At 42.4% G+C, this 144,179-nt stretch overlaps 3 protein-coding genes across 6 annotated transcripts; all 3 read right to left on the reverse strand.

Annotated features, from left to right (window-relative positions):
* Positions 1–31,589: 31,589 nt before the first annotated feature.
* Positions 31,590–120,690, reverse strand: col12a1b (collagen, type XII, alpha 1b). 4 transcript variants are annotated; one of them, XM_023974400.2, is made up of 80 exons: positions 120,501–120,690; positions 119,497–119,608; positions 114,895–115,011; positions 114,493–114,636; positions 113,764–113,823; positions 111,794–112,057; positions 111,450–111,614; positions 110,413–110,586; positions 109,962–110,252; positions 109,236–109,838; positions 107,226–107,504; positions 106,842–107,117; positions 105,605–105,877; positions 95,836–96,105; positions 94,055–94,321; positions 93,428–93,620; positions 93,175–93,299; positions 87,627–87,776; positions 87,336–87,455; positions 86,897–87,061; positions 85,412–85,558; positions 84,302–84,444; positions 83,010–83,142; positions 79,878–80,014; positions 75,395–75,524; positions 74,513–74,652; positions 73,791–73,923; positions 73,625–73,645; positions 72,877–73,016; positions 68,469–68,598; positions 68,136–68,275; positions 67,788–67,917; positions 67,204–67,343; positions 66,884–67,007; positions 66,442–66,584; positions 66,186–66,315; positions 65,696–65,838; positions 65,489–65,618; positions 65,185–65,324; positions 64,259–64,388; positions 63,730–63,869; positions 63,041–63,170; positions 62,533–62,672; positions 62,284–62,413; positions 61,902–62,041; positions 61,610–61,739; positions 61,347–61,486; positions 61,030–61,159; positions 59,482–59,624; positions 57,878–58,007; positions 56,735–56,877; positions 55,917–56,046; positions 55,169–55,288; positions 54,682–54,834; positions 54,404–54,520; positions 53,049–53,201; positions 52,885–52,959; positions 51,577–51,716; positions 51,272–51,395; positions 50,821–50,964; positions 50,211–50,375; positions 50,038–50,076; positions 49,715–49,853; positions 48,206–48,348; positions 47,495–47,604; positions 41,925–42,083; positions 41,556–41,633; positions 39,821–39,907; positions 39,326–39,379; positions 38,827–38,922; positions 38,239–38,292; positions 36,330–36,383; positions 36,158–36,211; positions 35,661–35,732; positions 35,504–35,539; positions 35,334–35,400; positions 34,985–35,170; positions 34,023–34,091; positions 32,334–32,504; positions 31,590–32,012 (listed from the first exon to the last, which is right to left on the reverse strand). In XM_023974400.2, exons 2-80 carry the CDS (start codon positions 119,564–119,566, stop codon positions 32,002–32,004), a joined length of 11,106 nt encoding a protein of 3,701 aa, XP_023830168.1. In that variant the 5' UTR covers positions 119,567–119,608; positions 120,501–120,690; the 3' UTR covers positions 31,590–32,001. The 4 variants fall into 4 exon arrangements, with proteins under 4 accessions (XP_023830168.1, XP_023830169.1, XP_023830170.1 ...); XM_023974401.2 differs by lacking the exon at positions 73,625–73,645; XM_023974402.2 differs by lacking the exons at positions 67,204–67,343; positions 67,788–67,917.
* Positions 120,691–130,336: 9,646 nt separating this feature from the next.
* On the reverse strand, positions 130,337–132,996 carry LOC111954573 (cytochrome c oxidase subunit 7A2, mitochondrial-like). The gene is given in 5 exon segments (XM_023974419.2): positions 130,337–130,563; positions 131,181–131,265; positions 132,470–132,491; positions 132,493–132,557; positions 132,901–132,996. Coding segments are annotated over 5 exon segments (249 nt in total). The 5' UTR covers positions 132,919–132,996; the 3' UTR covers positions 130,337–130,504.
* Positions 132,997–133,816: 820 nt separating this feature from the next.
* On the reverse strand, positions 133,817–137,748 carry LOC111954572 (cell cycle control protein 50A). The gene is made up of 7 exons (XM_023974418.2): positions 137,254–137,748; positions 136,033–136,152; positions 135,656–135,763; positions 135,389–135,476; positions 135,162–135,305; positions 134,863–135,069; positions 133,817–134,382 (listed from the first exon to the last, which is right to left on the reverse strand). The coding sequence occupies exons 1-7, from the start codon at positions 137,485–137,487 to the stop codon at positions 134,189–134,191; spliced, it is 1,095 nt and encodes a 364-aa protein (XP_023830186.1). The 5' UTR covers positions 137,488–137,748; the 3' UTR covers positions 133,817–134,188.
* Between the last annotated feature and the right edge of the window lie 6,431 nt (positions 137,749–144,179).

The following is a 144,179-nucleotide window of genomic DNA, read 5'->3' on the forward strand; positions in this document are numbered from 1 at the left end:
TCCATGTTCTCATGTAGTCGGTATGTGCCCTTAGGTATTGTATGAGTTACAATCAGGAGACAAGGTAGCATCCCTGGAACTGCACAGCAATTCATCACATTTCTGACATTGGTATGTTTTTTGCTGAGAATGATGTGTTACAACATTCATGCTTTATTAAAGAATGATTAGAGAGAATTATTTATTTCAGCTTTTATTTCTTTCATCACATTCCCAGTGGGTCAGAAGTTTACATACAGTCAATTAGTATTTGGTAGCATTGCCTTTCAATTGTTTAACTTGGGTCAAACGTTTCAGGTACCCTTCCACAAGCTTCCCACAATAAGTTGGGTGAATTTTGGCCCATTCCTCCTGACAGAGCTGGTGTAACTGAGTCAGGTTTGTAGGCCTCCTTCGCACACGCTTTTTCAGTTCTGCCCACAAATGTTCTATAGTATTGAGGTCAGGGCTTTGTGATGGCCACTCCAATACCTTGACTTCGCTGTCCTTAAGCCATTTTGCCACAACTTTGGAAGTATGCTTGGGGTCATTGTCCATTTGGAAGACCCATTTGCGACCAAGCTTTAACTTCCTGACTGATGTCTTGAGATGTTGCTTCAATATATCCACATAATTCTCCTGCCTCATGATGCCATCTATTTTGTGAAGTGCACCAGTCCCTCCTGCAGCAAATCACCCCACAACATGATGCTGCCACATGATACTGCCACCCCTGTTTGCTAATCCAAGTTTATAATTTTAAAAGGAATTGATCATTAGAAAACCCTTTTGCAATTATGTTAGCACAGCTGAAAACTGTTGTTCTGATTAAAGAAGCAATAAAACTGTCCTTCTTTAGACTAGTTGAGTATCTGGAGCATCAGCATTTGTGGTTTCGATTACAGGCTCAAAATGGCCAGAAACAAAGAACTTTCTTCTGAAACTTGTCAGTCTATACTTGTTCTGAGAAATGAAGGCTATTCCATGCGAGAAATTGCCAAGAATCTGAAGATCTCGTACAACGCTGTGTACTACTCCCTTGTTCTTTGCTACTCTGCCTAGAAGGCCAGCATCGACACCGGCCTCGAGGGCGATCACAGGAACGCAGTGCGGGTCGATCAAGACAGTTGCTGCTGCCGAAGTTGCGGCGGCATCGGATGGACCAGTTGTAGTGGCGTTGGACAGATCGGTTGTGGCGGCGTCAGACGAGCAAGTTGCAGCTGCTGAAGTTGTGGCGGCGTCGGACGGGCCATTCCCACCGTCTCCCTTAATGGTCGATTATTCTGTCACGTTGGTATGACTGATTCGGGAGACAGGCGCAGGAATGCGTAATAAGGGTTTTTATTACACCCAAATTACGGCGTGCCGTGTAAAGGCACAGGGACAAAGACCAAACAAACACTATACAAACACAGGGTAGAAACCCAAACAAAAGAGCGAGGAGTACCTTGAATAGATAACACAAGAGCGCAACGATTAACACACAGGACGAGACCCGAAATCATCTGCGCAATCCACAATGGCACGAAAGCCAAAACACACAGCACAGGTACTCACACGACCAACGAACATAGTAACAATAACCGACAGCACCATGGTGAACAAAGGGCACATATATACAAACACAATCAGTGGGAATAGGGGCCAGGTGTGCATAATGAAAGTTCCAGAGGGATCCATGACACTGTCTTTCCACCAATATAATATAAAATCATTAATGGATCAATTGGGTAATATAAAATGCTTTGAAAAGTGTAGCAATTTTGAGCCTCGGATTGATTACGTAGACTGCTACCTTAACATCACCATGACTCTTCAGGTACTGAAATTTCATGATTCAGTTTCAGACTGAAAAATAATCAGGACCAGTAGCTGGCTATCTTTCTATATGAGTTTCTTTATGTCTTTACTTTTGGTTTACTGCTCATCCAGGGGTAATACAGCAGCTAAAGTGTATGTATAAATTAAACTAAGGAACTAAAACCCAAATTGTTAAAAGCTTGTGTATTTTGTCTATTACCATTTATTGCCTTGACATATTATGAGGCAACATTTTCAGGCACTTTGCATTCCCGAGTGAGTATGTGCCACAGACTTAAAATTGACAATACATAAACTGAAGGTAAGCACACTGTACGTATTTCCCTTAGACTATCAGGTTAAATTGATTTCATTACAATGGAGTCATACATTTCACATTTACATTAGTTTCCATAGAATAAGCCTGGTGGGCTGGCCCTCTTTGCATGGTACTGGCTCTGGAAGTTTAACCTCACCAGGACCCAGGAGCTGTGTTATTGTTGCTTGATACAATTCCGCAGTTTGTTGAGTGAACTGCTGCAGGCTATTATGGTAGCTTAAATGGCATCACACTTTAAACAAACCATGAAAATACAGTAGATAATGAGAAAAACTGCTTTTTTGACTACCTTAGCCTCAGCATTTCAGCACAAACGTGTTCTATAAACGTGTTCTACTAACACCCAGTGTGAAAGTAACTGCTGAGTGCTGAGACACCCCAATTTTATTAAGGCTGTTATTGTTCTAAATATTATTTCACAATTTCGATTGTGAGAGACGATCCAGCAGGTTAAGATGCAGGATGTGGAAGTCCTGGGCTGGCGTGGTTACACATGGTCTGCAATTGTGAGGCCAGTTGGATGTACTTCCAAATTCTCTAAAATGGCATTGCAGTCAGCTTATGGTAGAGAAATGAACATTCAATTCTCTGGCAACAGCTCTGTTGGACATTCCTGCAGTCAGCATCACAATTGCGCGCTCCCTCAAACTTAAGACATCTGTGGCATTGTGTTATTTGACAAAACTGCACATTTTAGAGTGGCCTTTTATTGTCCCCAGCACAAGGTGCACCTGTGTAATGGTCATTCTGTTTAATCAGCTTCTTGATATGCCACACCTGTCAGGTAGATGGATTGTCTTGGCAAAGGAGAAATGTTCACTAACAGGGATGTAAACAAGTTTGTGCACAACATTTGAGAGAAATAAGCTTTTGTGCAAATTGAACATTTCTGGGATCTTTTATTTCAGTTCATGGAAAAACTTTACATGTTGCGTTTACATTTTTATCCAGTATTTATGTATTTGTGACTGACAAGTTGTCAGCCAAGGAGTGGGGGTGATGGTGGGTGATTTCTTTCTTCAGGATATCTGTTTTGGGGAATATTTGACTTTAGTTACTTTGTTTCTGTTCAGCAAAGATTTACAAGAAGGCTACATGGTACAGTGCATCTCACATGGACCAATTTCTGGTTTACATTAGCACAATGTGCATAAATGTTTCCAATGGGCCTAGGATAGACATTTACAATTTAGCAGACACTCTTATCCAGAGCGACTTACAGTGGTGATTGCATACATGTCCATATTTCTATTCCACCATACTGGTCCCCTGTGAGAATCGAACCCACAACCTTGGCATTGCGAGATGTCCACAATTCTATTTGGGGTTCCAGTACATTTCATAGATATTTTTTATATTTTTATACTTGCTTTTTTGTGTCATGACATGAATGACCTAAAATAGGTTCATCGGTACAGTGTTCTGAACTTTGGCACACCTCATTATTCCCCCAGGCACAAATGTTAGCTGTGTATCACTCAAGTGGGTGCTACACATTGGTGGTGGATGAGGTGATTTTCCCTCTTGTAAAGCACTTCAAGCACCTAGGTGGAAAAGAGCTATCTAAATCCCAAAAGATAATGTTCCTTGTTGTTTATCTAGTCTAGTGCATCAAGGAGCATTATGGGTTTTGGAAGGAACATCACTTTTAAAGTGGTTTTTCACTCTTTTCTAAAACAATATTACCAGTGAATCCCTTGAATCTGAAGGTATACTTCCATATAAAGACAATACAGAAGTTTATTTTCACATAAAATATACATGATTGAAATAAGGTATGACATTACCTAGGGAGGACTGTGGCATTGTAAAAGTCTGTCAGGAATTGAAGCCAAGTCATGCAAATATTATCTGATAAAATAGACTAACTTATCCTTTAAAGGGGACAATTGACTACTAAGTAATCAGTGTTTCCTCTGGCAATGTACTTTATATCCATGGGAGTCTTGTCCTCAGATTTCATTGTTCTCCTCCTAGGTTAGTCTGAGACAAATTCTAGTAGGCAGTGGTGGAAAAAGTACCCAATTGTCATACTTGAGTAAAAGTAAAGATACCTTAATATAAAATGACTCAGGTAAAAGTGAAAGTCACCCAGTAAAATACTACTTGAGTATATCCAAAGTAAATGTAATCGCTAAAAAATACTTAAGCATCAAAAGTAAAAGTATAAATAATTTCTAATTCCTTTTAGTGAGTCTGCCAGATCAGAGGCAGTGGGGATGACCAGGGATGTTCTCTTGATAAGTGTGTAAATTAGACAATTTTCCTGTCCTGCTAAGCATTCAAAATGTAGCGAGTACTTTTGGGTGTCAGGGAAAATGTAAGGAGTAAAAAGTACATTATTTTCTTTAGGAATGTAGTGGAGTAAAAGTAAAAGTAGTCAAAAATATAAATAGTAAAGTAAAGTACAGATACCACAAAAAACTACTTAAGTTATACTTTCAAGTATTTTTACTTAAGTACTTTACACCACTGCTAGTAGGCCAGGCAGGCATACGTACTCCATAGACTTTTGGGCTACCGACGTTAAGGCTAATCTGAAGATAGTGCTGACTAAGGCTAAAACTGACGAGTGTAGAGAGTATATGGATATTGTTATCCAAGTCGGCACCAACGATGTTAAGATGAAACAGTCAGAGGTCACCAAGCGCAAGATAGCTTCAGCGTGTAAATTATCTAGAAAGATGTCGGCATCGAGTAATTGTCTCTGGCCCCCTCCCAGTTAGAGGGAGTGATGAGCTCTACAGCAGAGGCTCACAACTCAATCGCTGGTTGAAAACTGTTTTCTGCCCCTCCCAAAAGATAGAATTTGTAGATAATTGGCGCTCTTTCTGGGACTCACCCACAAACAGGACCAAGCCTGGCCTGCTGAGGAGTGACGGACTCCATCCTAGCTGGAGGGGTGCTCTCATCTTACTGTATCTACAAACATAGACAGGGCTCTAACTCCCCTAGCTCCTCAATGAGATAGGGTGCAGGCCAGGCAGCAGGCTGTTAGCCAGCTTAGTGGAGTCTGCCACTAGCACAGTCAGTGTAGTCAGCTCAGCTATCCCCATTGAGGCCGTGTCTGTGCCTCTATCTAGGTTGGGCAAAACTAAACATGGCGGTGTTCACCTTAGCAATCTCACTCGAAAAAAGACCTCCTCCATTCCTGTCATTATCGAAAGAGATTGTGATATCTCACATCTCAAAATAGGGCTACTTAATGTTAGATCCCTCACTTCCAGGGCACTGATCATAGTCTTGATGTGATTGGCCTGACTGAAACATGGCTTAAGCCTGATGAATTTACTGTGTTAAATGAGGCCTCACCTGCTGATTACACTAGTGACCATGTCCCCCGTGCATCCCGCAAAGGCTGAGGTGATGCTAACATTCATGATAGCAAATTTACAACAAAAAAAAAACGACTGCGATTTTGTCTTTTGAGCTTCTAGTTATGAAATCTATGCAGCCTACTCAATCACTTTTTATAGCTACTGTTTACAGGCCTCATGGGCCATATTTAGCATTCCTCACTGAGTTCCCTGAAGTCCTATCGGACCTTGTTGTCATGGCAGATAATATTCAAATTTTTGGTGACTTTAATATTCACATGGAAATGTCCACAGACCCACTCCATGATGGCTTTCTGATGATGGCTTTCTGAGCCATCATCAACTCAGTGGGTTTTATCCAACATGTCTCCTGACCTACTCACTGCCACAGTCATACTCTGGACCTAGTTTTGTCCCATGGAATACATTTTGTGGATCTTAATGTTTTTTCTAATAATCATAGACTATCGGACCTCCATTTTATTACGTTTGCAATCCCAACAAATAATCTGCTCAGACCCCAACCAAGGATCATCAAAAGCCGTGCTATAAATTCTCAGACAACACAAAGATTCCTAGATGCCCTTCTAGACTCCCTCAGCCTACCCAAGGATGTCAGAGTGCAAAAAAATCAGTTAACCACTGAATTTGAGGAACTAATATTTATCCTTGCGTAATACCTTAGTTGCAGTCGCACCCCTAAAAACAAAAAACATTTGTCATAAGAAACTAGCTCCCTGGTATACAGAAAATATCCGAGCTCTGAAGTAATCTTCCAGAAAATTGGAACGGAAATGGCGCTACACCAAACTGGAAGTCTTCCGACAAGCTTGGAAGGACAGTACCGTGCAGTATCGAAGAGCCCTCACTGCTGCTCGATCATCCTATTTTTCCAAGTTAATTGAGGAAAATAAGAACAATCCAACATTTATTTTTGATACTGTCGCAAAGTTAACTAAAAAGCAGCATTCCCCAAGAGAGGATGGCTTTCACTTCAGCAGGGATAAATTCATAGACTTCTTTGACGAAAAGATCATGATCATTAGAAAGCAAATTACGGACTCCTCTTTAAATCTGGGTATTCCTCCAAAGCACAGTTGTACTGAGTCTGCACCACACTGCCAGAACCTAGGATTAAGGGAGACAATGAAGTTTTTTAATACTATATCTCTTCACACATTGATGAAAATAATCATGGCCTTTAAACCTGCAAGCTGCATACTGGACCCTATTCCAACTAAACTACTGAAAGAGCTGCTTCCTGTGCTTGGCCCTCCTATGTTGAACATAATAAATGGCTCTCTATCCACCGGATGTGTACCAAACTCACTAAAAGTGGCAGTAATAAAGCCTATCTTGAAAAAGCCAAACCTTGACCCAGAAAATATAAAAAGCTATCGGCCTATATCGAATCTCCCATTCCTCTCAAAACATTTTGAAATCGCTTCAACTCACTGCCTTCCTGAAGACAAACAATGTATACGAAATGCTTCAGTCTGGTTTTAGACCCCATCATAGCACTGAGACTGCACTTGTGAAGGTGGTAAATTACCTTTTAATGGCGTCAGACCGAGGCTCTGCATCTGTCCTCGTGCTCCTAAACCTTAGTGCTGCTTTTGTTACCATCGATCACCACATTCTTTTGGAGAGATTGGAAACCCAAATTGGTCTACACCAGGGGTGTCAAAGTCAAATGGACGGAGGGCCAAATAAAAAATTTAGCTACAAGCCGAGGGCCGGACTGTTCGAATGTTCATTGAAAAWTTTTTAAATGACGCATATAGTCTAGTGAACCTAATTGAACCTACTGAAAACCTAACAAATATATTCCAATATGATCAGATAAATAAAGCAATATTTTCTTATGGCTCTGTCAGTAATCTTTAATTTTCAACAGACACAAAAGACAAATTTCCTTTATATAAAAATCCCCATAACATGAACATTAAATGAAAGAAACCGGTATTCAAGGCACCATCAGTAGCCTATATTTTCTATTTTAGCAAAAGTGGGCTAAATTTACTTAAAGAAAAACAATAATAGCAATTTTCTATCATCACTCAACTGAAATATTTTTTAAATATAATTGGATTGAAATACAATAAAATAAAGTGCAAAAATCTATTAATCAAAAACAACACTTTGTTTAAGGAGAAGTAACATGCAGTGAAAACAAATATTAAACTTTAACTTTTAAACTTGAACTGAGTAAAAACTCTAAAATATGTGATTGCACAGTAATGTTCACTTGTTTGAGGTTGAGGGTGATACTTGGTGGTGTTCCATCTTTTCCACAAGTTCATCAATGTTCGGGGTAAGGCTCTGAGCTGAGGAAATCCTCAGAATTGAGTGGAGGTGTTCAGCAGTAAGTCGACTTCTGTGTGATGTTTTGTTCAGGTTCATCAAAGAAAACAGTTGTTCACACAGGTAAGTGCTGCCAAACATAGACAACGTTTGAGCAGCCTGGATGCGCAGCTGGGGCATTGTGTCGGGGAGGAAACGGGCGAACTCCGCAGCACCCACTGCCGCATATTTTGCCCTCAGTCATCATTGCATTGGAGGTCAATCAACTCCATTTGGAGGTTGGTGGTGAGCTTTCCACGTCAACAGCAAATGGGTTACGCAGGCAGTTCCAACCTGCTTTTTTGTGCTTCAAAGTCAGCAAATCGGCGTCGAAAGTCAGCGGCAAGCATACCTATTTATCAGCCAACTGTGCGCTCGGGAACGCACTGGTAGAGAGCTTCTCTTTCATGGTCTGGCAGCTGGGAAAGTGGCTCAAATTTTCTTTCCGCATCTGCGTCTCCCACAGAGTCAGTTTGGTTTTAAATGCCTTCACTGTACTGTACATATCAGAGATGACATGATCCCGACCCTGCAGCTGCAAGTTCATTGCATTCAGATGACTCGTAATGTCACACAGAAAAGCCATTTCACACAGAAACATTTCGTCTCGGAGTTGTGTTGTGTCTTTCCCTTTGCTGTCCAAGAACAGACAAATCTCCTCACGAAGCTCGAAACAATCTTGAAGCACCTTTCCTGGCTTAGCCATCGCACCTCTGTGTGATAAGGCAAATCACCATGCTCCGTTCTAACTCCGTCAGAAATGCTTGAACTGGCGGTGATTCAAACCTTTGGCTCTGATAAAGTAACTGTGCGCGTGATGATGCTCATTACATGCTCCATTTTCAAGGCTTACCGCACAACGCTTCCTGGTGTATGATACAATGATAAGCTGTCAGCTCACCTGTCGCGTTTTCCTCTTGCATCTTTTCCCGTATTCTTCGCCACCAGTCCGCTCCTGTGTCCACACATCGCAGGTGCTCCGTCGGTTGTCAAACCCACGAGTTTTTCCCAAGGCAGCTCCATCTCATTTACACATCTTGACACCTCTTCATACAAATCATGCCCCGTTAGTGTGGCCATGCAAGGACGTAAAGCAAAAACTCCTCTGTCACGCTTAGGCTGGAGTCCACTCCGCGGATGAAAATTGACAACTGGGCAATGTCAGAAATGTCGGTGCTCTCATCCACAGCCAAGGAATATGCAATGAAATCTTTTCCCTTTTTCACAAGCTGCTCTTTTAGATTGATGGACAACTGGTCTACTCTCTCGGCAATGGTGTTTCTGCTCAGACTCACATTTAAAAAGAGTTGCCTTTTTTCTGGGCAAACTTCGTCACAAACTTTAATCATGCAGTTTGATTGAAAATCCCCCTCCGTAAATGGCCGGGCTGATTTAGCGATCTCTTCTGCCAAAATAAAACTGGCCTTGACAGCAGCCTGGCCTTGTGATTTGGCTTTTTTGAACAGAGCCTGTCGAGATTTGAGGCCTCGTTTTAATTCCTCTGCCTTTTGTAGCCTTTGTTCCATGTCCATATTCTTGTTTTTGTCCGCGTGTTTCGTTTCATAATGTCGTCTCAGATTATACTCTTTCAGTACCGCCACACTTTCTCCACACAGAAAGACACACAGGTTTTCCAGCTACCTCCGTGAACATATACTCCGACTCCCATGTTTGAAACCCCCGGTTCTCAGGGTCCACCTTCCGTTTGCCATTTTGATGGGTATCTGAAAGTTAATTTTACTGTGATGCTGACGACTGCTGTGCCAATAAATATTGAAATGAAGCAGCCTACTGCTCGGTGCGTCACCGTTGCATTGTGGGAAATGTAGTATTGGTGCGTGTAAAAGATCTGGGCGGGCTGCCGGCTTGCTGCGGTCTGCGGGCCGGTTCTAATAATAAATCAAGATCATCCCAGGGGCCGTAAAAACCTTCTCGCGGGCCGGATGTGGCCCGCGGGCCTGACTCTGACATATGTGGTCTACACGACAAGTTCTGGCCTGGTTTAGATCTTATCTGTCAGAAAGATATCAGTTTGTCTCTGTAGATGGTTTGTCCTCTGACAAATCAACTGTAAATTTCGGCGTTCCTCAAGGTTCCGTTTTAGGACCACTATTGTTTTCACTATATATTTTACCTCTTGGTGATGTCATTCAGAAACATAATGTTAACTTTCCCTGCTATGCGGACGACACACAGCTGTACATTTCGATGAAACATGGTGAAGCCCCAAAATTGCCCTCCCTGGAAGCATGTGTTTCAGACATAAGGAAGTGGATGATGGCAAATGTTCTACTTTTAAACTCGGACAAAACAGAGATGCTAGTTCTAGGTCCCAAGAAACAAAGATATCTTCTGTTGAATCTTACAATTAATCTTGATGGTTGTACAGTCGTCTCAAATAAAATTGTGAAGGACCTCGGCGTTACTTTGGACCCTGATCTCTCTTTTGATGAACATGTCAAGACTGTTTCAAGGACAGCTTTTTTCCAGCTACGTAACATTGCAAAAATCAGAAACTTTCTGTCAAAAAATGATGCAGAAAAACTCATCCATGCTTTTGTCACTTCTAGGTTAGACTACTGCAATGCTCTACTTTCCGGCTTCCCGGATAATGCACTAAATAAACTTCAGTTTGTGCTAAACACGGCTGCTAGAATCATGACTAGAACCCAAAATATTTTATCATATTACTCCAGTGCAAGCCTCTCTACACTGGATTCCTGTTAAGGCTAGGGCTGATTTCAAGGTTTTACTGCTAACCTACAAAGCATTACATGTGCTTGCTCCTACCTATGTTTCCGATTTGGTCCTGCCGTACATACCTACACGTAAACTACGGTCACAAGACGCAGGCCTCCTTACTGTCCCTAGAATTTCTAAGCAAACAGCTGGAGGCAGGGCTTTCTCCTATAGAGTTCCATTTTTATGGAATGGTCTGCCGATCCATGTGAGAGACGCAGACTCGGTCTCAACCTTTAAGTCTTTATTGAAGACTCATCTCTTCAGTAGGTCCTATGATTGAGTGTAGTCTGGCCCAGGAGTGTGAAGGTGAACGGAAAGGCATTGGAGCAACGAACCACCCTTGCTGTCTCTGCCTGGCTGGTTCCCCTCTCTTCACTGGGATTCTCTGCCTCTAACCCTATTACAGGGGCTAAGTCACGAGCTTACTGGTGCTCTTCCATTCTGTCCCTAGGAGGGGTTGAGTCACTGACATGATCTTCCTTTCTGGGTTGGCGCCCCCCCTTGGGTTCGTGCCGTGGGTGAGATCTTCGTGGGCTATACTCGGCCTTGTCTCAGGATAGTAAATTGGTGGTTGAAGTTATCCCTCTAGTGGTAAGGGGGCTGAACAATAGTTTGTGTCGGGGGGCTAGGGTCAGTCTGTTATATCTGGATTATTTCTCCTGTCTTATCCGGTGTCCTGTCTGAATTTAAGTATGCTCTCTCTAATTCTCTCTTTTTTCTCTCTCTCTCTCGCTCTCTCTCTCTCTCTCTCTCGGAGGACCTGAGCCCTAGGACTATGCCTCAGGACTATCTGGCCTGATGACTCCTTGCTGTCCCTAGTCCACCTGGTTGTGCTGCTGCTCTAGTTTCAACTGTTCTGCCTGTGGCTATGGAACCCTGACCTATTCACTAGACGTGCTACCTTGTCCCAGAACTGCTGTTTTCAACTCTCTAGAGACAGCCGGAGCGGTAGAGATACTCTGAATGATCGGCTTTGAAAAGCCAACTGACATTTACTCCTGAGGTTCTGACCTGTTGCACCTTCTACAACCACTGTGATTATTATTATTTGACCCTGCTGGTCATCTATGGACATTTGAACATCTTGGCCATGTTCTGTTATAATCTCCACCCGGCACAGCCAGAAGAGGACTGGCCACGCCTCATAGCCTGGTTCCTCTCTAGGTTTCTTCCTAGGTTCCGGCCTTTCTATGGAGTTTGTCCTAGCCACCGCGCTTCTACACCTGCACTGCTTGCTGTTTGGGGTTTTAGGCTGGGTTTCTGTACAGTACTTTGTGACATCAGCTGATGTAAGAAGGGCTTTAGAAATAAATGTGATTGATTGACTGATTCTGTTCTCTCACTGCGCTCTAACTGACCGAATTTTATTGTCATATTTTGTTCTATTGCTATTGTACCACTCATAATATAAATTCAACCAAATATGAAAAATAAAACCAGAACTCAACACTGGCTAGCCGCATGTATGGCTGTTCTAGATTTTGCCTTAGCAATTCCAATTCCAAGCGATTCCAATATACTATACTCCAGTCACTGTTGGTTACCCTTAATAAAGGAACATTTCAATAATGTCTACTTCATATTCATCATCTCCAACACTACTCCAACATCAACATATGTGAAAATAGCGCATTCAATTTTCTCTTTAAGGGTAAGCATATGTCTATCAAACATATGGCTTTTCCTGAACCCTCTTTTCAGAGTGACACTGATTATTCTATATTCTATAATTCTTCCATCCACACCACAGTCCTTCATAATATGGGGATTGTTTCCACTTTCCAGCGTTATCAGACCTTCCATTCAGCATAACTATATAATTCAGTCCAATATGTGTCACCTGGCCTCCATCTGCCCTGTGCTAATAGGCCTGTATTACTAACTATGATTAATTAAAGCTATAACACTAATACAATGCTAATGAGGAATGTGTCTTATGGCAACAGCACTGCGGTTCTCACACAAAGGCTGACGTCATGACTCTATGACCCAGATCAATCAGGAAGAAACAGCCTGGGTCACATTTGTATTATTTCTTAGTCACATCAGAAAGTAGCTGGAAGTGGAACTTCTTCACTCAGTGGTAAAAGATGTCAAAATTCGCCTTAAATTAACCAATGTCATCATGTCACCATGGCAACTAATAATGTTATTAACACAGAACTTGGGCTTGCAGCAGGCTTCCCATGTCTTGTCTCTGTCTTGGCTTGAATGGATCTCTGAAATCTCCAGATGAATAGGAGTGTTTCTGCTCTTGTTCTGCTGGAAAAGGGAGAAATACACACTGGCTGTTTCAGACACTTAAAAATAAAATATGTTGAAAACAGAGTTGCCCAGAGATCATTGAACTGCAGGTAGCAGAGGGGTTGGAGAGCTCCAACACTTGGATGATGGCTGAAGGGGTCCACTAGGAAATTGATTCCCATAATTAAAAAAATCCCTGTTCACTCACAGCTGGGCCATGCATGATGTTACTGTATTAGCATCAGGAAGCTGCCACAGAGTCAATGTGAACTTGTTAAGGTGTTTGGAGTGTAATGATCCACAGGAGACCATTGCATAATGGACATTACATGAGCCCTGCAGTGGATGAAGAATTGCTCAGAACCCCCTCAAGTCTCTCATCATGTTGTGGAGAGCCTTGGAATCAATGACCTTTCACTAGTAAAACGCATAGCAGGTCTTTCATAGCCATTAGAGGTTGCGCAAGAAGATGATAATCGAATGTGGCACTGTATCCCTGCTAGGGGCTGCATTACGTCATACCTTTGACCAAACACATTATGTATGAATGGCCATTTTATGTCAAAACATCAACATTGTGAGGGCAGGAAAACAAAAAGCCTTGAACTAGCATTTAAACATGTTGTAAACGTACAGTCCTTAAAAGCAGTGGTTCTCAATCCTGGTCCTGGGGACCCAAAGGGGTGCACATTTTTATTTTTGCCTTAGCACTACACACCTGATTCAAATCATCAAAGCCTTGTGTTGATCATTTGAATCAGCTGTCTAGAGCTAGGGCAAAAACTAAAATGTGCACCCCTTTGGGTTCCCAGCACCAGGTGTGAGAACCAGTCCTTTATGGGGCGATGCTTAGCCTACAACTTGGAAGTGGGGACATGTTTTAAAAAAATATATATATTTCACCTTTATTTAACCACGTAGGCTAGTTGAGAACAAGTTCTCATTTACAACTGCGACCTGGCCTTGATGAGCTCTTCCACAATTCTATGAGGTAAAAATTATTCTTTACAAATGATTAATCTACATTCAGTGTCATTAATTGTAATGTGGTTATGCCAGTCTAAATGCAGATTATAATGTATGAAATACCTTGGGTCATACAGAAGAATACTCATGCCAAACATGATTTCCTTGTTTTTATTAGCATTTTAGGGGCATGAATCTGCTTCCATAGGCCCATAGGTTCAATGTACATGAAATGAGTCAACAAAAGTGTCTTAAACTATTTCCCTAATAAACAAAGGACTAAATGTGTTTGCTTAGATGTGGCGATTAGTGAAATGGAGAGCAGACCCTGCTAGTTGGGGCAATCTGCCAATGCCCCATCTGTGCCCCAGCCCACTGAGGGCACTAAGGGCACAGTCTCAGGGCACCATGGAGGGGGAATGGCTCACACGCAGGGGCAGGAATGAGTAAACAAAGACATAATACTATTACTGGACAACAAAACATTCAGAATGCCTGTCCCTAAAGAAACACCTTTTGTTTCTCACAGGGGCCGTGTTTTGAATATTTTACAGACACTCTTATCCAGAGCAACTTACAGTAGTGAGCATACTGTATACATTTCTGTACTTTTTTTGTATTGGTCCCCCATAGCGATTGAACCCACAACCTTGACATTGCAAGCACCATGCTTTACCAAATGAGCCACACAGAACTGAGTCACCGTTGGCGGCTTCTTGTACCAAAGCAACCCAGTCTGTGACATATACAGTGCATTCGGAAAGTATTCAGACCCCTTGACTTTTTCCACATTCTGTGGAAAAAGCCTTATTCTAAAATGGGTTAAATAGTTTTTCCCCTCATCAATCTACCCCATACCCCATAATGGCAAAGCAAAAACAGGTTTTTAGACATTTTTGCAGATTTATTTCAAATAAAAAACTGAAAATTGACATTTACATAAGTTTTCAGACACTTTACTCAGTATTTTGTTGAAGCACCTTAGGCAGCGATTACAGCGTCGAATCTTCTTGGATATGATGCTACAAGCTTGGCACCCCGGTATTTTGGAAGTTTATCCCAGTTTTCTCTGCAGATCCTCTCAAGCCCTGTCAGGTTGGATGGGGAGCGTCGCTCCACAGCTATTTCCAGGTCTCTCCAGAGTTGTTCTATCAGGTTCAAGTCCGGCCTCTGGCTGGGCCACTCAAGGACATTCAGAGACCTGTCCCGAAGCCACCCCTGCGTTGTCTTGGCTGTGTGCTTAGGGTCGTTGTCCTGTTGGAAGGTGAACCATTGACCCAGTCTGAGGTCCTGTGCACTCTGGAGCAGATTTTCATCAAGGATCTCTTCGTACTTTGCTCCTTTCATCTTCCCTCGATCCTGACTAGTCTCCCAGTCCCTGCCGCTGAAAAACATCCCCACAGCATGATGCTGCCACCACCATGCTTCACTGTAGGAGTGGTGCCAGGTTTCCTCCAGACGTGACGCTCGGCATTCAGGCTAAAGAGTTCAGTATTGGTTTCATCAGACCAGAGAATCTTGTTTCTCATGGTCTGAGTCTTTATCTGCCTTTTGGCAAACTCAAAGCGGGCTGTCCTGTGCCTTTTACTAAGGAGTGGCTTCTGTCTGGCCACTCTACCATAAAAGCCTGATTGGTGGAGTGCTGCAGAGATGGTTGTCCTTCTGGAAGGTTCTCCCATCTCCACAGAGGAACTCTGGAGCTCTGTCATAGTGACCATTGAGTTCTTGGTGACCTCCCTGACCAAGGCCCTTCTCCAGATCCCTTCCCCAGATCTGTACCTCGACACAATCCTGTCTCGGAGCTCTACAGACAATTCATTCGACCTCATGGCTTGGTTTTTGCTCTGACATGCACTGTCAACTGTGGGACCTTATATAGACAGATGTGTGCCTTTCCAAATCATGTCCATCAATTGAATTTACCACAGGTGAAGTCCAATACAGTTGTAGAAACATCGCAAGGATGATCAATGGAAACAGGATGCACCTGAGCTCAATTTCGAGTCTGATAGCAAAAGGTCTGAATACTTATGTAAATAAGGTATTTCTGTTTTTTTATATTAATACATTTGCACAAAAAAAACTGTTTTTGCTTTGTCATTATGGGGTATTGTTCAGGAAAAACTCAAATGTAATCGATTTTAGAGTAAGGCTGTAACGTAACAAAATGTGAAAAAAGTCAAGGGGCCTGAATACTTTCTGAATGCATTGTACATGGCCTTCGTTAAACATTGAATAGATCATTTGTTTATTTACCACAGGAGGTTGGTGGCACATTAATTGGGCAGGATGGGCTCGAGGGAATGACTGGAGCGGAATAAGTGGAACGGTATCAAATACAGCAAACACATGGTTTCCATGTCATCTGTACCCCACACATACAGTTATCTGTAAGGTCCCTCAGTCAAGCAATTAATTTCAAACACAGATTCAAACACAAAGACCAGGGAAGTTTTCCAATGCCTTGAAAAGAAGGGTACCTATTGGTAGATGGGTAAAAATGAGAAAAGCAGACACTGAATTACCCTTTGAGCATGGTGAAGTTAATAATTACAATTTGGATGGTGTATCAATACACCTAGTCTCTACAAAGATACAGGCGTAATTCCTAACTCAGTTGCCGGAGAGGAAGGAAACCGCTCAGGGATTTCACCATGAGGCCAATGGTAGCTATAAAGCATTTACAGAGTTTAATGCCAAACATATGTGTTTAAATACATGTATTAAAAAAACTCCTGATCTGTCTTATAGCTCTTAGATATATGAGAGACACTTCAGAACAAACTTGCTTTTGATATCTTTCAGTGTACATTTTTGGGGGGGACTAGTTTTTTATATACAGTTGAAGTCGGAAGTTTACATACACTTAGGTTGGAGTCATTAAAACTCGTTTTTCAACCACTTCACAAATTTCTTGTTCACAAACTATAGTTTTGGCAAGCCGGTTAGGACATCTACTTTGTGCATGACACAAGTAATTTTTCCAACAATTGTTTACAGACAGATTATTTCACTTATAATTCACTGTATCACAATTCCAGTGGCTCAGAAGTTTACATACACTAAGTTGACTATGCTTTAAAACAGCTTGGAAAATTTCAGAAAATGATGTCATGGCTTTAGAAGCTTCTGATAGGCTAATTGACATCATTTGAGTCAACTGGAGGTGTACCTGTGGATGTATTTCAAGGCCTACCTTCACTCAGTGCCTCTTTGCTTGACATCATGGGAAAATCAGCCAGTCCTCAGAAAAACAATTGTAGACCTCCACAAGTCTGGTTCATCCTTGGGAGTAATTTCCAAACACCTGAAGGTACCACATTCATCTGTACAAACAATAGTACGCAAGTATAAACATCATGGGACCACGCAGCCGCCATATCGCTCAGGAAGGAGACGCGTTCTGTCTCCTAGAGATGAACGTACTTTGGTGCGAAAAGTGCAAATCAATCCCAGAACAATAACAAAGGACCTTGTGAAGATGCTGGAGGAAACCGGTACAAAAGTATCTTTATCCCCAGTAAAAACAAGTCCTATATCAACATAACCTGAAAAGTCGCTCAGCAAGGAAGAAGCCACTGCTCCAAAACCGCCACATGGGGACAAATATTGTACTTTTTGGAGAAATGTCCTCTCGTCTGATGAAGCAAAAATAGAACTGTTTGGCCATAATGACCATCGTTATGTTTGGAGGAAAAAGGGGGGGGGGGGCTTGCAAGCCGGAGAACACCATCCAACAGTGAAGCACGGGGGTGGCAGCATCATGTTGTGGGGGTGCTTTGCTGCAGGAGGGACTGGTGCACTCCCAATATAGATGGCATCATGAGGGAGAAAATTTGTTGATATATTGAAGCAACATCTCAAGACATCAGTCAGGAAGTTAAAGCTTGGTCGCTGTTACGTTCCCAGTTTCTGTGTTGTGGTTTTGTTTGTATGTTGGTGTTTCAGGTGGCTTCTAAATTTCCTTTAAGCAGCTGATTGGTCGGCCCAATTGATGATTGGAGAGCTGACCGCCCGCCCTCGTCAGGATACAGCTGTATCCCATTAGACTCTTCTCCAGCTATATGTATCCTGTGTTGGTTGTTTCTCAGATAGAGCAGAGGGTTATATCATAATATGGTTGTAGCTAAGAGATGATGATATGTTCTATGGTTGTTGCTGAGAGAGAGCTGATTGGTATGTCCTGTGTGTGTGTGTGTGTGTTGTGGTGTGTGTGTGTGTGTGTTGTGGTGTGTGTGTGTGTGTGTGTTGTGTGTGGTGTGTGTGTGTGGCCATAGACCGTTTTTTTTATTCTTGAAATTGTTTAATTACATTTGGATTATTCTGTTTCATTTGTTCCCAGGGGGGAAGGGGAAGGCACCTAGGGTGTGCTTAGGCAAGAGGCCTGTGGGCATACATAACCCGTAGTAGTTTACTGTCTATGCACACTAGGTAAGACCCTGGGCGGACCACCCCCTGTATTTTGGTTAGTGCACCAGGTGGTGCTAGTTAGGTAAGTAGTGGGTAGGCAGGTAAGGTAGGAGAGGGGGCTTTGACATTTACTTTCTTTGCTGTGGTTCTGTCTAGCTCCTTTTCCCCAAATTTACCGTGTGAATTCTATGCCTTTTATCATTCTTCTCGCACCTACAGTCCCAGTCATCTTTCACTCCACTGGGAGTTGAGTTGTAGCATGGTGTTGCGTTCCCTCTTCCTAGAGGCGTGACTTGAGTACCAGTACCAGATCAATGTGCAGGTATACAAGGTATTTGAGGTAGATATGTACATGAAGGCATGGTAAAGTGACTAGGCAGCAGGATAGCTAATAATAAGGTATTTGAGGTAGATATGTACATGAAGGCATGGTAAAGTGACTAGGCATCAGGATAGATAATAATAAGGTATTTGAGGTAGATATGTACATGAAGGCATGGTAAAGTGACTAGGCATCAGGATAGATAATAATAAGAGTAAAATTATGAACAGAGTAGCAGCAGCAAATTATGAGTGTAAAGTGTGTGTTTGTGTTGTGTCAGTATGAGTGTGTGCGAATGTAGTGAATGTGTGTGGGAGTGTCAATGTAGTGTGTGTTAGTGAGTCTGTATATGGTGTGTATATATAGTCTAATGAGTGTGTGTAGGGTCAGTTCAGATTGAATGGTACGTTTACTATTTAGCAGTCTGGCTATTTAATAGTCTTATGACTTGGGGGTAGAAGCTGTCTCGGAGCCTGTTGGTCGAGAGCCGACGCTTCGGTACCGTTTGCCAAATGGTAGCAGAGTGAACAGCCTATGGCTTGGGTGGTTGGTGTCTTTGGCAATTTTCTGGCATCCTGGTCCAGGATGGCAGGGAGCTCGGCTCCGGTGATGTACTGGGCTGTCCGCATCACCCTCTGTAGTGCTTTGCGATCAAAGGCAGTTCATTTGCCATACCAAGCGGTGATGCAGCCAGACAAGATGCTCTCAGTGGTGCAGCTGTAGAACTTTTTGAGGATCGACGGGCGGCAGGTAGCCTAGCGGTTAAGAGTGTTGGGTCAATAACCGAAAGGTTGCTGGTTTGAATGCCTGAGCCGACTAGCTGATAAATATGTTGTTATGCCCTTGAGAAAGGCACTTAACCCTAATTGCTCATGTAAGTCGATCTGGATAAGAGCGTCTGTTAAATGACAAAAACATTTAAATGTCAAATCTTTTCCACCTCCTGAGGGGGAAAAGCCGCTGCCGAGCCCTCTTCGCGACTGTGCGGGTGTGTGGACCAAGTCCTTAGTGATGTAGACGCCAAGGAACTTGAAGCTGTGTATTTGTGACATGTCTGTAGACTTCACACATTGCATTCCATTTGAACATGCAAAGACTGGGCAGTCTAGTTAGCTACGGTATACATTTTGGGACATCATCAACTGAGGATGTCCTAAATGTAATGCCTTCATGTCATAGGACAATGAGGTCACTTGAATGACCAAACAAATGAGCATGGTCCAAACCTTTGATGAAATGGGCTGGATGATGCTCAATTACCTTTTATTGCAATTGGTTGAAGCTTTTTAGAGAGAAAATGTTAGCATGGCACTTATTCCAGCAGATGTGCTTAAACACAGCTGAGGTGCGTTCTTGTCACGCAATGAACATTACAATTTTGTTACACACTAGAGAGAATGATGTCCCATTTGTTTATTTCACAGAAATGAACAGAGCTGAAGGAAAGCTTGCATTAATAAATATATGTGGTTTTTCTATTGTAGATAAGTGAAAGGTAGGCCTATACTTAGATCACATACTTTCACCTATGTTTGAACATGTGACACGAGAATATGATGCAGCAGAACATGTATATTTGCTCCCGTAGGACCTAGTCAAAGACAGGGTTTGATCTCCATGTGTGATGAATTCTTTACTGTGACAGTGACATAATTAACAGGCTGTAAATGGTTCTTGTTAAACTCACACTGGGCTTATGAAGCGACTGGGACTTGAAATATGTCCCAAATGGCACCCTATTCCCTAAATAGTGCACTATAGCGCTATAGGCCCTGGTCAAAAGTAGTGAACTTTAAAGGAAATAGGGTGACATTTGGGAAGTAGCCTTGATCTTCACACAGAGCCACAGAGGAGCGGAGATGGAGACATGCTTTGCTTGCACTGAGACATTTTGATATGTCCTCTGCACATCTTGAGGTTAAGAGGCAGACAGTGAAACGGCAGCAAACTTAACTTAGCCCCATAATTAACATAGACGGGACTCCACTTCAAAGACACATGGGTGGCGTCCCAAATGGTACCCTATTTTATACTTTTAACCAGGGTCCATAGGGCTATGGTCAAAAGTAGTTCAGTATAAGGAATAGGGTGCCATTTGGGACACAACCATTCTAATAGGCATTCCTAACCAGCAACAGGGATTACTACTGCTGTGTATATGTTAAAGCTGTTCTCAATAATCAAACAGACAATAAATAATAATCACATTTCTTACTGCTTGTTAGCTGTTTGTTATTTTTCTCCTGCCCCTCTCTAACAGGTCCAGATTGCAGACTCCTTCTTAACATAAATGCTGTTCTATGTACATTCAATTATAAGATGAGGGCCATTACATTGTTAGTATTCATAAGAAATATATGAACAATGTACAGTGTAGTTAAATAAAGAAGCACGTCTCTATATGTGATTGACAGGAGGTAGGTCTCTCTTTAATCCAATGTCTGTGGATGTGATAGCAAGTTTTTTAAATCTTTTCAAAAAAGCAATTAATATCAGGATTTTAATATAGATGATTTGAAATCTGTTCTGACTTCTGAGTCTTTCCAGTTGAATTCATCCTATCAGAGACATCCTCACTGCATCCATCACACAGCTTAACTTTGTGTTAATCACTGTTCTCATGGCTAAAATGAACAACTTTTCTCAGTAGCAACAGTCCTTGTCTAAAAACCCATGATATAAGTATACTGCCAATGGAATCTTTGCTAAAGATCTCAGTGACCATTGTCCCATTGCCTGCATAAGAGATGCTAAGCTACTTAAATCCTGCCCACGCATTATTACAAAGAGACATTTTGGAAATTTTAATAAGCAACAGTTCATGTCTGATCTGGGGATGTGTGACTGGGAGATTGTGTCATCTATCTCTGACTCTGATCATTCCCTAAATTGTTTTACTTCTCTGTTTAACACTGTTGCAGATAAACATGCGCCGTATAAAAAACTAAGAGTAAAGGATAGATCAAACCCTTGGTTCAATTACTGGAAATAAATTCAGCTTGGGCTAGATTGACTGATATTACATCGGACTGGCAGTCCTTCAGACATTTCAGAAATAGAAAAGCAAAGTCAACATACTTCTTGAACCGTGTATCTGAGAATGATGGAAATCGAGCGATTTTCTAGAAAGTGATCAAATATCTGAAACAAAACTCTGATGGCATCAAGTCTAGTTTCCTGGATATTACAGAATGTGTACCACAAGGGTCCATCTTGAGACCTGTTATCTTTACTATTTATATAATTCATGTTGGTCTATCTGTTAAAATGTTCATCTGTATGCAGACTACACTGTTATCTACTTAAATTATTCTATTTTTTATTTAACTAGGCAAGTCAGTTAAGAACAAATTCTTATTTACAATGAAGGCCTAGCCTGGCCAAACCCAGACGACGCTGCGCCAATTGTGCGCCGCCCTATGAGACTCCCAATCCCGGCCAGATGTGATGTAGCCTAAATTCAAACCAGGTACTGCAGTGACGCGTCTTGCAATGAAATACAATGTCTTGGACCACTGCGCCACTCGGGAGCCCCGTTATACCATTTCCCCAACTGTTGACCAGGCTATGTTAGAGATGCAATCTAACCTTGTTGCCTTACAGAAAGCCCTTGTTGGTTTAAAACATGTACTTAATGCGGCCAAGACTAAATATATGTTGTTCTCTAATTCTCACAAATGTTTTTTAGATGGACTATATATTTATTCATTGAAAGGTTCTCCCATCGATTGGGTTCCAGCCTATAAATATCTGGGCATTTGGATTGATTTGGATAGATCTTTTGGATAGATCTTGCCTCTCAACTTTCCTGCCAGTTCATGACTATGGTGACTATGGTGACACCATCCAGTATCAAAAAGTTGTCTTGTTCTCATTAAAGTCCTGCATTATTCCCTTTTTGTTCACAAAGCTCTACTACACATGCTTCCGCCTTACCTAACTTTGCCGTAAAAATGTAAAAACGTGACATGCCAAACCCGTTCACAAGGTTGGTTAACGCTTGAGGTTCCTCGGGTCTCCACCGAACTAGGTAAATCCGCTTTTAGTTTTAAAATACCTTATTACCTACAAAGTACATTACATATTAGATTTTTTATTTTGTCTTATTAAATTGCATATGCAGGGCTCCCTTGTGAAAGAGACCCTGGTCTTAATGGTGGCCTATCCTGTGCATGCCTTTCCTACGCACTTCTCAGTTGTTGGTACTCAGGCTTACCTTATGGAGGTGCGTCATAGGCTTTGCAGAGGTGGTTCCCTTGCGCACGCTGAATACATTGAATCAAACCACTGAAAACCCTCACACATGCTGGCCAACAGATTTTCTTGTGGAGTTTTCATTCATTAGGGTTTTCAGAACAGTTATCTAAAGCCATCTCTTTAAATTTGGTGTACCATTAGTTCTCAACACTCACAATAATATATAGAGAATGGTTCAGAATATTAGGGATCAATGAAAACCATGTAAATACATACATATTTGTCTTATTTTTAGCACCAATTGGTAGATTTAAAAATACTCTAGTCTTGTACATTATTTAGGGCTAGGAAAGTATATATGAATAATAAAAAATATATACATATATATTGGTGAATCAAAAATACAGTGGTTTGGTTAATCCTGAAAGATGCCATATTCAATTGATCAATCCATGAAATATTGGAAGGTGAGAAAAGTGTATAATAGGGGTTAAACAGTAGTCCTATAAATCTACCCTAATAATCCTCACTAATCATGGATCTGTGATGACAATAGTCCAGTCATTGTGAACCATTTGCCAGGCTCCAGGTTTAAACTGCTACTTGCTCTGTGTTCCATATTGATTCAAATAGGCTACATGTCCCTTGTAATATGTTAGCATAATATGATCCACTATTGATAGCGGACTACTACGTGACAGAGGAAAGAACAGTAAACTAACGATGCAATGGAAGGGTACAAAATGTAAGGAATCTAACGCTAAAGTCAGTGACAGTTATAAATGGGTTTGGTTATAACTGATGGTGGCTACCGATAGTGGCTAATATTTAACACAATACACATTTTTGGGCATATAATTAAAACATTCTAGGAATCATAAATCAACTCTGTAGGTTTGGTGGTATACTGTCATTTGCACATTGCTACAGAAGCCTATAAGCCTATTTGGAGACCTAGCCTGGGTCTCCAAATTTCATCCCAAGTTATAAGGCTAGAATTTCATCAACTTCACTGTGAAAAAGGTGATACAGTATATTGATATGCTTCAGTTTGATGGCATATGACTGGCTTCACATTTGTCTCCAGCAATCATAAAGTAAAATAGATCTAAATTAATAATAATTTATATTTACAATCTATAATGTTTCAGGTAAGACCCAAATACAGACTGTGTTGAAGTAACAATGTTTATTACAGCAACAGGGGCAGACAAATGACAGGACAAGGCAGGCAGGGGTCGATAATCCAGAGTAGTGGGGCAAAGGTACAGGACGGCAGGCAGGCTCAGGGTCAGGTCAGGCAGAGGTCAGTAATCCAGAGTAGGAGCAACGATACAGGACGGCAGGCAGGCTCAGGGGCAGGCAGAGTGGTCAGGCAGGCGAAGGGTCAAAACCAGGAGGGAGTGAAAAGAAAGACTGGAGAAAAGCAGGAGCTAAGAAAACCGCAGGTTGACTTGACATACAAGACAAACTGGTAACAGACAAACAGGGAACACAGGTATAAATACACAGGGGATAATGGGGAAGATGGGCGACACCTGGAGGGGGGTGGAGACAATCACAAGGACAGGTGAAACAAATCAGGGCGTGACACAATCCCCTTGTCCAAACGGCTTACTCATTTACTTAGCTCTTATCAATAGCTTTTATCAATTTGCAAATGACAGACCATATTCATTTTGTCATCATGTGTAAGGGTGGTGGAATTATGAGGGAATAAAGTGAAGGTCAGAATACGGTAGATCTGTAGACACACCTCTGCCACACCTTAATTTATTTCATCTCCACCCCAAACAAATAGCTGGTGAATAGCATGCTATTCTTATGCTTAAGTTCAATGTCAGAATACGCATAGAGAGATAAGAGCATAAAAAGGGAATTACGTTCTATTTACGCTTAACTCAGGTAGGAATTCACCCCAACCTGTATACTAAAATATTTTTTAGCCTGGTTGCTCATGGTAACAGAGTAGCTCAGCATATGTCTCCTACATTGATGACCAGTAATTGTTGCTATTTGTACTAACAGCTTCTTCCCAGTGACTCATCATGAACAAAATAGCTATTTATTTGACATGCATAAGTGATTGTCATGCACTTATAACTCATATTCAATCATACTTTTCAACTCAAGAAAACTACCAACAAGACAATCATAGGTGAGCAACAGCTCAATATTTGCATATTTGGACATGTGTGGTAGGGGCACAGCATTTTCCCAGATATGGAAGAAAATACATGTTTTAGAGAACTGGTCATCATTTGTTAATTAATAAATCTGACTGTTTATTGCTTCCCTCCTAAAGAACATTGACATGCACTGAGTGTAAAAAAACATTAGGAACACCTTCCTAATATTGAGTTGCACCCTTTTTGCCCTCAGAACAGTCTAAATTCGACGGGGCATGGACTCTATAAGGTGTCGAAAGCGTTCCACAGAGATGCTGGCCCATGTTGACTCCAATGCTTCCCACAGTTGGGTCAAGTTCTGGATGTCCTTTGGGTGGTGGACCATTCTTGATAAACACAGGAAATTGTTGAGTGTGAAAAACCCAGCAGCGCTGCAGTTCTTGATACACTCAAACCGGTGCGCCTGGCACCTACTACCATACCCCGTTCAAAGGCACTTAAATATTTTGTCTTGCCCATTTTCCCTCTGAGCTGCACACATATACAATCCATGTCTCAATTGTCTAAAGGCTTAAAAATCCTTCTTTAACCTCTCCTCCCTTCATCTACATTGACACACATGCACAATATTTAAGTGCCTTTGAACAGGGTATGGTAGTAGGTGCCAGGCGCACCGGTTTGAGAAGCATCCCTGTGGAACGCTTTCTACACCTTGTAGAGTGTGGGCCCCGACTAAATGAGGCTGTTTTGAGGAAATATGTTCCTAATGTGTTGTACACTCGGTATACATTGCCCTATAAAGTTCTGGCTATAATACTTCTATATGAAAAATGAGATTGTCATTGACTTATTCTCTCTTTCAAAGCAAAGCTCACACACAATCCCTTCTTTGAGGAACATGATAAATGTAACCATGTAGTAATGGAACAATGATCTCATCGACCTAGTGAGACACTAGAGATTATCTTCGGGTGTAACTCAAGACAAGGTGCTGTATAAATATCATGCCTAACTAGAACGTCTTAATTAAAGCCCTCTCTCTTCTTGAATGATTTGCGGTCTGTTGTAATGTTGACTGAATGCTAAACGACTGAGCCTTACTAAGCATCTACTGTAAAACTGAGAGAAAATTTGACTGCTTAGCCATGTAATTCTGTACTTTATTTGTCAACAAAAAGCATCTAGAGACTTTTTATTGTAGAGGAGAAATGTGCAGTCAGGGGAGATTGTTAAGAGTCCTTTTCATTCATCCCACTGAGAACATGTGCCACAAAATGTAATATTTAAAACCAATTTTGGAGTCTTACTGTAAGTTTTTGGCACTCCAACAGTGCATGAACAGCTATGTCATCATCATCATATGTGGAGACCGTGAATACATTAAGTATTTAAACTACGATGACGGCATGCAAGCTTATATATAATCACAATGAGCCTGAGAGGGATTATTAAAGTAAACACAAAAAGGTTAAGCATAGTTTCTCTCAGATTCTCTTTTCCATGTATACATTATCTAGCATGTGTACCCTGAATACGCTAAAACATCCCCTTGTCCATAAACAGTATTTAAAGCTTAATTGAGACTAGACTTTGATCTAGACTTGTTCATGGTGTATAATCAATACAACGACACAGTATATCATAATTTACCATCTTGTCTTACTCTGCCATTTTACCATGTAATTTAGTGTGCTCCCATACTATGATGGTCTAACAACCAGTTTGATGGCACTGCACAGTGTATTACTGTGGAAACGTATGATTTACTGTATGGGTAATTGCACAATTGACATACATTTTCACGTGACTTTCTCTGGAAAACAACTGTAGCTGCATGTTTTGAATATCACATCTTAAACCCTCATATTTGCTCTCTCTCTCTCTCTCGCTCGCTCGCTCGCTCTCTCTCTCTCTCTCTCTCTCTCTCTCTCTCTCTCTCTCTCTCTCTCTCTCTCTCTCTCCCTCTCTCTCTCTCTCTCTCTCTCTCTCTCTCTCTCTCTCTCTCTCTCTTCTATCTCTCTCTCTCTCTTTACGTGATGATGTCATCTGTGTATGGATTCTGTCAGCGATTCCAATTGAACTGAGGTGACACCATGTAATTTGGAGAAAGAGCTCATGCTCCAGAACCAAGTTGAGTTATTCTGTTACTTTGAACTTTAGGTGCTCATCCGCTCTCTGATTCTGCATGAGGACTCCTCTATTGGAATGGGAGCAAACAGAGGAGAAGGAAACCTCGTCATAACAGGTATATGATCATCTATGCTATCGTCTATGCTATCAGGAAATGGAGTTGCTGCTCAAGGAACACCTCATGTTGTGCAGACGAGCCCCTCTGCCAGACTCACATCTCCTAGCTGCTGCTGCCTCTTTCCATGAGGTCATTCTTGGCCAGGGAGATTCTGTGAGTTTATAGTTCTACTAAGTGCCTCCAAAAGCCAGACAGAAGATGGGTTTTTATTCCACTTCACAGTAACATATAAACAATGGTCTGCACCATGTTGAAAGCTGCTCTCCTTTGACTCTTTATGGTTTGTCCCAAAACGTTAGCTTCTTTGCTAAAAATGTTCCGTTCAAATCGTATGGATACAATATTGTTTTTCACACATGACCAGGTGAAGGAAGATAACACAATGCTTTTGTTCATTCCTCCGTCCACACACTCGGGCCATGTGATACGAAAGTATTCATCACTTTGAAACTGATTCATCTGCTCGAGCCCTGTGTATGCAACGCTAAAGTGCCCAAGTGCCATTAATCAGAGAAGTCCACACTGACAAATGAGGCTTCACATTAAAGTGTTTGATTATATTCTGCAGATGTGAGAGGTATGTGCGCCAACTCAAATGTGAGCCCCAGTTGCAGACCCCACAGTCCACCAGACACTGGACTGCATCCCAAAAGGCACCATATTCCCTATATAGTGCACTACTTTCCACCAGAGCCATATGGGCCCTGTTTAAAAGTAATGGACCAGAAAGGAAATAGGGTGCCATTTGGGAAGCACACAGTGCACCAGGAACGGTTTGCAAATGTGCAAAAGGCTGCTCTTTCATCTGGCCTGGCGTCTGTGAGACAACGTGCTGCACTCAGCCAGAGCACCTGTGCCAATAGTATCGTCTCTGACCCCAAGAGGTGAGTCACCCCTGGCTTTGAGAGGTGGACTACTTTTTATAGGCAGTAGTCTCATGCATCTATAACATAACATGCATCAAAAACACAACAATGATGACACCTTCTTTTCCAATCATGTAGAACTTACAGTGTAATGACAGAACGACCATCATTCACAAGGATACTGATACTGTTTAAACAATTGGGATTTGACGTCCAGTCGTCCCTTTGATGAACTTTTTGTTGGGCGGGTTCAAGAAGAGGTCACATGATATTGGTTTTATACTCAGAGAAAATGGCGACTTGAGACTATTTCTGCTGGAAATCTGTTTTTAATTTTACCACCATCAAAGAGCAGCATCTTAATCTCCATGCCTCTCTAGGGAAAATCATGGATTCACTTCAAAGGCTCATTATTGATAAGAGTGGTACGCTGAGGAGCAAGGACATTCCTCCTCCCTCCCTGCTCATCCCTTTTCAATTAAATACTAGAACTGTGCTGATGAAAAACGCCAGAGCTGCATATAGACGTAGTGAACTTCCTTAAATCTTTTCATTGTACCCTTAGGAACGTGTTTTTGAGTTAAAAAAAAAAAATGGCTCCATCTGTTTGAACTGAATCTAATTTAATGTCATTTATTTGGGTAAAAGACATACAACAAAATGTACAATGTGGATCCAGAGGATGGCGCTTAAAATAATTAATGAAAACACTTGGTCCTCAATGGGAAAAACAATAACACATAGGACTAATAGATTTGTACACCTCTGTGTATTCTCCAAAATCTCAACTCTTCATTGTCAGCTCTCATCCACGTCGTCTAACCATCAGATATACATTTGAAGTCGGAAGTTTACATACACCTTAGCCAAATACATTTAGGTCAGTTAGGATCACCACTTTATTTTAAGAATGTGAAATGTCAGAATAATAGTACAAAGAACTATTTATTTCAGCTTTTATTTCTTTCATCACATTCCAAGTGGGTCAGAAGTTTACATACACTCAATTAGTATTTGGTAGCATTGCCTTTAAATTGTTTAACTTGGGTCAAACGTTTCGGGTAGACTTCCACAAGATCCCATAATAAGTTGGGTGAATTTTGGCCCATTCCTCCTGACAGAGCTGGTGTAACTCAGTCAAGTGTGTAGGCCTCCTTGCTCCCAGACGCTTTTTCAGTTCTGCCCACAAATTTTCTATAGGATTGAGGTCAGGGCTTTGTGACGGCCACTCAAATACCTTGACTTTGTTGTCCTTAAGCCATTTTGCCACAACTTTGGAAGTATGCTTGCGGTCATTGTCCATTTGGGAGACCCATTTGCAACCAAGCTTTAACTTCCTGACTGATGTCTTGAGATGTTGCTTCAATATATCAACATCATTTTCCTCCCTCATGATGCCATCTATTTTGTGAAGTGCACCAGTCCCTCCAGCAGCAAAGCACCACCACAACATGATGCTGCCACCCCCATGCTTCACTGTTGGGATGGTGTTCTCCGGCTTGCAAGCCTACCCCTTTTTCCTCCAAACATAACGATGGTCATTATGGCCAAACAGTTCTATTTTTGTTTCATCAGACCAGTGGATATTTCTCCAAAAAGTACGATCTTTGTCCCCAAGTGCAGTTTTGGAGCAGTGGCTTCTTTCTTGATTTGATTGTTGTGAATGTATTAAATCATACCCCTGAAAAACAATCAATTTCCAAATCCTATATTAAGCTGCAGTGAAATAATGATTGACACGAGAGCACATTTTCAGTAGTTTTATTGAAAAATGCCTCTTCTGTTTCAGAAATAAATAAGAAAATAAGGCTGTGGAATTCACAATTTGAAGTTAAAACATGAAGCAGCAATACCATATTCATAGTCTTGCACACAAATTCCAACTGCATTCGATATTGATAAAACAACAATGATAACAACTATATTCTGATTAAAAAACATACTAAATATACACCACAGACATGCAACCTTTGGTAAAATCAGCTGTGAGTTGATATAAGAAAAGTGATAAATATTTAGTCTAAAGATACAAAATGGAAGCCATGTTAAAATGCAGTACTGAAGATGAAAACTGTAGGTAGATGGTGAACAGATGACCATCTTTCAAGTGAAAAAGAGAGCAAAAGTATAAAATAGGAATAAAACCTCATTTGATAATCAGACATTTGGAATGAACCGTGATTGAAAAGAGAAGTGTTTTTCATTGGATGCCCAACACTGTGTGAACAAACATTTGCATTGTCCAACACTGCAATTCGATAAACACTTAATGCAGATATGTTACAAGCAAAAGACACAATAGGAAAAAACAGCAAGCTCACAGATTGTCATGGAAAAATGTATAGGATTTTGTTTTTGTTTCCCCCTCCCCCCAACAAAAGATGAATTCACATATGATTTAAGGTACTTCCAAATATAGATGAGGTATCAAACCTCTTTTTAGTGAAATGTGCATAGCACTTAATGACACCATATGTGAACAAAACAAAAACAAACACAAGAAGAACAAAAAATAACCTATTTTATGACGCTATCCTTTTGGATTCCTTTCTTGATAGTGACCTCTCTCAACGCTCGTTTTGTGAGTCATCTTCTTCTTCAGGTGTTGGGACTACGTAGGTTTCAGGCTCAGGTGAATATGGCTCTGGTTGGAAATAGTGTTGTATGCCGATTGAACATGAGTGTAATTTGCAGAATATGTCTCAACATGCACAAAATGAACTGTTGTGTTACAGTATGTTTTATTTCCAGGCTTGGACATGCAGTATACTGGTGAAATGACACAATTGAGTGGACGTGGACATATACAGATTGGTTGTGATTTTCAAGGGCACTGATAGAAAGGGTTTGTAAACAATTCAGTGCATTTTCTAAATCTGTGTGATGTTAGTCCAGTCTGAGTGGTGGTGGGTGGGTTCAATCATTTAACAGAATCATCATTGCCATTTTCTGCAGCTCATTCATTTACAAAATATCAACACAAAATATCAAAAATCAAGTCATTCTAGTACCAGCCTACTCATACATTTTGTGATGTTATTCCTCATAACATAACAGAGGTAACCAGCTGGAAGTGGTAGAATATCCATTAATACTACAGCAAAATAAAGAAATGAGAACCAGAAAAATGTATGAATGACGATTCTTAGAATGCTCTTACTGTGTGTGTAGAGAGAAACACTACCTCCAGGGGAACATGGTACAATATGAGCCTGAGCAGTCGGTGTGTGTGTGTGTGTGTGTGTGTGTGTGTGTGTGTAGGCTACCGAAACATCACTTGTGGGGACGTGGTACAATATGAGCCTGAGCAGTCGGTGTGCGTGTGTGTAGGCTACAGAAACATCACTTGTGGGGACGTGGTACAATATGAGCCTGAGCAGTCGGTGTGTGTGTTGTGTGTGTGTGGTGTGTGTGTGTGTGTGTGTGTGTGTGTGTGTGTGTGTGTGTGTGGGTGTGTGTGTGTGTGTGTGTGTGTGTGTGTGTGTGTGTGTGTGTGTGTGTGTGTGTGTGTGTGTTGTGTGTGTGTGTGTGTGTGTGTGGTGTGTGTGTAGGCTACAGAAACATCACCTGTGGGGACGTGGTAAACAAGAGGCATTCATGTTGGCATTCAGCAAGCAGCAGGTTACAAGGCAAAAGTGTAACTACAGGTGTTAAAACTACATTTTGTGGATGTGATTCAAACATCATTTACAAGGCACCATTAGTTTATTTACAGATAACACCCCAAGAGTAACAATATTAATATTGTTGAAGATGTTGATTCTCTCTGCTACAAAATACAACCTGGTTAGTGTTTTTGTTTGTGTTTGTTTGTATATGGTCCTCCACCCGATAGGTTTCTCTGTTTGTTCTTTGGCTTCAAGATGCAAACAGACCACTACGTTGTTGCCATCACCGATGCTTGTTTGTTCTAGTTGCTCTACAATGTTGTTAGTACCAGTCCACGTTGTTGTTCTTGTCTTTCTCAACATAGTTTGTTAATGTTATCCGCTGGTGGTTATCCTCAAACAGCTCTAGAGCGCGTGAGCAAGTATCACAGTAAGAGGACTTTTTTCAGGAATTCAAAGTGAAAGCAGCACAGGCGATTTAGAAAGTTTACTATGGTGAACCTGAAATAAGGTCAAACAGGGTGTTAGTCTTCAGTTGGTATGGGAATATTTACTTTCTCTCCTAATGTTAACAAATCAATTATCACAATTTATATATAGTCGTTTCTGGAATATATCCATTTGTCATCAGTCTGTACTGTACTTATATTATGTAGCAACTATGAAGCAACTATGTAGTAACTATGAAGCAACTATGAAGCAACTATGAAGCAACTATGTAGTAACTATATAGTAACTACTCATGCTTGTAACTCATGTTTCATGCTGCGGCTTCATGCAGTCATTGAGGATGTCATGCCATCTACCTTTCCAGTTACATACCTTGGTATCCTTGTCCATTGTAAGGAATGCCGACACACTGGGAAGAGTCACAGTAGCCAGGAGTGCCAGGTTGGCCCCTAATACCTGCGAACCCTTGGCGCCCAGGAGGACCGCGGGGCCCGGTGGAGCCTGCGGGGCCTGGAGGGCCGGTCCGTGTCTCGCCTGCTGGGCCTGAGAGAAAAAAAATCACAACCAACCAATCAGAACCCATCTGAGTGTCGTCACCCTGTGACATCAGTGGGAACTATAAGAGTAGTAACTGTTTCTGCCACAACAGCTTGGAACATTCAATAAAAAAAAGGACAAACTGAAGCTGAAGGAAAAACCTGGATTTCTTCGTTGAACCTTTTTCCCTCCTCTGTTCCGTCTAGACGTTTATAAAAGCCTAAGCTTGGAATTTTCACCTTAACTCCTTCAGCCTTTCATTCATGCTCCTCCAAGTCCTTTAAACATGTGTTGTGAATGAGGCCACAAGAAGATCTCAGCATGTCCATCTGATTAGCCCATGAACAATCACTCACCATCAACTAGTTTCCCCAGTAATCTGGGAAATTCCTTTTCCCCCGATTCAAGACCACTTTCCACAAGTCTTGACCTTGTAGACCTAAGTAAATTGCATGTTTTTTCTCCAAGCTCCCCTTGTTGAAGACCAGGCTTCTGGAAGCCCAGTGCTTTGTAGTTAAACGTGCTGTATGGAAGTGGAAGACTGGATGGCTGTATTAGCTACACCTGTATTGTTACTCTACAGCCCCTGGCAGGATGAGCTCATGTTATTGTTGGATGTCTTGGTAGGCAGTTTGTCTGGAATCTAATGATTCTGCATTACAGGGTTAAACCAAAGGGAATCCTTGGATTCAGTACACAAACTATGACCTCTGTCAGCACACTGGGCCTATCAGTAACAGCTTGTAATGACTGTGGTACTGCTCAAGCCATTAGAACGGATGGAGAGTGTCTAAGCAGAGCTCATTCTGAAATCAACTCTGGTGACTATATCTAGACAGTTTGATATCACTTATCTGTTTGGTACAGATAAGTCACACACATAAACCTCTCTCACTCTTTTGGTTTTCACATTTGCAACTGTAACTGCTCCCCTTTGCTTTCACTCTGAACTGGCAGTTTTCGAACCATGAGGTGTCATAGAGTTCGGATGGGTCCTATCTTCAGGTGCGGTAATAAATGTTTACCCCAGTGTGAACAGAGCATTTATTTCAACATCTGTGCATACGAGCACCTCACACACAAAGGCAACATAAATCCCCTAGAATGCAGAGTGTTTAACTGGGAAAACACTGGACAGCAGCGTTGATAATTTATTAAGCACAGCTGGCCCAGCACAGCTTCAGGCAACACCTCTGAGCTGGTCTGTAGCCTGTAGTTACTGCAAGGCAGATTTTAACTGGGAGGAATGGTTCAATTCACAGTGACACACCCAGCTTACAATGAGAGATGTGGTGAGAAATGACTCCCATTACTGTAGCTAAAGTAAAGTAACGATTGATTTCCCCAGATTCAAACAAAATAATATGACGCCATGAGAATCACGTGGAGAGATTAAGTTTACTGAACGAGCACCCTCATGGAAGGAGATGGGTGTTGCTATTAAGACTCAGATATGATGCAACACAGGACAAAGGAGGAATGGATTGTTGTGCACCTGGAGCGGAAATGTTGTGTGAAACTAACCAGGTGGTCCTCTTTGTCCTCTCTGTCCGACTCCTGGTGTTCCTTGATCACCTTTCTCTCCTCCCGGGCCTGAGAAACAAACAACCAGAATCACTGACAGCAGACAAGGACAAGGACACACTCAAAGAGAAAAGCCTAATGAAACCATTATGAGCGCACAGGAAGTTAAATATTAATAAAGCTTGCAGGGGGAAAAATAGATGGACATTTCCCAAGCCACTGAAAACAGTCTGAGACAGGCCTACGGAAAGACACAGAAATACAGACAGAACTACTGAGACGAATGGAATATGTTGTGAAGATGAGACTTTGGAAAAGTCCCTGAAGGCTTCATTCCATTGCTAAGACAGTAGTAAGACAAAATGGCTCGTCTATGGAAAAATGTCCAGTCTTTGTTCCAACCGTGATATGATTGATTATCTTCTGATTCCACACAGCAAGACACTCTAGTTATGCCTACTGATATTGAACAGATAGGTCAGCGGTGGAGGGCTGTGTGTCTGCTGGTTTTGTTATTTCCTTTGATATTTCCTTAGTTATTTCCTTTTAATGTGTGTCCACTTAAGACCCAGACAACCAGGTGAGGAGTTCCTACCTACAAGGGAGGAGCGAAAACCCGCAGACACACAGCCTTCCAGGAATTGAGTTTGACACTCCTGAGCTAGACCGATTGACAAACATCTTTCTTAGTCATCATATAGAACTATTGACAAACAGCTTTATTAGTCAACATATTGACCTATTGACAAACAGCTTTCTTAGTCAACATATAGAACTATTGACAAACAGCTTTATTAGTCAACATATTGACCTATTGACAAACATCTTTCTTAGTCAACATATAGAACTATTGACAAACATCTTTCTTAGTCAACATATTGACCTATTGACAAACAGCTTTATTAGTCAACATAGGGTAATTCTTGGGCTCCTGACAGCAATGGATATGCGGGACAACGTACCTCTCTCTCCTTGCGGGCCAGGTTGTCCAGGACTTCCTGGGAATCCGTTCCTGCCTGTCTGTCCGGGCTCTCCACGGGGACCCTGGTTACCGCTGGGCCCTGGGGATCCGGGGGGACCTGGGTTGTTGCTGCTACGGTAACCGCTGGGAATCTGGTTCAGCATCGAATTGACTCGACTCATTTGTCCTAAAAGTCGACATTGAAAAGGTAACAGACATTTAATGAAATGCAGACTCTGTTAGGACTTTGATTTCAGACATTTAATGAAATGCAGACTCTGTTAGGGCTTTGATTTCACTGTAGTGGCAGAACTCCTTCTGAATGTAGTGCTAAAAAAAGTCCCACTCACCGTTAACTATCTGCTCGCACACTTGTCTGGCAATGGATCGCATCATGTTCTGAGGAGCAAAGTCACCCTAGAAGCAAACAAGGAGGAAGGCTTGGTGATGAATATACATGACTTACTGAGATTAACTGAGGTTAAAAACTTGAAGATAGACCCTTGGGGATGTTACTCACTCTCTCTCCTCTGTCCCCTTTCATACCATTGGCTCCCTGAATTAACAGAAAAATATAAGGCCCTTACATTTCACTGTATGATGCAACAACTTTGCCTTTCCGTGGTTTGCATAACATGGAGAACTGGATTATGAAATTTGGTGAGATATATGCTTACCGAAACACCTCTGTCACCAGACTTTCCTGGTTTTCCTGAAGCACCAGGCATTCCAGGAGATCCGGGAGGCCCCTGAACAGTGACAAGCACAAAATCACCAATCTGATACATGTATTACACCATGTTCTTTAAGGGAACACAATGGAAAGAGAAAAAATGTATGTACTGTGTGTATGTTTTTTAGTTTTTTTACTGGCAGATAAAATCAATCAATCAGTCAATACAGTAACAAACAAAGGAACCAATCAGATACGGTGACACAAACAAAGGAAACCAATCAGATACAGTGACACCAACAAAGGAACCAATCAGATACAGTGACACAAACAAAGAAACCAATCAGATAGAGTGACACAAACAAAACAACCAATCAGATTACATTCAAGAGACTTATGGTCTGTCTTTACTATAGTTTAGGAGAGTATGAGCTTGACGGTGACATGATATACAGTACATAGATTCCTTTCTCTCTCTGACTGCATTTTGTCTGAACATACCATTGGTCCTGTTGGGCCTCTGGATCCGGCCTGTCCCTCCTTTCCTTGGGGTCCCTGCATTTGCAACACACAGACAATAGAGTTAAACAAGTTATTGAGATGACAGGATCAAGTACATTAAACCCTAGGCCTAGACATTGTGTGATCATTAGACAATGGCCTATTGACTCACCCTAGGTCCAGCAGGTCCAATTGGGCCGATGGTCCCAGCTACCCCAGGTGGACCCTGGGGAAAAAGACAGAAACATAACCCACTTCAGAGCTGGATATGTTTTCCCCCTCACAGCCCACATTAACACAGGTCACGTTCCTTTGACCAACCAACTCAAACCAGTTTGTTTCACCACCAGTTTTCCGTGTGTCAGACAGTAAATCTCCCTTTTATTTCTCGTTTGCTCAAAAATCCTGCTCACTTTTTTATTGTCAATCCTCTCTCGCCTTTGATGCTTTGGCATAAGATTTACAGGGAACATAATATATTCCAGATCCATTTTATTGGCCATTATAAAACAGGGCTGCGTACTCTGCAAGTCATTAAATGCATGTTGCCACAGCATCTGTTCTAGCATGGTCACCTGCAAACACTACCCACAATCACTTTGGGGATGGGTTTACCAAGGCTTTTAACTTGGAATCAATAATTATCTTACACTGGGTAATTAATTCTCCAGTGTCTTGTGGCATAAACACAGCTGCATTAATTCCGAACAGAGGTTAATTTATTTTATTTTATACGGGGAGGGTGGGGGCTTGGTCCCTAAATCAGAATTAACTCAGCATAGAAATACTCTGAGTTTACTAGCAGACATCTTTCAGTCACAAAAGGGGCTTCTCTTTTCTTTTATTTAATCTATAAATAAAAAAAGTGGGCTATTTCTAGAAGTACAAAGATTCCATTTTATGTATGAGAACTGGAGCTTCTATTTGTTTGCGGTGCTGTCGGTCTAATGAAGACCATCTCAGAGGATCTCTAAAATGCAGACGTCTGAGGACACATGGAAGTGCATTGTTGTTGTGTAAAAAGTCACAAGCTAAGCCTGGAAATCATTGAATGTTGTCAATGTTGATTAAATAGAAGAGCCAGCTTCATTATGTAAGCAGAAGGTAATTTACCATGATGTTCTGTGTAGCTATGCCATCTATCATAGACGGTTGGTACGTTACAGAACATAGGCTCCAGGAAACCGGATTTTTCATTCTTACATTTTTTTATCACCTCATCAGCTTTCTATGCACCATAGTACAACAACTGACACAAGGAGGGAGGCACTGCAGTACAACAACTGACACAAGGAGGGAGGCACTGCAGTACAACAACTGACACAAGGAGGGAGGCACTGCAGTACAACAACTGAACACAAGGGGGAGGCACCGTAGTACAACAACTGACACACAAAGGAAGCACCGTAGTACAACAACTGACACAAGGAGGGATGCACTGCTAGTACAAACAACTGACACAAGGAGGGAGGCACTGCAGTACAACAACTGACACAAGGAGGGAGGCACGTAGTACAACAACTGACACAAGGGAGGGAGGCACCGTAGTACAACAACTGACACAAGGAGAAAGGCACCGTAGTACAACAACTGACACAAGAAGGAAGGCACCATAGTAACAACAACTGACACAAGGAGGGAGGCACTGCAGTACAACAACTGACACAGAGGGAGCCACGTAGTACAACAACTGACACAAGGAGGGAGGCACCGTAGTAAAACAACTGACACAAGGAGAAAGGCACCGTAGTACAACAACTGACACAAGAAGGAAGGCCACCGATAGTACAACAACTGACACAAGGAAGAAGGCCTAATGTGGACGGCCTGACTAGAAGCCTTTGTTAAACAGAAATGGTTTATCAGGCTGAATGGTTTTCCACTCACTTAACAGAGAATAAATCCAAATTGAGGAATCTCAACCTGTTGTTAGTTACTGTCTCTTTGTGAGTCCTCTTCATAAGAAATATTGTCTGTGGCTTGCCACATGGAGAGAGGCCAGAGTAGTAGCATATCTGTGAATTATCCCTGGTTTCCTGTTCTAAAACACAGCCGGGGCCACGAGCCAAAGCAGCACTCACTTTCTGTCCAGGTAGCCCAGAATCACCAGCTTCTCCTTTTGGTCCTTGTCGGCCCTGAAACAGTGGAGGGAGAAACCCATTCACACTCAGTGGATCACATAATACATAACACAACACACACTAACCTGGGTGACAGTCCTAATACAAAAATCTGTCAATCTGTCTTTGTGTAACCCAAGATAAACACACTGTATGAGAGTTGTGTGCGAGATGTGTGGAAGTATATTGGTGATGTCCAAACAGGCCATGGGTTAATGAGACATTTCTCTTGAGTCTGGGTGTGTTTCAGAGAAGGAAATCCCAGTGGTGATTTATGCACAGGCTGGTTTAAAGGCCTCAGATATCACGTTTAGCCCCAGACATGGAGGAATGCAAGCTCTACAGGCCCTTGCCACAATTACTCCAGCTTGTAAATTCCTTACATAGTAAATGGCCAAAATTATCCCTATTTGGTGTGTGAAGTCATCATGGGATTTACGTTTAACCGTTGTAAACGAGCTGTGTGTGGCAGTGGCTGGGGAGAAGGGAGTGTGTGTAGGAGTGTGGAGTGTGTGAGTGTGGAGTGTTCAATGGGAGAGTGACACTCACAGCTTCTCCTGGAATAGACAGCCCACTGCGTCCTTGAGGGCCGGGCAGACCCATAGGTCCTGGCAAGCCTGTATCTCCACGTGGTCCAATTGGACCCTATCAGAGAAACAAAGACAAGAGATAAGAATCAATTAGACCTGGAAAGAATGTTAATATTGAGATCTCCAGACTGAAAGTAGTAGTGCAGTCAAATGCTACTGTTGCAATATGTGGAAGAAGGCACCAGAAACCGTGGAATGCATGCCCTGTCAAACAGAGCCTCCCTCAGTTTTGAGAAGACAAACACATTGCCAATAAGTGAATTCAGATGTGTTTCTTCCACATCAAAGCCATGAAACTGCAAACAGTTCTCAGTTTAAAGGACACTCCAATATTCCACATTCTCCAAACTGTGTCAACGACCTTGACCACTTTATGACTGACGTCAGTTATGACTTTAAAATGTAACCCTGCAGCCCTAAAGAGGGACTCTGAGAGGTGAGGTTAGTGAGGTACTTACAGCCGGGCCAGTCTCCCCTCTTTCACCCCGGGGACCTTTGCTCCCAGGTGCGCCCTGGGGAAGGAAGAGCATTAGTCAAGTTAACACTGTGAGGGAGAGGAGTGTCTAGAAGCCCAGAGCGACATCTGTCAGGATGCTGTCAGGATGGATGCTCTCTCCCCGGGGGCTCCGTAGTCATAACATGCAGACTACTGTAGTTTCCTTCTGGTTTGCCCTTTTAAAAACAAATAAAGGCCAAATTGTACAGTCAGTCCTGCATAATGAATATGTTTCAGAGTGAAACTGTACAGTCATAACATTTATAAGAATGTGTCAAAAGAGAGAATTTTCCATCGTCAGATCAAGGAGTTCACTAGAACCCCCTGGCCTGCAGCAGAGAGAGGGAAGGAGTGTGAGTCCGAAAAAGCACCCTGTTGGCTACATAGTGCACCATTATTTTATCAGAGCCTAGGTAATAGGGTGCCGTTTGAGATGCAGCTGTAGAGGATGTCTTACCACTGCCCCCTGTGGTCCCTGGGGTCCTGTGCTCTCTGAGGTGCATGTGCAGGCTTTGGGGAGGGACGGGCACTTGGACTCCTCTCTCTGATAGGGAAAGGAAACAGACAGGCACAGGAGTTGGCCAAAAACACAGACCCAGTTCTCTGTGAGTCTGCAGAGATGCTGATTAAGCTGCAGGTAATCCGCTCAGTCAGTCTCATGTACGCAGAATTACAGACTTCCTGACTAAGTTTCTCTGGGTAAGAGCGTCTGCTAAATGACTGAATGGTAATGTAAATGTAAACAAAGGCAGGGTCAGGAGGTTACAGGATAATATGGCTTATTTGGAATGATTAGATGGTATTAGTACCAGTAGTACTGTACATGTCAAGACTATACAACAGATGAAGTACATGCTCTCTAGTTGACAGCAATATTTCACTAGAACAGCTCAATCAGACAGCTGTGTTGCATGCAACGATCCTGTGGCAATGGACATCATGAGCTCCCAGCAAGCCAATTGTTGAAAAGCCCTACCCACAAGACATGAAATAAAAAAAAAATGTAACATTCTGGGTGTCCAACCAACAGTGATCGTGGGGCTCTTGAAACAAAAGCTGCTTTTACTTGTTGAAACAGAGGCGGGTTTATGGATAACTCTGGTGGGACAAAAGTGAGAAAGTCGAGGTCGAACAGGGGCTTTGAGGCATAGGACCCAGGGTCAAAACACCAGAGCCTGCAGTACAGTACATTAAAAGGATCACGTGAAACGTGTAACAAGAGTTGTTGTTGACAATGTCTTCATAGCTCGGCACTGTTTGTTGAAGGCAGTTCATAGTTGTGATGCCTTTACAGTCGATAGCCGTTACTTCTCCACCTAATGGCGAGGCTCTGGGGAAACTGGGCAGGGTAACTGCAAATCAGTGACATACACTACTTGACAAAAGGCGTTTGAAGCTGCAGATGGGCTATTTAAACAATTATAGCACGGCCTAATTCATGTGCTTCACAAACATCCAATGGGAGCCTTCCAAGAGTTGTAATAATTTAAGAAGAAAAAACAGGTGGCTTAAAGTCTTCCTGTTCTATATAGACTGAATGACTTTCCTTTTCCGCTGTCAGAAATGTACTTTGTACTGAGGCACGTTTACATTCAACGATGTCTTTGACATATTAGATAGGACAACTGCATAGAGGTGGTAGAGTCAAGTTCTAATCATGCAATGCTTCGCTGCTATCACTTTTCCATAGGTTAAGTGAAATGTACTGAGCTCGCTATCTGCACACTAGTTGACCATTGGGGAAAATCAGATTTCTTCTTCATGTGTTCAGGATTACGTAAGTATGTCCTTAAGAGATGTGGGATGGGTATGCATTTGATTCCTGCAATGTTAAAAGATGAGACAAGCAATAAGCATTAGAAACATGTGTCTAATACGCACGTGCACAAACACACACACGCATGCACACACACACACACAGATGCTCAACAGGAGAACTAAGGAGATGGGTCAGTGAAAATGTTAACAGACTGCTCAGAGCTTGCTTTGCGTCTGTTAAGTTGTACTGCCCGCCTCTCCCCTCCAGGGAGGTCCAGATGTAGGGTGAAGTTGTCCCTAGACACTGATCTGGGATTCATTTTGCATTTCCCCCACTAATGGGCTACGGTTAGGATAGGGGCAGAGGAAGCTGATCCTAGATCTGTACCTAGGGAAAACTTCAGCGGAGGTCCACTGAGGCTGCTCTTACTCACCATAGATGGAAGGTCACAGCATCTGTCTCTGCTCGTCCAGCCCAGGGTGCACACAATATCAAACATCTGGAGCTGGAACTGTGGAACAAGAAAAAAAAGTTAAACAGTGTTAGTTACATGTGTCTTTGATACTTCCTTGTCATCCAAAAATACCAACTAAGAGCATGCAGACATAGAGCCCACAGAGAATCCGATAAGGATAACTGAGGCACACTCCACTTGGGGTAAACTATGTTGGAGACAGTACGCTTCAAGGCTTCCTCCTGTCATAACAGCACTCAGATACACAGGGGTACTATAACTGACTTGCTTGTAGCCTGCTAGGGCAGTAGGTCCATACGCTTTGACGTTGTATGACAGTTCACTTACAGTTGCACTTTTCCCCTTGGAGCCAGTGGACTTGGACATTTTGCCTAGGACTTGATAGCCGTCCATGGACGTGTTTCCAGCTTCCTTAATCTCCTTGTCCGCCACCTCTTGGCAGTCGAGGTTCAGCTTGACTTTGGTGGGGGAAACAAGGATGTGGAGCTGTATAGAGAAAAGATTGAGAGTTGTTACATTCTTCGTCCAGGACATACTTTCGTCTAGGACCATCTGCTTTCTATCTTGAAACTCTGCAAATCATTGGGTTATCTGGGGTTGACAACAGAGCGCAGAGAGACACAGGGTGTATGTGGATGTGTTATTTCCTCTCCTTGATGTGGTGTTCACTGATAGCCTCCAAAAGAGGTAGACCAGAGAAAAATAAAGCCACACGATTTCAACACATTCTGATAGCTAACACTAAATTCTAAGGATGTACAGTGTCCTAAAAGTTTTCTCAGGATAAGATACATGGTTCTGGTTCAAAAAGTAATTTGTACTAATGTATTAACTGTTAATTACATATATTAGTCATATAGCATGTAATATCATCAGTAAAATGAATCTGGTGTGGTAAAACACAGTAGGAAATACCAGATCAGATGTTTTCAGCAAAAAATGCTTGCTCAATAATTTATAGAGCACCGTCATCCATTCATCTCTCTCATTTACTTGTGGTGATGGGGTTAAAGTGTATGTGGTGTACACCAAGGATGAGTCTTTCCACCGCTATGTTTCACAGCGTCAATGTATGCATTATGTTGCTATTCCTTACTCTGGTCAACCTCACATCTTCTGATGATGTAGTGTTGTGGTGTGCCATAAGAAGTGCTCCCTTTTATTCTCTCCCTCTATTGCCAAGAGGCTGCTGTTCTGTGGAGTTCACTCACATTCTTACTTAGCAGGCAACATGCTACCGTACCAAGCCATGGAGTCAGTCCCAGAGATTTGGCAACCACATGCGGTTTCATTCATTGTGGTCAATATCGTTGGAAATGTATAGCTATGTTTTGCAAACCACTAGCGGAGGAAGCTTCTATCTCAGGATTCTTCTGGGAGAGCGAGCAGACAGACAGTGGAGCACGCTCAGCAATTTATGGAAACTGTGAGTCTGTTTTGGACAGAGAGAGGGTAAATAAGGTAAATATATACCCTAAGAAAGCAACTTGGAGAAATGATCAACTCCACTCGAGGAAATTACATCATCAGACGGCTATACAGTCTCAGACAGTCTCCAGTTCAGTTTAAGCCCAGTTAACACATAACGTTCTGAGAACCATATGTTTCTTAGCGCTTGGTGAGAGCGTGGTTATCCTATGGTTATTTTACATACAACCTTCCCACAACTTTCCGGGAATGGTGCAGGATAGTTGCTTGGCTTTGAAACATTCTCAGCACAGTTAAGGAACTTCACAAAAAAACTTTATTTAGTTAGTATTTCATTACTTTAACAGAGGGTTTCCTACATGTTCAAACATGGTTACATTTTTGGTAATGGTAATGTTCTATGAACGTTCTCCAACTGGTTAAATATTGGGGATGTTCTCAAATAGTTTAAAGAATGTGTTATTCTGTGGCAATTTCTGTGGCAATTTCAGTATGTCATCATAGCGTTTCCTACAGGTTTACTCATGGTTCAATTTAAAGTCAGGTTCTCAAATTCTTCTGAGAACATTAAGAACATGTTCCAATGTTGTAAGAATGTTATTTAAAAACAATTAAATCAAATCCACAAGAAAACTTTAGTAACGTTCAGAGAAAGTTGTAAGAATGTCTAGCTCTGAGTTAGACCCAGCTATTCAAACAGAGCAATAATACAAATCTCTTTGTGACCAATGAAAAATCTGACCGTTTAGCCTGCAGAAAAGAGATGCCAAGAAGCTATAATGACCAAAAGGTAAACCCTTGGTCAAGGTTTCCCTGTCTTGGTAAAAACGTGGTGTGCAGCAAGCAGCATAGTTAAAGATGACATTCCCTCTAAGCTCACTGACGTGACAGTCACGTTACAGATGTTGGGGTTTCCCTTGTCCTCCGGTCAGTCACTGGGACAGATTACACAGCACCTCCCTATGCCAGACCTTCTACCGTTCAAGTATGATTATGTCCTCTCTCTCTCAGACCTCATGCTCACCATTGTCTAAAGCATATTAGCCTCTTCATACATACGTCTTGAGGGTTCTCTACCCATTTGGACTATATACTGTACAGATGTAAGAGCATAATTTGAGCCAATTTACTAGGGCATGAAAATAATTAATTGACATTTTTGTAGGGATGATACAGGGAAAATCAAGTCTGAAATTTCTAAGTGGAAATTTCAAACTTCAGAAGCCTTTTTAAACCTAAAATACACTACATGTTTTAAATGTTCTGCATTGCAGGAAAGTTCTCCTGCAACAGGGTGATCAAATGAAGATCCTACATCTGTATGGTTTTCCTTTTGTTCATTGACTCAAGCTTCCATGACATCCACATGCCTTTGTTTGAGTATTGTTTGGTATGATAGGCATAAGACTGTTATTGTATTTTCCAAACACAAGACAATGGTTTTCGATAATTAATTAAACTTTTGATACGTTCATGTTGAATGATGAAAAGCAGAGTCGAGCTGTCAGGGTATGTCAACACTAATTTATCATCTTTATGGACATGAATATTTGCATGATTCCTAACAACTATCGATCATGGTCTAAGTAACTGCTTTAGAGTTTGAATCCTGTGGATCTGCTAAACCTACTGTAAACTTACCTAATCTCGGTTGAAAGAGAGGGTTACTGGTGAGAGAACCAAGCCCTCAAACTGTCATCCGAGAAGGGCATCTAGAGAAGGTTTATACAGTAGTAGCAGTGAGTTATTTTTTTTTACTGGTTGATAGAATGGAATTGTATTTCAACCAAATATACCCACAGGAGGCTCTGAATTCCTTTAGAATCCTCATAGGATTTGTCCTGTTGAGTAGATCACGTCTGTTAAACCCATTTTAGGGAGTTTTGGATCGTCGCCGGTAACTCTTACCTGACTGATTAGATCGAGGTAAATCAGCCTTGCGGTGAAGCAGTGCAACTCGGCTGTTTAAAAGCCCATAGCCTTCCTCAGCATACAACACCTTCATAATCCTGCCAGAGATGGCTAAAAAAACAAATCAGGACATCAATCAAATAAGGGAGTGAGAGTCTGGGTTCAAGCTAGCCTGTATAAATCATGTTTGTTTATGCTGCATATGCTGGCAGCAGGGATGGAGAAGTGTATTCTACAAGTCAACAGCTCTGTAAATATTGGTCATCTGCCTCTTAAAAAGATGTGCATTTTGCCACTCTGCAAAAGAAAGTCTCAACCTCTCCACTGACAGAGGGAAAATTACAAGTGAAAAGCGCTTACACTAATCAATCCCAGCTCATTACGGTCTGTTTGTATGTCTGTCTGTCTGTCTGACTGTCTGTATGACTGGGAGAGTCACTGTGAGAAGTGTGGTTGAGGTCCTGTCCCCAGTGAGAGCAGTAAACCGCCTAGTCTCCTGTCATGTGCCATCTATTAAAGGAGACATGACAGGCTTTGCCATTGGTTAAACTTATCAGCAGAGCTAACTCTAGGTCTTCTTTTCCTGTGGCGGTTCTCATGAGAACCAGTTTCATCATATCGCTTGATGGTTTTTGCGACTGCACAAAGTTCTTGAAATTTTCCGGACTGACTGACCTTCATGTTAAAGTAATGATGGACTGTCGTTTCTCTTTGCTTATTTGAGCTGTTCTTGCCATAATATGGACTTGGTCTTTTACCAAATAGGGCTATCTTCTGTATACCAACCCTACCTTAAGAAGGAAAGAAATTCCACAAATGTACTTTTAACAAGGCAATTGAGATGCATTCCAACCTCATGAGGCTGGTTGGGAGAGTGCCAAGAGTGTGCAGGGCTGTCATCAGGGCAGGCGGTGACTACTTTAAGGAATCTCGGATTTTGATTATATTTTGATTTGTTTAGCACTTTTTTGGTTACTGCAAGGTTCCATATGTGTTGTTTCGTGGTTTTGATGTCTTCCCTATTATTCTACAATGTAGAGGGTGGTAGAAGTGGTGAGGGACCCTGGAATGAGTGTGGTGTGTCCAAAGTAGGTGTGTCCAAACTTTTGACTGGTACTGTATTTCTTAATTCCATTCTTTCACTTTTAGATTTGTGTCTATTGTTGTGAATTGTTAGATATTACTAAACTGTTGGAGCCAGGCACGCAAGCATTTCACTACACCCGCAATAACATCTGCTAAATATGTGTGTGACCAATAAAATACTGCATGTACACAACCAGATACAGCATGTACACAACCGTGCTGGAACACTGGGACAGATACAGCATATAGGCCTACACAACCCTGCTGGAACACTGGGTAAACCCCAGAGCAGAGTCACCCCCCAACAGCAGCAGCAGCAAGAATTCCCCTGTGTTTAGCTACCAGAGGCAACAGAGGCAATACTAGGCCTGCCTCCAACATCCAGGCAGAGAAAATGCAGCATTGCCAAAAAGGAAAGAGAAAGAGAGAGAGAAAGAGTGAGTGTGAGAAAGAGAAAGAGGCAGACAGAGAAAACCTCCCGCTAGCCTCGCATTCCACTGCCTCTCTGATGTAATTGTTTAATAGCAATAGCAGTGACCCAATATTTTCCAGACTCGCGCGCCAGCAGTGACTAGCAGTGCCTTTTAATGGTCTCCCCAAAAAGACTTATAGATTCTAGTGAAAATGTGCAATAGGGTTGTCCACACCACCATCCCCATGAGTACGTAATTTCCACAGCCCCCATGAGTACCCTGCTCTGACCTTATGGTGAAGGACGCATTCCCACTGTTAGAAACATTCCAGTAAGTAACAGAGGGGAGTGCTTCCCTATAGCTCTTAATACACAGACAGTCTACTACTCTATGCCTATAGTCTTTAGTGGTCTCTCTTCCTTTAGGCTACAACTCAGTGACTGAACTTAATGCTAATCCAAGTGATCAAATATGGCAACACCACAGATTTCTCTGCCCCACTAGTTCCTCTTGGAAACCAACCACCCAGGAAGTAGAATTTCTTACAGCTCCAACGTATGTGGAGTTGGACCTGGACCAAACATGACCACTTCAGCTTAGCATGAACCAGCCATGTGATTAGCTTTAATGTCCAAAGAAACTGCTACAAGATCAATTGCCACTTTTATCTCTTGATTACTTTGAGAGGTATTGATTACCATCAATAACAACAATCCATGCATAATGTGACATTGTTTTTTTTACAATTTACAGTAAAAGACCATCTGTTTGATTAAGCAGACATTGTTTTGCAGCACACATGTCTGTAGCTGTGTCGGAGGTACACCTCCTGTAACATATAACATATTTGGAATGCCAGGTATCCCTTCTCAGTGTCTGTATATCCTCGGGACATGCCAAGCTTACCGCAAGAACAAAGGTGCCAGCTGTGATTGATGTACCACACCTCCAGTCTTAGTTGCCAGGCCCAGAATGTTATATAATCCAACCATTTACTTCACTACACCCAGTATATTCCTCCAATCCCAACAGTCACGCAGACAAGCAGTCAGTGTTTACCTTGTGGAAGCTTCCATGGAAGATTCTCTTCACTTGATCATTGTCGAAAGTGACCCTCTGGATCTCCCCCCTCGTATCCTTGTTATAATACGATATAGTTTGGCTAGAAGCTGAAAAGAGAAAAACACAATTAGAGAGAGAAAGAAAGAGGTTAAAGATAGGTCTCCAACGTCACATTAGGACTTGGTGTCATGCAAAGCTCCTAAACTAGAAACAGGACTCCCCCATCATCAATGGATAGTTTATCAGAAAGCACAAACAGATATGCTTTGTGATAGCTACAACATAAAACAGCATGGTTGGGGCTTTATAAAGGCCAGCTGAAGCTAGCTAGTACAGGATGTTGGATGAGGCTGCGTGTGGTTACTGAGGGAGACCAATGCAGCCCTGGGCTCTGGAGCCCATTACAATCCATTCACTGATCCCATGAGAGGATATCAGACAGGACCACAGAAAGATATCTACAGCTGCTGGATATCTTCTCCTCACAGAACACTACTTCATCCTTCCTCTATGCAGCATCCCAAATGGCACCCTATTCCCTATGTAGTGCACTTCTTCAACCAGGGCCCACTATGTAGGGAATACGGTGCCATTTGGGATGCAGCCCCAGGAACCTCTTGTAACCTATTACTGTAACCCTGCACCCTCAACCCCTTCAAATCCACAACCGCAACCATTCAGCACAAGTCAGAGGCTAGAATGCCTTACGATCGATGGTGACCCCGACTTCAGGCTTGTCGTCCTTGGTGGACACCTGCCAGATGTCGAAGGCCTCAGTGGGTGTGTCCGGGAGAAGACGGAACATCATGATGATGGTATAGGAGTGAGGTAGTCCGTCAGGGTGGATCTCTCTGTTCAAACCCCCACGCAACACCAACAATTAGACTGACCATTCAAAAACTACAAAATCAACTCACCATCAATATTCAGTATATATGTGATGGGATGTATAGACATTATGGACAGTATATGGATATCTGAAGAATACGTGGATAGAATAGCATATGTACAGAAATAGTTCAATAGGATTTCACTAGAATACAGTACAGTATATACATATGAAATGGATAAAACAGTATTACCATATGTTTATGTAGCACTGTGATGGATGAATTTGTTCCTTTGAGTAAAAAACAGAGGTAAAACTATGTGGAATGTTAAGCTGACCGGGGATATTTGATAGGCCTACTGTGCAGCTGATAAAGCGTTTAGAGATGTATGATGTAGGAGATAGACAGTGGAGTTGGATGTCTCTGAGCTACGTGGGCTGAGTGAAATCAACAGTATGCCAGAACTTCAGATTGAACAATATGCCAGAACTTCAGATCACTGCTTAACACTTAACAGGATGTCGTAAATCTATTGACCTAGTTTAGAGGGTAATGGGGTCTAACAGTCTGTCTGAACATAGTTGGGCAAGACGTGTCATGTTAGCGGCCTGGGCTATATCCAAGTGCCAAACCCACGTTTATACAGTTTTTACATGATGGAAAGGACCAACAAAAAAGTAACGTTCGAAAACATATAATTTCTTAATGGTTGCCTCCCTGCATTGACCTCCATCTCGTCAGTCTTCCTCCACTTGACCGTAGACAAGCTTTCAGTCTGAGAATATCATTAGAATCTGAACAAACAGTATTAGGGTTGCGAAATTACAGCAACTTTCCCCAAATTCCTTGGTTTTACAGTTTTTACAGTGGAGTTGGAAAAAAAGTATTGATGTTTTTATTCTGCAGATCAAATGCTTCTCTAGGTGCTGCTTTCCTTCAAAGGTCAATCAAGCCATGACAAGGTCAGCCACAGCATATGGAATGATTAGGGAATATATTAACAAATCGTGCTCAGCTAAGTATGGTTTTGAGCTAATGTTTTCCAGCATGTTTCCCTGAGGGCATTGTAATGACATGTAATTCACTAGAGATCCACAGCAAGTGCTGGCAGGTTTTGTGCTGCAACTCAATTATCCCTTAAATCCATTAGCTCAGAAAAGCAGCCAGACATACAACCACAAGATGTAGAATTGACCAATCCAAGCCAGAGACGATGGTAGAGTTGCAAAATTTGGTCAACTTTCACAAAATGCCTAGGTTATCCAGAAATTCTGGTTGGATTATTATTCCCTGCTGATTCCGGGAATTCTCAAACCTTGAATAACTGGGAATTTTGGGGGGAAATACCAGAATTATCTAATCCAAGACAATGGTATCTCAGACTCACGTGGTGGGCTGGGTCAGGAAGGAGTTCTTATGGAGTCTATAGGCTGTGTGGCTGTTGAAGGAACCAGGTTCCATAGACACTCCCTTGATATAGCCATAGGTCTTCTCTGTCAGGTTGAATGCCTCCAGCATCCTGAAGCCTAGAACACAAGGTAAATAAGTCTTATTAAGATCTTGGAGGTTCTAGGAAGTTCTAGGACGTTCTAAGAAATTCTAAGAAGTTCTAGAAATTCCTCATATACAATAATGAGGAAATAATGCATGCTGTTTCTGCAGTTGGTTCTAATTTGGGATGCACATAATTAATCATCTGAGCATACGTACCAGGTGATGTGAATCCATTTAGGTAGATCAGGGGACAAGCTGTGAAGATAATATCAAAGATTAGCAACAGTTTAATTTGTTTCTAGATTTTATTTTCATGGGAGATAAAGTATTTAGCAGTTAGCGATTAATTTTAGTGTTATCCAAAATAAAAAAGACCCCAAAAAGCTCACATGATGTTGCGGTTTCGCAAATGAAGGTCACAAGGTTGTCTTGGATAGTTGCAAAGGCATCGAAGTCGTCCACAACGAAGATGTGCCTGTCGCTTGGCTTGCTCCCAATGTTCTGCAGCTCAGCATAATCCACATCGGCAACACCAACCACAAACACACTGTAACCTGTAGGAGGAACATGTTCACACTTAAGCAATAAGGCCCGAGCAGGTGTGTTATATATATGGCCAATATACCACGGCTAAGGGCTGGTCTTACGCGCGACGCAACACGGAGTGCCTGGACACAGCCCTTAGCCATGATATATTGGCCATATACCTCAAAGCCCCAAGGTGCCTTATTGCTATTATAAACTGGTTACCAACGTAATTAGAGCAGTAAAAATGTATGTTTTGTCATACCGGTGGTATACGACCTGATATACCATGGCTGATATACCATGGAACCACCCAATTTATAAACTAACATAGCCAACTATGTGTATTGGTGATTCTAATAAGTTACAGATTGTAGATACTTCAATGACAACATAAACAACACAAACAACACACTCGTTGTGATTGACGGTTTGACTGGAAGATTCCTGTTCAACAAACTCAGTAACCCTTACCAGCATGCTGCAGTGCGGCAGCGCTTTTCTTCACCTCATCCTGAGAACGACCGTCTGTGACAGCTACCACAACCTTGGGGACATTCCTCCTCATTCCATTTTCAGACGTAAATACCTTCTCCTTGACATGCTTCAGAGCAACACCTGATCAAGAGCAAAGAAAGGTCAATGAAAATGTCAATTTAATTAGTGTGATATCGGATAACTTTGAATAGACAACAATGTCTATTTAGTGGATGGATCTATAAAGAATAAGCATGTTTGGCCTGAATGCCAGTCTGTTTGTGCCATAATGCCAACTCCTTGTCACTCATTATCATGCCAGTGACAGTAATGGATTTGGTAAGAGCAGACACAGATCTGGGACCAGGCTCATGGAACGTGTTGGTGTCATTGTAACGTTTACAACCTGAGACTAGTTGGTGGGTGCTGGGTTTGGGAAGAGGCTCACCGGTCTTAGTGTTTCCTCCTCTGTACTGAATGAGCTGTAGAGCAGCGAGACCGCTGCCCTTGTCCGAGTAAGAGTTCAGCCTGAACTCTGTCTTTGCTTCGTCGCTGTACTGAACGAACGACACCTGTTTCCAAAGTAAACAGACATGAGCATTACGAGGAGTTGTAGTATGATGTCATAGCGTACCTGGTATTCTATGTGGTATGTTATGCTAAAACGAACAGCTATCACCAAGTTGACTAACAATTATAGTCTTAAAAGCATATTGTAACACGATTTATACCTCTATTTACAGCACTACACACCTGCATTCCTGTCGATCCGATGACGTCGAAGGCTCCAATCATGCTGAAGACGAACTGCACCACTTTCCGGAAGTTCTCTTCCCCGATACTCCACGAGCCGTCGATAAGGAACACCACATCTGCCTTGGCACCTTTGCACACTGATGCAGAATAAAAACAACTCAATGAACTGCACTACATAGATTCCATGGCAGGCCGCAGACTCTGAGCTGCCTGGAACACCAGGCATCAGAAAGAGAGTGGGCAACCTCGAAAATAAAAACGTCTGCAGGAATCTCAAAAACAAAACCATCGAGGAAAACAATGACATAATGAAGTTGTACATAGCAATTATTGGTTTAATTGATCATACTTTCCTGAAAAAAACGATCAAAACAAGAAACATTTGGTCACCATGAGGGCTGGAAATGAACTGCTCTTTAATGGCTTTCTCGCTTAGTAGAACAAAAAGTAGTTGGCAAAACAAAAGATAATGTCTGCCTGATGTGGTAGAGCACATTTTTTTTATCTCTCGCAATCCCCTTCCTCCAAGTCTGAGTCCATAAACAAGTTTTACACAATATCTTATCAAACAAACAGCTTCTTTGGACACCTAGGTTATTCATTAGTTAATGGGTGTGTTCCATTGAAAAACCCTGGGGGTCTGTGTGGACCATGTGGCAGCCATTAGTTTAATAACTGGCACTAACACTAACTCTGATCTAGAGGAAGTCTGCAGGTCTCTGCTTCTGCCAAATAATGAGATGTTGAGTGTTTTGCATATTCTCTAAACTTGCCTTTTTATTACTTTCACCTAATGGCACTAAAAACACACACAAATAAAACCATTCTGATGGCACTAAARACACACACAAATAAAACCATTCTGATGGCACTAAAAACACACACAAATAAAACCKTTCRGARGGCKCTAAAAACYSACACAAATAAAAACCAWTCTGATGGCACTAAAAACACACACAAATAAAACCATTCTGATGGCACTAAAAACACACACAAATAAAAACCATTCTGATGGCACTAAAWACACACACAAATAAAACCATTCGGATGTCGTTTAAGCTGACAGCTGGTTTGAAGCTCAAATATTCCATAGCATTGGTGGATGCAGTGCTGTGTGTTTCTGTGTGGTTCTGTATGGTTATGTGTGGTTCTGTGTGGCTCTGTATGGTTATGTGTGGTTCTGTATGGTTCTGTGTGGTTCAGTGTGGTTATGATTGGTTCTGTTGGGTTATGATTGGTTCTGTCTGGTTCTGTGTGGTTCTGTGGCTTTATGGATGTGGTGGATATGGTGCCATTTCTGCTTACCTGCCCATGCAGGGGGGATGGTAGGAGGTGGTGGAGGAGTGGGGGGTTGTGTTGGCGCTTCAGTAGGCTTGACCACTTTGACAAAGAGACAACAATAAGTAAAAATAGACAAGAATTCACAAAACAACACTTAAAGTAACATTTTGAAGACTTTAGATACTCACGGGTTCTCTCCTTGGTGCTGACTCCGGGGCCCTCCAAGTTGGGGGTCTGAACGAACACGGTGGCGCTGTAGAGAGCGTCCGGGGAGAGACCCTCGAAGCAGTACTGGCTCTGAGCTGCAGTGATGGTGATCTCCTGCTGACCTTTACTGGAGGCTAGACAGAGACAGCACAAAGAGAAATATGAGACATGTAGACATATGTTGAGAAGAGAAACATGTTGACATGTGTTGACTGCCGAGGCTGCTGCCTGAAACGTTGCTCCTCATAAAATTCATAGGTCTTCTCTGAGTACGCAAACCAGAGTTAATGCCATTCAGCTGGGGTTATTTGACAGTTCTGCGGTTAAACAATAATGTCAAAATACATGTAATATCTGTGTTATCACTCTACACATGTAATTCAATATGAATTGTTTTGGGGGAAATGCAGACATATTTTGAGAATGTTTTTTGGGGGGTCAAATGAACCATGAGACCAATACAATGGCCTTATAAAGTAGAATTATCCCCCCATTCACCTCTCCTCGGCTGACTCCTTTCTGCTTAAGGCTCCCATAGTCATTGCTTAGTCATTTTTGGTCAGAGACATTTGCCATGATCCTCGCTCCTCCACCACTGTTTGCATTCCTCTTCAGACAAACCATTGCCTCTGTCTATGTCTGATGCATCTTTAAAAGGTTGCTAGCTTCTCAAAACTTGGGGACTGTTTACCTTCGGGGAGTGCTTTCTGCAGCAGCTGTCTTTCTCACACAAGCAAAGACGGCTTTAGTTTGGAAATGTGTCATGGGTAATGACTATCATGTCAATATTTAAATCCTTGCGATACTGCTTCCTATTTTTAACAGTTTATACCCCGGTTCTATGTGTGAATATGAAACAGATTGATTCAAAGGCAGACAGTAATTAAAAGGATGTCATCTTTTCAGTCAGAGATACAATTAAAATTTGGTGGACGTATGCTTTCAGAAAACGCCACATCATGCATTCTCCTTCGAGGGATAAACACAGGGGAGGGCTAAGGATAAACAGTCGTGTGAATGTCTAGACTCAATCTCAACACGCAGCACAGTGCCATTTCAATGTTCTGAACACAGAAGAGGGTGTGGCTCTGATCCGTGGAGGATCTATAGCATCTCTGACTAGTGACTGACTAATACATCATGTGTTGATGTCCCTTCAACATTCTCCTTGTGGCTTCAGATTTTTTACATAAAAGGAAGCATATACTCAATTGGAATGCAGCAATTTTTCAGGGTAGAAAAAGTGTCTCATCTATCCAAGCTTAAAGGTGAAATCTGCTATTAATGTTTGGATGAAACAGGAATTCAGGATTATGGCTTTAAGATTGAGACTTACGGTCCAGAGGGTTGAGCTTGATCCTGTAGGAAGTGGCAGCCCTGTGAGGACTCCACTTGATGCAGAACTTGTCGAAGCCAACGTTGTAGGTCTCGATGTTGGTGACGTTCAGGTAGACTGTGGAGCCGAACACAAGAAGAAGAGATCAGACTGACTTCAAGACTGAGGCTACAGTGGACTGAGGCTACAGGGAATAGGGTGCTATTTGGGACTAAGCATGTCTTCAGGTTAGCATTGATGTTCAAGCAAGGTGATATTTCTGTTATTCAAACACATACGTGTTGTTCCCTGTCCTTCGAGGGCCCCGCTCATGCCAGCCCCATACTGGGCAAACACTTTGACATCGTAGGTGGTGCCAGGGAGCAGGTTCTGGAGGGTGTATGAGGTCACGTCACCCACAAATACGTCCAAGCTCTTACTCTGATCTTCTTCTGCAGGCAAAACACAACGCAAACTCTACGTTACAACAGCAACACTACAACACAAACTCATACGGAGAGGAGAGGAGCAGTCTGATCTAAACCTGAAATCATCTCATTTGAAATGTAAAGGTATGATTTCATGAAAATTATTCTGCATCATTACTTGTTCATTGTTGTTAATAAACTTTGGCTTTGTACTAGAAAGTGTGGTTGGTTGATATGGACAATGAAATATAAAACCCTGCATGACAAAGCATGATATTGAGAAGTCTTGTAACTCAGGGTGTTATGGGTCCCTTCTCATGACTGCACAGGCGTGGCCCAGAGTCTGACGTCATCTCACCCGCAGGCGTGTAGACCAGCTTGTATCCGAGCACTGGAGACGGCGAGGGGTCCCAGGCCACACGGAAGCGGGTGTACCACTCGTCTGAGACGCGCAGGCTCAAGGGCTCCAGCAGGCCGACTATAACAGAGGCAGAGCACCAGCAGAGAGAGCAGACACATGTCAACATTCAATCAGTCACGGCAATTACGGCCAACAACAAGTGAGGCCATGACCCCATTTCCAGAATAGCTAGCCCCCAATGCAGTAAGTCACCACATTACCACAGCATATCCTGGGCTCCAAGTCTACAGCAGCCACTGTTGTTTTTCCTCCTCCTCAGTTTATGAAGACTATTATGAGTAATACATGTGTTTAGACTGGATAGATTTTTTCATAGTCTTGCTGAGGGAGCTGACCTGGGTAGTGGGTAGGTTGGTTTGCGTGGGTGGTGACAACCCATTGGAGCGAGGCTCATCCACAGTGGTGCTTCTTTTAAAGCCAAGAAATAAAGTTTCTATTGTTTGTGTATCTCGGGGCAATTGTTCACCAGTCGTTGAGCTTTCCCAGTTGCCTCTACTGTTAATCTTCCCAACTCTTCAAAATAATTTTTGGGGGAATCGGTATGGTATGGCTCTTGTAAGTATTTTCCAGTTCTCACTCCCAGCTCAGTTCATCAGGCTTGGAAATTCTGTCCCTCTAGCTAGACCGTCAGGTGTACAGTATACTAGACTGAACACTTCCTGAACACTTTTCCTAACTGCGTTACCTGTGCGTCCGGGCCCGATCAGAGATGGCCCTGCTCCATCAGCATAGATGGCTTCAACAGTTATGCTGTAGGGAGTGTCAGGAAGCAGGTTCTGCAGGATGGCATTGTTTCTGTTGCCAGGAACAACCGTCTGTGAGGAAAGGTACCAAAGAGAACTTAGTCAGTTCATTAAAAAAGGAACATAATTATGGAATTACTTTTGGAAGCTATGCACTAATTCTAGGCTTGCAGCAGAGAGCAAAAAGAAGGCAATTAATGAAAGTTCCCTGTCCTCATGGAACACTGGAGGGTTAGCTCTCCTGACCTTTCTCGTTTAGATGCATTTGTTATGTCACTCAATGGTTGGCTTATTAGGGAATAATTATGCAGTGCTGCTGTGCTGCCCTAAAGTGCTCCAGCTCTGTGTTTAAAGTCATTAATAATCCAACGTAATGTAACGTAATGTGTGATAATGTTGATCTAACTGAGCCTTTAATTCGTCTTACTAATCAGCAGTTATTTGCTGGAGTTAACCAAACAGGCGCTGAAGTAAGACTTTGTAGGCCTACAGTGCTTTGGCAGTAGTAACACGTTGAACAGTAAGTTCATGCGAGTGTGAAGGAGTGTATTTGATTTGCAACTCAGACAAATATAAAAAGAGACATGTTTAGGTCATGAACTCACTCGTCCCTCGAGTAAACCTTTAAGTTCCTTGCTACGTGAAAGTCTGTCGAGAGAGACTCTGTATGTGTACCAAATGGCACCCTATTCCTTATATAGTGCACTACTTTAGGCCAGAGCCCTATGGGTGCCATATGGTATCCAACCTATGAACTCACAAACTCAGTGATGGGGTCTCCAGTGGTGGGGGCGTAGGCGATCTTGTATTGCTGCACTGGGCCCTCCGCGTGGTCCCAAACGATGGTCAGAGTGTTGGTGGTGGCATCAAACACCCGCAGGTTCCTAGGTCCAACACGGGGCACTGCAACAGCAACAGCAAAAATACTGGGTTACACTCAAACACATGTACCTAGCAACGCTGCACACCACATGATCCTCAAAATGTTAAACAGCTGCACCATTGAGAGCATCTTGTCTGGCTGCCTCACCGCTTGGTATGACAACTGCTTGGCATCTGACCGCAAGGTGCTACAGAGGGTAGTTTGTACGGCCCAGTACATCACTGGGGACGAGCTCCCTGCCACCCAGGACCTCTATACCAGGCGGTGTCAGAGGAATGCCCAAAATTGTCATTGTCAGACTCCAGCCACCCAAGTCATAGACTTTTCTCTCTGCTACCGCAAGGCAAGAGATACCGATGCACCAAGTCTGGAACCAACAGGACCATGAACAGCTTCTACCCCCAAGCCATAAGACTTCTAAATATTTAGTTAAATAGCTAACCAAATAACTACCCAAACTATCTGCCCTGACCCTTTTTTGACTCAGCACATACGCTGTTGCTACAGTTTATAATCTATCCTGTTGCCTAATCACTTTACTTCTAGTTACTGTATATGTACATATCTACCACAATTACCTCGTACCCCTGCATATCGACTAGGTACTGGTACCCTGTGTATATAGCCAAGTTATCGTTACTCATTGTGTATTTACTATTACTTTTGTTATTACGTGTTTCTAAAACAAAATCTCTCTGCATTGTTGGGAAGGGTCCGTAAGTAAGCATTTCACTGTTAGTCCACACCTGTTGTTTACAAAGCATGTGACATATAAAATTTGATTTGATTTGACCTAGTAACCACCACTATATATAGCTACGTGTGTGTGTGTGTGTGTGTGATGTGGTGTGTGTGTGTGTGTGTGTGTGTGTGTGTGTGTGTACTTGAATGTAGACTATAGTATAAGCAAATATGTGTGGAAGCATTAGTAACAATCATGAGTCGAGAGTATCAATGTAAACAAGAGTCGCATGAGTCAGTAGTATCAATGTAAACAACAAAGTTGGATTCAGGTCTCACATGTTTTGCCGTCTCCCTTCACTGGTGAGCCCTCCCCATCGGCATACAGAGCCAGGACACTGATCGAGTACGGCGTGTCGGGAATGAGCGAGTCCAGGAACGCGTTGTTGATGTTTCCCGGGACCAGGACCTTTGGAGAGGTCATAAGACATAGATCACAATGATGGTTTCCCAGAGAGGAAGATTGTTTTGCATCCCAAATGGAAACCTATTCCCTATTTTAGAGCACTACGTTAGTATAGAGCGTCATTTGGGATGCATCCTGGAAGAAGGATTCGTATTCAAATGACCTTTTTCATGCATTACATACTGCTCTGGCACTGCTAACGTACATAATGAGCTCACTGTTAATCCATGCTAGATTCTTCTTGGAGGGAGCCTAGTGCCAAAGGTTAACATGAAGTACTAACAAAGCCCTGAAGAGGTTTAAAACGCTAAACAAATACATGAATTTAGCTAAGAAGTGATTGATAAACAAATGAGTGTTATGAAGCATCCATCGTCTGGTAAATGCAAAGACGTAACCAACACCACGAGACCGGTGCTCTGTCATTGGACAGGCCTCAACGTGTACTGTATCTATCTCACCCCTGTTTCTAACAACAGTGGGGCCCAGTCTCATCATATCACCAGGGTCACCACTGTCACTAAGCAGCACATTATCTATTAACTTGTCTGGGGGACGGCCATTACATCATGCTAAATACCTTCATCTAAAGCTTATCTGAGGATTTAACTGAAAATCTCATAGTTGAAAGAGTGATGGAGAAGACATGCAGGTAGCTGAGGTATATAATAAAGTATATTTCCTGTGAAAAGCACTCATAAGGCTGTCCTCCTTACAAAATGGAGCCTGATTGAGAATAGACAGGAGGTTAGCTGAGCTAGCGAAAGCTTTGGTAAAAAAAAATCTGTCTCTTAGCATGAGGCATTTTTAAGGCCTACTGCTGCATCAAATAACATTCCAATAAAAACAGCCTCATTATCGTCCAACCAAGGCCAAAACATCAAACGTTACGATTTTCATCTATGTCTATCGCAGATGTGCATGTGCACATTTTCCAAACTGCTAGTGGTACAGTAAAAGCTGTTTGTAGGCCAATTAGCTCTATCTTTCTCCTGTAATCCAAGATATGTGTATCGCATCGGTGCATAAAATCAATGCTGATAGACAGAGAATTAAAAGCCAAAAAGTCTGGATTTCCCCATTAGCCTAATGAACACCAACCTCATTGCTAAGGGAATGCCATCTGTGGAGCTTCTAAACAGACTTCCTAACAAACTCTTCGAGTGAGGGTTTTCGATATCTTCATCAAACGTAGAACCCAGCAACCCTACTCTACACTTTTATTGCTTAAGTGGACTTTACCTTTCCCTCTGACTGGTCTGAGCAGGGAGAGTAAGCGGTTGAGTGAACGAGCCTCCCCTCTTAATATAATGACAGGCTCTGGTTAACAGTGGAGAGAGATCGTTTGTAAGTCCCAAATGGCACCCTATTCCCTATATAGTGCACTGCTTTTCACCAGAGTCCTATGGGCCCTGATCAAAAGTAGGGCACTACATAGGGAATAGGGTGCTATTTGGGATGCAACTAGAGAACTTACTGTCTCGGCGGGTCTGTCTCCAGACAGAGGTGCGTAGACGATGCGGTACTGCTGCACCTGGCCAGAGGCGGGCTCCCAGCGCACGTTCAGGCTGTTGGTAGTGGGGTTGTAGATCTGGATGTTCTTAGGAGGGGTTCGTGGAACTGGGGGTCAAAAAGGGTCAGAGAAAGTCAAGAGAGGGGAGGGCAATTATATATACAACCTCAAAAACACAAAACAACAACTCTGATTTTACTCTACAAACAACAACTCTGATTTTACTTTACAATGCCTTACTTAGAAGAGTACTAACTAAGTGAAGATACCACAAGAAAATGTGAGAATTAATAGACTGCTATGTTTCAAACAGGATGTAGCTCAGTAAAAAAAAAAGGGGGAGGGAAGTAGTCTCTAGTAACCAAGTGATTTTATAGTGTCTATGTGAAGAGAATGTACAGAGAAGTTGCACCGTTTGGGTTTATGCAAAAGCCTCTTAACTTCACTTTAAAACTAAAACAGATGTGCATATTCCTCTGGCATTCAGCACGTTAGCCCATTAAAGATTAGATGCAGTACGTAGACTCAGACCCAGCCACCTTATTCATAAGTAAAAACATTCCAAATAGAACCTGTTTATCCAACAGCGAGGTTCATTCTATATGAAACACATGCATATGGTGTGTTTAGGAAGACTAGTCTGTCAAACATAGAGTATCTTCCCATTTGTACGGACATCAGAGCGCATCAAATATGATTCAACGATCATAAATCTGTGTCTCTGTCTCAAGACTGACAAGGACTTAGCGAGTATAAATAGAATGCTTGACTCCCATTGAACATTTTCGTCTTAGCCATGCACAACCAACGGAGTCTCTGGAAGCCCCTGTGGAATCATTATGCACCATATGTTCTGTAATACTGATATGCTCCGCTGGAATCACAGCATTCCAATTCACTTCACTGGGATGGATTTCTGCTGACTGCACATGGCAAACCATTTGAGCAGAAACAACATCGATGCACACAGCAGGGTATTAAAAAAAACAGACACAGGCAGGGCAACATATTATTATTATTATTGTTATTGTTATTATTATTATTGTTATTATTCTTGTTATTGTTATTATTATTCTTGTTATTATTCTTGTTATTAGTGTTATTGTTATTGTTGTTATTGTTATTATTCTTGTTATTATTAGTGGTATTATTGTTGTTGTTATTATTGTTATTATTATTGTTATGGTGAGATAAACTACACCTTTGTTCCATCTAAACGTTATGGGGGAGGGGGGTTGTGCAAATGCTATCTGGTTCAGAGATTTCAATACAACATTTTCTATTTCCACTCAGTTTTGTTAAATGTTGACCTCACCAACAATGTTTCCCTATGAGGGTATATATTATTCTGAGACCTATCTACCGGTATCTTGATATCTGAGTTCAAACTTTGGAAAAACCAAACAGGCTCGAAATTTGAAGTGCCACTGAATCAAACCAACTGAAAAGAGCACGTCTTTATTCCGATGAAAACATAATGGATGATTGGAATTTTGTCAGTTGATAACTTACGCGTCTTTCCAGTCTCTGACTGGCGCAGGCCCTCTCCCTCGGGGTAGACGGGGACCACGGTGACAGTGTACAGCGTGTCTGAGAGAAGGTTCCTCAGGATGGTGTTGGTGGTGCCACCAGACACTTGCTCCTGTTCACAGAGAGGTGTTTGACTTGCATTATCAGTGTTTATATGCTATAGCATCCATATTAGGAAGTCGTCAAATTTTAGGTATATAAATTCCTAATATGGATGCCGTAGTCGACTCAAATCTGATTGGTCAAGAGATACCCTGTGCAGCATCAGAAGTTAAGGCATGGATAGTTGGTGGTCTTACCATGTCCTCGGCTCCGCCAGAGGCAGGGACGTAGAAGAGGCGGTACTGACGCACGTTGCCCTCCGCTGGCTCCCAGCGCACCTTGAGGGAGCTAGTAGAGGGGTCGGTGACCTGCAGGTTCTTCACCCCACCCAACGCCTCTGACAAGACACAAAACAACAAGTTTAGCATCAAATCACTTATTCTATTTTGTAACTCTTTTTTCTTCTTCTTCACTGTACTAATTGTCCCTGTATTGTCTGTTTTTTTCAGGCATGACGTACTTGTCTTTCCATTTTCAGAATTTCTCTTCCCTTCAATATCGCCGTACATAGGCACCAATGTCACCTTGTACTCTGTGTCTGGCACAAGGTTCCTCAGAACGGTGTTGGTTGACATCCCAGAAACCATAGTCTGTGAAAAAGTGTCATCAGATTAGCAAAAATGTTAAGTAAATCCACCCTAATAAAGAGGTAGCTTAATCAAGTATTCAACCTACATGTTTATAGTGTTCAAAGTGATCAGTTATGTGAGTCTTCAAATATCGCTTCTATACCGTATGTGTTGTTTTTGTACCTTAAGTTCAGGTCCTCCTGCTAGCGGGGCGTAGATGACAGTGTACTGGCGCACGTCCCCCTCCGCTGGCTCCCAGCGTACCCTCAGGGAGTTTGTTGTGGGGTCAGTCACCTGCAGGTTCTTCACTCCACCCAGAGGCTCTGAGGAAGAAGAAGATACACATCAACATCATTCCAAGTAAATGTCAACGCTAATGTTCTTAAGCCGTTACTGAGTAAAATGTATTCTGATATGGAATCACACAACTGTAGTATGGGATATGGAAGCTTGTAGCTGTCAAAAAGCAGTCATTTCAAAATGAAACATATGCTTCCATAGTGCTTCCATAGTGTTAGAGTATGAGGTTCATGAGCTAAAGTAAGTACTGAAATGCTTCACTCACTTGTCTTTCCCATCTCAGACTGCAGTATGCCCTCCACGTCTGGGTAGACTGGGACAACAGACACGTTGTATTGGGTATCAGACTCCAGGTTACGCAGGATAAGGTTGGTGGTGCCCCCTGAGACTTGTTCCTGTTCAGGGCAAAGTGAAGATCAATGTTAGCACTGTATGACAATTACACAACTTGATTATAATGTAAACATGACTGGGTTGACAGTAAAAGGGATGGAGAGATGAATAGGATACATACCATTTGCTCCCTCCCATCTGGCTGGGCCACGTAGAAGACCTTGTAGTTGCGCACGTTACCGACAGCTGGGTCCCAGCGAACAGACAGACTGTTGATGGTGGGGTCGATGACCTTCATGTTCTTCACTCCACCCAAAGGATCTGAGGCAGAGGATACAATGTTATAGCATCACACTTACTGTATTGTACGAGCTGCCAATACCTAAGTAGCAAACACATTTTGTTTTTAAGAAGAAAATGTATATGTTTTTATCGTCACATACACCGGATAGGTGTAATGAAATGTGTTGTTTTACAGGGTCAGCCATAGTAGTAAGGCCCCCCATGCGCTAATTAGGGATAAGTGCCTTGCTCAAGGGCACATTGACCAATTTTTCACCTTGTCGGCTCAGGTATTCGAACAATCAATCATTTGGTTACTCTAACCACTAGGCTACCTGCCACCCGTATCATTTAATTTCACCCTGTCATTTCAACTCATTTAATTTCACCCTGTCATTTCAACCCACTTGTCTTTCCATTCTGAGACCTAGAGAGACCCTCCATCTCATGGTAGACAGGCACCACTGTCACAGTGTATTCCGTATCTGGATTGAGTTCCTTCAGAACAGTGATGGTCGTTGTTCCAGACACCTGGTCCTGTTCAAGAAAGAAGAAGATAGAATATCAGTCAGAATCAGAAAGCCATGTTGACTAGCTTCAGGGGAATACACCAGCAGAAAGCCACGTTGACTAGCTTCAGGGGAAAACACCAGCAGAAAGCCATGTTGACTAGCTTCAGGGAAACACACCAGCAGAAAGCCATGTTGACTAGCTTCAGGGAAAACACCAGCAGAAAGCCACTGTTGACTGCTTGGGAAAAACACCAGCAGAAAGCCATGTTGACTAGCTTCAGGGGAATACACCAGCAGAAAGCCACGTTGACTAGCTTCAGGGGAATACACCAGCAGAAAGCCATGTTGACTAGCTTCAGGGGAATACACCAGCAGAAAGCCATGTTGACTAGCTTCATGGGAAAACACCAGCAGAAAGCCATGTTGACTAGCTTCATGGGAATACACCAGTCAAGGCTTGTGTCACTTTAAATCAAAGGATGGCTTCATTGTAATGGATTTCACCCTCCACAAGCCTCCACTAGAGTAGGCCATTCTCTGAAAATTAGGAGGGGTGTTATGTTGGTGAGACTACCAGGACATACCACTTCCTGCTCTCCGCCTGCAGTTGGGATGTAGACAATGATGTACTCGCGCACTTTCCCCTCAGCTGCATCCCAGCGCACTTTCAGGGTGCTGGTGGTGGGTTCAATGACCTGCAGGTTCTTCACGAAGCCCAGGGGCTCTGAGCACCAAGAGAAAACAGAGTAGCTTAGCCATCACTTTGATTTGAAAACAATGATGTAGATTGTATGTCTGCAGATGAGCTAATATATTAATCTCTTTCACTGTACAATTTTCCAACTGTCCCATTATCTGGTTTTAATGTCCATTCTAGAATGCCCTTCTGATTGGCTAGAAGGGCATTTTAGATTGGACATTAAAACCAGATAACGGAACAGTTGGGAAAGATATCGGGACAGTTGGGAAAGATAACGGGACAGTTGGAAAAGATATCGGGACACCTTGCAATCATGATGCAAAATGCACCTACATATGCAGACTGTGCTTGCTACAAAGTTACAGAAAGATATTGTATTCAACAAAGCTGTAGTATAAGTCATCGTTACTCACTTGTTGTTCCATCCTTGGCCTGGGTCTGCCCATCCCCCTCGGGGTACACTGGCAGAACAGTGACTGTGTACTGTGTGTTAGGTGAGAGGCTCTTCAGAATTGTGGTGGTTGTGCTCTCTGAGACTTGCTCCTACAAAGTAGAGCGAGATGGTGTCTCAACAAAAGAAGCTCCAACAGACATACAGGAACACTATGGCTGCCTCCCAAAAGACACCCTATTCCTCACATAGAGCACTACTTCTGACCTCGGCTGGTTAAATGTAGTGCACTATATAAGGAATAGGGTGCCATTTTGGATGCAGATGGTATTTCATACACCAGATCCACAAGATAAGGCCCATGTACCACAGTTGTTCTATGGTCTGTAAAACTACATGAACTACAGCTTCTACTGGTCCAGTTCATCTCCCTTCTGTGGAGTTTATTTTGATGTGAGGTTTGATTGAGAGTGAGAGCTATGGCATACACCACACGGAACAGGCCAATTCTACACAGATAAACCAAACAGTGCCTTAGAGGATTTTGTTCCACATAAGCGGCCAAACCAAAAAGTCAATTGCATTATAATTGTGATCACAGAGCTGTTTCACAGTCTGTTAGCTCCCACCCGGCCTAAACTCCATCGCCACTAGGCTACAACGTCACGGCGGCATGACCACTTTGCTGCTGCCTCTCATCATGCTTAGCACAGCAGGCTAACCGCCAAAGCTAAGTCCTTAACGTTAACTCCTCAACGCTAACTTCTCATGTCGGGCTGACGAAATCCCCACTCCACAAAGTATGGCGGTGAAATGAAACAGGATTCTTTCTTCGCACAGGATTAGAAGCCAATGTGTTAGGCTGGCACAAATGTGACATCACGTGTCACTGTTGAGTAATAGGCCTATGGAGAGGCAGTGTGGTTAACAGTACAGTAGAATACTCACAATGATCTCAAGGCCTCCTGCGACGGGAGTGTAGATGACTTTATAGCCCTGCACGTTGCCGTCGGCTGCGTCCCAGCTGGCGGTGAGGGTGGTGTGGGTAGGGTTGGTGACCTGCAGATTGGTCACTCCACCCAAAGGCACTGGGGAAAAAATGTAATAACTTTAAGTGTGGTACTATGATTATGTGATTATTGGGAAAATCAAGTAAACCATTATTTTCTGTTTCTCAGTTTATATTTCCAATGTTCCCAAATCACTTTTCAAGATTGCATACGCTACCACTTCATTTTACATTGCTACTCACACGTCTTTCCATTCTCAGCCTGACGTTTCCCCTCTCTGACGGGGTAGATAGGTAGCACTGATATTGTGTAAGGTGTGTCAGGCTTGAGGTTCCTCAGAACGATGGTGGTGGTGCTTCCAGGTACTTGCTCCTGTTTACAAACAGGTGAAAAATGCTTTATCAAAGTGCATTAGCTTAAGGCTATTTATGAGTATGAAAGAGACTTACCATTTCCTCTGGTGTTCCTCCAGCCACAGGGACGAAGAAGATCTTGTACTGACGCACGGCTCCGTCCGCTGGGTCCCAGTCCACCTTCAGAGAGGTCATGGTGGGTTCAGTCACCTTCAGGTTCTTCACTCCACCCAACGGTCCTGGTGAGGAAAACAACAAAATATAGAAAACCTGTTCGATGTCCAATGCAACTCTATTATCTTATTGATAATCATCTTACATTGAAAACTCACAGTTTACAGAAGGTTATTGCTACCCAAACATTTTTTTTTAAATGGTCAGACAAAGAAAATGTGTTTGTGGCAGCAATGAGCTTCCACACTTCCATACCGTACAGACTAAGTTATCTTAAAAGGAAAATACAAAAAGTGAATACAAATACACATTATACAGCAGGTACTGCTGAAATTTAGGGAATGTATGCTTGGTCTGGGATCTGAGGTGTACTGCATATTGGAATGATTGATTGGATGTCATCCAGTCTTACTTGTCTTTCCGTTCTCAGACTGCCTCCTGCCCTCTGTCTCTGCGAAGACAGGCACCAGTGAGACAGTGTAAAGGGTGTCTGGCAGGAGGCCTCTCAAGACAGTGCTGGTGGCAGTGGCAGCCACAGTTTCCTAAAGATTACACAAACACAACCAAAATATTAACCTCTGCCCACTCCAAACACACCCACAATTAACTTTATGGCACGCAATGTGGAAACCACACTTTCTACACTGTCAGCTACAGCAGAATCCTACCATTGCCTCAGCAGCTCCACCGGCAGCAGGTACATAGAAGACTTTGTACTCTTTGACTTTCCCTTCGACTGGCTCCCAGCGCACGTTCAGGGTGGTCATGGTGGGGTTGATCACCTGCAGGTTCTTCACTCCACCAAGAGGCCCTGAGGTAGAAGACACATTAACATCATTCCAAGTACATGGCGTCAATATCCTTAAGCCGTTACTGAGTCGAATTGATTCAATATGAATGCATATACTGTAGCTATTTTCCAAATTGAATTATGACAGCTATATTAAAGCTGTACCAAACAAGACTTAAATATGGGGCTGTCACTTTTCACTGATTGAACTTAGTATCGCATGGAATTACAATCCACTAATGAAGAGCTATCCTCACTATTGATGATTCTCTGAAATGATCAATTTCTCCGTCCCTCATCCCAATGTCAGACTTTCTTACTTGTCTTTCCGTTCTCAGACATTTTCTTGCCGTCTCCCATGTCGTAGACAGGCACCACTGAAACGGTGTAGATGGTGTCGGGTATGAGGCCCTTCAAGACTGTGTTGGTCCCAGCCACAGTCTCCTTACATTACACATACACAATACAATTATTAACGCCTGCCCACTCCCAACTTAACAATAACTAATGTTATATAAATCACAAAATATGACAAGCAACTATATTCAGTCAAACAGGAGTGTATAAGGATTATGAGTGCATAGGTACTCATACCCTTGAAAGTAACCACACTTTCGACAGTGTCAATTACCAGTCCTACCATGCTCTCAGCTCCACCGGCAGCAGATACATAGATGACTTTGTACTCTTTGACTTTCCCCTCGGCCGCCTCCCATTTCACATTCAACGTGACCATGGTGGGGTTGGTCACCTGCAGGTTCTTCACTCCACCAAGAGACTCTGGACACACCAACCAGGGATTTAATAATATAACTTCATACTGATTGATAGTACTTATTAAAGTACTATCTCAAAGTACTTAATAAATTACTATATTATCTTATGTTAACTTCTGTTACCTTATGGAGTTTGTATGAAGTTCAAATCCAGCAGTAAAGAGTTATCTTCTCCATTGATGTAACTAATGTCTTTTAAGAAGGCCATTACTCAGTCCCTGAAACTTTATACTGATTGAACTTAGCATTGCAAGGAGTCTGTATGAAATTTAAATACAGACTCAATGGAGAGGTATCCTCTGTATTGGTGGTTATTTATGGATTTATGGATTTACTCCATAAATCAGCTTCTAAGAAGGCCATTACTCAGTCCCTGAAAAGATCACTGTTTAAGTGATCTTTAGAAGATCTTTAAAGATCTTTAGACTGAGATTGCAGACAGTCTTACTTGTCTTTCCGTTTTCAGACTGTTTCTGTCCATCTCCCACTTCGTAGACCGGCACCAGTGAGACAGTGTAGAGGGTGTCTGGAAGGAGGCCTTTCAGAACAGTGGTGGTGGTAGTGGCAGCTACAGTCTCCTTTACATTACACAAAGACATCACACATATAAACATCTGCCTACTACCAACTCTGTTTGACTGAAGATAGTTGTTTGTCATATTTGTGATTCATAAAACAAACAACTTCAAACAATACATGAATATGCTATTTCTCATTTAATTTTGAGATGTGAACTTGGAATATTTTTTTACACAGTCAGCCAACAGCAAGCTGAGAGACTTCCTGCCAGTCCTACCATGCTCTCAGCTCCACCGGCAGCAGGTACATAGATGACTTTGTATTCTTTCACTTTTCCGTCGGCCGCCTGCCATTTCACGTTCAGGGTGGTCATGGTGGGGTTGGTCACCTGCAGGTTCTTCACTCCACCAAGAGACTCTGGATTAAACCATAAAGTGCTTTAATATGGTGTTTTAAACATTTCACTTTATATTGAGTGAACTGAAATCAAAATACTTCACAAAAGAGTTATCTGCTTCATTGGTTGTACTCTAAAACGATACATCTATTAGGAGAATGTTGTAGGTGGTTTCTGGCCTTTTACAGGTCTGGTGGTTCCAGGTCCACTTACGGGTCTTTCCTTGGCCTGAGATGTCTTTGGCCTCTCCGCTGGGGTAGATAGCTGCCACGGTGACAGAGTAGGGAGTGTCAGGCGTCAGCTTCTGGAGGATTACACTGTTCTTCTTTCCTCCCACCTGGGTCTGTTTGGGGGACAACAACAAAGTCAGAGGCTTTTCTTTGTCTCTGGGAGGAGAAGTGAAGTGAGAACATCTCACATCAATGTCAAAACAGTCATTTATTAGAACAGGGTGACAGATGGATGACAAGCTAAACTCTTTTAATGGTTAGGGCTGTCCTCTTGCCGAAGACGTGGATGTCGAATAAGGCAGCCCTCCGCACCTCTCTGATTCAGAGGGGTTGGGTTAAATGCGGAAGACACATTTCAGTTGAATGCATTCAGTTGTACAACTGACTAGGTATCCCCGTTTCCCTTTCCTCGGCTCAGAGACAAAAAGCCCTGAAGTTCATTAGCTCACCACTGGGCACAAACTGGTGAAATCATTGTATTGTATTGTGGAATCTACATGGAAAATACATTGCATTTGAAAAAAGTAATCAAACTGTTGTTTTGAGGGTGAAATTTCAACCACAGGATTATGCCATCATGGTAACCAATTTTCACCATTGACAAACCTTGTATAAAATATGTTGAATTTGTCACTTTGAAACAACGTCAGATCTTCAACGTATAAGAACAAAACTATAGGCTGAGCAGCACCTCCTACTGGAAAATGTATCCATCTACAGCTACACTTTGGTCTCCCATCCAGGGTTTTAACCAAGCCCAGCCCAGCCCTGCTTAGCTATTTGTCACAGACCGTTTCCAATGTGCCATCTTGAGAATGATCATTGAGAAATCTCAACTTAATGGATTCACTGTTGCTATCAGAGTTTTCCAAAGGGTAGATCTAACAGAGCAAATTAAATGTAACCATACTTTATCACTCATATATCATCCATGATGTTACTTAGGCCTACAGTATATAGCATTTGGACAGTCATCAACAGCTATTGTATAAATTCAACCATGGATTCAACTAAAAATAGACAATACTGTACATACAGGACTAGGGTTTTAATCTTTGGTAAATTTAGTTTTAAAAAACATGTTGGATTCATGTCTCCATCTAAGAGAAAATAATCTAAATTATTAAAGAATTACTAAATTAAGTCAAACTCTATTTAAAGTGCATTTAAAGTTTGATTTGATGGAGTCCTACTAATTGAGTTTTCCTTCAAAATTGTTGCTCAAAGCTGCGCACAGAGTGGATGTTTAAGCACCACAATAGAGACAGATCGTGCTACTATGTTGAGCTTTTCTGTGTGGTGAAAAAATCATCAATGTCATCAATGGCATCTAAACAATTAACTCCATTAAAAATGCAACGCATTAACACATTATTAACATGTTAACTTTAACGGTCCTAATAAAATTTAAAAAATCTAACATTGTATTCCCATTGGAATTTGGTTATGCTTTTAGATGGTTGAAAGCATAGTGATAAAACATTGAGTATTCAACAAACTATTGACTGTCTTTTTGAGTAGGTGAAAATAGGTTGTAATCTCATTGATTAACATATCAACCAAATATTACCCAATTGGGGTGGTTGGGGCCAAGCAGAGGTCTTCTACACTGTCACAGGGAAGCCATCCAAACATGACCAATGTAAACTCCAAAGCTCTTACATCAATTTGGACTTTTACGAGAGTGTGGAGTACGAACACGGTTTCTCCCCGAGCCCAGGGAACTCTCTAACTCTCTCATCAGCCAATGCCTTTCCCCTCATTTCAGTGTAGCAGAAACAAAAGCGGGGTTCCCCAAGGATGAATTATTTACCCATTTGTGTGAACAGAGTTGCTCATTCAAACACCTTATAAGAAAGAACAATTGCCTTCCTTTCACTACTGTGTTCATAAACTAGTAGTGTATAAAGTGAAGATTCATTGGTCTTGAGGGACACTAGACATCATGGAAGAACAATTTCGTAATACTACCAGACAATATTTTAAATGTATCCTGTCATTTAATGGAAACTACAGATGTAGGATCTTCATTTGAGCACTTTTTTGATGCTGAGAATTTTCCTGCACCGCAGGAAATGCAGATGAGCTTTGTGATTTCCATAAATTCACAGAAAACTCGCACTAACACAAGGTTATATTAACAGTATTGCACTTTTCATTTAACCACATTTTTCTAGCTAATAGCCTAACCACCGTACAAGCAACATTATGGACTAAACGGTAAAATCCTGTCGCTGCAAGATTATTCTGCTGCGACAATACTGGTCAAATTACTGTACAGTAAGCAACATCTACCAATGGCATGAAACGTTATAGCCACGGAATGGACAACATACAATACATTTTCCATTGTATTCGCTTGTCTGACATATTAATTTAGCAGATCACCTAGACTACACATCCACTTTTTGTATTTCGACATCACTAAACCATTATATAAGAGACAGGCAGTGGTGGAAAAAGTACCCAATTGTCATACTTGAGTAAAAGTAAAGATACCTTCAGAGAAATGGCTCAGATAAAAGTGAAAGTAACACAGTAAAATCCTACTTGAGTACAAGTCTAAAAGAATTTGGTGTTTAAATATAATTCATTATTAAAAGTAAATGTAATCGCAAAAAATATACTTAAGTATCAAAAGTAAAAGTAAAACTATAAATAATTTAAAATTCCTTATATTAAGCAAACCAGGCGGCAGCATTTTCTTGTTTTTTATTATTTATGGATAGCCAGAGGCACACTCCAACACTCAGACATAATTTACAAACAAAGCATTTGTGTTTAGTGAGTCCGCCAGATCAGAGGTACTGTAGTAGGGATGACCAGGGATGTTCACTTGATAAGTGTGTGAATTAGACAATTTTCCTGTCCTGCTAAGCATAAAAAATGTAACGAGTACTTTTGGGTGTCAGGGAAAATGTATGGAGTAAAAAGTACATTATTTTCTTTAGGAATGCAGTGAAGTAAAAGTACAACTTTTCAAAAATTTAAATTGTAAAGTAAAGTACAGACACCCCAAAAAATTCCTTAAGTAGTACTTTAAAATATTTTTACTTAAGTACTTTAAACCACTGGAGACAGGCACTTGAGGGTCCCAAGTGTGAATGTCATGCCTGGCTTATATGGCTTATGTTAAATCAACAAGTCTGCAGACCACAACATCACAACAGCAGTATGTCTCCATACTGTTTTAAGTGGACAGTGATACTATAATATAATTCCAATGATGTGCTATGATGGGATTAGATAGACATGTAACAGCTCTGTCCCATGGTGTCATGTTGAAATCACAGTTTAGAGAACTGATACAATGTTTGGGGTACCCTGTCATAACTTCTCAGACACTTAAAACATTTTAAACTAACCAAATTCTTTTCATATAAGCACATCGTCAACCGAAAAAAAAAAGAAAAAAAAAGGTATTTCCTAACATTTTCCGTAGCAGGTCACAATTAAGTTATCAGTTAGGAATGTGGGATTGGCTGCTATATACAGACCTCCTTTAAGTACACAAACAGACTGGATAGGAGGACCATAATTCTAACGTCAAACTAACAATGTGGACGAAGACAAAATAGCGAGGAGGACACCAATTGTGGATCCCAAGAGGACAGGGATTTCATATTACAATAAACCAATTTAGAAATGCTTAAGTACTTTTATGAGAACGGAATTAGCCATTTGACTTTAACGGTTCAATGCAGACATTTTTATCTCAATATCAAATCATTTCTGGGTAACAATTAAGTACCTTACTGTGATTGTTTTCAATTAAAATGGTAAAAAAAAAAATATATATATATATATCTTCTTAGCAAAAAGCAATTTCTCAAGCTAGAATTTTGCTAGGATTGTCTGGGAGTGGTCTGAGTGGGGAGGGGAAAACTGAAAACTAGCTGTTATTGGCAGAGACTTTTACCACCTGGTGATTTCACCAGGCAGGCCAAAACTCCATCCCACCACAACAGGCTGGCATATCATGCAGACTTTTCAAACTGCTCTTACACTAAAAGGCCATTATATAAAAAAACACAGGAAAATCACATTTTTTACTGCACTGGGAAGTACTTATGGTTTCATCATTGGGGTTAAACTAGCTCCGTCACGTTGGAGAAAACCTCACACAGATACTGACGCATTACACTGATAACAACTAACGTCACCACTCAGTTACAGACTAGAGAGCAAGAACAACTTTCTCTATATTATAGGTAAGTGAACTGAGAGATGTCATACCCAGAGGGCATAGGATTTAGAAGTTAGTTCTGGGTAGACACTACTTATCAGTTACTCACAATACACTCATAGTCATTGCAAAACAGTCTGGGAATTGTTAACAGATTACTTCAAATGTTTTCAAGAAACTGCTGGAGGGTGTGTGTCGTACTTACCGAGAGAGCTTTGCCTCCAGCCACAGGTTGGAAAGAGATCTTGTAGTTCTGGACGGGGCCTGGGGCGTGGTCCCACTTCACTGTCAGAGTGACCGTGGTCGCGTTGAACACCTGCAAGTTCTGCGGAGGTCCAGTGGGAGCTAGGAACACATTACAATCAATACACTGACCCAAGACAGTGGTGGTTTATATAAAATAGCTGCAGGGAACATTAGGCAGCCTTTACCAATCCACAATCACATGGTGGTCAGGAAGCTGGATGAAACAATGATGATGAGGATAAGGGGTGAGGTGATGAGAACACATGATTTGGTGATGAAGTACACGTAAACAACATGATGGAGAGTGAAGCAGCCAGTAAGGTTACTATACTATATGACACATGCATTTCCAATGATGGGGACATTGGTGAGGAATGACATTGTGACATGATGAGGATTGACATTAACGACACGAGGAATGACAATGTTATGACATGAAAAACAACATTAATTTAATGACATGAGAAATGATATTATGACAAATGGTTGACAATTAGGTGTCTGTTGTGGAACGTCCGGCCGCTGCCGGGTCAGTAGTCACACTTTTGTATTTGCAGCTCTTTCAAGGCACAGCAATGCACATGCAGATGTATTTTATAAAAGTGTGTTTTCCATCAACAACACTTTAATTATCATTCGCATTACCATTGTAATCATAATCATGAACATTACAATGATAATGTCCTTCTCCGTTTCAAATAACATACCAGCTGTAGTCATCTTTAACACTGGAAAAAGAGAACGTCATGAGAACAACAGGGAAAGAACAAGGTTATTTCAATACGCTGTGGACCACATCTGTGGTCTAAATGTAAAGCATTAATGTAACTGATAGGAGAATGAGAGAGGAGAAGAACAGAAGGGTGAACCTACATGTGCGCTGGCTGCCAATCAGGTCCTCACTCTCTGACTCGTCTGGGTAGATGGCCGTGACGGTGACGTCATACAGGGTGTCCGGGTCCAGGTTCTCCAGATTATGGGACGTTTCATCACTGTTCAGGATAGCCTGGAGAGACGGATGGAGAGAGAGAGGGGGAACAGGTAGAGGGGGACAGCGAGAGAGAGAGTGGTGGGCAGAACGAGACGGAGAAAGAGGGAGACGAAGAGAGAGGGAGAGATAGAGAGAGGGAGACAAAGAGAGGGGGAGAGATTGAGAGACAGAGAGAGAGATAGAGAGACAGAGAGAGAGGGAGAGATAGAGATAGAGACAAATAAACAGAGACAGAAGGAGAGATAGAGAGGGGGAGAGAGAGGGCGAGAGAGGGAGAGAGAGACAGAGAGAGAGGGAGACAGAGAGAGAGGGAGAGAGGGGGAGAGGGAGGGTGAGAGAGGGAGAGATAGAGACAGAGAGAGAGGGAGAGACGGGGCGAGATAGAGAGAGGGCGAGAGAGGGAGAGATAGAGACAGAGAGAGAGGGAGAGAGAGGGAGACAGAGAGAGAGGGCAAGAGGGGGAGAGAGAGGACAAGAGAGGGAGAGATAGAGACAGGGAGAGAGGGGGAGAGAGAGAGAGAGAGCATAAACAGTCCCAGTCCACTCCATAGCAGTAAATAGACCAGAATCACCATTCACTATCGGCTGGAGTAGATCAACATACATATTGGAAGTTGTTCTCTCCCTTCTTGGTCCAGCCGATTCGATAGAGGGCCACGTCAGGGGCCCCGTGTTCCCATGTGGCCCTGAACGAGGTCTGGGTCACCTCGGACAACTTCAGGTTCTGCGGGGCAGGAACAACATCTGTACACATGGACGGAGATGTGAGAGAGGGAGAGTATTATGATTATTATGAGGAAGTCCTGAGAGATGAGGCAAGGCCATTTCATTCGTCAGAGGGGCTGCGAACCATGTGAGGAACATTTTAGCTGTGAGTCCATTTTATAGATAAATGGCCAACAAACAGGTTTTGAGTGAGTGTGTGTGTGTGTGTGTGTGTGTGTGTGTGTGTGGTGTGTGTGTGTGTGGGTGTGTGTGTGTGTGGTGTGTGTGTGTGTGTGTGTGTGTGTGTGTGTGTGGTGTGTGTGTGTGTGTTGTGTGTATGGAAAACAACATTTCTTCAATCATCTGGGATTTAATGTGAACAAGGCCCCATGCAGTGAGCGATAGCAGACTCGCACACCAAACACACAAGTTTTGTAGGCCCATATATAATTACACTAGACTCTCGCCACGCACGCACGCCGCACGCACGCCACGCACGCACGCACGCCACGCACGCACGCACGCACACGCACGCACGCACGCACGCACGCCACGCACGCACACACACACACACACACACACACACACATACATACATACATACATACAGTCTCTGGGAACAGTGACTTGATGTTTGGGCTTCATCTAGAAAGACGAATGACTGAGGAACAGGCAAAATCCAAGGAAGGAATGCAGACTCAACCGTCACCATCAAGATACACTCATATATCTAGTCTACAGTTCAACAGCCAAATGATAAATCACACAAACGGTTGTTTACCTGTAATGGCTTGTCCAAGCATTGGGTTTCCAACACCTGCATCGTAAACTGGGGTGACAGCAACATCATACTCAGATTGAGAGATGAGGTTGGCAAGAGGCAGGGATGTTATATCGCCATTGACTTCAACCTGGCAGAAAAGAGATATAAGGATAATGATTTTAGGAACAACAAACAATTAACAATATTATTTTTGCTAAAGAACTAGCATGAACTAGCACTACTAACATAAACTATGATTTGTGGTATTACTATAGAATTTATAGCTAAATCTTAACAACTGTAGTATTTTGAACATTGATGTTAACCAATAAAACGTTGGGAGTTGTTTTCTCAAAGTGAACTCCCCTTCCATGTTTCCTTTTTATTTCTAAATGTCATCAGAGCCTTTGAGAAAAGCCATATGAATAATATACCGTGTCCTTAAAAAAAGTATTGAGGCTATATTTGTAATTCCAGAGGATATTTGATGGTAGGAAAAACTCTTGAAGTCAAAAAGCTTCCAGCAGAAATGCTGAGAAATGTCTTACCTCAGTTTCCACTTCGAACTTAAAAAATAAAATCAAGAAAAGGTATCCATAGCAACGCAGAGGAATCGACCTTAGAACATAAGTCCACAGAGAGAGGCTCCTTTGGAGACAGCAGTCTGCAGATGCTCCATGAGAGGATCTGGGTAGGGATCAGTGGAGGCTGCTGAGGGGAGTACGGCTCATAATAATGTCTGGAACGGAGTGAATAGAATGGCATCAAACACATGGAAACCATGTGTTTGATGTATTTGATATCATTCCACTAATTCCGCTCCAGCCAATAACATGAGCCCATCCTCCCCAATTAAGGTGCCACCGTACTCCTGTGGTGGAGATGTATCCAGTACTCCTGGGGTAGAGATGTATCCAGTATTCCTGAGGTAGAGATGTATCCAGTACTCCTGAGGTAGAGATGTATCCAGTACTCCTGGGGTAGAGATGTATCCAGTACTCCTGTGGTACAGTAGAGATGTATCCAGTACTCCTGAGGTAGAGATGTATCCTGTACTCCTGTGGTAGAGATGTATCCAGTACTCCTGTGGTAGAGATGTATCCAGTACTCCTGTGGTAGAGATGTATCCAGTAATCCTGGGGTGGAGATGTATCCAGTACTCCTGTGGTAGAGATGTATCCAGTACTCCTGGGGTAGAGATGTATCCAGTACATATGTGGTAGAGATGTATCCAGTACTCCTGGTGGTAGAGATGTATCCAGTACTCCTGTGGTGGAGATGTATCCAGTACTCCTGTGGTAGAGATGTATCCAGTAACTCCTGGGGTAGAGATGTATCCAGTACTCCTGAGGGTAGAAGATGTATCCAGTACTCCTGGGTAGAGATGTATCCAGTACTCCTGGGTAGAGATGTATCCAGTACTCCTGGGTAGAGATGTATCTCAGTACTCCGATGTTCGGTAAGAATGTATCGCAGTACCTCCTGTGGTAGAGATGTATCCAGTACTCCTGGGGTAGAGATGTATCCAGTACATATGTGGTAGAGATGTATCCAGTACTCCTGTGGTGGAGATGTATCCAGTACTCCTGTGGTGGAGATGTATCCAGTACTCCTGTGGTGGAGATGTATCCCAGTACTCCTGTGGTAGAGATGTATCCAGTAGAGTCCCTTAGCTCTCCATCAGTCATTTCTGAATGTTCTTGTTGGGTGTTCCAAGGAGACACTTTCGTTCAACTTCACATGAGCTTTCATCATAGCATGAAGGTTCTTAATCCAAGTGAGAAATAATACGAGGGATGCCCAGTGATATACTGCATCTCTGAGTCTGTGGCTGGGTGCTGGGGTGCTGGGGTACTGGGGTGCTGTGGTGCTGGGTGCTGGGGTACTGGGATGCTGAGGTGCTGAAGTCCTGGGGTGCTGTGGTGCTGAGGTGCTGAGGTGCTGAGGTGCTGGGGTACTGGGATGCTGGGGTGCTGTGGTGCAGGGGTGCTGAGGTGCTGAGGTGCTGAGATGCTGGGATGCTGGGATGCTGGGTGCTGAAGTACTGGGGTGCTGGGGTGCTGAGTACTGGGGTGCTGGGGTGCTGAGGTGCTGGGGTGCTGAGGTACGGGGTGTTGAGGTACTGGGATACTGGGGTGCTGAGGTACTGGGGGCTGGGGTACTGGAGTGCTGGGTGTGAGGTAATGGGGTGCTGGTTGCTGAGGTACTGGGATACTGGGGTGCTGAGGTACTGGGGTGCTGGGTACTGGAGTGCTGGGGTGCTGAGGTAATGGGGTGCTGAGTTGCTGAGGTCTGGGGTGCTGAGGTACTGGGTGGCTGAGGTACTGGGGTGCTGAGGTACTGGGGTGCTGAGGTACTGGGGTGCTGAGGTACTGGGGTGCTGGGGTGCTGAGGTACTGGGGTGCTGAGGTACTGGGGTGCTGAGGTAATGGGTGCTGGGTTGCTGAGGTACTGGGGTGCTGAGGTACTGGGGTGGTGGGTACTGGGTGCTGAGGTAATGGGGTGCTGGTTGCTGAGGTACTGGGTGCTGAGGTACCTGGGGTGCTGGGGTAATGGGGTGCTGAGGTAATGGGTGCTGAGGTACTGGGGGTGCTGAGGTATGGTGCTGGGGTAATGGGGTGCTGGGTTGCTGAGGTACTGGGTGCTGAGGTACTGGGGTGCTGGGTTGCTGAGGTACTGGGGTGCTGAGGTTGGCTGAGGTGTACTGGGGTGCTGAGGTACTGGGGTTGCTGGGGGTAATGGGGTGCTGGGTTGCTGAGGTACTGGGGTGCTGAGGTACTGGGGTGCTGAGCTGTACTGGGGTGCTGAGGTACTTGGGGTGTGGGGTAATGGAGTGCTGGGTGCTGATGGTACTGGGGTGCTGAGGGTACGGGGTGTGGGTTGCTGAGGTTGGGCTGCTGAGGTACTGGGTGTGCTGAGGGTACTGGGGTGCTGAGGTACTGGGGTGCTGAGGTACTGGGGTGCTTGGGGTACTGGGGTGCTGAGGTAATGGGGGTGCTGGGTTGCTGAGGTACTGGGGTGCTGAGGTACTGGGGTGCTGGGTAATGGGGTGCTGAGGTAATGGGGGCTGCTGCGGTACGGGGTGCTGAGGTAACTGGGTGCTGGGGTATGGGTGACTGGGTTGCTGAGGTACTGGGGTGCTGAGGTACTGGGGTGTTGGGTGCTGCTGAGGTACTGGGGTGCTGAGGTATGGGCTGGGTGCTGACTGGGGTGCTGGTAATGGGGTGGCCTGAGGTACTGGGGTCTGAGGGTACTGGGGTGCTGAGGTACTTGGGGTTGCTGAGGTACTGGGGTGCTGAGGTACTGGGGTGCTGGGGTACTGGGTTGCTGAGGTACTGGGGTGCTGGGGTGCTGAGGTACTGGGGTGCTGGGGTGCCAGTATGCTTCTTTCAGCATGTTGTCCTGGCCAAGCCTGCCCATGGAGTCAAGATCGCAGTCTACTGAATGTGCAGCTAATATAACACCCTGTGACATCAATGACTTGTGACTTTCCCTTAATAAACTCTGTCCCCTATTTAGGGGATTTGAGCGGTTCTGGACCGTTTCCAACCAACATTTTTGTGTACAGGGCGCTCAGTGAACGGCGCAACATCAATTGTTGTGCACTTTGTGACAGCGCTGGTTGTCCCGCTTCGCATGCTGTTCTCCGCTCTCATCTGATATGCAGTATATGAGCATAGGCAGCGACACGTCACATTTTCTGGCCTATCCAGACAAAAGATCGAACTCTCCTGGTGATGAAGCTTGCAGCTTCACTTACAATATGGCATATGAAACATATGAAAGTGAGTATCTCACTTTGATGTTCTCAGATGGATTTAGTGCTCTCAACATGAAAAAATTATGAATCATTTCATAGAATTTAAACAAGACCACTTTTTCTTGGTCACAGCACCACGTGCTTAAAGCTGAAGTTGTAATGAGTCTGCAGGGAGTTGAATGGTGTCTGCGCATCGCTCAGAGGATGCTGGGCAGAAAATGCTCAGTCACCATAAAATGGTGGCAATTTTGTACACTCACTAAGTATGATCATATTTATTTATTATTTAAAAAAGGTTAAATATTAGATACGTCATTTATAATTTGATTGTTACTATATTTATAAAGCATTTCAATCATTTCAAACCCTAATCCCCACTTTTGTTGAAATGGAAATATATATTTTTATCATATTTGTACTGTGCACTTGAGCTTGTATCCTCAAAAGTGACTAAACCTCAAAAATGTATAACTATTTTTACTAGAAAGGTGAGATTTGAATATTTCTGGCAGTGTAAGCATTACTAGGTATTGTTTATGGCCCTCTCATGATAAATAATTACTTTTGGGTATGTCTATTTAGGCGGAAATCTACATTATAACCCTTATGGCTCTGGTCAAAAGTAGTGCACTCTGGAGGGAACGGTGCCATTTGGGACGTATTCAGAAGTAACATAGAGTTCTTCACTAACACTTTCCCAATGACGTCAGTGTGTAAATGTTTGGTGTTAGATAGTGTCACCTCTTTGAGCTCTCCGTCATCTGGCTTGTAGGTGATGATGTACTTGAGGACTTTCCCCGGGGAGGCGTCCCATCTGAGCTTCATGGTGCTATGGGTGACAGCAGTGATCCGCAGCTTACCCGATAGTGGCAAGGGTACTGGGGAAGAAAAATGACAGAGAAAGGGAAAGAGAGGGAGAAAGGAGAGTGTGAGAGGGGGCCAGGGGAATGAAAGTGAGTGAGTCTTAGAACCATTGGTATTGTGAGGGGAAACTCTTTTAGAGAGGGAGAGAAAGAGAGAGAGAATGAGAGAGAGTGACAGAGAGTGAGATAAAGAAAGAGAGAGAGAGAGTGACAGAGAGTGAGATAAAGAAAGAGAGAGAGAGCGAGAGACAGAGACAGAAAGAGAGGTGGAGTGTAGAGACATCCTCAACCACACAGTTACCACCTAACTACTAGTGTAGAGACATCCTCAACCACAGTTACACCTTATCTACTAGCGTAGAAACATCCTCAACCACAGTTACCACCTAACTACTAGTGTAGAGACATCCTCAACCACAGTTACCACCTAACTACTAGCGTGGAGACATCCTCAACCACAGTTACCACCTAACTACTAGCGTAGAGACATCCTCAACCACAGTTACCACCTAACTACTAGCGTAGAGACATCCTCAACCACAGTTACCACCTAACTACTAGCGTAGAGACATCCTCAACCACGTTACCACCTAACTACTAGCGTAGAGACATCCTCAACCACAGTTACACCTAACTACTAGCGTAGAACACCCTCAACCACAGTTACCACCTAAACTACTACGTAGACATCCTCAACCACAGTTACCACCTAACTACTAGCGTAGAGACATCCTCAACCACAGTTACCACCTAACTACTAGCGTAGAACATCCTCAACCACAGTTACACCTAACTACTAGCGTAGAGACATCCTCAACCACAGTTACCACCTAACTACTAGTGTAGAGACATCTCCAACCACAGTTACCACCTAACTACTAGCGTAGAGACATCCTCAACCACATTACCACCTAACTACTAGTGTAGAGACATCCTCAACCACAGTTACCACCTAACTACTAGCGTAGAACATCCTCAACCACAGTTACCACCTAACTACTAGCGTAGAGACATCCTCAACCACATTACCACCTAACTACTAGTGTAGAGACATCCTCAACCACAGTTACTACTAACTACTAGTGTAGAGACATCCTCAACCACAGTTACCACCTAACTACTAGTGTAGAGACAACCTCAACCACAGTTACCACCTAACTACTAGTGTAGAGACATCCTCAATCACAGTTACCACCTAACTACTAGCGTAGAGACATCCTCAACCAAAGTTACTACCTAACTACTACGTAGAGACATCCTCAACCACAGTTACCAACTAACTACTAGTGTAGAGACATCCTCAACCACAGTTACCACCTAACTACTAGCGTAGAGACATCCTCAACCACAGTTACCACCTAACTACTAGCGTAGAGCATCCTCAACCACAGTTACCACCTAACTACTAGCGTAGAGACATCCTCAACCACAGTTACCACCTAACTACTAGCGTAGAAACATCCTCAACCACAGTTACCACCTAACTACTAGCGTAGAGACCTCCTCAACCACAGTTACCACCTAACTACTAGTGTAGAGACATCCTCAACCACAGTTACCACCTAACTACTAGCGTAGAGACATCCTCAACCACAGTTACCACCTAACTACTAGTGTAGAGACATCCTCAACCACAGTTACCACCTAACTACTAGCGTAGAGACATCCTCAACCACAGTTACCACCTAACTACTAGCGTAGAAACATCCTCAACCACAGTTACCACCTAACTACTAGTGTAGAGACATCCTCAATCACAGTTACCACCTAACTACTAGCGTAGAGACATCCTCAACCACAGTTACCACCTAACTACTAGTGTAGAGACATCCTCAACCACAGTTACCACCTAACTACTAGTGTAGAGACATCCTCAACCACAGTTACCACCTAACTACTAGTGTAGAGACATCCTCAACCAAGTTACCACCTAACTACTAGCGTAGAGAACATCCTCAACCACAGTTACCACCTAACTACTAGTGTAGAGACATCCTCAACCACAGTTACCACCTAACTACTAGTGTAGAGACATCCTAACCACAGTTACAACCACTACTAGGTGTAAGACATCCTCAACCACAGTTACCACCTAACTACTAGCGTAGAGACATCCTCAACCACAGTTACCACCTAACTACTAGTGTAGAGACATCCTCAACACATCCAGCCTCTGTGTTTATGACAGAAGCATGACGATCCTACTCACCTAGTTTAAAATGACAAATAAAGGAAACCACAAGTGATCTAACACTACTGTTGTGGTGTCTAAGTCTACAAAACAATAACAATGCTTTATGACAGTGAGAAATATCTTATAACGTCCACCATATAAATCTAAGCCCTGTGTACTTATCCATCATGTGGAATTATGTCAGTTTTCTTAAGACACTCTTAATGAAGCCAAGAAGGAGAGGATTATGGTTATTCTCCCCATAAGAAACCTATACTTCTGCATTTTCCAATGGGAAACCCTATGGGAACTTGTTGTTGTTTAACACTTTACTGCCACCAATCAGACCCAATATACCCCTGGTTGTGTAAATGACTTTGCTTAATAGGCCTACAAGAGCAATATAAACAAGTTCCATCCATGTCTAACCCAATTAAAACAGCTTAATGAGCATGGGTTGGCAGGGGATGTTGTTTATTTCAGCATTGTGTACCGTAATGAAACAAATGCGCTCCCACAAGAGTGGAAGTCATAAGAGCTGCTATCCCCACATGAAAGTTTCCTTTTAACCATCTCTGTCCCCCTGAGGGCAACCGAACAGCGTCTTTGTGAAACTCATCTCAATACACTTCCTGTCTATCACTGTAGCTCTTCTTACATAATTCGACATCCAAATAAGGATATTGGATTGGCTGAACCTGGACACCTTTATAGGAGGTGACTTCAAGGTTTACTCTGGGTAATTGGGATGAGGTTGTGTGAGGAAACCGACGAAGAGGAAGACAAACAGAAAGGAGAGGAGAGGAGGCGAGGGAGCAGAACAGCTGCAAAACTTACAGGTGGTTTCAGTGCCCTTCAGCGGCTCTGCGCTGGTCTCCTCTCCAGTCACGGAGAAAACGTTGACCATGTACTCGGTCAGAGGTGTCAGCTTGGTCAGGACCACAGTGGTGACCGTCCCATCGACAATCATCTAAAGAGAGAGAAAAGGGCATGGTCGTTATGCAGGAAACCCCAAGCTCAAAATCCAAGTATATTCAACAGGAGGTAGACCAGAAGATAGACGGTGACCTCAAGTCCCCCCTCTGTGCTGCTGTCTGCCAAGGAGTTTCAAATTCGTCATGGGATAATATTGTAATTACAGCAGGTCAAAATGAAATGTTCCTAATACTGCACACGTTTAGGAAACACAAAACAAAGCTGACATCTTCTCGCACACGTACTCTCGCTTCTATGTTTCAGAGGGATATCCAAAAGAAAGGACCACATATCAGCAAATTGAAAGTGAAATCTGATTTATTTGTGTGAATATGTGTTTAGGGTTCCAATGCAAGCAATAAAAATGAAGGAGAATGGTTGGAAGGCCAGGATTCTCTTTTCCAGCAGGAGGAGTTATGCAACAAGTCTAAACTAACTGGGTCTGGTTTAAGTTTTTTTTTAACCTTTATTTAACTAGGCAAGTCAGTTAAGAACAAATCCTTATTTACAATGACGGCCTACCCCGGCCAAAACCGGACAACACTGGGCCAAGGTTGGGGCCTGGTGGAAAGTCTTTGGTCTTGCTTTCAGACAGGGCTCACTAGAACCACCCAAACCCTGACATGGGCCAATGAAAACACAATGCACAGAATAGACCCAGTCCTGTATTTATGAGGACATAAGTGACAGAAGGTTACAGTAAGTGTAACTGAATGCAGGTCTGCCTCAGCCACTGTGGTCCACTTCTCAATGCTGAGAAGAGCGCCAGATGACTTGAGCTTAATCTGACTGAATCAGATCCACAAGAAATGGATCGAAGATGGGAACTAGGTGGATTTAAGCAAAAATGTTACACTGGATAAACTTGATAACTGTGAAATCTCCAGCGAGGCGGCATATAGGGCAGTTCCTACACCAGAAACTCCTGGATAAACAGACTAAAATTAGACCGCTGACAAAGTAACCAGATCACCTCATGCCAAGACGAACCATGGAGGTGTGAGAGAGGAATTCAGACCAAAAGGAATCATTCAGCCAATTCTCTGTCAAATTCAAACCAGGTGTGACGATGAATAGCTGATGCTCTTAAAATGCTATGACCTTGGAGAGGTGAGGTGATTGAGTTGAGGGGAGGTACAGTACTATAGGCTTACCTGTTCAGTGACTCCTCCCGCCACGGGCATGTAGTCGATGCGATACTTTTCCACTGGACCTTCGGGCCCTGTCCAGGTGGCACGGAACGAGTGGTGGGTCACCTCGGAAGTCACTAGGTTAGTAGGCGGCTCCAGGCCTCCTCCTGGTCGAAGAGCAGAGGGAATGTGAGCCGACACGTCAAATATTTCACACACTCAATTCTCCAACCACAAATCTGTCCCTTTCACCTCAGCCTCACCGACACAGGCCTGTTAGGGCTGTTTATATAGCAAGTTGACATTTATTGTCATGAATCTTGCCTTGGAGGCAGAACCGAGCAATTTCCGGTACCTGGGCCAGCAGCAAAATCAAAATTGTCTATATAAAAAATCATGAAAACATACATTTGCTTTTTGGTCTTAATTTAAGGTTAGGGTTAGGCATTAGGGTTGGCAGTGTGGCTAAGTTAAGGGTTAAGGTTAGGTTCAAAATCAGATTTTATGGCAAGATATATTACAATAAATGCGAACCTGCATTTCTATATTTCACCATTTTGAAAAAATATATATATTTTTTTTAAGTTTCCATCCCCATGGAGTAAATCACTATTTTGTCTCCTCATACATTTTATTGAAGGACAAGAGTGTGTCCAAAAAACAAAAGTTTCCATCAACTGGTTGGACCTTATCTAACTTAAGTCAATAAACTAAATGTATCAAGTGTGTTAGGCAAACTAGTGACAGTTTCGAGGCAATATCCACAAGTGTTGGCATTTGTTCTGTCTTTTCATTGGCTCATCTCATAAATCATGCTGTTCTTATTGCTATGCTCCACATGCTATGCTAATCCATTTATTCAACTGATGGGAGATATCAGTACAGCTTTTTCTGGCTTACAGGTTAAATGGCTTTTTAATGTATTTTCCTTGCCATCTGATGCTGTCTTAGATTAGAAATACCCCTAAACCCCTAAATGCTGTCCCAAGTACAATACCCAGCGTACAAAGAACTAGCTTACCGTGATTTGAAAGAGAGAGAGAGAGCGAGAGAGAGAGAGAGAGAGAGAGAGAGAGAGAGAGAGAGAGAGAGAGAGAGAGAGAGAGAGAGAATAAGAGAGGATGTTGGGCTTACCTGGACCCTTCACACTGTTACAGAGGTTGATGGTGAGCTCATCAACTATATCCAGCAGAAAGGAGAAGTCATTCACGTTGTACATGTGAATCTCATCTGGGTCTGAGGCAATGGACCTCAACTCATTCTCATCAGCGTTCTTCACACCTAGAAACCACATAACACCACAATATTTACTTCTGTTGGGATCATGACAAAATAGACTCAACTGTCCTCTGTTTATGATACAATCACAACACAAAAATCTGTTTATTGTAAAATGTATGTTTTCATTGTCCCCCACAATGAAATTGATGAGAGGACTGTGGATCTGTCTCTGTCCATTAGTACGTGCATACATTTGCACGTTCATCACACGCGATATCTCAGACACCACTAGCCCGATTTTGACAAAACATGGGTGAATGATGCGTCTTGCCAAAGTGATCTGGCATTTACAAAATTACACTGATTGGCCAGATGGTGGCGCTATAACAAGCGATTGAAAATGCTAACTCTGAAAGGTAACGCCCCTCACCCCATTTGGTCCCTCTCCCCTGAGGTCCGCCATGATGGAATTGCCGACATTTAACATTTTGTGAAAAACACTTAAAACGCTCCTCCTCTAGCAACGCATGAAGGATCTGCACGAAACTGTCAACGCAATAATTTTCAGACCACTACCTAAAACAACATGGCCGCTATTGACCAATAAACATTCACGTGGTTGGGGTCTGGCACATTAATGCATACAACTCAGTCAAGGAAATTCGTATTGTAACAAAATTTGGTACATATGTTGCAAACACTGTCAAGACTCAACCTATGCAAGAACATTCATATTGACCACACAGTGGCGCTATAATATGCACATGTTTATATCTCTTGGTCTGTTTGAGTGATGAAATTTGGCACACATACTCAGGGATATGCTAACCCACGCGATATCTCAGACACCAGATATCTCAATTTATTTTTAACTTAAAAATGTTTTAACCTTTATTTAACTAGGCAAGTCAGTTAAGAACAATTCTTATTTTCAATGACGGCCTAGGAACAGTGGGTTAATTGCCTTGTTCAGGGGCAGAACGACAGATTTTTACCTTGTCAGCTCAGGGATTCGATCTAGCAACCTTTCGGTTACTAGTCCAACGCTCTAACCACTAGGCTACCTGCTTCGGTGAATGGGTGAACGATGAATGATGCATCTTACCATAGAGATCCGGAATTTACAAAATTACACTGATTAGCCCAAGGGGGGCACTATAGTAATCAACTGTACGTACATTAGTCACACACAATATCTCAGAGACCACTGGCCCGATTTTAATTAAACATGGGTGAATTATGCGTCTAGCAAAATTACACTGATTGGCCGAAAGGGGGCGTTGCATCATTCTTGGCGGATGACATGTTTACTGTTGCCTTGTTTGACATGGTCACAAACTTTGATGGTTAACTGAAACATGCAATGTTGTTCGGTTATACACTAGGAGGGTCACTCACCGATGGCGTAGAGCTCGATGTTTTCGTCCCTCAGCACCTGGGAGTTGGTGATGATCTCATCCTGCGACTTGCCGTCAGTGATGAGCACACCGATCTTGCGTGAGTCTTTACGCAGTCCCACGTTGGGCTTGAAGTTGTTCTGGAGGATGTAGTTCAAGGCCATACCTACAGAGACATTAGAGAGAATGTTTGATGTTACGTTAAGTTGACTTCAGTTAAAGATGCACTCCAGGATCTTAAGCACAACAAATCCACAAAATATAGTACGAATTGGATTCGTAACATATCATACGAATCGCAAAAACAAAAAGGACGTAACATATCATACGCAATGGATGACGTAGTACTACTGGCTGAAATTAGACAAAGGTTTGAGAGTGCATCTTTAAGTTAAAAAGATGACAGTTTGCAGTTGGCCCTTTATTTCATGATATGTCACCTGTCATGGTGTTTCCCCCTTTGTAGGGCAGGTCAGCCACAGCTTTGAGCAGCCCGTCACGGGTTGGGTGGGCATTCAGATGCCACTCAGTTTTGGGGTCTCCACTGTACTGAACCATACCTGGAGAGAACAAACAGAACCACAGTATGACGCCAGCGTGATTGATCAGAATCCAACATGCATTTCCATTTCCAGTACCAAGTCCAGACCAAACTTAGAGAGAATGGGCTGGGTGATGAACCAATGCCATCATACATATCACCAATGGGATTTGATCAATAGAAAGATTACCGATCATGACTCTCTCAGGGCTGATGTCAAATACACCAACAATGCGAGCGATGAAGGCTCGGATGGTTTTGAAGTTGAGACGGCCAATACTCCATGAGCCATCGACCAGCAGGATGATGTCAGCCTTGGCCTGGCTCTTACACTTGGCCTCTGTAAGGAGTGGAGGAGAGGGCCGTGAGAGGGAGGCCTGAAACCATGGACACCCCTCGGATGTGTACAGTCCATGTAGTGTGATAAATGAAAGGATGTGTGTCAGAAGGGGCGAGAAGGGTGCCAAAGAACAACAGAATAATATAAACACTTTCAGACAGACATGCACAAACAAAATATGCACACCAAACACAGAGATGAACAACAAGCAGAAAGACATCACCAAAATCCCAATAACACACTAACATTGAACGTTTTTATCTACAATAAACATGTTTGCTACAACTCGTTTTGCAGCAGTATGTTTCTCTTCTCTTGAAGAGGGGATGAACTCTTGTTTTCCCCTTGGGTCTTGTTATTTTTTGTCTTCTTCTGGTCTTTTTCTTCTTCTGTGTCAATCCTGTTGTACATCCTCAAGGCCTTTTTGTGGCCTGCAGCCTTCTTGATGTACTGTATGTGGGGCAGTCATTGGGTTTGTCCCCTGCCCTGAACAACTAGACCGACCCTGCTGACAGATGATATACGACAGACTCCTCTCTCCCAGAGTTACTGCAAATTCCTGCTGTGCTCGCTATTTGCTACACCAGACACCTGTGGGGGTGAAAGGGGGTTGCTGCTTGCTCGTCCTGCAGCCGAGCAAAAAGAGCCAGATGCACCGAGTAGTTTGGACACCGAGCTATGCAATCTGCCACGGTGTCTGCGAATTGAAAAAAGGTTAGAAGAGAAAACAATTATTTACCCACTTTTCTTTATTGAAACATGGAAAAACAGATGCTTAACGACGTGTGGGGGATCGCCCCTTGTAAAATGTATATCTGATTATATAATGGACCAGTTTGTTTGAGTTATAACACTGGTAAACAAGCGCTTTTCCGTAAGCTTAATCTACACTACTGGTAAAAGTTTCAGAACACCTACTCATTCAAGGGTTTTTCTTTATTTCTACTATTTTCTACATGTAGAATAATAGTGAAGACATCAAAACTATGAAATAACACATATGTAATCATGTAGTAACCAAAAAAGTGTAAACAAATCTAAATATATGTTATATTTGAGATACTTCAAATAGAAACCCTTTGCCTTGATGACAGCTTTGCACACTCTTGGCATTCTCTCAACCAGCTTCATGAGGTAGTCACCTGGAATGCATTTCAATTAACAGGAGTGCCTTTTTAAAAGTTAATTTATGGAATTTCTTTCCTTGTTAATGTGTTTGAGCCAATCAGTTGTGTTGAGACACGGTAGGGGTGGTATACAGAAGATAGCCCTATTTGGTAAAAGACCAAGTCCATATTATGTCAAGAACAGCTCAAATAAGCAAAGAGAAACAACAGTCCATCATTACTTGAAGACATGAAGGTCAGTCAATACGGAACATTTCAAGAACTTTGAACGTTTCTTCAAGTGAAGTCGCAAAAACCATCAAGCGCAATGATGAAACTGGCTCGCATGAGGACCGCCAGAGTTACCTCTGCTGCAGAGGAAAAGTTCATTAGAGTTACCAGCGTCAGAAATTGCAGCCCAAATAAATGCTTCACCGAGTTCAAGTAACAGACACATCTTAACATCAACTGTTCAGAGGCGACTGCGTGAATCAGGCCTTCGTGGCCGACACCAATAAGAAGAAGATACTTGCTTGGGCCAAGAAACACAAGCAATGGGCCTGGTTGGCCCTGTCCGGGTTATAATCAGATGGGGCCACAGTGTCTCCTGAACCCTCCTGTCTCAGCCCCCAGTATTTATGCTGCAGTAGTTTATGTGTCGGGGGGCTAGGGTCAGTCTGTGATATCTGGAGTATTTCTCCTGTCTTATCCGGTGTCCTGTGTGAATTTAAGTATGCTCTCTCTAATTCTCTCTTTCTTTTTCTCTCTCGGAGGACCTGAGCCCTAGGACCATGCCTCAGGATTACCTGGCCTGATAACTCCTTGCTGTCCCCTGTCCACCTGGTCGTGCTGCTGCTCCAGTTTCAACTGTTCTGCCTGCGGCTATGGAACCCTGACCTGTTCACCGGACGTGCTACCTTGTCCCGGACCTGCTGTTTTCTACTCTCTCTCTCTGCCGCACCTGCTGTCTCGAACTCTGAATGCTCGGCTATAAAAAGCCAACTGACATTTACTCCTGAGGTGCTGACCTGCTGCACCCTCTACAACCACTGTGATTATTATTTGACCCTGCTGGTCATCTTTGAACGTTTGAACATCTTGGCCATGTTCTGTTATAATCTCCACCCGGCACAGCCACAAGAGGACTGGCCACCCCTCAGAGCCTGGTTCCTCTCTAGGTTCCTGCCTTTATAGGGAGTTTTTCCAAGCCACCGTGCTTCTACATCTGCATTGCTTGCTGTTTGGGGTTTTAGGCTGGGTTTCTGTATAGCACTTTGTGACATCGGTTGATGTAAAAAGGGCTTTATAAATACATTTGATTGAATGGACATTAGACCGGTGGAAGTTTGTCATTTGCTCTGGAGGCCAAATTAGAGATTTTTGGTTCCAACCGCTGTGTCTTTGTGAGACGCGGTGTGGGTGAACGGATGATCTCCGCATGTGTATTTTCCACCGTAAAGCATGGAGGATGAGATGTTATGGTGTGGGGGTGCCTTGCTGGTGACACTGTCTGTGATTTATTTAGAATTCAAGGCACACTTAACCAGCATGGCTACCACAGCATTCTGCAGCAATATACCATCCCATCTGGTTTGCGCTTAGTGGGACTATGACCCAACACACCTCCAGGCTGTGTAAGGGCTATTTTACCAAGAAGGAGAGAGATGGAGTGCTGCATCAGATGACCTTGCTTCCACAATCACCCGACCTCAACCAAATTGAGATGGTTTGGGATGAGTCGGACCGCAGAGTGAAGGAAAAGCAGCCAACAAGTGCTCAGTATATGTTGGAACTCCTTCAAGACTGTTGGAAAATTATTCCAAGTGAAGCTGGTTGAGAGAATTCCTAGAGTGTGCAACGCTGTCATCAAGGCAAAGGGTGGCTATTTGAAGAATCTCAAATATAAAATCCACGTTTAGAATATTTCTGGTTACTACATGATTCTATATGTGCTATTTCTTAATGTTGATGTCTTCACTATTATTTTACAATGTAGAAAATAATACAAATAAAGAAAACCCCTTGAATGAGAAGGTGTTCTAAAACTTTTGACCAGTAGTGTAAGTCTCAGAGACATTCATCAACAAAACCGCATGTCATCAACTGAGACAGTGTACACTGTCTGAGAGGCATCTGATAAAAAACAGATGACACTGACTTTGTTGTTTAGAATGGGACACAGTGTCACATTAAGCAAATACATAAAGCAAATAGATTAATCTATCTACGTTGACTGGCTAGTATGTGGTCATTTAAAGGAGTGATTCATTCTGTAGTCTGTTTATAGTGTCATCCAGTGGTGTAAAGTACTTAAGTAAAAATACTTTAAAGTACTATTTAAGTAGTTTTTTGGGGGTATCTGTACTTCACTATTTATATGTTCTACAACTTTTACTTTTACTTTTATTTCACTACATTCCTAAAGAAAATAATGTACTTTTTACTCCATCCATTTTCCCTGACACGTTACATTTTCAATGCTTAGCAGGACAGGAAAATGTTCCAATTCACACACTTATCAAGAGAACATCCCTGGACATCCCTACTGCCTCTGATCTGTCAGACTCACTAAACACAAACGCTTCGTTTGAGCGTTGGAGTGTGCCCCCATCTATCAGCAAAAACGTTTTAAAGTAAAAAATTGTTCGGCCTGGTTTGCTTAATATAAGGAATATACTTATACTTAATTCATTTTTGTATATTTTAGCAATTACATTTACTTTTGATAATAAAGTATATTTAAAACCAAATACTTTTAGACTTTTACTCAAGTAGTATTTTACTGGGCCACTTTTACTTGAGTCATTTTCTATTAATGTATCTTTACTTTTACTCAAGTATGACAATTAATATTTTTTCCACCACTGGTGTCATCCTAGTTCTAATTGGCTCTACCACATACAGTCACTATGGATACATATATACAGTACCCCGAGGGCTATAACACCCTCTGAGCCAGGGAGAAGAAAAACCCAATTCCACCCTATAACCACACTAGCTTGGTCATTATTAAACTCCAGGGCCAAACTACTGCAGTAGTTTTAGTGTCAGCGGTGAATGCCCATGGCGTGTGTGTATGTGTGTGTGTGTGTGTGGTTGTTGTTGTTGTTGTTGTTGTTGTTGTTGTTGTTGGTTGGTGTATGGTGTGGTGTGTGTGTGTGTGTGTTGTGTGTGTGTTGTGTGTGTGTGTGTGTGTGTGTTGTGTGTGTGTGTGCGTGTGCGTGTGCGTGTGCGTGTGCGTGTGCGTGTGTGTGTGTGTGTGTGTGTGTGTGTGTGCGTGTGTGCGTGTGTGTCCAAGGTCTGGTCTGGGTGCATGGTGGACTGGAACATCCCTTGCTCTGCTACCACTGGTGCGGTGGGCAGTCTGTTACTGTGTGTCAGTGTGTCTGCTCCCCATTACTGAGACTAATTTCTGCCCAGGGTCAGCAGCTTTCTCTCTGGGGTCTTATATGAGAAACATAACATTTTCCTAGCCGCATGCAGTTTTGTTCCACGGCAGCCCGGTTGGCACTGCGTAATCTCCTGGTTGTAAAACATCTCTAATTGCAAGCAGAGAAACTTTTTTCCATTATGCTAACTATTTATGAGATGTAAAAATGGGAAATATTAACTTTTGCATGTCAAGAAGTATTAGGGATGAAACAATATGGCTGCTTGTCCAAATGGGCACGGTGATGAGAAATATCAGCAACGTAATAGGTTTAGCATGCTTGTGGGTGGGGGGTGTAACCTGACTAATCCTTTACTGGCACTGGAGCAAGAAAAAGGAGGTCAAAACACCCGTAGTTAATCATGAAAATATCAATGTCCCACTTATCAATACACCCCATCACAGTCTTAACACGATATGAGGCAGAAAAGCCCATTAAAGCCAAACAGCTATAAATGATTAGTACTCATTATAATCAATGGCTGTATAATGTGGTGTGTTATTCTAATGGTTGTGATGTTGATTAGTTTAGACAAACACATAATTCACTCGTGGGATAATTAGTACCATGTCTCTCACAGTGGGAAGACCCCTCCTCTGCTCTAATGGGGGTGGGAGCAGAGATGGGCTGTGGCTGGGACGCTGTGTGTCTGTGGTTTGGTCCGTGTGTCTATCGTGGCTGTTCTGTGGCTGTTCTATGGTTGCATCCCATATGGCCACCTATTCCCTAATCCCTATATAGTCCTATGCTCTGGTCAAAAGTAGTGCACTATGTGCGGAGTAGGGTGTCATTTGGGACGCATCCTAAGTCTGTACAGATGTGTATTATAGTCGGTTATGTTAAGGTATTGTAAGGTTTTACCGTTCCAAGATTCCAATGGCACTTCGGGGGCGTCGGAGAGGGTAGTATTCTCCTCTCCAGCCAGTGCTGCAGAGTGGCCTCCATCAAACATTCCAAACACAGTCACAGAGTACTTTGTTCCGGCCCTGATGAGATGGAGAGATGAGATTTAAAGTTACTTTTATCCTCACAATGTCCTATGTAGCCGTCTAAGAATGTCAGATCAATGTCACCGACAACTTTCTGTATGAAGATAGAACTTCCTGTGTCTCACCTGAGCTCCTCAAGCACCACAGTGTTGTCATGGGGCCCAACCAACAGCTCTCCCAAGTCGATATCATCACCACTGGGGTGGAAGGTGACCTTGTAGCCACGAACATCTCCTGGAGCTGGGTCCCAGGAGACTCTGAAACTGTTCTTGCCGGGCTCTGAGGTCTGTAGGTTTCTGGGAGCTTTGTAAGGTGACACTATGAGAGGACAGACAAATAGAGAAACCATATCAGTTCAAATTCAAGGGAGAAAAGTACTAACGTAATAACTTCAACTTTGGCAACACTAGTCTTTTTTCATTGAGATCAGCCAACACACATTCCAGTCAGTTTCTCATTAGTCCATAATACAAGTCTTAAGTCCTAGCCTACGTCCAAAACTGCACCTTATTTCCTTTATAGTACACTACTATTTACCAGGGCCCATAGGGCTCTGGTCAAAAGTAGTGCACTATATAGGGAATTCCAGTGTCTTAGAACCCAATGGTATGCCATGTGTTAGTGGTAAGCTCTCTGTATTAACCAAGTGTCTGAGGTTTTGTTAGTGAAAAGACACCTGCTCCACCTACAATACTCCCATAATGTGTCCTACTGTCTCTCATATCATGGGGTTGAATTATGCACCAACGTACGTGTCGTTCCTACTCCTTGCCTTGCTTTTCCTTCTCCCCGCTTGTAAATGGGGTGCACCTTGATGCCATAGGTGGTCATGGGCGTCAGGCGCTTCAGCACGGTGGAGGTGGAGGTGCCGGGAACCCTAGCAACCATCTCTTTGCCCCCAGCGGTGGGCGTGTAGGTCACTCGGTAGTTGATGACTTTACCCGGCGCGGCCATCCACGTTACCTTCATGCTTCGCTCAGTCTCGTCGGACACAGTAAGCGCCTCAGCAGCAGCAGACACTAAGGACATAGAGGAGGGCAATATTTCATAAAACATCTACCCTTCGATACGTAGCGAGGATGCTGAGAACAACGATCTAAAAGAGAGTTAGGCTCTTATCCCCAAATCTGGTCATCTTAACTTTCCCTTTTCCCATTCTGAATAGAGCTAAGCTCCATGTACTATCATGTAAAAAGGTCTGTTTGTTCCACCATTTCTGCAAGCAAGACTAGTCAAACCAAAGTCAATCCTTCCAAACACTTAATGATCCCAGGAAAGAATGTCAGACCACTAGACTAGACTCTCACTGAGGACTGATATTGGCCACCAACTTCTCAATGTGTTGCTTGACCTGAATGGACCTGTGACACTGTTACCGGAGATCCATTGGTTCCGCTGTGCGAACGTAACGAGGTAAGCACGGATTTGAAAGAGGCGAGGCCTCCTGAGAATGTCTCAAGAATGTTTTCTGTTCAAAATGTGCTTGACTTGGCCTGCCAGAGTCAATACACGAAACGGCTTTCCATATCTACATGTCTATTCAAACCATCACACTGGTTCCTCAAGAGTTCGAGGAAATTTCCATCAATATGATTTCCCATGTATGCATGAGTAGGATAGGAGGATGTGTGGTCGATTTGAGCCTGTCTTAAATTCTGCTCCCACGCACCCTAACAGGCAGCATACAGGACATATTACTCAGCCATGCGCTGCACACATGCATTGTAAAAATGTTAAAAATCCCCTCCACAAAAGTGACGTTATCTTAGATTTTAGAACACAGAATGCATCATAACTGTCACCACCCCCAGTTTTCCACTGCAGACCAGAGCTTAAAAGGGAGTCTTAGAAATGGCCTTTTTCCACAATACCCGACACCAAGATAAAAGGGTTCCAGAGAGTGACGATGATGAGCACTTGGATGGGATTTTGTCATTTTTTAAATGTTTTTTCCTTATCATCTTGGCACTGGTATACCATAGTGCCATTGCATGAAAATTGATGTGATGGCCCAAAGAGAGTTTCAAACTGTTCTACAGATCTACAAAACCATTCAAGTACACCTCCAAACCTCAGCAACTAACAATACCACTTCAGTGATTTTGTTAATCCCTAACAGTGGTGAGACATTGCCCGCATCCCAAATAACACCCTATTCCCTACTTAGTGCACTACTTTTGACCAGAAACATGTGGGTCTTAGTCAAAAGTAGTGCATTTAATGGGGAATAGGGTTCCATTTGGGATACACACATTGTGTCCATCTCTGAAATCTAACACAGAGGTTTCCCTGCCAGACTAAAAGTCAGTGGCACAGATCAAGAAGAAAGGAAGCAGGAAGTTGAGCCAGCACTTTCCCAAGGATTCTGAGGGGTTGGGCGAGCAGAGTTGGAGAGGGAACTGATCTGTCTTCAGCATAAACTGACGAGGCAGATGCTGGCTAACCAAGGAAGTAATCAGATTACGCTTGTCATTTTGAGTAATCCTGTGGATTACATTACAAACAGAGGATGATGTGTAATAAACAGTAGTACCATCAGTGGTCTCCTGTCCAGTCAGCGGGCTTCCGTCTCCTCTGCCATAGGAGGCCAGGACAGACACCTGGTAGAGGGTCTCAGGGGTAAGGCCCTCCAGCACGGTGTTGGTGACGTCTCCAGGGACCATCTTCTCCCCTGACTCGTCACTGTACATGGACTTCCAGCGGATCCTGTACATATTCACGTTCCCAAGGGCAGCCGTCCAAGACGCAGCGAAGCTGGTGTCCGTCACGTCGCTGGTGACAAGGTCCTTGGGGGAGCCCAGTTCTGAAATAAACATGGAGGAAAACAGATTAGATTTCTGGGTAAGAATTTGGGAGAGGATACAGGATACAGGATACAGTGATTGGTTGCTGATAATCAATCAACGTGCCAGCACACTATCTGGATCGACACTGCTCAGTAAAGGAAAAGAACGCGCTCAACACTAAATCCTCTTGTGTAAACAAGTAAAAATGGTGCTTAGAACCAAAAATCGTATGCACTTCTGCAAACAACATACATGCATATCAGTGCTTCTGACAGATCCCCACACCCCTGCTGAAGCTCATAAGACATGTGTCTGACAGCGTCTGGACTGATTGGATTATTCAAAATGGAAACTATTGAAACTGTGTCCAGAGGACAGCATAGTTTGTATAATTTTTTTGTTGCATTGTTTGTATATCGTTGTATTCGAAATTTGTGTGACTTTTCTTGTCTATCAGTGTATCAGTGTTTTGTTACTTGTCATGTTTTGTGTTTTTTGCAGACCCCAAGAAGAATAGCTGCTGCTTCGGCAGAAGCTAATGGGGATCCAAATAAACAAATAGTTGATCAGTTAGTCATAGTTAAAAATACTAGAGAGCAGGAGAGCAGCACAGATACACACAACTACCCAGACAGAGAGACCACACAGTAATCTACCCAGACAGAGAGACCACACAGTAATCTACCCAGACAGAGAGACCACACAGTAATCTACCCAGACAAGAGGATCACACAGTATCTACCCAGACAGAGAGACCACACAGTAATCTACCCAGACAGAGAGACCACACAGTAATCTACCCAGACAGAGGACCACACAGTAATCTACCCAGACAAGAGAGACCACACAGTAATCTACCCAGACAGAGAGGACCCACACAGTAATCTACCCAGACAGAGAGACCACACAGTAATCTACCCAGACAGAGAGACCACACAGTAATCTACCCAGACAGAGAGACCACACAGTAATCTACCCAGACAGAGAGACCACACAGTAATCTACCCAGACAGAGAGACCACACAGCAATCTACCCAGACAGAGAGACCACACAGTAATCTACCCAGACAGAGAGACCACACAGTAATATACCCAGACAGAGAGACCACACAGTAATCTACCCAGACATAGAGACCACACAGTAATCTGTGGTGCAACTAATTCATTAGGTTCACAGATGAAGTCAGGTACCTGCAGGTAGGGTTGCAAAATTCCGGGAATTTTCGATAAATTCCCTAATTTTCCCGAAATCTCAGTTGGAGGATTCCTGGAATCAGAAGGGAAGAAGCAGGAAATCCAGAACAGGATTTCTGGAGAACCAGGGAATTTATTGAAAGTTCCAGAATTTTGCTACCCTACCTGCGGTAATGGATCCCTTTTGAACCCTGATGTCCTTCATTTCAGAGGGCTAAACTAGGATTACAAACATGCCTCTCACCGTGACATATGGTGAGAGGCATATAGGAGACTCCCAATAAACTAAAGCTCCACCACAGTTCACATCTGCTTCACATACTGGATGGAGGGAGGGAGGGAGGGAGGGAGGACACTGACAGGAGCTATGGGTCTATGGGAGAGAACGGTCATGTTGTGTGATCTCACCACTTTTCCTAACTGCATTGTTGGGTTTGGAGCTTGCAAGAAAGGCATTCCTTGTGCACGTGACATTAAAAAATTTAAACTTGATAATGCAGACAAGGGAAGCCTGTTTGCCATAACATATAGATTTGTTTAACAAAACAAGACCAAATGTAATTTTCCATGCATATGTTACGGCAATAAGACACATGGATCTTGTGCTGCACAGAGCCAGCAGACTATAGGGATTATAGAGATGACAGATTCAGTAGAGGGTTTGTGAACGACGGTGACGATCTCCATTGTATCTGTGACATTGTTTGCGACGCAAAACGAACACAACCAATGGACACACCCTCAGCCTTGTTGGTCATAAATTGAACAGAGGTAAAACAATGCATAAAGAGGGGGTTGTAAACAAAATGAGTGGTTAAGCTCTGTCTGTCTGTTTATGATTATAATACAAAATGTGATCTAACTAAACAAGAAAACTGAGAGAGTAGCCTTTAGACATTACAACACTTCACTTTCTGCCAATGGACATATTTATATTGTAATGGATAGTCCACTGCACAGTCAACTGATTATAGTGGACCACAGCCAGTATAACTCCTGATTATAGTGGACCACAGCCAGTATAACTCCTGATTATAGTGGACCACAGCCAGTATAAACTACTGATTATAGTGGACCACAGCCAGTATAAAACTCCTGATTATAGTGGAGCCACAAGCCAGTATAACTCCTGATTATAGTGGACCACAGCCAGTATAACTCCTGATTATAGTGGACCACAGCCAGTATAACTACTGATTATAGTGGACCACAGCCAGTATAACTCCTGATTATAGTGGACCACAAAAGCCAGTATAACTCCTGATTATAGTGGACCACAGCCAGTATAATCCTACTGATTATAGTGGACCACAGCCAGTATAACTCCTGATTATAGTGGACCACAGCCAGTATAACTACTGATTATAGTGGAACACAAGCCAGTATAACTACTGATTATAGTGGACCACAGCCAGTATAACTACTGATTATAGTGGACCACAGCCAGTATAAACTCCTGATTATAGTGGACCACAGCCAGTATAACTACTGATTATAGTGGACCACAGCTAGTATAACTCCTGATTATAGTGGACCACAGCCAGTATAACTACTGATTATAGTGGACCACAGCCAGTATAACTACTGATTATAGTGGACCACAGCTAGTATAACTCCTGATTATAGTGGACCACAGCCAGTATAACTACTGATTATAGTGGACCACAGCCAGTATAACTCCTGATTATAGTGGACCACAGCCAGTATAACTCCTGATTATAGTGGACCACAGCAGTATAACTCCTGATTATAGTGGACCACAGCCAGTATAACTACTGATTATAGTGGACCACAGCCAGTATAACTACTGATTATATGTGGACCACAGCTAGTATAACTCCTGATTATAGTGGACCACAGCCAGTATAACTACTGATTATAGTGGACCACAGCCAGTATAACACTGATTATAGTGGACCACAGCCAGTATAACTCCTGATTATAGTGGACCACAGCCAGTATAACTCCTGATTATAGTGGACCACAGCCAGTATAACTACTGATTATAGTGGACCACAGCCAGTATAACTCCTGATTATAGTGGACCACAGCCAGTATAACTCCTGATTATAGTGGACCACAGCCAGTATAACTCCTGATTTATAGTGGACCACAGCCAGTATAATCCTGATTATAGTGGACCACAGCCAGTATAACTCCTGATTATAGTGGACCACAGCCAGTATAACCACTGATTATAGTGGACCACAGCCAGTATAACTACTGATTATAGTGGACCACAGCCAGTATAACTACTGATTATAGTGGACCACAGCCAGTATAACTACTGATTATAGTGGACCACAGCCAGTATAACTACTGATTATAGTGGACCACAGCTAGTATAACTCCTGATTATAGTGGACCACAGCCAGTATAACTACTGATTATAGTGGACCACAGCCAGTATAACTCCTGATTATAGTGGACCACAGCCAGTATAACTACTGATTATAGTGGACCACAGCCAGTATAACCCCTGATTATAGTGGACCACAGCCAGTATAACTACTGATTATAGTGGACCACAGCCAGTATAACTACTGATTATAGTGGACCACAGCTAGTATAACTCCTGATTATAGTGGACCACAGCCAGTATAACTCCTGATTATAGTGGACCACAGCCAGTATAACTACTGATTATAGTGGACCACAGCCAGTATAACTCCTGATTATAGTGGACCACAGCCAGTATAACTCCTGATTATAGTGGACCACAGCCAGTATAACTACTGATTATAGTGGACCACAGCCAGTATAAACTCCTGATTATAGTGGACCGTAGCCAGTATAACTCCTGATTTATAGTGGACCACAGCCAGTATTACTACTGATTATAGTGGAGCACAGCCAGCATTACTTACTGATTATAGTGGACCACAGCCAGTATTAACTCCTGATTATATGGACCACAGCCAGTATACTACTGATTATAGTGGACCACAGCCAGTATAACACCTGATTATAGTGGACCGTAGCCAGTATAACTACTGGTATAGTGGACCACAGCCAGTATTACTACGATTATAGTGGACCACAGCCAGTATAAACTCCTGATTGTAGTGGGAGCACAGCCAGTATAACTCCTGATTATAGTGGACCACAGCCAGTATAACTCCTGATTATATGGACCACAGCCAGTATAAACTACTGATTATAGTGGACCACAGCCAGCATTACTACTGATTATAGTGGACCACAGCCAGTATAACTCCTGATTATAGTGGACCACAGCCAGTATAACTTCCTGATTATAGTGGACCACAGCCAGTATAACTACTGATTATAGTGGACCACAGCCAGTATAACTCCTGATTATAGTGGGACCACAGCCAGTATAACTACTGATTATTAGTGGAAACACAGCCAGTATAACTACTGATTATAGTGGACCACAGCCAGTATAACTACTGATTATAATGTGACCACAGCCAGTAAACTACTGATTATAGTGGACCACAGCCAGTATAACTCCTGATTATAGTGGACCACAGCTAGTATAACTCCTGATTATAGTGGACCACAGCCAGTATAACTACTGATTATAGTGGACCACAGCCAGTATAACTCCTGATTATAGTGGACCACAGCTTAGTATAACTCCTTATTATAGTGGACCACAGCCAGTATAACTCCTGATTTAGTGGACCACAGCCAGTATAACTACTGATTATAGTGGACCACAGCCAGTATAACTCCTGATTATAGTGGACCCACAGCTAGTATAACTCCTGATTATAGTGGACCACAGCCAGTATAACTCCTGATTATAGTGGACCACAGCCAGTATAAAACACTGATTATAGTGGACCACAGCCAGTATAACTACTGATTATAGTGGAGCACAGCCAGTATAACTACTGATTATAGTGGACCACAGCCAGTATTACTACTGATTAAGTGGAGCACAGCTAGTATAACTACTGATTATAGTGGACCACACCAGTATAACTCCTGATTATAGTGGACCCACAGCCAGTATAACTCCTGATTATAGTGACCACAGCCAGTATAACTACTGATTATAGTGGAGCACAGACAGTATAAATCCTGATTATAGTGGACCACAGCCAGTATAAACTACTGATTATAGTGGACCACAGCAGTATAACTCCTGATTTATTATATTAGTGGACCACAGCCAGTATAACTCCTGATTTATAGTGGACCACAAGCCAGTATAAACTACCTGATTATAGTGGACCCACGGCCAGTATAACTACTGATTATAGTGGACCACAGCCAGTATAACTCCTGATTATAGTGGACCACAGCCAGTATAACTACTGATTATAGTGGACCACAGCCAGTACTCTCCCAAGGTACAAGATTACATGTCATGCAATCATCAAACCCTCTGTTTGGTTTCTAGTAGTTTGGGTCTGAGACAGACTCTAGAGTAATTCTAGGAGCACAACTACTGTTGGCTATTTTCTGGTAAGACACGTGATCAATCTGATCATTTCACCACAAGTACGTGAGGCAGATTCTGACTCACATCCATATGCCTTCTGTTGTTCAGTCTTACCACCGAAACCAAACAAGCTAACCGATAAATGCAAACGTCTGGTTCCCCATCAAATCAACATGTGAACGTGTATCCTCTTTCATATTGAAACATAAACATATACTTCAGGGGGAAAGAAATACTTATTTTTTCTAACTCAAAATCATAAGGAGAGCGAGATTAACTTTAAGCATGTGTTAAATTTTATAGATCAACAAGTAAGCTGTGTCTGAGTTCAGGAAAAGTCTTTCCAACTGTCACGCCAGAAATAATCTATCAAACATAATATTCCTCTGAAGCAACCCATTCCAGTCCAGGATAAATTCAAATTTCCTTCATTTTACTGCACATGTGCTGCCTCGGTCCACATGGGAAGGCTCTTCGTTTCCACCACAGAGACTCAGCAGCCTCTATTAGCTGGGACCCCTCCAGGGCCATTTTTTATCTGTGGACAAGCTCATTTTTTCAACTTCTGGGAGAGTCTGGAATTTTTTTCGAAATCCCAGGCCACAGACAGCTCTCGCATGGAATCTGGCGCTCGGCAGCCCGACCTGAAACACACTCAACCCCATTTTTCCATCGCCCATCATGAGGAAAAACTGAACAAAACCACAGTACATTCAACCTTTCAACCTTTCCATTTCTCTCCTCTAGGCGTTGATACATGCTATATCCCTTTCTCTCCCAAGCACTCTCCATTTCTCTCTCACACTCTCTCTCTTCCTTTCTTTTAAACACTACACTTAACCTTTCCATTTCTCTACAAAGAATATACACTACATTGGCTTGGAATATTTTCTAAATAAACAACTATGTGATTTTATGGCTGCCTGCATAAGCCACTCAAATAATCAACTGTTGAAACATAACAAAATATACACACTATTGTTCTTTTTATTTGATCTTCTCCTCCCTGTTGCCTCACAACATCAGGCGGGATTGATTTTGTTCATGCATTTTACATTTCAAATAGCCTTGAAATTTCAAGCACATTGCAATGTCCTATGCTCAAGACAAAACTCTAGCCTAGGGATGAAATCTGCCGTGCGTTCGCATCCAGCACTAATACTATTAAGCCAAAAGAGCCTAAAGTTCTGTACCGCAGTCAGAATGAACTGTAGTTTTATTTTTGAAGTTGGGATCATGTTCTTTAGACCCTGGTCCATTGGAAGGGAGATTGTAGGTGCTGAAAAGCCGTGCAGTCTGCCCACTGCATGTTTGTCTTAATGACATCATAATGACATCCCTAAGGGTCAGACAACAGCAGCTTGAAACCTTTATAAACTTTGACAAATGCCAGATACAAATGTGGGATATTAATTTGATCCAGTTTGCTAAAGCAGGAAAATAATCCTGCAGCAACAGGACATTTGAATTATTATGTGGATTATACAGTAATTCATGGGTATTTTTGTAGGAGTTGATCCATTTTTCGTGAGGGAAAATCAAGTCTGAAGTTTCAAAATGGAAATTACATACTTCAGAAGCATTTTTAAACCTCAAATACACGACAAGTTTTACATTTCCTGCACTGCAGGAAAGTTCTCCTGCAACAGAGTGATCAAATTAAGATCCCACATCCGTAGGAGAGGGGCCAAGGGGGGAACCATTCATCCCAACGAGAGGGGGGATTCTCAGGGGCTATATCCTGAGGGAGGACAGTTACACAACTACTACTAACTACAGAGCCTGAGTCATAGTAAGAGTAAACCACCTCTTGACTTGGCCTGTAACCTTTATGACCGTCGTTGATTCAATTCCCATGATGCCTCTCTTTGGTTCTTTTTGATTCCTAGCACAGTCTTGGCTCCCCATCATCACCCCTCTCTGATGGAAATGGATGGTGAGTGCTCAGTATGGAGGCGGCCAGAATACACGCCGCTTTGAAGGTTTTTCACAGGTAACACTTTCCATATGCCTCCTCTGTCTTTCACATTCATCATCTCATCACTTTTCATTTGTTTTGTTACAATTATTCCATCCTCCTCCTGCCACATCAACAGACTGAATTAGAGGGAAATGCACAGTATGCTCACTCAATTGATTTCCTTGGTGTGAGAATAGAAGTCCAGGTCATCTAGACTGTCATCATTTCTGCAACAGGGACTTGAGGTGAACTGTGCTGGAGTGAGTTCCTCGCCATACTGGAGGCTCCACAGAAACGGCCAGCAGCATAGGCAGGTCTAGGGCTCGTAACACCATACTGAATATAGTGCACTACTTTTGACCAGTGCACCATTGGCCCATGGTCAAAAGTAGCGCACTATATAGGAAATAGGGTACCATTTGGGATGCAGGCCGCGGGTCCAGGACCACTTAAGGGCCTGACAAATAATTTAAACATTCATTTTACATTTACATTATTTGGCAAATGCTCTTATCCAAAGCAACTTACAGTAGTGAGCGTATACATTTTCGTTCGTACTGGTCCCCCGTAGGACTTAAACCCACAACCCTGGTATTGTAAGTGCCATGCTCTATGGGACCGTAGTCTCTCCTTAGTGGTTGAAACCCTAGCCTCCCAGCAGAGCCCAGCACAAAGTGTTCAGTGTGTGTTGGCTTTGTGGAGCTAAAGCTGAGAGAGTCCTGGACGCTATGTCAGCAAACTCAGAGATTCTGCTACTCCATGTCCATCAGGGGAGAAGTCAGCCGGCCGGCAGGGGCTCGGGCCTCCCCAATCAGCCTAGCCTCCATGACAGGCTGAGATGCATTCTGGGACCAGGAGCCATTCCCAATCGCAGCGCCAAGTCAAGGACCAGTCAAATATGCACCATTGTCCAACGCCTGGGGAAGGAATGCTGGCTAAAGTCAAACTCCTGTCATGAATGTAAAAGGGATGGATTCAGTGGAAAAAGGCGAAAGGCTAAGATTTTCACCGTACAAGACTCCTCTTTTGTTCCTGCCTGTGCTGTATGCGTGACTGTTTCAAAAACAGTCTAATAAAGCCTAGTGGTTCTGCTTCATGTCAACTCTGATGCCACTTCAAAGTCCATTCCATTGAAAGTGGGCCACAGTAAAGAACTAGGTCTGCACAACTCCTTGCACTCAGAAGTGCAACAGAAGGACACAATTATTGTGGACAAGAATATTAAATTACAGGCAAGCCCTCACAAATAAGGTACAGGGCGAGAGGAGAGAGAAGAATGACTTCATACCCCCCACCCCCCTTCCAATCCTGTGTGATCAAGCCCCACGGAAGCAGCTTTGACTAGCTGACTAGCACTGGCCCTAACACAGTTCAGCTTGGTGACCTCTCACCCTATAGCTGGTGATTTCATCAGATGATGCAGCAGCTGTGTTATTGTGGCAGCACTCCGGAGCAAACAGCTTGACCCCCAGACAAAGCACAATCACACAACATGATTACCAGCCTCCAGAGGGATGGAGCTGAGCTGAATGCTACTAAAAAGGCAATAGATGTACCAGATAGCTGACTCATCGCTCTCTCCTCTCTCTCTGTCTCTGGTTGTTTATTATTGCTGTCTTTCTAAAGAGAGCTTTTTGAAGAATCTCTCTGAGAACTGACAGAAGACAAACTCATAACTTTGAAAATGAATGCCATGTTTTTATTCAAAGCACCATTCAATGATTCAGGTATAGACCCAGGTTTTGTCATAGTACAGTTAAAAGCACTAAAGGATCTGAGTTTTAGGCCTCACTACACTACTGTGCTGTTGACTCTTAGGACTGGTTCCCCAGACCAGCGCATCATGGTCAATGGAGAAAATCCATAACAAATGGTTTTAGTCAGAAACCAGCCAATACAGTCCAAGAACAATGTACCTATTTTGGGAAGTCTCTGTTCTGCTTACCTTCCAGTGTGGTTCCTTTCCCCTTCAGAGGGTCTCCTAGGCCAGAGGAGTAGCGTGCGCTGACGGCCAGGTCGTACTCAGTGCCAGGCTGCAGGTTCTTCAGGAGGACGTTGGTGTTCTCTCCCTTCACTGACACCTCCTTCCTCTCGCCACCCGCCGACGGATGGAAATTGATACGGTACTGGAGGACGCGGCCCGGTGCCGCCGCCCACGACAGCTTCATGGTGGACATAGTCTCGTCGAAGACCCGCAGGTCCCGTGGAGATCCCTGCCCTAAAAGAGAAGAAACGGGAAAAGCTACGCTGTCAATGAGGAGTCAATCAAGGTTGAAGTTGTTGGGCACAGTGTAGGTTCTGGCATATAACCAATTAACTCAGGTGTCTGTTATTACACTAGACAGATTGGAAAGACCACAAGTCTTCAAGAAATATAAAGGTTTTTGGAAAGGTACACGGTGAATAGCACAACAAGGGCATCATTGAAAAGAAGATTGAGGACAAAACATAAACCCATCTCGGAGTCAGCTGGGTGCTGGATGGGAAAGAGCCACTGGCTAGGATACGTTTTCTCCTTTAAACAAACAGCTGCTTCATTTAAAGGAGCTGGAACTGCTTTGAGTGCTGATATTCACTGAGAAGAATGTGGTTGCCGTGGTGAATAGGAGTAATTTTTGGTTTATTTTTCCGTCATCCTCCCTTGCTCCTTTGGCTCTGGCACTGTAAACTCCCGCATTTCTGATCAACATTTCACCACAAACACACACACTCACACAGACCTCTGGTATGTATCAAAAAATACCCGCCTTAGAGGCTAACCCCTTTGTGATGTCTTCCATTAACTTCCCGCCAAAATATAATGACACAGTAAGATTTGGTAGAATATTAGCTCAGTAGAACATAAAGTAGAAAGAATTATCACTGGTTTGATGCAATAGGCATGCATGTTCACACCCCTTGACGCGAAGTGTAACCGAGTTTGATTCGTAGCGTCACTCCCCAGCTTGAAATGTCTTAAATAGCTAGCGTAATTGTCTAAGAAGTTGTCAAGCGGGCGGTCATGTTTGTTAGCAATCACGCTAATGCTAGTTAGCAGCTTTCTTCAAACTAAACCCAGATACATAAAAATGGTATCCACAAATTCATATGACTCTGAGGAAGTAGATAAAGGGCCTCATTGACAAAAACTATCCCTTTAAGCAAGCACAGTGTAACTGTTACATAAGCAGATGCCTAGTCACCTTCTTTGGTGGTGCCATCGATCTGCATCTCTCCGCCAGTGCCTAACTGGTACTCTGCAGCCACCGTCACACGGTACGTCGTTAAGGGGTTTAGCTCCGGCAGCACGATGGTGGTCTCTTGGCCGACAGTGACCGTCTCTAGTCTTGCGCTGTCGCCCCTTACTGGTACATAGGTCAGACGGTACCATACCACCGCTCCTGGTGCTGGCGCCCACGACACCAGGAAACTGTCTGTTGTTTCCTCGGACACCCTCAGGTTACTCACTGTTCCTTGTTCTATGACAAAGATATGGGGTAAGAGGTCATACAAATATTAAAAGAGAAGTTATGGCATTTGCTTCAAATTATTTCTCTGTTGGTATCTGTTGGTCTGACGGTACTGACCATCTAGTGTGGTCTCGAATCCATTCAGAGGGAAGCTGTCTCCTTGGGCGTACTGGGCGAAGACGTTGACCTCGTAGAGGGTGACGGGCGTGAGGTGAGGCAGCAGAGCGGTGAGCGTGTCCCCGGGCACGGACATGGACACAAAGTCCCCGTTGGTGTCAGCAGCCGGTCTGAACTGGATCAGGTAAGACAGGACGTTGAAGGCATCGGTCTCCCAGGTAGCTCTGAAGCTCCTGGTGGCCACCTCAGAGAACGTTAACGACCTCGGTGGCAGTAAGCCTTCAGGAGATAGAAGAAGACTAAACATTAGGTCACAACACTCAGGATGCATCCCAAATGGCACCTTAATTCCTGTGTCCCTATTGGCACCCCATAGGGCTCTGGTCTAAAGTAAAGACCTGTATAGGGAATAATAGAGTGCCATTTGAGACGGAACCTGAAAAACAATAACAATTATCTATATTCCATTAGTGAAAATCCCTGTATTGTTTTCTATGTTTACGGTACTCCATGTTGTCATAATAGATTAGTATATAAAGATTATATCACAGGTAATCAAACCTTGTGTGAGTTGCACAATATACTGGCAGAGCTGAATGCTTTTTGGCAATGTAATGCAGAGTGACTAATATTTGGCATTATATTTCCACTTGGGAGTCCTCTTACTAACCCTGAGAGAGCAAGAGGTTGTGTGTAACACATTGCTAAACAGAAGATGACAACTTTGGAAAAGGGTATTGTGACACAACAGAAGTAATTGCAAGCATATGCTGTATACTCATAGTATTTTGTCATCTATTTCTCAGGTCAAGAACCATCAAGGCCAAGGTAGAGTGGAGTTATTTTCAAGAGTTATTCCCTCCAAAATGTCCAAAAAGGAGCAGTTGATGAAAATTTGATTGATTAAAAAGTTGTAAAAAAGGTGAACAATTATGCCATAATTCATCAAATGAGCCAAGTATATGGTATTTCAAAACATGGTTATTTGTTCAAAATCAAGAAATAATCAAAAACCTGAAAACTGACCAATGTTTTGGATGTAAGTTATACACTGGAAAACTTTTCATTGCCTACTGCCATATGGAGCTGTGTGATACTGTGCCAAGTGTAAGCTTTACATTGATCCGTTTATATACAGTGTATCCCACTCTGGTGTAAATAGCTTGGTATATGAATCATATGAAACAAGATACATTGCCTACTGTAATTCAAAGAATGCTAGCACTTACTTTAGTATTGCAAAAATACTTTCTCTAAGCACTTCCATAAACATCTTAGACTTTGGTAAGATTTGGTGCTGGGCCATTATCTACTGTGAGAATCTATGGCATTCACAAACGTCCCCAATATTTATTGTTTGCAAGATATTCTCTTTGGCTAAGGAATTTAACTTTAGCTTGTAGGGCTGGGAATTGCCAGGGAAGTCACGATACGATATTATCAACATTTTTGTAATTACTTTTTAATTGTATTTATTTAACCTTTATTTAACTAGGCAAGTCAGTTAAGAACAAAGTCTTATTTACAATGACGCCCTACGATACTTTGGTGCCGATACGATATTTATTGCAATTTTCACTATTCTCATGATTCTATATGTATTGCGATACAATACTGTGATTTTTTTGCGATTCAATGTTCCAAACATATTGTTCACCATATGTCTGCTGCAGAGAGACAAGAGAGAGCATGAAAAAACAAGTTCTGATCAGTCATGGAAATAAGTGCTAAAACCAAATCAGCTCCCTATTTAAAAAGAAAATGGAGAACAAGCTATGAAGGAAAAATACTGGAGTTTTGGTGCAGGTACAGCCAACTAGCGCAAAAATAATATTGCGATATTGTCAAAACAATACGATACAATATATTGTCAAAAATAGTATCCCGATATGTAACTATATAAAAAAAAAAAATCCCATCACTATTAGCTTGAATTGAGTACACTTGGCCTGGGTTTACTGACTAACAACATTGGCTCCATCATGCTGATATAGAGAGGGTACTACTCACTTCTCTTCTTGATGTTGAGGAGCTCCTGCTCGATCCTCAGGCAGATGGACTGGGTGAGCTCCTTGGAGATCCTCTGGAAAGCATCAAAGTCTTCCACGGTGTAAACATGGGTCTCCACGGGCTCGTTAGCAATGGCTTCCAGCTCAGATCTCACGGCATCCTTCACGCCCACGGCAAAGATCTCCACGTCCGCTTTCTTTAGCTTGGTGGCAGGGTCCTTGAAGGAGTCGGATGACTTCCCATCAGTGATGAGGATGGTGACGCGGGGCACGTTCGGCCGTGATCCTCGGTTGGCCAAGAATACCTTCTCCCTAACGTAAGTCATGGCCCGGCCGGTGTTGGTGGAGCCGCCACGGTAGGGGAAAGTCCGGACGGCCTTGACCACAGCGCTCAGATCGCGGTGGGTGTTCAGGTAGAACTCAGTGTGAGCGTCCCTGCTGTACTGAACCAAGCTGATCTGAATCTTGTCTGGTCCGATGTCAAAGGAGTTCACCAGCACCTCCAGGAAAGATCTGACTTTAGCGAAGTTGGACAGTCCGATACTGTATGAGCCGTCGACCAGAATGACAACGTCGGCTTGCACGTCCACTCCAAGAGAACATTCTAGAAGAGGCCACAAAAACATTTGTCATGCCATGACAAAATCAGACACTGAATGACTATAACATTGACTGACATATTCTTTACTAAAAGACCAAAGGATGTATTGTTGTAGGGTTTACTCACCAAGGGACATCTTGACTGGCTCAGTCTTCTCCATGGCCATGATGGGCTCGCTGGGCGTGAGGCCCTTGAGGGCGAACAGGCTGATCTGGTACTCTGTGTCTGGAGACAGGCCCGTAACTGTTGCTGAGGTCTGGCCGGGGCTTACGTACAGCTCCTGGCGCTTGCTGCCGGCCATCATGGGGATCAGCTGGATCTTGTAACCCGACACATCTCCAATGGAAGCATCCCATGTCACCCTCATAGACTTGGAGGCCACCTCCACAACTTGGAGGTTTGATGCTGGTTCAATAACTGTAAATAAACAACCCCCAAAAAATGAATCAAGACAGAAGTTTGTTAGTAAACCATCCTCTCAACACCTGGAAATGTTTTGGTCATCCATCTCTAAGCATTTCTAAGTTATCCATGCCAAAACCACTTCCAACATTCAAGTCTTAAAACTGCATTTTACCTTCCTCTCCGCTGATGAGTGAGTTGAGTTGATCGTCCACCCCCGAGCACACATTGGTAATGAGCTCTTTCTGCACATCTTTGATAAGGTCAAAGTTGAAGACGTTATAGACGTGCGTCCTGTAGGGGGTCGAAGCCATTTGTTTCAGCTCCTCATCATCTGCTCCTTTGATGCCTAAATTGGGCAAAGAACCCAAAAAGTGGTGTAAAATGTATACGGCCTCATAAAAACTGAGGAAAATGTTCCATATCACCATTGTAATTCTGATCTCCTGCCCATTTCAGAAGGTTTACTCATTCATAGATAAGAGTCAACACCTATAAAGCCCAAATAAAGTCATCCCTAAAGTCAATGACGGCACATGAAAATTATTCAGAATGTAGGAATTATTGTTTCATAGTTTCTCAGGTTCGAGTGCTATAAATGCTGAGTAAAACAAGTGATCTAAAAATATATGAAATTAAGCAGGAGGTCTCTCCTTCTTTTCCATATTTAAGAAGAACCAGCTGGATTCACTATGGAACATATATCCATGTCATGACTTTAGCTGGAAAGAATGACAACGTGGGCAAAATGTGGAAAACCCATCTGATACCATTCTAGCTGGTAGGTTTATTAGTTTTCTTCCTTTCCTTTGTGATATGAATACTTCAACTTACTCTCATGACTATAGAATACATATAGACAGGATTATTAGTATTTATAAACTGAGTGGTTCGAGCCCTGAATGCTGATTGGCTGACAGCTGTGGTATATCAGACCGTATATACCATCGGTATGACAAAACATGTATTTGTACTGCTCTAATTACGTTGGTAACCAGTTTATAATAGCAATAAGGCACCTCAGGGGTTTGTAGTATATGGCCAATATATCACGGCTAAGGGCTATATCCAGGCACTCCGTGTTGCGTCGTGCTTAAGAACAGCCCTTAGCCATGGTATATTGGTCATATAACACAGCTCCTCTGGCCTTATTTCTTAAATGTAACACATCAACAGGGTTAGATGATTGAAAGGTAGCCTGTAGTCACATACCCAACGTGAAGATCTCCACCCCCATGTTCTTGAGTTTCTTGGCGATCGCCTCCACAGGGTCTTGAGACTTCCCATCTGTGATAATCATGGCCACCTTGGGAAAGCCTTTCCTGGCACCATTTGCCTCAGTGAAAGTGTTTTTCAGCAGATAGTCCATGGCCTCGCCTGTAACACAGTGGCATGACACCCCTTTCAGTTATTACATTGTTAATTTGATTCACTCTACCAACTGCAAGACTTATTAATAAGTCTTTGTGAGTTAGTATTATGCTAGAGGTAATGATATGATTATGTATTGTATAAGAGAGTGTAACCAGGTACTGTACATGTGACGGGTTAGGTACCTGTCATGGTGTTGCCACCCATGTAAGGCAGTGTGTTGATGGCTCTGAGAAGTTCGCCCCGTTTCATGTGCTGGTTGAGGTTAAACTCTGTCCTGGTATCAGTATGGTACTGGACCACACCTACCCTGGTCTTGTCCTCCCCAATCTCAAAGGCTCCCGCCATGGCAGAGATGAAGCTACGGATGTATTTAAAGTGTTCTCTTCCAACGTTCCATGAACCATCAACCAGGAACACCAGATCTGCAATGGCACTGTAAGAACACTCTGAGAGAAAAGGAGTGGTAGAGGAGAGGAGCGAGGGAAAGGAAAATGATAAAAAATGGAAGAGGTAAACGATTTGACCTGAAGACACATTTTTTCCCCAGAAGCCATATCATTGACCAAAGAAAACAGAGTAAAGTGTGCTGTTGGTCAAATATACACTGAGTATACAAAACATTAAGAACACCTGCTCTTTCCATGACATAGACTGACCAGGTGAATCCAGGTGAAAGCTATGATCCCTTATTGATGTCACCTGTTAAATCCACTTCAATCAGTGTAGATGAAGGGGAGGAGACAGGTTAAAGAAGGATTTTGAAGCCTTGAGACAATTGAGAAATGGATTGTGTATGTGTGCCATTCAGAGGTTGAATGGGCAAGACAAAAAATGTAAGTGCCTTTGAACTGGGAATGGTAGTAAGTGCCAGGTGCACCGGTTCAAGTGTGTCAAGAACTGCAACACTGCTGGGTTTTTCACACTCAACGGTTTCCCATGTGTATCAAGAATGGTCCACAACCCAAAGGACATTCAGCCAATTTGACACAACTGTGGGAAGCATTGGAGTCAACATGGGCCAGCATCCCTGTGGAACGCTTTCGACACCTTGTAGTCCATGCCCTGATGAATTGAGGCAGTTCTGTGGTCAAAGGGGTAACAACTCAATATTAGGAAGGTGTTCCAGCGAACACTAAAAGTAGCCTCCGGGGGAAAACTGCAGTCCAGCATTTTTTCCCTTTTGCAAAATGCATATCGTTATTGTACGACAAAAATGACCCTCTTAACACTTGTATACTACACAGGAACTATGGAATATCAATTAATATATGTCAGATATGACACTAAGGTGATGAAGAATGAATGCAATGAAAAATGCTTATGTTATTGCCATCTTTTTTTGACAGAATACCTTTGTCACTACCAAAATCATCACTGTATTCAACAGGCTATTCATCCGACTTTTGTCTGACAGGCTGGAGGACATACACCACCCACACTAGACCAGAGGACGGTGTTAGAGATAGTGGCATCAACAGATCAAGTGCAGTCGACAATAATCAGATTGATGTACTTAACTACTGCAAGCTAAGGTGGTACTTTGAGATAGAAGCCATCATAGTGGATAGTCTATTCCCTGTGTAGTGTACTACTTTTGACCAGAGCCACAACGTGTGCTCCTTTGGGAATACTACATAAGGTACAGTGACTGAATAGCTTGGTTACCCTGGATTATATTTTCCAGCTCTGTCTTTCTGGATAGGAATAAAGTCAGAGAGAGAGGTTTTCCCAAGCAGCAGTAAGCATGCACCATCTGTAGGGATGCCACATTGCCACTTGTAAACAGCTGTATCTGTAATGGTTTCCACTTCTCTCAGCCTGGCTACAGTACTCTTCAGCACCAGCACCCTGCCCCCCTGAAACAGCTGTTAGCTCCACACCCCTGACCACCACACTGAGCATGTGCAAACTCCCTCACTTGGCAGGACTGACAGCCTGGCTCTATGACAGGCAGCTTACCAACTTAGTTACCAATATTTTTCTAGATTTGTATAGAATAACATGTGGAAACACCCACCAATGGCTGTTGACCACACATCAATGGAAAGAGCCCAGGCACAGTAAGATAAATAAAAAAGATTGTAGCCTATGAACAAACTGGAAAATGTTAACTGTTTAGTGTCAGAAAAAGCCAAGCAGTCAATGGACTTACTGACGGAGTCTGTGACCTGTGGTTTCCTGGGACCTCCTTGTGCTGTGCCACTTGATTGGACTGAAACACAAGATGAAATAAAGTCAAACTTGAGTAAAACAAACTACTGTATTTAACCATAAACTCCCTAATGGGAGTGAATGAATCAGCTAGTAGCATGAAACATTTTTTAAGTAAACATATTGTCAAATTTATACATAAAGATAAACATTGTGTATGTATTTAATGTGGGTGTCTCTAATAACCTCAAATCCACTTGTGGTCAGAATGAGCAGGCAAGCAGCCGGCTCCCAAATTATAATGGACTGATGCAATTAGTTCCGGCAATTCTCTCAGTAATCCCTAAAGACCCTGGCTGGGCTGCTTAGGACTGTAGAATCAGACGTAAGGGCCGGTGCCAAAGAGGCTTCCCCATGAAGCAGTGCATATTACATTACAGCATACTCTAATCACTGTTAGACTTGGGAGTGGGGTTGCCTGTTAGGACCTATGAATTGTCATTCCTCTCTCTATACAGTCTGAATCATTCATCATTAGACTAAATAAGAAGCTGGGTATGTATCCCAAATGGCACCCTATTCCCTATGTAGTGTACTACTTTTGACCAATGCCAATAGGGAATAGGGTGCCATTTTGGACACAACCTAGATATCGGTAAATGACTCACTTCATTCACCAGTAGTCTTCATAAGATAATACATGTACCAGATGTGATGGTAAGTGACTCACTTGTGAGCTGTCCTGAGGTGGGCAAACTTTCCTCTGAGCCAGAGTATGAGATGATTGTCACTACATAGTCCATGTCTGGAGTAAGGTCTGTAATGGATGTCTTAGTGGCTGTGGCAGGGAGGGTTACATCTTTTGTTGGTTTGTCTATGGAAATAACAAAGTACCAAGTTAGGAATAAAGGGTTATAGAGAATTAATATAGCAACGTATACCTTAGAAATCTTAGGCTTGGTGTGCAGTAAATGTTTAATTGCGGTGGATCCCACAATGAATTGGTCAGAACAGTAATTTCAGGTATTTTGTTGTGTCAATGGCATTGATTGCTTGTTGTAAAGTACACAGGTAATGTTGCAGTGAAGGTAGAGATTGAGAGAGATTGCCTGCAGCAATACAGACCACACACCTGTGTCTGAGGCCACCTGTATCCTGAATCCTTCTATCCGTGTTAACGGCGCTTTCCATGTCATTTGTACTGTGTTCTCATTTAAAATCTTAAATCTCAAGTCTGAAGGTGGTTCAACTGCGAAAATAAAAAGTAGCCAATGTTAATTCCAGCATTTGCTAAATAAGTGTATTTATGATAAAACACAAGTTGTAGGTAGCTCATATCCCAACGATTAACACTTCAAGGTTGAAGTTATCCTGTTCATTGTTGGGGCAAACAGCAAGAGGTGACAATAACGACAACAAACATAACATTTGAGACTCGAGCAGCCATTTTAGAGAAAAATGACATTCGTTTGAGCTGTCTGGCCGTGTTTGTCCAAACACAGTCGACAACTCAAGCACATATAGTGACGAGACGACAAACGGTGGCAAAAAAATATCCAAGGGCACAATAAAAAAATGACATCGACAAACTAACATCTTACATGCTGATAAGGTCAACCCAACTCATGCCTAAACTGAATCGACCGACAAAAACATACACCTTCCATAAAACGTGGTTGTGTAAAGGCCTACATGCAGCCATACATAGCCTTCAGTACATGGTTTATTTTTGATTGACCCATGTGTATGACTCCCATCCACTGCAAACCTCTAAAAAGAGTACACTATGCGCTTTATGACGCTTTGTGCATATTTTCAAACCCCTCTAGCAATAAGTAGTGACAATCCACAATGGAAAAAAAGATTTACAAAGAAACAAATCAAATACACAAGCCAAACAAACCATAAATGTGATTGGTCACACTGAATGGACTGTCTGAAGATCATGCACATGTACATGAAAAGTTGTTTGTAACAACTTATGGAACCGGACAAAAGTTTCCATGTACAAGACGGACCAGAGAACATATTTGAGAAATATTTTTTAATGATATTCGTCTGTTGGGGGGGATGGGGTAAGTTAATGCTCTTTTGTCATAATAGCCTAAGAGTGTTATGAAGAGTAAAGTCTTATGTAGCCTATATTGTAATAACAGAATGTCTAAAGAGAACGTCTAAAATCACAAGTAAAGTAAATAAGACCACTGTATGTGTAGTGGCTAATGGTGATGAATGATGAAATCTGCTTGTTGATGAACTGTAACAAGATAGTGTATCAGTGCATAGTGGTGCATATCAGGGTTAGAATAGGATTGTAGTCTATATAAGGGTATTTTAAATAAGGAAGCCTGTGGGGATCAAGAATATCATTCTAAAATATTATTGAAAAGCCATGACTCGGGGCAAATTGAATGCAAATTTGCATAGCAAATGACCTGAGTGAAGCTTGTCCAGTACAGGATATCAAAAATGAGAACCACCAACCTGGCAGATCAACTCAAGGGCCTTGGTCTGCTCCTTCTGTTTCCAAATGGGCCCATCATAACCATATAGTACTACCCACATTGTCCTCCTTAAGAAGCTCTTAATTAAAACACTTATGAACACAAACTCAAACACAAATACTACAAGCAAGCGCACGCAAGTCCTGCAGGCTCTTGTTTTGTCTTATCTTGATTATTGGCCAGTCATGTGGTCGAGTGCTGCAAGGAAAGACCTAGTTAAGCTGCATCTGGCCCAGAACAGAGCGAGGCGTCTTGCTCTTCATTTTAATCAGAGGGCTAATATTAGCACGATGCATGCCAGTCTATCTTGGCTAAGAGTTTAGGAAAGACTGACTGCATCACTTCTTCTTTTTATAAGAAATATTATTGTGTTGAAAATTCCAAATTGTTTGCATAGTCAACATACACACAGCTCTGATACACTTACCCCACCAGACATGCCACCAGGGGTCTTTTCACAGTCCCCAAATCCAAAATAAATTCAAAAAGCATACAGTATTATATAGAGCCATTATTTCATGGAACTCCCTTCCATCTCATATTGTTCAAATGAACAGCAAACCTGCTTTCAAAAAACAGATAAAGCAACACCTCATGGCACAATGCCTTTCCCCTATTTGACCTATATAGTTTGTGTGCATGTATTGATATGTACAGTAGGCTACGTGTGCATTTATTTTATTGATGTAGTTCTGTCCTTGAGCTGTTCTTGTCTATTAATGCTTTGTATTATGTCATGTTTCATGTTTTGTGTGAACCCCAGGAAGAGTAGCTGCTGCTTTCTTCAACAGCTAATGGGAATCCTAATAAAACACCAAAAAATACCAAATACCCACCCACAACACACACACAACACACCCACAACACCCACACAACACACACACAACACACACACAACACACACACAACACACACACAACATCTCAATGATGAGCGAAAAGTTCATGTTCACACTTTATTTGGATTGTCCAAATAGTCCATCAACAAACTATATATTGATGAGCAACTGCTTGCCAAGTTTAAGATTAGGGTTAGGATAAGGGTTAGGGTAAGGATTAAGGTTAGGGTTTGGTTTAGAATAAGGGTTAGGGTAAGGATTAAGGTTAGGTTTAGGATAAGGGTTAAGGTAAGGATTAAGGTTAGGGTTAGGTTTAGGATAAGGATTAAGGTTAGGGTTAGGTTTAGAATAAGGGTTAGGGTAAGGATTAAGGTTAGGTTTAGAATAAGGGTTAGGGTAAGGATTAAGGTTAGAGTTAGGTTTAGGATAAGGGTTAAGGTAAGGATTAAGGTTAGGTTTAGAATAAGGGTAAGGGTAAGTATTAAGGTTAGGGCTAGGGCTAGGGTTAATAGATCGTTGAAATGTTGCTGATAGTCTGTAGAGCATCTACAGATGGATGGACTATCCAAATAAAGTGTTACCAAATTCATCTCAATGACAAAATAAAAAGTGTTTTAGTGTTGTTGCTGTTATGACTCTTTCTCTTAATTTCTGGTTTTTCCAAGTAGGTCAAGATTTTGGAAAATACCAAAAGAGAAGGCTTCTCTTAAAAAATATGATATTCTGACAGAATATTTTACATTTTATAGTATGATTGACCTCTGTAATCTGTAATTTATATGAATGGTCTTGGGAGATTCAGAATAATGTTATTTCTCAGTCTAACAGTTTCTGGAAAATAATGTTAGAGACACTTATATTTTGTCTTTCCGTTTCATCAGAGAGAAAAAAGATCACGAGAAGGACAATTGGCTTCAAGCCCCGTTTTTCTCAGAATGAAAGTGGAGACATACAGTCGAGTTCTCGGTTAATTTGGAAAAAAATGACATCGTAGTTATAGCTTATCTATACATCCCTTACGGGCATTTTTTTTTTTGACCTAGTTCCTCTATCATGACCTAGTTCCTCTATCATGACCTAGTTCCTTGATCATTACCTAGGTCCTTGATCATTACCTAGTTCCTTTATATTTACCTAGCTCCTTGATCATTGCCTAGTTCCTTGATAATGACCTAGTTCCTTGATGATGACCTAGCTCCTTGATCATTGCCTAGTTCCTTGATCATTGCCTAGTTCCTTGATCATTACCTAGATCCTTGATCATTCCCTAGTTCCTTGATCATTGCCTAGTTCCTTGATCATTACCTAGTTCATTGATCATTACCTAGTTCCTTTATCATTACCTAGTTTCTTTATCACTGCCTAGTTTCTTTTTCATTACCTAGTTCCTTTATCATTACCTAGTTTCTTGATCATGACCTAGTTCCTTTATCATTACCTAGTTCCTTTATCATTAGTTTCTTGATCATGACCTAGTTCCTTTATCATTACCTAGTTCCTTTATCATTAGTTCCTTTATCATGACCTAGTTCCTTTATCATTACCTAGTTCCTTTATCATTACCTAGTTTCTTGATCATGACCTAGCTCCTTTTCCTTTATCATTACGTTGTTCCTTTAGGCTACTTCATTTTTGTACAGCTGAAATTCTTCCATTCCCTAGAGAACTACTGTATGCATACTAGATAAACTAAGACAGAAATTCCTATTAAAAATATCAAGCAAGTGCCCCTCCTAGCGTAAGAAAGACTTCACTGCAACTATCCATGCTTAGTGAGTTAGCCTTTCACTAACTTCCAGACCACTATGATGGGGCCTGTTCCACTTTGAACTTTTAGATTTTAAAAAATCTATTTGAAACGCACTTTTTGATTGAAAAATATAATGTTGCATTCCTCAGACTGTTTCAATATCCTACCCTAAAGATAATTCAACCTGTCCCAATGAATAGACAGACAAAATTGGATAAAAAGACAATTGAAATAGCCAACCTATACAAACACAACAAAAAGACAAGAATCCATAGGTCTAGAAATGAATATATATGTCTACAGATGAATCCATAGGCCTACCGATGAATACAAAGATCTACCGACGAAATAGGCCTATAGTCTTACATGAGATACAAATAATGTAGACATTTTCTTTCAGCAAACATTTATTAACAAAATTAAATTAAATGTGGTGAAAGTATTGCAATTTCACCATGAAGAGCTAAAGAACCGACACCATTAGCTACAGTCGGATAAAGAGAAATGGGGGAGGGGGTAAAGAGAGAGAGAGCGAGAGAGAGAGACGGGGAGGATGCACATTTTCATTCAGTTGTGTTTAATTAACAGTAGAAAAAAATTGGAGGTGGGGGGGAAAAAATGTCAGGTGAGGGATCACTTTACCTTGGGCCACGGCGGAGGATAGTAGCACTGCAAGGAAGGCAGCCGCTGCCAGAGACAGCCTTATCTTCATTTTGACTCTCTTTCTCTCTGGTTCAGCAGAACATGAATGAGGCTACAAAAAGAACGTGCAATTACGCACGCATTTCAGCAATGCTCCAACATTCCACATTGTACTTTTACCACAAGCATCAAACATTTAAATGCCATACAATCCCAAATAAACTGTAGATGTGTCATATACCAAGTGCATTCAAAGACAATGGAAAGACAATTGAACATCTAAACGACATTGTCTTATCATATTGGTCCAATTTAAACAGGGATTAAAAACATCGTAAGAAAACTCACTATCAACTTTTAATGCACAGCTGCAAATCGAAAATTGTCTCTTCTACACTTTTCTATGGGATAAACGCGCTTCCTGCTGTAGCCTATCTGATCAAAAAGGCGGTCCCTGTTCAGTCAAGACTTGCCTTGATGGAGATGGGAGTAGGCTAGAGCATGACTCAAAAGCTATAAACTATCCAACATGTACAAACTATATGAAAACCCAACCCGTGTCTCCAAGCACAAAAAACAATATCATGCAATATCGAACACTGTATAGGCCACCAGTCCTAAGTGATACATGTTTCCTTTCTTCTAAAATTAAATTCTAATTTACTTCACACATTAGGAATTAACCTGCATGTTTAAACCGCGAAGAATATTCCAACGCCAACCTATATGCCCAATGCACATGAGTCCAAGAAACACGGCATTTATGGCATGGTTGTTGTGGAATAATTACGGGCAATAATTCATTTTCAAAGACACCTTAACATAAAGACACCTTGACGAAAATGATCAATAGGCAAATAATAAATAGACAAATTCAGAGCACGATATTGGGATTGCCTACTTCCCTGGTCTCCAGATGAGCATGACTAATCTCCCTTTACCTCTCAGATAGCCTAAACAGTAGTCCAATCCATAATTCCATATTCAATTAATTCAATACTGACCTGTGGAAATGAAGTTGTGCTGTCGCTCGTTTGATTTCAGAATACAAAACAGTAAAGCCTCTTTGGATATGCCCCTTCTGGTAATGATGGATACAAGTTTTACGGGAGGAGAATCAATATTCTAAGCACAGACGAAAACTCAGTTCTCCTCTTGCGGAGGTCACAGATCAGAAGCCTTTTTCCAAGTGGGAAGACTCTCTACAATCTGCTACTTAATAGGGGGCTGTTCCCAACTCTCCCTTTACTATCGTAAACTCTTACGACACTCAGCAAGCGTGGAACCCTGCCACAGATTGATAAATGCAGCCTCTCAAAGTGTGGGGATATACTTTTGGAAACTTAGCATAGTTTTCTGCATTCCTTTTCAATGATGCTTCTCTAAAGGTTTTATCCACAAGTTCATAGCATCTGCGTTTGGAAACCAGGAGATGTGTTGTTATTGGCAGCCGTTTAGCCGTTTTTTTAGACAATGGAATAATGGAAAAATCTTCAACAGCCCATTTATTCAGTGACCACTTAAGAATTAGTAGGCCTAACTACGTCATTTTAATTTAATGGGATTTATGTCAGTAGATAAATATTTATAAATATATTGTTATGTTATTGAAGTATTTAATAAGTCTTTGGATTCCACTCAGAAAATGTCAAGACATTCTTAACACTGTCCAATCATAATTATATAGGTGAGGCATGAGTAAAGGGCGATGCTTTCTGTCCTGATTCCTTCTTCAAAGTGAAATAAAAAGTGAATCCATCAACCTAAACCTATAAACTAAAATGGCAAGGCCGACATCAAACAGTCATTTTGGCCTTGCTATTGAAAATAGGCTATTGGAGAAGCCTAATCCATCCTCACCCGGACGCTTATAAGAAATCCCGTTATGCCCTCAGATGAACCACCAAACAGGCAAAGCGTCAATACAGGACTAAGATTGGATCCTACTACACCGACTCTGACACTCGTCGGATGTGGCAGGGCTTGCTAAATATTTCGGACTACAAAGGGAGACCCAACCTCGAGCTGCCCAGTGACGTGAGCCTACCAGACGAGCGAAATGCCTTTAATGCTTGATTCGAGGCAAGCAAGACTGAAGCATGCGTGAGAGCACCAGCTGTTCCGGACGACTGTGTGATCACGCTCTCCGTAGTCGATGGGAGCAAGACCTTTAAACAGGTCAACATTCACAAAGCCGCGGGGCCAAACCGATTACAAGTGTAACAGTATAACTTTAGTACGTCCCCTCGCCCCGACACGGGCGCGAACCAGGGACCCTCTGCACACATCAACAACTGACACCCACGAAGCGTCTCAGAGTTAAGTCTTAAGTCTTAAGTCTCAGAGCAAGTGACGTAACTGATTGAAATGCTAGTAGTGCGTACCCGCTAACTAGCTAGCCATTTCACATCCGTTACACTCACCCCCCTTTCAACCTCCTCCTTTTCCGCAGCAACCAGTGATCCGGGTCAACAGCATCAATGTAACAGTATAACTTTAAACCGTCCCCTCGCCCCGACACGGGCGCGAACCAGGGACCCTCTGCACACATCAACAACTGACACCCACGAAGCGTCGGTACCCATCGCTCCACAAAAGCCGCGGCCCTTGCAGAGCAAGGGGAAACCCTACTTAAGTCTCAGAGCAAGTGACGTAACTGATTGAAATGCTAGTAGCGCGTACCCGCTAACTAGCTAGCCATTTCACATCCGTTACACAAGGACCTGTACCCAACTAGCAAGTGTCTTCACTGACATTTTCAACCTCTCCCTGACAGAGTCTGTAATACCAACATGTTTCAAACAGACCACCATAGTCCCTGTGCCAAGAAAGCAAAGGTAACCTGCCTTAATGATTACCGTTGGTAGCCATGAAGTGCTTTGAAAGGCTGGTCATGGCTCACATCAACACCATAATGCTGGAAACCCGAGACCCACTCCAATTCGCATACCGCCCCAACAGATCCACAGATGACGCAATCTCAATCACACTCCACACTGCCCTTTCACACCTGGACAAAAGGAACACCTTTGTGAGAATGCTGTTCATTGATTACAGCTCAGCGTTCAACACCATAGTGCCCACAAAACTCATCACTAAGCTAAGGACCCTGGGACTAAACACCTCCCTTTGTAACTGGATCCTGGACTTCCTGACGGGCCACCCCCGGGTGGTAAGGGTAGGCAACAACACATCTACCATGCTGATCCTCAACACTGGGGCCCCTCAGGGGTGCTTGCTTAGTCCCCTGTGGTACTCCCAATTCACCCACGACTGCGTGGCCAAGCATGACTCCAACACCATCATTAAGTTTGCTGACGACACAACCTGACCACCGACAATGATGAGACATCCTATAGGGAGGAAGTCAGAGACCTGGCAGTGTGGTGCCAGGACAACAACCTCTCCCCCAATGTGAGCAAGACAAAGGAGCTGATCGTGGACTATAGGAAAAGGAGGGCCGAACAGGCCCCAATTAACATTGGCTGAAATGGATTGGGTCGAGAGTTTCAAGTTCCTTGGTGTCCACATCACCAACTAACTATCATAGGCCAAACACACCAAGACAGTTGTGAAGAGGGCACGACAACACCTTTTTCCCCTCAGGAGACTGAAAAGATTTGGCATGGGTCCCAGATCCTCAAAAAGTTATACAGCTGCACCATCGAGAGCATCCTGACCGGTTGCTTCACCGCCTGGTATGGCAACTGCTTGGCATATGACCGTAAGGCGCTACAGAGGGTAGTTCATATGACCCAGTACATCACTGGGGCCAAGCTTCCTGACATCCAGGACCTATATACTAGGCGGTGTCAGAGGAAGGCCCAAACAATTGTCAAAGACGCTAGTCACCCAAGTCATAGACTGTTCTTTTGGTACCGCACGGCAAGCAGTATCGGATCGACAGTCTAGGACCAAAAGTCTCCTCGACAGCTTCTACCCACAAGCCACAAAGCTGCTGAACAATTAACCAAATGGCCACCTGGACTATTTACATTGACCCCCCCCCCCCCTTGTTTTTACACTGCTGCTACTCGCTGTTTATTATCTATGCATAGTCACTTTACAAATGACCTCGACTAACCTGTACCCCTGCACATTGACTCGGTACCAATATAGCCTCGTTATTGTTGTCATTTTCTTGTGTTACTTTTTTATTTTTATTTTGTTTCGTTTTTTCACTTTAGTTTATTTAGTAAATATTTTCTTCAATCTATTTCTTGAACTGCATTGTTAGTTAAGGGCTAAGGGCTTGTAAGTAAGCATTTCACGGTTAAGGTCTACTACACTTGTTGAATTTTGTGACAAATACAATTTTATTTGATCTATCAAATACGTAGGCAATAGATTATAGCCCTACAGATCATTTGAAAGCAGAAAAACTTTTTCAACTGAAAGTTTTATTGATAAACGTGTTAATAACATTAAAAAAGAGATTAAAAAAACACTTTTTCAGATGACAGAATTCAGTTTCTCGACCATCGGCCTGTTATGCGAGACCCAATCAATTCCCTTGAAGACATATCCCTCTAGTGGCTTAAGAGGCTAAACGCAACGCTGGTTCCTTGAGCATTACATTTACATTTAAGTCATTTAGCATTAGGTGGCATTCTTATTATGCTACATTATTCTACTTAATAAAGTTTTCAGATAAAACTCGGTTTAAAAAAAAGTTACTAACATTTTCACAAATGTCTGATGGCACTTTTTATAATCTATACACATTGTAAGATGTGCACGCATTGCGTATCAATTCACTAACAAAAAGTCAACAATATTGATTAAATTCCATCTCATGACATTTTCCCATGATCTAGTACTTATTTCTGTGTAGAGTTCAAGGGACATTCCAAAATAGGAACGTCATATTCTAATTGTAGATATACTCGTAATTTCTTTACAAAGTATCATTTGATGACAACATTATGACTGCCCTTGGCTTAATGTGTCCTCCTTAGTTTCTAATAATAAGGTACTAATCTTACAGACTGGCTTTAAAGGAGCAAGACAGTAAAAAGGTGAGGAATTGTGGTCACATATAGAAGATAAATTACATTATATTACTACTTAAGTAAATACCAGTGTTTTCCCTATTGTAATGTTAAAATAAGCCATTGGAATTGGAGCAAGATACGCTAGACAAGGTGGGATCTTTTTTGTTTTTGTTTTGTTAATTATGCGAATAATGTCGGTGGAAACAGTTTTATCCGCCAATATTGATATAATAACCATCGAAGTAAACTTGGGAGTCACGCCATAACATGTGAGGTCCACTACCACTCGTCGAGAAAGCATGCAGTTTATTAGGCTACAGATTAAATAAATTATGATGAAGTTCACAGGGTGGTGACAGTCTTATTCAGGTGACATGATAATCGATGCTTGTCTGCAGTTTGACAAATGAAAATGATCTTGCTCTTTTGTCCACAATAATAATCTTATCATGCAGTCTATATGTAACCGGTGTGAAATGGCTAGCTAGTTAGCTGGGTGCGCGCTAATAGCGTTTCAATCGGTGACGTCACTCGCTCTGAGCTCTTGAAGAAGGTAATGGTGCTTCGTGCCAGCTGGCTGACGATACTACACTTTCTCTGAAAGATGCTAACCAAATTCCCATATCGATCAATGTGATACAATCCTTTTCCAAAGCGTCTGGTCTATATCTTAACATTAATAAATGTGAACTCATGGCTGTCAAAGATTGTGTGACACCTTCATATTATGGTATTCCAGTAAAGAAGAACTTACATATTTAGACATAACCATTACAAAGGATCAGAAGTCTAGAGGCTTATTCAATTTGAACCCTCTTATTTAAAAAAACAGAAGAAGCTAAATCAATGGCTACAGAGGGACTTATCTTTAAAAGGAAGAGTCCTAATAACCAAGGCTGAAGGCATCTCTAGACTAACATATGGCGCTCTATCTTTATATCTTGACGGTAAAATAAGCAAGGAGATAGACCAGATGCTTTTCAACTTTCTGTGGAGAAACCGTACCCATTACATTAGTAAAACTGTTGTAATAAACACTTATGAGAATGGTGGGCTGAATTTTCTGGACTTTACTACCTTAAATAATACTTTTAAGATCAATCGGATAAAACAATTCCTAAGAAGACCCACTTCAATGTGGAATTTTATTCCTCATCATGTCTTCTCTACTTTTGGTGGCCTTAACTTCATGTTGGTTTGCAATTATAATATTGACAGAGTTCCAGTGAAACTTTCTGCTTTTCATTGGCAGGTTTTCTTGTCATGATCCTTAATTTATAAGCATAATTTTTATCCGCACAGATATTATATATGGAATAATCGGGATATATTATATAAAAATACCTCTTTGTTTTTTGAATATTGGTTCCGAATAATATCCTATTGGAGAGCCAACTGGTAAATGGAGAGGGTCTTTTACTCAGTTAAAAGTAATTCTTATCACTTTACAAGGTCCCTGTAACACCTAAAGATTTTGCAATTGTTTTAGATGCCATTCCCTCAGGTGTTGCTTTATTATTCAGGAACGTGTCAAGACCTGACCCTCAGAGCCTACCTTCCGTTGACCCTGTTGACTCATCAGTAGGAAAGATTTGTTTCTCTTTTGGTCCATTCAACAACAGAGCGATACGAGCCTTGTTTCAACAGGATGTTGTATCTATACCTTATGTCATGCCTTATTGGAATGGATTTATTGATAATATCTGTTGGGGAAAAGTTTGGATGTTGCCACACACATACCTATTTGTTAACAAAATTAAGGAAGTTTCCTTTAAAATTATTCATAAATATTATCCTGCCAACCACGATATGAAGTTTAAGGAAAACATCAACTCAAATTGCTCCTTTTGTAATGACCACCCAGAAACAGTGTTGCATCTTTTTTGGCATTGTATTCATGTAAGAAAACTGTGGCAAGACAGAAAATCCAGCATGGATGGAATGCAATAATTGACTAATATTTGCCATATTATAATCATTCTCATGTGCCAATGTATCACCAAGGTCCGTGCCATGGTGAGACTTGCACTCCTGTAGATCTGAAATAATTGGATGGTGAAACTAGCTAGCCAACTAGAAAGCAAGGCAAAGCAATTCAGCCATTATTGAAAGTCAGGACAATCCTTATCTTGCAAAGATACATTTTTATAGTATATTTTTTCAAGCACTGGGCCTAGGCATTTAGAATAAAATGTGAAGTTAAGTTTTATAGTTACTTCAAAATTATTTGGCAATTATCATTTATTCAGTTTCCAGCATTGGTCACAATTTAAAAAAGTTTGACAAAAAAAAATGTCACCATTTTGTAAATCTATAGAAAATGTTTCATATACAATTCTCCTGCCATTTCCACTACACATTTTTTTATGCAACAAATTTTTTTATGCAACAACTAACAGTGTGTGTTGTAGAACATGTGAGCCCAGGAGCTGCAGTCACTCCTTCTTGAGGAAACCTGCACAAACCAGTTCATATATGACATGCGCAAATCCTGCAATGAAATAAGAGGTTATTAATAATTAAATAGTCTTATTTCAAAAGGTACTGAGCAACTTAAAGTGGTAATGTACAAACATAATTGTGCCTGGATTTTTTGAGGCTACTGGAGTAGCCTATTCCATTCTCATCTATCAAATACATATGCTATAATCTATAGCCTAACAGATCATTTTTAAAAACAACTTTTTCAAATGAACGTTATTGATTATTGACGTGTTATTGAAATGAAAACAGAGAACTTTTTCAAACGAGAGAATTCAGTTGCCCGACCATCGGTCTATCATAATGTAAAACCCAATAATTTCCCTTGAAGACATTGCCCTCTAGCGGCTCAAAAGGCAAAATGCACATGCGAAAGCCCTGCAGCGATGCTTTCTGGTGCATTGCTTCAGAAAAAGCTCTGTAATTAAAAAATAAATAAACATTTCATGAACGTCTGAAACAAAAAAAATGAAACTTTTTATCTGCTATACAACACTGTAAGATGCATAGCGTATCAAACCCCCAACAAAAAAAGTAAACAATAGAGCAAATTGCATCTCATGACATTTTCCCATGATCTAGTCCCGATTTCTGTAGGCTAGAGCTCAAGGACATTCCAAAATAGGAACGTCATTCTAATCGTAGATATACTAATTTATTTACAAAGTATCATTTGATGACAATATTAACACTGCCCTTGGCCTAATGTGCCCTTGGTTTGGAACTATAAGGTACTAATCTTACAGACAAGTTTTAAAAACGGAGCCACACTGCAAAAGTGGGGAACACTTGGTCACATGTAGAAGATAAAATCAATTACTACTTAAACAAATACCAAATACCAGTGTTTTTCCATTGCAATGTTAAAATAAACCATTGAAGTTGGACCTTAAATGGTACACTTGTGTTTATAATAAGATCTGTACGAACAGTGCATTCGGAAAGTATTCAGACCCTTTGACTTTTTCCACATTTTATTACCTTACAGCCTTATTTTAAAATTTATTAAATCGATTTGCACCATACCTGCTGCCTATTAACAATGCTGTTCATGTCTGGTTTACTACTAATGAGATTGTCATTATGGGAATTATTACCAGTGCTGTAAATGGAAATTAATATTTCCTTCAGAAGTTTCCTGAATGGATATACAGTGCATTTGGAAAGTATTCAGACCCCTTGACTTTTTCCACATTTTGTTACGTTACAGCCTTATTCTAAAATTGATTCAATATTTTTTTCCTCAATCTAAAAACAATACCCCATAATGAAAAAGCGAAAACAGGTTTAGAGATCTTTGCAAATGTATATAAAAAAAAAAAAACTGATATACCTTATATACTAAGTATTCAGACCCTTTGCTATGAGACTCGAAATTGAGCTCAGGTGCATTGATCACCCTTGAAATGTTTCCACAAGTTGGAGTCCACCTGTGGTAAATTCAATTGATTGGACATGATTTGGATTGGCACACGCCTGTCTATATAAGGTCCCACAGTTGACAGCGTAAATAAGGTATTTCAGTTTTTAATACATTTGCAAACATCTCTAAACCTGTCAGAGAAAAAAACCAAGCCATGAGGTCGAAGGTAATGTCCGTAGAGCTCAGAGACAGGATTGCGTGGAGGCACAGATCTGTGGAAGGGTAGCAAAACATTTCTGCAGCATTGAAGGTCCCCAAGAACACAGTGGCCTCCATCATTCTTAAATGGAAGAAGTTTGGAACCGCCAAGACTCTTCCTATAGTTGGCCGCCCTGCCAAACTGAGCAATCGGGGGAGAAGGGCCTTGGCCAGGGGTGACCAAGAACCCGACGGTCACTCTGACAGAGCTCAAGAGTTTCTCTGTGGAGATGGGAGAACCTTCCAGAAGGACAACCATCTCTGCAGCACTCCAGCAATCAGGCCTTTATGGTAGAGTGGCCAGACAGAAGCCACTCCTCAGTAAAAGGCACAACAGCCCTCTTGGAGTTTGGCAAAAGACACCTAAAGGACTCTGACCATGAGAAACAAGATTCTCTGGTCTGATGAAGCCAAGACTGAACTCTTTGGCCTGAATGCCAAGCGTCACGTCTGGAGGAAACCTGCCACCATCTCTACAGTGAAGCGTGGGTTTTTTTTAGCGGCAGGGACTGGGAGACTAGTCAGGATCAAGGGAAAGATGAACAGAGCAAAGTAGAGAGATCCTTAATGAAAACCTGCTCCAGAGCGCTCAGAACCTCATACTGGGGCGAAGGTTCACCTTCCATCAGGACAACGACCCTAAGCACAAAGCCAAGAGAACGCAGGAGTGGCTTCGGGACAAGTCTTTGAATGTCCTTGAGTGGCCCAGCCAGAGCCTGGAGTTGAACCCGATCAAACATCTCCGGAGAGACCTGAAAATAGCTTTGCAGCGACGCTCCCCATCCAACCTATCAGAGCTTAAGAGGATCTGGAGAGAATGGGAGAAACTCCCCAAATACAGGTGTGCCAAGCTTGTAGCGTAATACCCAAGAAGACTCTAGGCTGTAATCGCAGCCAAAGGTGCTTCAACAAAGTACTGAGTAAAGGGTCTGAATACTTATGTATAATGTGACATTCCCATTTCATTAAAAAAAATAAAAATTGCAAACATTTCTAAAAAACTGTTTTTGCTTTGTCATTATGTAGTAGTAGTGTGTAGATTGATGAGGGGGGGGAAATAATTTAATCCATTTTAGAATAAGGCTGTAACGTAACAAAATATGGGTCTGAATACTTTCCCAATGTACTGTAGCCTAGCGGTTAAGAGCGTTGGGCCAGAAATTGAAAGGTAGCTGGTTTGAATCCCTGTGCCCATTGGGTGAATCATCTGTTGATGTGCCCTTGAGCAAGGCAGTTACCCCTAATTGCTCCTGTATGTCACGCTGGATAAGAGCTTCTGCTAAATGACCAAAATGTTAATGCCTTATTGGACAAAAAAATAAACACACCAGGAAATCAGCTAATAATGTTCCGGCCCCCTGACCACTCGCTCAATAAGAAGAAAAAAATTAAAAATAACTTGACCTTGGCTGAATCTAGTTGATGAGCCCTGGTCTATACACTGGTTGTATCAACATTGTTCTACGTCATTTCAATACGTAAAACAATTAACATTGTTTATTCAGTTTAGTTTAAAGGATACACCATAACGAATGTCATCCACACAGCAGGTGGCCATCCTATCACCTCTGACCACAAAACACCTGCCGTCATTTTCTGTTCGTTTTCAGACGATTCTACATGTTGAATCACCACCGTTCGTCGCCACACAACAGGTGATCTACTTCACACAGCCAACGTTCGTTATGGTTTGTCCTGTACTTAAAATATACATTTAAACACATACAAAAAGGACGAATGACACTTCATTATGAGGCATATTTAATCATCCTAAGTTACAATAAATAAATAAATATTGATCCCATGAAACAGAAACCATTATGACAGGACAAATCAACCCCCTGAGGACATGGAGACAATGTTTTACAACTAACAGGGTGTATTGTAGAACATGTGAGCCCAGGAGCTGCAGTCACTCCTTCTTCTTGGGGAAAGATGCACAAACCAGCTCATATATGACATATGCAGATCCTGCAATGAAATGTAAGACGTTATTACTATTTAAATAAAGTGTATTACAAAAAGGTACTGAGCAATATAATGTGGTAATGTACAACCAGACTAAACCAAGATATGTCTACATGGATTAGTTTGCCATGGAGTCCATCAGCATACCACCCTGCATACCACTGCTGGCTTGCTTCTGAAGCTAAGCAGGGTTGGTCCTGGTCAGTCCCTGGATGGGAGACCAGGTGCTGCTGGAAGTGGTGTTGGAGGGCCAGTAGGAGGCACTCTTTCCTCTGGTCTAAACAAAGATCCCAGGGCAGTGATTGGGGACACTGCTCTGTGTAGGGTGCGGTCTTTCGGATGGGACGTTAAACGGGTGTCCTGACTCTCTGAGGTCATTAAAGATCCCATGGCACTTATCGTAAGAGTAGGGGTGTTAACCCCGGTGTCCTGGCTAAATTCCCAATCTGGCCCTCAACCATCACGGTCACCTAATAATCCCCAGTTTACAATTGGCTCATTCATCCCCCTCCTCTCCCCTGTAACTATTCCCCAGGTCGTTGCTGCAAATGAGAACGTGTTCTCAGTCAACTTACCTGGTAAAATAACGGTAAAAAAAAAAAAAAAAAATCTGTACTCACCCAGAATAGTGAGTGCCGTTGTTGTTCTGTATAGGATAGCATCGCTGACACCCCCTTTCAAATGAATTGGAATCTCATTGTCCTCCTGGTGAAGAAAAATATACCGTATTAAATTCATGTAATGCATCCTGCATCCTTTAAGCTCACCAAAGCTGTGGTGTTCTCTTTTGGCGCATTTCCAATGAGGATTCACCCCAGTTATAACCGAAAGGCTCAGACAATGTTTCCATCTACACAGGCCGGCACCCTATGTCTCACTGAACCATGACTCCGTCGGACCTGCTCTGACTTGGAGCTAAGGCAAGGCCCTAGGTACTTTTCAGCTTGCATTTACATAGCAATGCCTAACTGTGAACTTTAACATCATCTCACAAAGCAGAGGTTGTTGATTCTGCTCATCACAGGTTTTTAGTGTCACACTCCTGATATAAACACAATAATACTAGAGCCTACATTAACATAAAACACTGGCGGCCCACTAGTGTGGGTGTAAGTCTCAAGGGAAAAGCATCATTTGAGTGGACATTGACTTACTTGAATTTATCTTTTCATCTCCTAGTAGAGCAAAGGGATTCAACAGTGCATCTCCAGAGAACTCTATCTGGGTGGTTGAGTGGTCATTAATGCCCACAAATTGACCATTCTAACCACAGAATGCAACAAGTACATTCCAGCAATCCAGTCATTACACTTTTAATTATTTACAGCAAGATATGCACCAAGTTCTAGAAAGCATTTAAAAAGCAACACAGTTTGCACAATCACTTATTGAAAAGCAGCCAATGATGAGGCAGTGGCATCACTCTCCCCTGATCAGTTGCCAGTGGTAATTAGAGTCAGACATGGGTTTCTCATCCATCTCACAACATTGACACCGTCCCAAATGGCACCCTTTTCCCTATTTAAGGCACTACTTTAGACGAGGGCCCATAGGTCTCTGGTCAAAAGTAGTGCACTATGTATGGAATAGGGTGCCATTAGGGACACAATATTTGACTGTTTTCAGTTTACACCCAGCATGCAAAGCATTAACTCCAACCCAATGAGCTTCTGTCAATCAGATATACTTATCCATCAACTATATGTAACTCAGGCTTCATTGGAGGGGAACTACAAGTGGACAGGTGGACATGTCACCAGTCATCAAAACATAAATATCACTTTGTCAACAATAATTTCAAGCTACATTTTCCATGACATTAAACTAAAAATCAAAGAGTAGATTTGAATGTCATATTTTAAGGACATTGCCTATTAAAGCCGTCAGCCATATAAATCCTGTCAATGACCTGGAAATGCTTCTGCTTCTGTGACCTTGTTCTCCAACTGCCTGCGGGAGCTGCTGCTCAGCGTCCGCCGCGACACATGCTGGAGCGCCTGTCAAATTACGAAAAAGAAGCATCAATTCGGCACTGTAGTTTTACAGATATATTTTAAGATCAGCGCTGGCTTGGAATAGGCCGCTATCTACCTGTGTATTTAACCAAGCTAATTTGCCATAAACACAAGTAAATTTTTAAAAAGTTTAGTAGATAACGTTAGCAAGCTTGCTACCTGTAAGTTAAATGGCTAGCTAGTAGTTGCCACTACCTGTCATCCCATGACCGCTAAAGGCTAATTACGCTACTCGTCTTCTAGGATGCATAAAAGAGTCAAACCGATTCCGTTGAATACAGATATTAACAACTGCAATCAAAACATGACTAAATCGATATCTTACTTGAATGTGTCGGTACATCTTTTCCCCACGTCAGTCGTCGTACAAGGACACAGTAACACCACGTTTCCGCTAGTTTCTTTGGAGGATTTACTGACGCGTCAGGAAAGGGGGCATACTGCCACATACTGGGCAGGAGTGTGAACTTGGAGAATAACCAAGCCAACACCAGCTACTGTATCTGGGCTATAAAAGTACTGCCAAAAGTGGCTCAAGATTCAAACATTATATTAAGTATACATTCACTTTTTCAATTTTGAAACATTTCCCCAACCATTTTCAAATAAAATTCTGGTTAACAACATGAGTTGTCCAGACATTATTTTATTTGTCAAGCAACAGGCGTATAATCTCCTGGTAACAGGTAACTCGTGCAAAACATATTTCACCAATTTGCAACAATCTTAGTAAGAAAATAAATAAGGATGTTTTTCAATAGAATAAAATGAATGTTAGACTGGTCCAAGGTATGTCTGTGTTCTTGCCTACTTATTTGCCATGCTAAACATGTTTTACATAATGAATTTGCAAGAATGCAGAAACAGACTGGCACCCAGGCTACATGGAGCTTTGGTCCCTGAAAACCTTGAAATTGACTATTTTCATTTGCGTTATGTTACTTAAACTTGACTCTGCATATTTTAGGCAGCTGAACAAAATTACTATTTATACACTGAGAAAATAAGTTCTAACGTACATTGAAAACATTGCAAGCGTTCCATACCGCTTGACCTGAAAATCTGTGCACAACCTTGTGCAATCTATAGAGACCTATCTGTAGTGTAAACAGACCAGAAATATGTTCCTCAAACTACTGTATGTAACAAGAACATACTTGTATGAATAAACAGCCTTGACTCAAAGCAATTCAACATTTAGCCTAACGGACTGTTCCAATTCGCTTGACCATATTCAAACATTATTTTAAATAATTTATTCATATAGAAGTAAACTAATAAACATCTATGACTGACACACACATATTTCTGCATTAAAACGGTACTATCTGCACATTGATGTAGCGTCATTACATTTCAACTTACTGTCAATACAACATCTTGACAGAAAAACCTAAGTTAACTGCATAGCTTTCTGACCATGAAAAATAAATACGAGTGAACTCTCCCCTGACGTCTTTGCTCTTTCAATACTTGCACAGCACTTTTGACAAGCAGGCCATTCTTACACACAGTACACAAGCCAGACACAAGAGACCACCAGTGCTTGTAATTAGCCACTGGTTACACCCATGCCTCTGCTAGCCAGCATGCAACATACATACAAGATGTCTTTAGTTAGGGATGTCAGCGGTGTTGTTGCGACTGCCATATTTGTGGTGGATGATGAGGAGGACCACTCCCAGGAAGAAGCAGACGGAGCCCACAGTGATGTAAGCGATGCCCAGGAAAGGGTTCTTGCCCCCCATCCAGGAGATGGTGCTCAGGATCACACGCTTCCGGCCCTCAAAGCTACGAACAGGATAGTCTAGGATCAACTCATTAAGGAAGACTCAACAAATGCTCAACTTCAGACCCATTTAACTTACAAAATAACTCTAGCAAGAAGGATCTTAAAAGGGAGTGGCTCCTGATCCGTGATTGGATCTTTTATTTCTGAGGCTCAGACAGAAAAGATACAGTCATGATCAGGAGAGTCACTGCCATCTTAAAAACATATCATACAATAACAATGTGGACTGGTATTAAATAATTTGTAGTCTATATTAGTGGAAACAACAAAGAAAGACAGTTTTCGTCATCACCCAGCTGGTGAAACCTATTGTTATTAGCAAGTGAAGGAATGGCCCCCTACTGAACACAGCCCAACATTGACCTGGTCTGTCTGACCTATTATGACAATGACTGATTTGAACATTCCTATTACATCAGAACACAAGATATCATTCCACAAACCCAAACTTCCAGTACAGCTGTATCATTTGAACAGCTGTCAGTGAAAGGATACTGTAGGTGACTTCCAGGGTGTAGTTGCCACGGGGAAGTGTCGGAGTCATGTTGTTCTTCTTTTGGATAATACGGTACAGCTTACGGAAAGTGGGGAGGGCAGCTGTACGCATCCACACAATGAAGTCCTCATTGATGAAGCCGTTATTCTCAGCGTCTGTGTCTAGTTCATAGACAGGCTTGCGCCAGTTGATCGGCTTCGTTGTACCTGGGTGAGGAAATGATAGTGAGATTCCTAGTAAAAAAAAATAGACTCTTTATCATCTTCAATAGTAACAATTCTGCTGAGTGCTTGCTCACCTTGAAAAGCACTTGTGAGGTTGGGGTTGCCTCCTGGATTCCTGAACTTCACATGCTTATCTGTCCACCAAGCGATCCCCTTCTTCATCAGAGGAATTTGGATTCTTGTGCCATTAGGGTCAATGTAATACAGATCCAAAGTGTCTGAGGAAAAGATCATGAATAAACAGAGCTGCTCCTATTGCAATTCTAGTAATGCTGGTCTAAAAAAGTCTTAACGGTCTTACCATTAAACATGCTGTTGGCGATTGCACCACAGGGAGCAATTGGCATTTTTTCATTGCGAGCATAGGGCTCACACTCTTTACTGGGGTTCTGTGGACATTGCAAGCAGACATGTAACGTTAGATCATTGCACAGAACATCTTGCCAATTTGATGGAAATGTCAGATAACTAAAGATGTAAAATTGTTGATGATCAGTCAAAAGTCATTGCAGAGATTCAGGAAAGCAGTGTGAAAACAGGTACCCAGTTTTAAAGGCATAATATGTACCATTAGAGAGGTGGTGTCACCATTCAGTTGACTGTCATCCCTGGACTTGACATAGCGCCGGTGATTTTGGTAGAAGTTGGACAGGCCATAATACATGAATACGTTGCTCTGTTGAGACAAAATTATATTCAATGTTCATGATGATCACATTTCAAATTCAGAAACATACATGGGGGTACTTAGCCTTTCAACAGGGGGTACTTGAGAAGACTGATGAGACCCTAGGCCCACTGGTAAAACGCACAAGGGGGTAATTCAAGGGTACTCCAGGCAGAGCAAAATTCAGTTGGTAGGAATAGTAGCCGGAAAAGGTTGGTAACCACTGACATAGTGTATAGGTTTCTATTTGGGATGCAGACATCATGCTTCATACTTACTTCAAAGGGCTGTTCCAGAGAGAAGGGCAGTGCACAGGTGCATGGTCTTGTGCTGTTCCAACTAAAGCTCTGGGAGCAGTTGAAGCATGGGCTGGACATGTCAGTCCCAGTATAATCAATCTGTAATGACATGTGTACATCAAAACAGCATTTCCAAATGGCTGGAAATCTGCTGCCTAACATTATTTCAAATGAATTGATTTGTTTTATTTAACCTTTAACAGGCAAGTCAGTTACGAACAAATTCTTATTTACAATGACTGCCTACTAAACCACAAATGGTGCACCTGTGACGTGATATCAAATACAGTACATTAACAAGATTCCGAGCCTACAGTTACGCTTGTTTACACAGATGCACTGGGGTCTGAACACAATCATGGTTAGATTAAGACACCGCGGCCAATCAGCTACTTTGTTATTCAACGTGACATGCCAATTCAAGATGGCTGATATGGCTACTGCTAGCCAGCATGAAGACAAAAGGGTCAGTTTTCTGGCATCGATCTTCTCGATGTATCAGTTTGGATATAGGTACAATTTGGAATACAGTGGCACATCCCATCCCTGCATTGAGGTACATTTTGTCTTAATCTAACCATGACTGTGTTCTGACGCAAGTACAGCTAAGAGAGAACAAGCATAAAGCGGTAGGGTCGGAATCTGTTGGCTAAAAATACATAAGCCATGGTGTAATTAAGCAATAAGGCACGAGGGGGTGTGGTATTTGGCAAATATACCATATGCTAAGGGCTGTTCTTACACGCATTGCGGAGTGCCTGGATACAGCCCATAGCCGTGGTAATGTAACACAACCCCGAGGTGCCTTATTGCTATTATAAACTGCTTACAATTGTAATTAAATTAGTAAAAATAAGTGTCATACCCGTGCTATATGGTCTCATATACCACGGCATACAGCCAATCAGCATTCAGTTTCTAATGGCCTTTGTAGAACTTGTTTGTGTTTAGGCTATATTTTGTTGATACAGATCATCATGAGAAACAACACTGGGGGGAGTAAATATACAAGCAAATAGTGATTTTGAGGCACATGGAAGTGTGTAAAAAGTAGCTTTTTTTTGTTTTTTGGTGGCGGGATCAGGCTTCTCCATACACCTGTCCCATCCCCCTCCCTAGTACTAAAGGTGCCCCCTTTCTCTTGGACTTATTAAGTACAGTAGGCAGCTAGCTAAGGATCCCGGATAGCACGGGCCTTACCTCGAACTCCTTGATGTTGTTGGACGTGACGTAGAGGCCGATACCAATGGGGATGAAGATAAGCCCGATAACGAAGAAAGCTGGAAGAACTGTGCCCGCTGTCAGGATGGGTTGCCAAGCAGGTAATCGTTGTTGTTTAAACGCTGTGTTATCGGGCTTTTTATTCTGGATGGTCCCACCACCAGGTGCGGCGACGTGACCGTCTTCCTTCGCGTTGTAGCTCGACGCCATCATGGCTTCACTCAGAACGATTCTGTTCTAAAATAAAACAACCAGTGGCACTGCAGTGGCAGCTATTATAGCGAGACTCCCAGAAGCTAACAATTTAGCCGAGACAAGTATGATAATGCTCTGATAAATAAGGTATAATTGTGGTCGCTTTCTATAGGTTATTTCGCAAGATAACTCATTTTAATTAAATATAGCTACCCCAGCGTTACGAACAGCCAAGTCAGGAAGTTTTTTTTTAGTTTTCTTTTGACATACGTGATGACATCATCAACTATGATGAACGTTTCACCAGTGACAAAATCTAATTTTCATTCATAGTATAATTTTAATTCTAATTATTTTCTAATGTAATAAAATATGTTTTTGTTTTGCCCAATAAATTGATGTTGACCTGAATTGACCAAAACCATGGTCTTGATTTGTCTACTTGATTTGTCTATCAAATGATGAATCCTCATATAATGACAAACATCCGTTTGAATATTCAGATTTATTGAGGCAAATAAATAACCAGCTGATATAGCATACATGGGTCATCCTTGGACAACTGTGCCTGATTACCTGGATTGATATCATAAATTACCTTTTTAGGGCATATTATCTAGACTGTGTGTATGCTATAAAATGCACACAATGCTCTGTATGTTGTCCATATAGTTCACCATATAGCCATGGTCAACTGATGATGTCTGGTAGCATGTTTTCATCTGCTTTATAGTAATGCATAGCCTATTAATCCAATCCTAGTCTCTTAATAATACAAATCATTTGGTGGGTGCTTATATTTGTCCTATTTCACACATGTACAAGTGTGTATTAATATGCATGTGTGAATTGAAATTGTGTTTTTTGCATATCCCAACTCTCCCTGAGACACCCTCGGAGAGTTGGGTCAAGGCCAGGGTCTGTTTTCACAGACATCGTGCGCCATGAGTCTGGCAAACCGAGACTGATTCTAGAAAGTGATGATCTCATTATATAGGTCAGTCTACCATAGACAATGTTAGGGTAGGTGGTGTTTTTCTTATTTTTTGATATCTAAAATGATTTAACAAAATTCATATCATGCTTCTAAGAATTTAAATAAAACACAGTGCACTCCTGATCTGAGGTTAACCCTTTGATCATCTTGAAGTGGATTTTCTTTAGGTTATCCTCATACACACAAAATAGTGGGAATAAACATATTACTGTATACATTTGGTGTGACCAGTATTGTTTCTATCCCACATACAGTACACTGAACAAAAATATAAACTCAACATGCAACAAATTTAAAAGATTTTACTGAGTTACAGTTCATATAAGGAAATCAGTCAGTTGAAATGAATTCATTAGGCCCTATTAATCTATGGATTTCACATGACTGGGAATACAGATATGCATCTGTTGGTCACAGATACCTTTAAAAAAACGGTGTGGCCACCATTTGCCTCATACAGCACGACACATCTCCTTCGCATAGAGTTGATCAGAATGTTGATTGTGGTCTGTGGAATGTTGTCCCACTCCTCTTCAATGGCTGTGCGAAGTTGCTGGATATTGGCGGGAACTGGAACACGCTGTCACACCCGTTACTCATGAGAATCCCATTGGTGACATGTCTGGTGAGTATGCAGGCCATGGAAGAACTGGGACATTTTCAGCTTCCAGGAATTGTGTACAGATCCTTGCGACATGGGGTGGCAGACAGCGATGCCATACACGCAGTCTGCCATCTGCCCAGTACAGTTGAAACCGGGATTCATCCGTGAAGAGCACACTTGCCCAGCGTGCCAGTGGCCATCGAAGGTGAGCAATTGCCCACTGAAATCGGTTACGACGCTGAACTGCAGTCAGATCAAGTCCCTGGTGAGGATGACGAGCACGCAGATGAGACGGTTTCTGACAGTTTGTGCAGAAATTCTTTGTTTGAGCAAACCCAATGTTTCATCAGCTGTCCGGGTGGCTGGTCTCAGACGATCCCGCAGGTGAAGAAGCTGGATGTGGAGGTCCTGGGCTGGCGTGGTTACATGTGGTCTGTGGTTGTGACGCCGATTGGACGTACTGCCAAATTCTCTAAAACGACATTGGAGGCGGCTTATAGTAGAGAAATGTAACATTAAATTCTCTAACAACAGCTCTGGTAGACGTTCCTGCAGTCAGCATTCCAATTGCATGCTCCCTCAACTTGAGACATCTGTGGCATTGTGTTGTGTGACAAAACTGCACATTTTAGAGTGGTATTTTATTGTCCCCAGCACCAGGTGCACCTGTGTAATGATCATGCTGTTTAATCAGCTTCTTGATATGCCACACATATCAGGTGTATGGATTATCTTGGCGAAGGAGAGATATTCACTAACAGGGATTAAACACATTAATGCACAACATTTGAGAGAAATATGCTTTTTGTGCATATGGAACATTTCTGGGATCTTTTATTTCAGTTCATGAAACATGGGACCAAAACATTACATGTTGCGTTTATATTTTTGTTCAGTATATTTCCCCAATTGCACATCATCCTGTTAAATTGTTTCTCTAATTTGTTTTTATTCATCCATCTCTACACATAGTTATAATATAGTTTATGCAGCGTTTATAGTATATATCGTGTTTAGCGCCTGTGTACATACTGTCTGCCCTTGACCAGCACAAAAACATCCTGTGGCGTTCTGCATTAGCATCGAATAGCCCCCGTGATATGCAACTTTTTCAGGGAAGTTAGGAACAAATATACACAGGCAGTTAGGAAAGCTAAGGCTAGCTTTTTCAAACAGAAATTTGCATCCTGTAGTACAAACTCAAAAAAGTTCTGTGACACTGTAAAGTCCATGGAGAATAAGAGCACCTCCTCCCAGCTGCCCACTGCTCTGAGGCTAGGAAACACTGTTACCGCCGATAAATCCACTATAATTGAGAATTTCAATAAACATTTCTCTACGGCTGGCCATGCTTTCCACCTGGCTACCCCTACCCCGGTCAACTGCCCGGCACCCTCCACAGAAACCCTCCCAAGCCCCCACCATTTCTCCTTCACCCAAATCCAGATAGCTGATGTTCTGAAAGAGCTGTAAAATCTGGACTCCTACAAATCAGCCGGGCTAGACAATCTGGACCCTCTCTTTCTAAAATTATCTGCCGAGATTGTTGCAACCCCTATTACTAGCCTGTTCAACCTCTCTTTCGTATTGTCTGAGATTCCCAAAAATTGGAAAGGTGCCACGGTCATCCCCCTCTTCAAAGTTGGTGACACTCTAGACCCAAACTGCTACAGACCTATATCTATCCTACCCTGTCTTTCTAAGGTCTTCGAAAGCCAAGTTAACAAACAGATTACCGACCATTTCGAATCCCACCGTACCTTCTCCGCTATGCAATCTGGTTTTAGAGCTGGTCATGGGTGCACCTCAGCCACGCTCAAGGTCCTAAATGATATCATAACCGCCATCGATAAGAGACATTACTGTGCAGCCGTCTTCATCGACCTGGCCAAGGCTTTCGACTCTGTCAATCACCACATTCTTATTGGCAGACTAGACATCCTTGGTTTCTCAAATGATTGCCTCGCCTCGTTTACCAACTGATAGAGTTCAACGTGTCAAATCGGAGGGCCTGTTGTCCGGACCTCTGGCAGTCTCTATGGGGGTGCCACAGGGTTCAATTCTCGGGCCGACTCTTTTCTCTGCATAGATCAATGATGTCGCTCTTGCTGCTGGTGATTCTCTGATCCACCTCTACGCAGACGACACCATTCTGTATACTTCTGGCCCCTCTTTGGACACTGTTTTAACTAACCTCCAGACGAGCTTCAATGCCATACAACTCTCCTTCCGTGACCTCCAACTGCTCTTAAATGCAAGTAACACTAAATGCATGCTATTCAATCGATCACTGCCCGCACCTGCCCGCCCGTCCAGCATCACTACTCTGGACGGCTCTGACTTAGAATATGTGGACAACTACAAATACCTAGGTGTCTGGTTAGACTGGAAACTCTCCTTCCAGACTCACATTAAGCATCTCCAATCCAACATTTAATCTAGAATCGGCTTCCTATATCGCAACAAAGCATCCTTCACTCATGCTGCCAAACATACCCTCGTAAAACTGACCATCCTACCGATCCTCGACTTCGGCGATGTCATTTACAAAATAGCCTTCAACACTCTACTCAGCAAACTGGATGCAGTGTATCACAGTGCCATCCGTTTTGTCACCAAAGCCCCATACACTACCCACCACTGCGACCTGTACGCTCTCATTGATTGGCCCTCGCTTCATACTCGTCGCCAAACCCACTGACTACAGGTTATCTATAAGTCTCTGCTAGGTAAAGCCCCGCCTTATATCAGCTCACTGGTCACCATAGCAGCACCCACTCGTAGCACGCGCTCCAGCAGGTATATCTCACTGGTCATCCCCAAAGCCAATTCCTCCTTTGGTCGCCTTTTCTTCCAGTTCTCTGCTGCCAATGACTGGAACGAACTGCAAAAATCACTGAAGCTGGAGACTCATATCTCCCTCACTAACTTTAAGCACCAGCTGTCAGAGCAGCTCACAGATCACTGCACCTGTACATAGCCAATCTGTAAACAGCCCATCTATCTACCTCATCCCCATACTGTATTTATTTATTTATCTTGTTCCTTTGCACCCCAGTATCTCTACTTGCACATTCATCTTCTGCACATCTACCATTCCAGTGTTTAATTGCTATATTGTAATTACTTCGCCACCATGGCCTATTTATTGCCTTACCTCCCTTATCTTAACTCGTTTGCACTCACTGTATTTAGACTTTTAGTTTTCTTTTTTTCTACTGTATTATTGACTGTATGTTTTGTTTATTCCATATGTAACTCTGTGTTGTTGTACGTGTCGAATTGCTTTGCTTTATTTTGCCCAGGTCGCAGTTGCAAATGAGAACTTGTTCTCAACTAGCCTACCTGGTTAAATAAAGGTGAAATAAATAAATAAAAAAATACTGTATGTGGATTGTGTAAATTCTGCGTCTGTATATTGGGGCGGCAGGTAGCCTAGTGGTTAGAGCGTTGGGCCAGTAACCGAAAAAATAAAGGAAAAAATCTGTCGTTCTGCCCCTGAACAAGGCAGTTAACCCACAGTTCGTAGGCCGTCATTGTAAATAATAATTTGTTCTTAACTGACTTGCCTAGTTAATATTTTTTTTAAATGTGTCTGTATTTTTTTGTCTGTCTGTAACTCTGTAGCAGCACCATTTCACAGAGTCAAATTCCTTTACATGGAAATGTATTTGGCGAAAGAGGTGATTCTTCTTTAGCACTGCTGCGAATATGTATCACCACCATCACAATAAAATGTCTTCTAGACAAATAACTGACCCACTACCCCTCCTCAGAGATGTTAGTTTAGGCATTTTGGAGATCAACTTCTTACTCTTCTTAAGTCAATTTTAGCCATGTATCTTTCCTCACACAAATCAAATCAAATCAAATCAAATTTTATTAGTCACATACACATGGTTAGCAGATGTTAATGCGAGTGTAGCGAAATGCTTGTGCTTCTAGTTCCGACAATGCAGTAATAACCAACAAGTAATCTAACCTAACAATTCCACAACTACTACCTTATACACACACAAGTGTAAAGGGATGAAGAATATGTACATAAAGATATATGACCTAGTGGTAGACACAGTGTAGTGTACATAAAGGGAGGCAAAGTTATGCAAGGTTGTGATATAGGGAGTATCGGAGTTATTACATATGAGTATGGGGCTAATCCGTGTTTAGGTCAGTCATTGTTGCTGTACGCGGTACGTATGTAATAACATTATAATTGAAGTTGGCATTGTTTAAAAGTGTATTGCTAGTGGAGTTGAACAGTTTTTTAGCATAATATGTCCATGCACATCTCCCATGATTTTAAAAGTGGCATGAGAACGGCTATGAGTCAGGTGTGATGTTGTCGTAGAGGTCCGGCTAAATGTTTAGATGGTGGCCTGGTTTAACAGAGTCATGAATGGCCCTTACGCAGAATAGGAAGCTGTGTAATGTATCTTCAGGCTCTCGAGCGCCTCAGTTTGTTCCGCTGCTTTTGATCACTCCGTTATCCTGTACTGACCTCGCCTCTGGATGAATGGCGGGGGTGACAGGCGCCAGTGGCTTGGGTGGTTGTTGGTCCTTGACATTGATCTCTTATGGCCTTCTGTGACATTGGGGTGGGTGTAGGTTGTTCTGGAGGGCAGGTAGTTTTGCCCACCGTGATGATGGCGTTTCTGCAGACCGTCACTGACCCCTCTGGAGAGCCTTAGGGTTGTGGCGGAGCAGTTGGCCTGTAACCAGGCGGTGATACAGCCCGACAGGATGCTCTCAGATGTGTGCATGCGCTGTAGAAGTTTGTGGAGTGCTTTTTGGGTGACAGAGGGCCGAATTTCTTCAGACCTCCTGAGGTTGAAGAGGCGCTGCTGCGCTTCTTCACAATCGCTGTCTGGTGTGGGTGGACCAATTCAAGTTTGTCCGTGGATGTGTACACCGAGGAACTTAAAACTTTCCACCTTCTCGCACTACTGACCCGTCGATGTGGTAGGGGGTGCCTCCTCTGCTGTTTGCCCTGAAGTCCACAATCATTCTCCTTTGTTTTGTTTGAGCGTTGAGTGTGAGGTTATTTTCCTGACACACCACCCTCCACGGGGAGCCGTCACCTCCTCCTGTAGGCGTTGTCGTCTGTCT

This window comes from Salvelinus sp. IW2-2015, linkage group LG28, assembly GCF_002910315.2.
Source record: "Salvelinus sp. IW2-2015 linkage group LG28, ASM291031v2, whole genome shotgun sequence".
Classification (NCBI taxonomy): Eukaryota; Metazoa; Chordata; class Actinopteri; order Salmoniformes; family Salmonidae; genus Salvelinus; species Salvelinus sp. IW2-2015.

Bases quoted from the DNA above. Each gene is read 5' to 3' on its own strand.
- col12a1b (XM_023974400.2), bottom strand. From the start codon at position 119,566: ATGAAGATAAGGCTGTCTCTGGCAGCGGCTGCCTTCCTTGCAGTGCTA. The intron at 84,445-85,411 runs GTAAGCCCAACA...CTCTTCGACCAG, and splicing joins TAACAGTGTGAAGGGTCCAG to GAGGAGGCCTGGAGCCGCCT. The intron at 51,396-51,576 runs GTGTGTAGTGCT...CTTTGGAAACAG, and splicing joins TCGGATCGACAGGAATGCAG to GTGTCGTTCGTTCAGTACAG.
- LOC111954572 (XM_023974418.2), bottom strand. From the start codon at position 137,487: ATGATGGCGTCGAGCTACAACGCGAAGGAAGACGGTCACGTCGCCGCA. The intron at 136,153-137,253 runs GTAAGGCCCGTG...ATGTCATTACAG, and splicing joins ACAACATCAAGGAGTTCGAG to ATTGATTATACTGGGACTGA. The intron at 135,306-135,388 runs GTAAGACCGTTA...TCTTTTCCTCAG, and splicing joins CGCCAACAGCATGTTTAATG to ACACTTTGGATCTGTATTAC.